Genomic DNA, 144179 nt, shown 5'->3' with positions numbered 1-144179 from the left:
AGCTGTGCCGATCCAAAGCCAGGAGCCAGGGGCTCCTTCTGGTCTCTCACAAGGTGCAGGGGCCCAATGACTTGAGCCATCTTCTGCTGCTTTCCCAGGCCATAGCAGAGAGCTGAATTGGAAGAGGAGCAGCAGGGACTAGAACCAGCGCCCATATGAATTAACCTACTGCGCCACCGCCCCGGCCCCGAAAGCACAATTTTCTAAAAAATAGAATGACATCAGGGGTACTTACATACCTATAACAGGTGTCTGGACCAACGACTCAAAATCATCTACAAACTGTATGTAACTCCTATCAATATACCTATGTCATATTTAAATATAATTTGAACAGATGATTTATTGTTTATAAGAAATCAAAAATGAAAACTTTGAAAAGACAGAAGTGTGATATATTACCCTAAGAGGGACAGAAAAATGCTATAAGACAACAGTAGTTTCAATGGTTCATATCTCATAGAAAATTGAAGAGCAAAATGAGGGAGAATATCAAAAAACTAATACAGTGTAAGTGTGATTATTTGAATAAAAATTCTTCGGAAGTTAGTTATACATGGGAGAAACATTGTTACATTCCTAAATCACACCATACCTTAAATTCCAGATATATTAAACATCTCTAAGCCTTTGAAGGAAATGTTGAATATTTTTCAGGACAGCTTTGATTGATTTAGCTATTTACTTATTACATTTTTCTATAGGTATAAAATTAAGGAAAGTATTTTCAATATAGGCAAAATACTGAAGGAAAACATTTATAGCATATATAATACAAAACATGTATAAATGAGATAGTAAAATGATTTCCATAATTATCAAGAGTATCTATAACAATTAAAAACAACCCAGTAGAAAACAGAAAATGTCAATAGATGATTAATAGTTGTAATTGATTAGTATGGAAAACTCAATATCAATAGCCAGTAATAAAAGATGAAATCCTATTTTCTGTAAAGATCTATCTATCTATCTATCTATCTATCTATCTATCTATCTATCTATCTAAGAGAGAGAGAGAGAGAGAGATTTCCATCCACTGGTTCTGTTTCCAAAAGCAGCAACTGCCAGGTCTGGACCAGGCCAAAGTCAGGAGCCAAGAACTCCATCTAGGTCTCCCATCTATGTGACAGGGATGCAAAGTACTTGGACCATCTTCCACTACTCTCAGGCATATTAGTAGGGTGCTGGATCAGAAGTGGAGCAGCCAGGACTCAAACTAGCAGTCCTGTGGTGGGAGGGATGTCAGCATTGCAAGTTGATGGCTTAACCTACTGTGCAACAGCACAGGCCCCAAGAAAAAATTTTAATGGCTGATAATATAATATGCTTATTCTGGCTAATCAGGTAATTGGTAATAAATTAAATCACATTTAGATAGTCATAATTTTTAATTAATAAATATTATATATATTACAATATGATGTTTGAAATATGAATATATTATGGAATGACTGAAACATGCTAAGTAACATGTATTACATCAAATACCACTTTGTAGTGAGAACATTTAACATTGACTCTCAGCAGTTTTTAACAATACTATACATTGTTATCAACTGTATTGTTACCATGTTCTACAATAGATCTCTTGAGTGTATTCTAAGCTAACTAAAATTTTGTGTCCTCTGACCATCTCCTCATCTCCCTCCCTCTATCCTACCTCAGTGCCTCCTAACCGCTATTCTACTCTCCGCTTTCCTAAGTTCAACTCTTTGTAGATCCCACATGTAAGTGAGATCATATAGTGTTTGTCTTTCTGTGCCTGGCTTATTTTACTTTTAATAATGGTCTCCAAGTTCATCTTTGTTGTCACAAATAGTAGGATGTCCTTCATTTTAAAGGTTGAATATTATTCAATTATACATCTATATCAGATTTTTTCACCCATCCATCCCTTGGTGGACATGTAGGTCGATTTTATATCTTTACTACTGTGAATAATGGTATATCAAACATGGGAATCCAGGTATCTCTATTACATACTGATTTCATTTCCTTTGTCTATACAAGGAAGGCTTCAAAACGTTCATGGAAATTTTGCATATCTTTTAATTTCACTTTTCCACAAACTATATTAAGTCCCCTCACGTTCTCAGTGATGGGATTGTTGGATCCTATGGTGATTTTGCTTTGTAACTTTTTGAGGAAGATCCACACTGTTTTGTACAGTGGGTGTACCAATTACAATCCCAGCAGCAGTGCTTCCTCACCAACACTTGTTATCACTGTCTTTTTGATAACAGCCATGCTAACAGGTGTCAAATGACAGCTCATTGCTGTTTTAGTTTGCACTTCTCTGATTTTACTGATGTTGAACATTTTCTCATATGCCTTTTAGTCATTCATGTGTCTTCTTTTGCCCATTTTTATTTGAGTTGTTTCCTCCTATTTTTTGAGTTCCCTATGTTTTGAGGTTTGATCCCTTATCAGATATGTGACATAAAATTTTCTCTCATTCTGCTTGTTTCTATTATTCTGATAATAATTTTATTTGCTGAGAAGATTTTGAGTTTGATATCATCTTATTTGTCTACTTTTTGGTCTTCTTGCCAATGCTTTTGAAGTCATAACAAAAAATCATTGCCTACACCAACATCACAAAGCTTTTCCCCTATATTTTCTTCTGGTAGTTAACAGGTTGGGATCTTTCGATTTTAGACATTAATTTAGGTGTTTGACTTGAAATTTTTGGGTACAGCATGAGCTCTTTCTCCTGTTGTGTGTTCTTGGCACTTTTGTTGAAAATCAGTTAGTTATATATGCATGTATTTATTTCTGGGATTGCTGTTCTGTTTTACTGGTCTCTGCATGTTTTTATGCAAGTAGCATGCTGTTATAATTGCTACGGTTTTACAAATATATTTTGAAGTCAGGTAGTTTGATGCCTGCATAAAACTCTTCTTTTTGCTCATTTTTTTTTTTTTGGTCTATTTGGGGTCTTCTGCGGTTCCATATGATTTAAGAGTTTTTAATCTTTCTTTAAAAACATTTCAGTAATTTTCTTATATAATACGTTCAGTGATGATTTTCTATTGGTCAATATTACATGCTTGTAGAATGACATTTTAAATAAATTAGTTCTTTTTTGGGGTAGAAAGAATATCAGTGAGACACAGTAATATGTGAACAAATAGCAGTCAGTGGGTATAATCAATTTAGATTTTTTAATATAGTAACCATAAAATCTATGGCAACTCAATATACTTAAAAATAAAAGGGAGCATTATTAATAATTATGCTATAAACACAGGCATGAACCAAACTATCACAGCCAAATTGGTGTGGATGTTTACTATTTAGAGTATGTTACAATTAGAAAAGTCTTAGGTCTGTTACTAAATTCCCAGGTTCATTTCTTTTTGTATTATGTTTATTCTTGGTTCACTAATTCATGAACATCTTGCCTGGACTATAATAGAAATTCCTGATACTTTAATAAATGAATAATGTATGTGTGTATTAATTAAATTACTTAATTTTCTGGGGCTCAATTTATGCATTAATAAAACTGGGTCACTAAACTTCTTAGTCACAAATAATGCATGAAGAGCATCTAGGGCTTGAAAATGTAGTATTTGATGGACTCACAGTAAATAATAAAATAGAGCACTACATTAGAAGAAAAGTTTTTTTTATCAAATCAGAAATGACAAAAGTGTAATATAATTTAAGCATAATATTTCAATTTCTGTTACAACAGAAATAGTGGTCATGTAAAATTATTTCAGTCTTATTATATGTAATCCAAAGCACTATGTGCTATTTTAAGAATAACAAGAACCTATTCTGCAGAGTTAGCATGGTTTTAGAAAACCAGACAAATAGACAACCATGTTAGACACAAGTTCCAAACTAGACACTGTAGGGCTGCACAGACACATTATAATGTGCTCCCGGTATCTTTCACTACCCTTTCCTCAGTTTCAGTTACTGGAGATCATCCATAATCTGAAAATATTAAATGGAAAATTCCAGAAACAAACACTTTATAAATTAAGTAGTAATTTCATTCTGAGCAGCACAATGATGTCTTAATGCCATCCTATTCCATTCTGCCTAGAACAGGAATCAACTTTTTATCTAGCGTATTCATGTTGTGTATGTTTCTCACCTATTGGTCTCTCAGTAGTCCTCATGGTTATTTGATATGCTGTCATAATATTGCAATGCCTGCATTCAAATGAACTTTATATAGTAGCCCAATGCCTACATCATTCACCTCATTCATCTTATCATATAGGCACTATATCTTCTCATATCATCACGAGAAGAACGTGCATAAGTGCAATAGCATATTTTAAGAGCTAGCACAATGACATGATTTTGATCATACTATGTTGTTATAATTGTTTTATTTTACTTCTTCTTATTATTCATCTCCTGAAGTGCCTATTTTATTAATTAAACTTTATCATAGATGTATATGTGTATATATATATATATATTTGGGGTTTTCTGTGGTTCCATATATATACATATATATATGTGTATATGTATATTTGGGGTCTTCTGTGGTTCCATATGACTTTAAGATTTTTTTATCTTTCTTTAAAAATATTTCAATAATTTTCTTATATATTGCATTCAGTGATGATGTACTATTGTCAATATATATTATATATAATATGTATATTAGGAAACACATACTATATGTAAAGTTTGGTATATCCTTGGTTCTGGGCATCAGTGGAGGCTTGGAAGGTATTCTCCACATATAAGGGGTGATTACTGTAGTAGTACTGATCTTCAGTCAACCTATTTCATCTCTCATCTTTGACTTTTATTTCAACTCTTGCCATCTTTAATAATTCTAATAATTGGTTTACTCTCATCCAGTATTCTAGCATTTGATCTGATTTTCCCTTGCTTAATTTCCCCAGCCAGCTAAAGGCAGGGAATTATTCATTTGAAAATAGATATCCTTTGAAATAGAACTGAGAAGCCCTCTGCCAATGATTTGCCATGAATGGCAATAGCAAATGGTTGAGTCTAGCTTCACACTAATCATATCTTTTTCATATACTTATTGTGGGTGAGCTTATTTTTTATGCAGAGAAACTATCCATTTTCAGAGTTCCTGAAATGTAGTCCAGGAAGTCAGACTATCAAAGTGACTGCATCTCTAAGTTCATGTCCACTGATCTCCAAAGAGCATTCAAAGTTGCCTGTCACTCCCCCTCTTCGTGGAGGAACGACACAGGACCCTGCGCTGTTCTTTTGTCTGCTCGGCCCTTCCCGGGTTTGCTGCTGTTCTTCACGGGTTGGCTACCGATCCTTCCACCTCCGTGGAAGGGCGGTTCCCCCTGTCACTTTCCCCACTTCCGCGGGGGAGCGGCACACCACCGGCCGGCTCTCTCGGGGGCTGCTCAGATGTTATCTGGATGTTCCTGGTGCATGTTGTCTCTCTCCTCCTTTATAGTCCTCTTCCACCAATCCCAACTCTGCTACCCACACGCTGAGTACGCTGCTCTCCTGTAATCAGGAGCAGGATCAGCTCCTGCAGGTTACTGGTCGAACTGGAGGCAGTTGTGTAGAAGCTGTTTTTACTCCTCTCCCAGCGCCATATTGTGGGAGAGCAGATGCACAGAATAAGTCTTATTTCCAGTAACTTAGTCTAGTCCGAGTTGCTCCCCACAATTGCCCAGTATTCTCATTGTAGATTTCTATTGCTTTCTCCCTTACCAACATTTAATACTTTCTTCTCTCTTTACAACATCTTCTGCTTTATTTTTCTTGAATAAGCTAACATTTATATTAACCTGAGAAAATAAATGTCATTAGTATTCTTAACTCTATAATATAATACTAACTATAATACTAATGATATAACTATATAACTACTGCTACTAATAACTATAATAGTAATCATCAAACTGTTCTCTGAATTACCTATCTTTCCTTTTCTAGGATTTTGCTTTTTCATTTACCTATCCTCTTATCGTCATTATTTCCTTTACCATCCCATTCCCTTTAGCAGACAAGTATATTCCATCACTCCCCATCTTTTTTTTTAAAAGCTTTCATTTAATAATATAAATTTCATTGGTACAACTTTTGAATTATAGCAGTTCTTCCCTCCATACCCATCCTCCTAACCCTACTCCCATCCCACCTCCTACTCCCTCTCCCATCCCATTCTTCATTAGATTCATTTTTAATTATCTTTACATATAGAAGATCAGCTCTATAGTAAGTAAAGATTTCAACAGTTTGCACCCACACAGACACACAAAGTATAAAGTACAGTTTGAAGACAAGTTGTATCATTAATTATCATAGTACAACTCATTAAGGACAGAGGTCCTACATGGGGAGCAAGTGCACAGTGAATCCTATTGTTGATTTAACAATTGGCATCCTTATTTATGACACCAGTGATCACCCCAGGCTTTATGTCATGAGGTGCCAAGGCTATGGAAGCCTTTTGAATCCACAAACTCTGTCATTATTTAGACAGGGCCATAAGCAAAGTAGAAGCTCTCTCCTCCCTTTAGAAAAAAAGTACCTCCTTCTTTGATGGCCCCTTCTTTCCACTGGGTTCTCACTCACAGTGATCTTTCATGTAGGCCATTTTTTGCCACAATATCTTGGCTTTCCATGCCTGAAATCCTCTCATGGGCTTTTTAGCCAGATCCAAATGGCTTAAGGGCTGATTCTGAGGCCAGAGCGTCACTCCCTATCTTAAAGAAAATTAATTCCTGGATCCCATTCACCAATTTCTCTGCTCCTTTTATAGAAAAAAATCTATAGAATGAGCTGACTCCTCAGCCAGTTACCATTCCTTAAACCCTTTCTCACTCAGCAGCAGGAGTCCTTCTCAGCTCTCACACTTCTCAGCAGGATTAAGTACTACTGAAGACAACATTCTTATTCAAACTGTTTGTCTCTTGTTTTCTATAACAACAAACCCTCCTTTTTCCTTTTATCTCTGGTTTCCCCATTTCACTTTCCTTGATGGAATTCTCTGCCACTTTTCCATTTCTAAGTGTTGGAGTGTTCCAAAGATCTCTGAATCCTCTTCTCTCTTCCCTTAGCACATTCCTGCCTGTATTTGCAACCTCTACTTATGACAGTATCTTGAATTGCACCTTTCAGTCCTTTTGAAATTTATTTATGTATTTATTTACTTATTTGTAAAGATTTATTTATTTCTTTGAAAGGCAGAGTGACAAAGATGGAGAAAACAAAAGGAAGAGAGAGGTCTTTTATCTGCTGATTTACTCCCCAAATGTCCACAACAGCTGAGGCTTGGCCAGGCCAAAGCCAGGAGCCTGGATTTCAACCTAGGTCTCCCATGTGGATGGCAGGCACCCAGGTACTTCAGCCATCACCACTGCTTCCCAGCATGAGTATTAACAGGAAGATTGAATTTAAAATGGAGCCAGAACTCAGATCCAGGCACTCCTATATGAAATGACTTAACCACTGCACCTAACATCTGCTCCTAGAGCCTTCTCTTCTGTTTTTCAAATATGCTGGGGTTGTTCCTGGGTTATAGTTTTCCACATCTTAATACACCATTATAAATACTCCGAAGCTAGATTATATGGCTGGATCTGAACTGTCAGTATGACTCCAGGTACTGGCTCGAATTGTCCATAATTGTCCTATCTCTTAAATCTGTTTGCTTTCCTGACTTTCTGCCTTTTTTTTCCCTTTCAGAGAGATTGACTTAGAATTAATATAGTAAGTGTAAATGTTTAACAACCAGTATTTAAATAAATAATAGAAGAAAAGGAAGAATAGCCATGGTGTAAACATTCCCATGAAGACTAATTTAGTTATCAACATGACATGGAATGAAGATTGGGAAGCGTTGGACACAGTCAGCTTTCACAGGCTGGTGCAAGCTCACTCCAGCAAAACACACAAGTATCTGTTGAGAATTGTGTTCATCTCTCACATTGCCTTGTACTTTGAGACCAATTTTCAGTGAGAAATAAAACTTAAAGCAATCCTTTATGCATCAGTTGTGACAAAACATACAAATGAGGGAATCTGACGATGTACTGATTTTGCAAAACTCATATATGAGTTATGCTTCTATAAATATGCTTCTAATTTCAAAGCTCTATTCACCTGTTTGAAATTTTTGCTTATAAATGGAACATTTTGACAACAAAAAATAAATATCAGTATATAAGGAAGCATATTTACGATTGGCAATTTCTAATTTTTTTTTCCTTTCTTGAAAAATATGTTAAATCTAGCAGTTAAGACATGAGTTAAGATCACGATGGCCCTCATTGAAGTACCTGAGTTCAGGTACAGGCTGTGGTTCCTGACTTCAGCTTCCTGCTAATGGAACTTCTGCAAGGTAGTAGTGATGGCTTGAGTAATTGGGTTCCTACCACCTGCATGGAACAACTGGATTGAGTTCACGGCACCTCTTGTTAGCTTTAATCCAGTCTTAATTATTACAGGCATTCAAGGAGTGAAACCCTGGATGGGAGTGCAATCCTTCTCCTATCTCACTTTCTCTCTCTCACTCCCTCTTTCTCTCAAATAAATAAATGAAAAATTTTAAAAAATCAAATGCCTAGAGCAGAACTTTTTCTTCAGAACTATTCTAAATATGAGTGGTACCTCCATGAAATACCTAAGATAAGCTACCTGTGAAAGAAGGACGTTTATTTCAACATCGTAGTCCAGGATCAAGTGGGCCCCAGGGTGTAGCCAAGTAATAAGACTGGAGGATACCAATGAGGAACATATGCAGAGGAATAAACACATGATGAGCCTGAGAACACAACACAAAACTGAGCCTGGATTCAGGTTTTAGAAGTAGCGCTCTCACAAGAATTGCCTTCGGAGAGCACAGATCAATGACCTAAGGACCTCCCCGTTGGGTCCACTGCCTAGATAGCATCATTGGTTGGATCAAGACTCCACCCTCTGAGTACACTTAGTCCTTGACTTTGGGACTTTACTGTTTGCTTGAGTTTTTGAGTCATAACCTATGGAAACCACAGCATGAAGTATAAACTTTTTACAAAAAGATTTATTTGTATTTATTTGAAAGGCAGAGTTCCAGAGAGAGGGAGAGCAGAACAGGGAGAGGAAGAGAGGGAAAAGGGAGAGAGAGAGGGAGGGAGAGGGGTAGAGAAAAAGGGAGGGCGGGGGGAGAGAGACTTTCCATCCACTGGTTCAATCCCCCAATGGTCACAAGGCTGGGCCAGGCCAAAGCCAGGAGTCAGGAGCTTCATCTGGGTCTACCACATGGGTGCAAGGGCCGAAGCACTTGGGCCATCTTCTACTGCTCTCCCAGGCGCATTAGCAGGGAGCTGGATCAGAAGTGGAGGGCCAGGTACCCATATGGGATGCCAGCATCACAGGCAATGGTCTAACTTGTTGCACCACAACAGCAGCCATGGAGTTAAAAACATTTTTTCTGGGATGTGCATGTTTGTCGGTATCGACATGGTTTCTCCTCCTATTGCGAACCTAAAGGCTATTCAAGTGGAAATAAATCAAGAATATATCTAAGTATAAAAGTTTTGTAAATAGAATCTTGGAGATGTGTAGCCTGAAGGTGACTTTGGACTTCTGTAATTCAATCCTCTCATTTTGCAACTGAGAAAACAGAAATCTGGAGAGACAAAATGGTTGCTTCAAAACGCACTGATTGTGGCAGAACAACAACTAAAAAAATCCGCATCCCTCACGGTCTATTCGTGAAGCAAGGACACAAAACTGTGCCTCTTCCTCATGCAGCACCTTGAACACACTCAAAGCATCTTGTGTTTGATTTAAAAAAAAAACCAACCTACTTTCTGAGGATAAGTCATTAGCTCTCTTTGCCAAGCAATTTAACCATGTTTCTTATTTTCCACATGACAGTAAAATGAGTGTGTTTTTCAGATGGGAAGGAAATGATTTTCTAATTTAACACTTGTCTTTGTGCACAAGCTCTAGGAAAACGATGTTGACCATGAATCTGCTGTAAGTAATACTAATTTCAATTCAGAACAAATACGCTTACATTAAATAAGGGAAAATTGTAGCTAACCACTGGGAAAAACTTAACAATCAAGATAATAAAACATTGAAATGAGTTGATGCAGAGGCTGCGTGATTCATTCGTACCAGACCTATTCAATTAGTGCCATCTGTGTGTGCAGCACTAATCTGTTAGATGCTTTCCTGTATTGACATCCTTTTGTAGGTACCTCCGCTAAAATCTGAACCTGTTACCTAAGCAACACAATGTAGTAGCAGTGACACTTTGCTCATTCCGACAGTTGTGGGAGTAAGCTTTAAGCAGGGGGGCAGCATTTACTTATGTCCTTCAGGGACATGAGTGTACAAAGTCAACTACTCAGACCCAGGGTGCTCTGAGAAGTCCAGTACTAGACACAAGGGTAAGCATCATGGAGAACTGAGATGTTAATCCACAGCTCTGTGCTCCCAGCCAGCGGGCAGTAACAGCTGGATCAGCATGCATTTAAAGGTGTTGGAGTCCAACCTGGCAGAAGTCCAGTCAGGCCAGTTTATGTCAATTGATGAAGGACACATCAGCTATCCCCAAGGAGCCCTCCCCAATCTGCAGAATTGTGAGCAAACAAATAAAATGATTATTGTTTTCAGTCATAAATGTTGAGGTGTTTAGTTACATAGTAATAGAAGGCCAGAGAAGTTTAAGACCTGGTGCTGACCTGCAGAACTCTCTCACCTGAAGATCATAAACAGAATAGACCCACAACCTCTACAGGTGTGTAGTCATTCACCAGCTGGAGGGAGCCGGACTGAGCTACATGAGCGCTTAGCTTTTGTCTCCAGGAGCTTATAGTTTGTGCAAACATGAAGAACACTTACCATTTAGATGGAAAATAAAACTATTACTCTGCTTTTGTGATATATTAAACTCCATACCCATTTCACTAAAATATGGAAGGAAATTTGGTTCATGACCTTCAATTTATATTTCCTTTTGAAATGGAAAATAATGATAATACTTCACTGTTTTCCTCAGAGGAGCCCTAATCACCCACCTTTTAAGTGGAGTTTACAGCATGATTGGTATGCAATTCAAGCTATTTCATTAGAAAAGTATTACCAGAGCTAGCATGGTTGATTTTTTTCCGCCTGGTTTTACTATACCATATTAGAGATTTACTCCGGTTTAAAATCCCATAATAATAATGAATTCATTGTTTATGATATTTGCCACTGCCATGATGTAAGATAATGGGCTTCCTCTCCAGAAAGGTCATAACTTGGGTAACACGGCCTTATAGCACATTTCAGTGTAGCAATCCCCTCTGTTTCCCATCAGCACTGTGGATAAGTGTGCTTCAGGAAAGCACATGCATTTGATTTAGTTTTTAGTAATCTGTGGCCCTGTGAACTTCAATCAATTCTGGTGAACATCAACAAAAAGTCCCCTGTGATGTATGATGTTGTTAACTTCTGTATGTGAGTGTTATGAGATACAACCAAGCAGCAATATTTTGGGCAAAATTATCCTTTTAATTTTGCTATTTAGCTCTGAGTGTTTATTGGAGTATATATTCACAGTATTTTACCTAGCTCCACCGAAAATGTGTTTGACACATGAGGGCTGGGTTCACTTCCTTGTTTTACATAATTACTTGCAGAGTTCTAAGACTTCCCAAACTTGTTAATTCAGAATATAAAGTTGGTGCTGTCACTCTCCTTGAAATATGGAAAATCTGTCATGCAGTTTTCTTACCAGCAGTTTTAATTTTCTCAACTTTATATTTCTGTTCACTTTAAAAATCTATAAGATGATTGTTTTGTTATTAAACTCCATTTAGTAAATACTCCACTTTTACTTTTTGTTCTCCTGCAAGGAATTCAAATCATACATTCTATGCAAATTTAAGCAAATTTCCCATCCATATCTCTTCTCAAAATTTGTATCAAAGCTTATCAAATAGAATGGTAAATTTACAAAGAAGCACTGATGTTAAAATGGATCTCTGGAATCAGTTTTAAAATGAAATCAGTACTAGAAATGGCCTGTCCCTCTGGGAGGAATGTCTGGAAAAGTAGAGCTTAATCTGGTAGTATAATGAACTGAAAGATTTCCACATTTCCTGTGGATGTGATTGTGCTGTTTCTATGAAATCCACACATCTCTAGCCAGTCTTTTTGTGGTTGTTGTTGAAGGTTTTTATTTAATGAATACAAATTATCATATGTACAGCTTTTAGGGATATAGTGTTTCCTCCCCACCTTCCCATCCTCCCATCCCACCTCTCACTCCCTCTCCTATTTGATTTTCAATTAAGATTCGTTTTTAATTGAATTTGCATACGGAAGATCAACTCTTTACTAAGGAGAGATTTCAACTATTTGCACCCACACAGACTCACAAAGTATAAAGTACAGTTTGAAGACACGTTTTACCATTAATTCTCATAGTACAACTAATTAAGTACAGAGGTCCACCATGGGGAGTAAATGCACAGTGACTCCTGTTGTTGATTTAACAACTGACACTCTTATTTATGATGTCAGTGATCACCTGAGGCTCTTGATATGTGCTGCCAAGGCTGTGGGAGTCTTTTGAGTTCACAAACTTCATCCATTTTCAGACAGGGCCGTATGCAAAATGTAAGTTCTCTCCTCCCTTCAGAGAAAAGTGCATCCTACTTTGATGGCCCCTTCTTTCCACTGGGGTCTCACTCACAGAGATCCTTCGTGCAGAACCATTTTTGCCACTATGCCTGAAACACTTTCATGGTGTTTCAGTCAGGCCTTAGGAGCTGATTCTGAGATCAGAGTTGTAGCCAATCTTAAATGGAAAGAAAGATAAGGGGGGGGGGGATCTTTAATAAGTGATTTGGTTTTCAGAGTTTACTTATTAACTATGTAACAGACATTTCCAGGTTTTTTTTTTAATTATTTATTAGAAATGCAGAGTTACACAGAGAGGGGAGAGAGAGAGATCATCCATCCACTGTTTCACTTCCCAAATGGCTGCCACCACCAAGGCTAGGCCAGGGCAAAACCAGGAGCCTGGAATTCTATCTGGTTCTCCCATGTGCTTGGCACGAGCCCAAGCACGTGGGCCATCTCCCACTGATTTTCCAAGGTGCATTAGCAGGGAGCCAGATGAGAAGTGGAGCAGCCAGGAATGGAACCAGTGCTTATATGAGATACTGGCACCTCATAACTGATTACGATCCATAGGTTATTTTTACATCAGCAATGGTAAATTGGATGAGCAAAAATTCCAGGCAGAAGTTTCAGAGAGAGAAACTATACATCAAGACCTGATGAATATGTTTAAAACTTGCCATTCTTGGGCTGGTGTTGTGACACAGTGGGTTAAGTTGCTGCTTGTGATGTTGGCATGTCATATAGGCACCGGTTCCAGTTCTGGCTGCTCCATTTCCAATCCATCTGCCTGCTAATGTGCTTGGAAAGCAGTGGAAGATGACCCAAGTGTTTTGACTCCTGCCACCCACATGGAAGACCTGGGTGGAATTTCTGGCTCCTGGCTTCAGTCAGCCATTGCTGTTGCAGCCATACTGGGGAGTGAACCAGGGTATGGAAGTTCTCTGCCTCTTTTTCTCCCTGTCTGTATAGTACTGACTTTGAAATAAATAAATAAATCTTTAAAAAACAAGAAGAAGCACTTCCATTTACGCAGTTTAAGAGAGTAGATGCTTAAATATGTCCTATCAAAAAACAACTGAAAATGCTTGTAACTTTTCAAAGACAATGTTGAGCTACCGAGGCATTGAAGAGCCTCATCCAAACAGTGCTTGTTGAGACTCTTGTCTTGAATTTTACTTTTTGTCAACAATATGTAGGGAAAAGAGAAAAAAAAAAAAAAAAAAAAAACAGAAAACACTCTTCCACAGTGGAGAGTCTCAGAGCAAACATCTCAATCTTCTGAGCTGGGAAGCTAAAGAGTGAACCTCATGTAAAATAGAATGGGATCAATCCTGTTTCTTTAAGAACCTACTTGCCGAATGCATATTTAAAATGAAAAAGAAGACCCCCTGTAACGGAGAGTCATTCTTCCAACTCAAAGTCTTTATTCAGGTGTTATAAAACAAAGAAGTTAAGATTTGTAGCTGAAAGTACTTCCTGTCAACTCATAGTGACTCCAGGAACCTAAGAAACAAATTCAGATCCAGTTGAAGATGCCTTCACGCCAGTTGTCTCAGATTCTTCAGGGAAAAAAATTCTAAGGAAGGTGAACTCACACCAAAGCTGATGAACCAACCGAGAAATATGGTATTCACTTCTCGTGCCAACAGGAGAATAAGAAAACAACAGAGTCAAGCTATAACATTGATCAGATACTTAAATATCAAACAAGTTTATCTTTAAAAGAAAAGGAAAAGACACAAAATACTCATTTATCTCACATAAGATGATTTCCCAAATAGTATAAATGCAGAAGAAATGACAGAGTAGTTGTTAAGACCAGTTACAGAATTTGGGGCAGGTATTTGGCACAGTGGTTAAGACACTGCTTGGGATATCTGCTGTGCTCTCAATTGAGCTTCCTGCTAATCTGCACTCTGGAAGGCAGATGGCTCAAGTGACTGAGTCTTTGACACCCACGTGGGACACCAGAATTGAGTCCCAGATCATGGCTTCAGCCTGCCCCAGCTGGGCTTCTTTGGAGTTTTGGGGAGTGCACTAGCTGATATCGGGTCTCTGTCTCTGTCTCTGCCTTTCAAATAAGTACAATATATTAAAATTTGTGAAATAACTAATGACAAAATTTAGCAGTCTTGCTTAAAATAAAGCCACTTTAAAAGGCAATTGCATGTTTTTACAAAATATAACTTAAAAGTAATAATTACAAAATTATCAAAATGAAAAATAACAAAAAAATAAATGTAATGAAAGTTTTTAAGATTTTCATGGAAAGGATTAAATATTGTTGAAATACACCAAAAATATAGAGACAAGGAAGATGTATGAGTATACCATGTTCATGGTTTGCAAGACACAATATTTTAAGGAAGTCAGTAGTTCCATATTGTTCTATAGATTTAACATCATGAAATTTTTAAAAAATTGTTTTGGATTTAGAAATGTTAAATCATAAAAGCATAAAGCTTAGGTAAAGCAACAAAAGAGGAATTAAACCTGAGGAAAAACAGTAGAGAGGACAACATCAAGTGTCACGAAGCAAATATGGCTCATGTGAAGGAAACTGTTTTGAGGATAGTGGGGATCAATAGACTTTCAATAAATAGTGAGAGGGCTATTGCTTTCCTATGAGTTTGGGTTCTTAGTCAAATCACATGCAAACAAATCAATCCTAGGTGAACTAATAGTTAAGTGTGAATGTCAAACTAAAAAACTTTAGAATATGATAGAGAACAGTATTATTATGAACCTGTGGTTACAAAAGATTATTTATGTAACACACAATAAGCAAAGAACAAAGTAATATCAATAAACACATTAAGAGCTTACATTCATTGAAAGACAGAATGTGAAAAATTATCACAAGAAATGGCTAATGATGAAAATTATTATCGAGAAATATAAAGGGCTCCTACAAATCAACAAGAAAACCAAGTAGCTTTTGGGATATATTATTTTTGGGTTCAATCAACCTCTGATCCACTCTCTATTCAGTGTTCTTATATCTTTTTTTGTAGTTTTAAACAATTTTATTTTATTATTTTTATTAGATTATTTGTATTTATGACAAATAATAATGGTACATATTTATGTAATATTTGCAATATTTTAATGAACAAATTAAGATAATTAGCATCTATCACTTCATAAATTCAAGATTTCTTGGTAGTGTGAACATTCAAAAGCCTTTGTTCTAGCTATTTAGAAAAATACAGTATGTTATTATTAACTATTTTTACCCTACTATGCAATAGAACACCAAGAGGATGCTTTTTACAATAAGGAGGGAAAAGTGCTTTTAAATTCAATTAAAGTACTAGGAGCTCTCCCAGATTCCCAGGGAAGCCACATTTACTGTAGGCTTCTTTCTCTTGCTCTTCTCTTCTTCCTTTCCTCCTTCTCCCTTCCCCCCTTCATTGTCCTCTACTCTTCTTTTCTTCACTTCACTCTCTCCCATTCCAGGTTCCCCCATGGTATAAAATTCACTCATTTTAAGTACACAGTCTAATGAATTTTGGCAGTTGTGTGCTTTTTTGTGTACATGACCATGGTATATTATAAAATACTAAAATGGCTCAAAAATGTCCTAATCTAAATACCAGCCTCAAGCACACAAACTAGCTCTCTGTCATAAAAGTACTGCTTTTTATGCAGTTACTATACATAGAATCAAACAGGATAGAGTCTTTATATGACCTCTTTCACTTCCTATGATGTTTTTGAAATGTGGACATGTTGTGTGTATCCACAGTTCATTTATTTTTATTGCTGAATGTATTCTTTTGTTAGGACCATACAATGACTTACTCATCCATTCACCTCTTGATGGACATTTGGATTCTCATGAAAATTTTGGACTATTACAAATAAAGCTTCTTCGGGGCTGGCACTGAGGCGTGGAGGGTTGATGCCCTGGCCTGAAAAACCAGCATCCCATATGGGCGCCAGTTCAAGACCCGGATGCTCCTCTTCTGATCCAGCTCTCTGCTATGGCCTGGGAAAGTAGTGGAGGATGGCCCAACTCCCTGGGCCCCTGCACCCCCGTGGGAGACTGGGAAGAAACTCCTGGCTCCTGGCTTCGGATCGGCGCAGCTCCGGCCGTTGCGGCCAAATGGGGAGTGAACCAGCAGATGGAAGACCTCTCTCTCTCTCTGTCTCTCCTCTCTCTGTGTAACTTTGACTTTCAAATAAATAAATAAATCTTTAAAAAACAAATAAAGCTTCTTCATGTGCAAATTATCTTATAGAGTCGCTTATATTCCTCTTGGGTAAATACCTAGGAGTGGAATATCTAGATTATATGGGAGGTATATGTTTATACTTTTAAGAATCTGTCAAATTCTCTTCCAAAGTGACCATATGATTTTCTCTTCCTACCTGTAGTGCAGAAGTGTTCTGGTTATTCAACATCTTTTCCAACACTTGACATTGTTAGCCTTCTTAACTTTAGATATTCTATTGCCGCCTGAAGGAAGAAAAGATGCAAAGTGACAGCTGCAAAGCAATCGGGCTATAATAGAACACATCTTTCCAGTTAGGTTGAAAGAACATATTGAAGATATTGATTGCAAATCATGATGAATTTACTTAACAGGGTATTTTGTATCTGAGAATTGCTAAGACAGTAGATTTTAAGTGTTCTTACCACACACACAAAAAAGGTACCTGGGTTAATACATATGTTAAGTAGCTTGACTTAACATTTACAGAAGGAATACATATATCAAAACATCATATTGTGTAACATAAATCTACATAACTTTTGCTTGTAAGTCATAAATATACATAATTTGTAAAAGCAAAAAGGACTTCTTATTTTATGTTAATTTTATTTTGTAAACTCTAAATAACTTTTTATTACAGTATATTTGTTCTATTTACTATTACCTTTGTTGATCTTGTACTGTGCCTAATTTGTAAATTAAATCTTATCATAAGTGTGTATAAATAAGGAAAACATATATAGACAGTTCAATATTTTCCATGATATCAAGAATCTACTAGGAGTCTGGGAACATGTGCCCCACAGAAAGAGGGGACTGCTATCTATTAGCAATTTACAGATCAAGTTAAAAAGCAAAAATGCAGTAGTGATTAACATCTAACTTGATGGTAGATGAGAATGGAAAATATGTTGCATTGTGATGTGAGTGTGTTAGATAACCTGCCTCTCATTACACAGATTTCATATTTCTTTTCATGTATCCTAGTCATGTAAATTTGCTTCAAATACCCTTGTGAGGTTAGGTTCATTTACTTACTAGCAAAGCTGCCATCAAATTCAAAACAGAAACAAAAGTTTGCTTCTCTTCTGCCCCCTCTCATTCATAATTCAATCCTACTGTAGCTAAAATTACTTGATAAATCAGTGTCTTTCTATTATTTAAAACAGGCCAGTTCTCAGAAAACAGCTTTGGGAAAATTTAAGACTTAAAAAAAAAAAAAGATGTATTTATTTGAAAGGAAAAGCGACAGAGGGAATGAGAGTCAGAAAAAGGGGAATCTTCTATCCACTGGTTCACTCTCCAAATGGCCACAATTGCCAGGGCTGGACCAGGCCAATACAAGGAATTGGGAACTCCATCAGGATCTCCTGCATGGATGGCAGGGGCTCAAGCACTTGGTCCATCTTCTGCCGCCTTCCCAGGTGCATTAACAGGGAGCTGGATCAGAAGCAGAACATTTGAGACTTGAAATGAAGCTCTGATACAGGATGCTGACATTGTAGGCAGCAGCTTAACTTGCTGTGCCAAAGCATCTGCCTCTACATTGACTTCTTGGTCATGTCAATATATTTAATTAATTTTACAAGCTGTTTTATTCAAAAGGGACTACCTCTAGATGAGCAGCAGGGGCCTGAATAACTCACATTCTCAGAGGTCTGTAACCTAAGGACCACTGAACTGGATCAGCTGTGAATCTTTATGTTTACCTTAAATGATTTGCTTAAACATACCAAGTAGTATGAAGGAATTTCTCTTCCAACTCTTATGGTAAACCTGCCCCATTTATACAACACCTGGGAAGATCATTTTTGTTTAGCTTCTAGGAAATGGTTTTAGCAAAATAAGATTTGGCCACAGGCAGGCATTGCAGAGTAGCAGGTTAAGCCATCACTTGGGATGCCCACATTCCAATATCCTAGTGCCTGTAACTACAGTCCCTGAAATCCTACGTTTGATTTAATTTTCTGCTAATGCATCTTAGGAGACAACAGATGACTCGAGTGCTTGGGCCCTTACCACCCATGTGGAAGACCCAGGTGGAATTGAGGGAGCCTGACTTTGGCTTGTCCCAGCCCTTCTTGTTGTGGGCATTTAAGATAGAAACCAACAGATGGAAGATTTTACTGTGTTTCACGCGCTCACTCTCTCTCTGTTTGTCTTTCAAACAGATGAAAATACATAAATAAACATTTTTTAAAGACTTAGCCAACCTTGGATTCAGAAGGCCTAATTAAAGTGTTATTTTTATGATAACAAGAAACTCAATACATACAAAATTATCCTGTAACATGAAAGTGAAATAAATAGCTATTGAATTTTTAATACCAACTGTGAAAGAAATGTATCATACATTGTTTGAAATGGAAAAAGTATATTAGAAAGTAGTATGTAAGATGTCCTGTAATTACAATTTGGAAAACATACTTAAATGTATGCTGGTATGAGCCACTTGAAATTCTGTACTATACTTTCTCCAACTATGAGGATAAGTGTTTTCCTCCATTACTAGAAATTAATGAAATAATCTATGCAAAAGCTCTTGGGCCAAGGCTTGTTACACAGTAAACACACAATAAGCATTAGTTATTATATCCATATCCATTGCATAATGACTGTGTTTGCTTTTCTATTCTTTGCATGTATCCTACATTTCCCTTCATGCACATATTTTATTATTATCATAAAGAATTATGTTTATGGTGATCCATTTTGTTATAGAAGCTATACCCTAACAAAACTAAGGAAATTAACTCCAAGTAAATAAAACATAATACTAGCTTTTTGGTAAACTTTCTTATACATAACAAAAATACATAATGATTTTATAGAGAAATATATATAGATACACACAAAGAGATACTCCATCCACTGGTTCACTCCTCAAATGCTCATGACAGCCAAGGCTAAGCCAGGCCAAGGCCAATAGCCAAAATATACAAATAGTCCAGATCCCCCATATAGGTGCAGAGATATGGATATCTCAGGATATGTTTTAGCTGGAGACTGGAATTGGGAGTGGAGCTGGAACTTGAACCCAGGCACTCTGATATAGGATGCAGGTATCTCTAGCAGGGTCATAAACATTCACTAGCTGCTCACCCCTACATATTTTATTTAGGACTCTAATAAGACTATATATATATATATATATATATATATATATATATATTTGCATCTTGTCTTCTGAATAGTTAATAGGGACAAGCTTTACTGAAAAAAAGGTTTCCATAGGAAAACCATCATCTTTCAGGTCAACTGAGCCATTAAAAAAGTCCACAATTATCAACTTTCCACCACTCTGGAGAAAATATGTCTTCTTTGGTCTACTGTCATATGCTAACAAACTTCTCAAAATTTTTTTCAGATTAAAGTCTGTTGAATGTTTTGCATTAACCCTATTCATACATTCACTCCAAATACAACTTACAGTGAATAGTTTTCCCCCACACTGTATGATTTCACAGTCTGGAGCTTATAGTTTCTAATTAAACCCAAAGTCACTTTAAAAAGTGAAGCTTCCAGCCTAAACACCCCATTCCTGTGGCTAATGTATAGCTTCAAATACAGACCCTCTCTGGTTCCATATCTTTATTAGCACCCATTAAGTTTGTTTCTTTTTTTTTTTTTTAAAGATTTATTTGTTCATTTATTTGAAAGACAGAGTTACAGAGGGAGGGAGAAAGAGAAAGAGAGAGAGAGAGATCTGCCATTGTCTGGTTCACTCCCTAAAAGGCTACAAAGGCTGGATCTGGGCCCATCTGAAGTCAGGAGATAGGAATGTCATCCGAGTCTCCCACATGCATATAGGAGCCCAAGCACTTGGCCATCTTCTACTGCTTTCCTAGGCCATTAGCAGGGAGCTGGATCAGAAGTGAAGCAGCCGGGACTCTAACAGGTACCTATTAGGGATGCCGGCACTACAGGTAGCTGCTTTACCTGCTAAGCCATAGCACCAACCCATTTAATACTCTTAAACTTCTGGTTGCAAATGTCTTTGTAAACTTGGCAAGGCAGAAATATTTTAAGTAATTCATGAAAACATAATTTGCTATAAAAAAAGGTGACCCTAGAACTATTTTTATCATGAATATTTGTTAAACTTTGTCACATTTGTCTCTCTCAGATCCTCGCATGTCGTGTAATACTGAATTTCTCTAATGGAGATTACAATTTCACCTTTTTGATCAGTCTGTCTTCCAGGGTGCATAAGTGCATGGAAGTAGGGATTTATTTAACATAGTTCATGATTCCCTAATACTTTGTAGAGCTGGCCAGTTATATTAATAGTAATAATAAAATATTTTTAAAAATTATTACCTACTAAATATCTACAGTCATATATCTCCTGATACATGTGTGTGTATAAATGATATATATAAATATAAATAAATATAGAAGATATATATTAAAAAACATTTGTGCTGAATTTTGCACCTAGCAAGTAGTTAACTTTGTATTGAAATCTAGTATGTTCAGACTACAAAGTCTAACCTCTTTATCCTTAAGATGCACTTGCTATATCTTTTAGGTTATAGTGTCAAAAATACTCTAAACTAAAGAATTTCTTGGAACTCATTCAGTTTCAGGGACTTTGTCTTCCACCCAAGATGGTGTAGAAAGGACTAAATTTAGCCTCACACTTGAAATAACCTATACTCCAAACTAGATAAATGCGTTAAACAGTTTAGGGACATGAACATCGAGAGGCAACACAGGTTTGTGATTTGACAATATGCTCTTTTGTTTACTTATTTATTTTATTCATTTCAAAGGTAAAGAGAGTGAATATATGAAAGAGAGAGAGAAAGAGAGAGAGAGAATCTGCAATCTTTTTTACTCTCCTAAAGGTCCACAACAACTGAAGCTGAACGAGCTTGAAGTCAGAAGCCCAGAACTCACTCTAGGGCTCTAATGTTGTGGCAGGGACCCAAGTACTTAAGCTATCACCACTGCCACCCAAAGTCACACTGGCAGGAACTCTGGAATGAAAAGTAGAGCTGGGATTAAAATCCAGGCATGAGGTGCAGGTATCCAAAGCAACGTCTTCACCACTTATGCCAAATGCCCCATCTTGAATGTAAAAGCAAAATGATCCCAGATGGAAAACATAATCAATACAATGGAACAAACCACACATTAAATAGCAAATAAATAAGCATAATAAACCTTCAAAAACTCTCTTAAAAGTTAATTGTTTTAAGCAAACAAAGTAAAAATACAGTGTGGCATTTATAAAATTTCTAGAAATAAGATATATGGCTGCTACGTTCAGTGCTGCGGCAATCTGAAACCAGGAGCCAGTTGCCTCCTCCTGGTCTCCCATGCAGGTGCAGGGCCCAAGCACTTGGGCCATCTTCCACTGCCTTCCCGGGCCACAGCAGAGAGCTGGACTGGAAGAGGAGCAACCGGGACAGAATCCGGCGCCCCAACCAGGACTAGAACCCGGGGTGCCAGCACCGCAGGCGAAGGATTAGCCAAGTGAGCTGCGGTGCTGGCTGAAAATTTTGGTTTGATGACACATTACTTATTAAGTAACTTGGGCAGTTGAAAAATATGACAGTGGCAATGAACCTCTCATCATCAAAATTCACAGCAAGAATGCAAAAATTCTAAAACTGCAAGTGATAATCATCAGCTCAATTCTGGAAAGAAAGGCTTTCTATTTACTCATTCATTCATTCATTCATTCAAAATGCAGAGAGACAGAAAGCAAGAGAGGGAGAGACAGAGAGAGGAAATGAGAACAAGATCTTTAATCTGCTTGTTCATTCTCCAAATGATAACACCAGCTAGAGCTGGGCCAGGTGAAGCCCGGAGCCAAGATCTCCATCCTGGTCTCCTTTGTGGGTGGCAGGAGCCCATCTACTGCTTTCCTAGGTGCATTAGCAGGAAGCTGGATTGGAAACAAAGCAGCCAAGACTTGAACTATGGGATATGGGATGAGGGCCATGCGAGTCGTGACTTAACCCACTTCACCACAAATGCTGGCCTAGGAAGTTCTTCTTTATGTACATAGGGCAATTTCAGAGAGTCCAAGACCAAAAAAACAAAAATGCCATGCTAATACTAAAAATCTCATTATCAGTACATTTTATTGCGCTATATCAATTTCTATAATGACCATTTAGTTTTTTAATAGTGGTTAGGTTGCAACTTATCCATTATACTAGTGGTCACATTGCCAAGAATAGAAAGAAGTGAAGGGATGATCAGAGACTGGGTAGCATTAAGAGCCAGTGTCAGTACAGACCTTGTTGGACATCACAACAGTTCTCTCTACATTAAAAGTGATGGTTTGGGGTAAGAGGAGCAGAAATAGGGCAAAGGAACCAACAAGAACAGGTTTAGGGACACTATGGACACAAATGACCTAGTTTATTAATATAAGCACCATTGTAGGGTGATAACAGCAAAGAATTTAGTATCAAGGGATTTGAGCTTAAACCCAACTCAAATACTTATGAGACTGAGGGACTTTGCACTCATGTAAATTAATGCATGGATATTAGGTAATATCATTACTTTTACTTAGAGGGCCTGCCTTTGAGTTAATGCAAGATATTTTTATGGATTAAAATAGTGGGCTAATGTTGACATAATTTTGTGTTGACATAAAATTAATTTATGAATGAAACCCAGTTTCATTGAAATCCTATGAAGTTTCTTCATACCAATGAAAGTTGGTAGGTAGTAGTTCAAGGTTTGAATTTAAGCCAATAAATATTGCATAATGCTTTCAGGATGTATTGATCACTTCATTAGGTGAAATAAAATTTATTCAATGAGACAGGGACTTGACATCATTAACAGGATGTGACAATTCTATTTCTGAATTTTATTCCAATTGGAAAATAATCAGTGCAGATAAAGATGTTTATAGCCTCCTTAAATCAGTTTATAAAATCTTCTTGATGTTGTGCAGTTCATTAATCTTGGCTAATTTGCTATTTTGACAACTTTTACTTTCTGAAAATGAAAATAAAAAAGAGGACAAAAGGAAAGCTCAGCTGATGATCTTTATTCTTCCAAAATTTTCCCCATTTAGGCATTCTAAAATTAAAATTCTTCAGACCAAGTCACACAATGATGTTACTAAATACAAAAATGAGATTAGACTAAATGTCATAATGGTATTTCAGGGAGGACCAAAATCAGGTCATGCTTGGTTTATTACATATATTAATACAAGATTATTTTACCCACATTGGAAACTCATTTCCTTTAACATATGTTCCTGATTCAGCTCACACACCACAGTGACCACACCAATGCAGCCCTCGTGAATGCTTTAAAGAATTCTAAATATCAAAGCTGCATCTACCAAAATCAGTAACAATGAGTCATTTTTATCACCAAAATTGTTTTACTTATTAATTAAGTACTTTGTGTCCACATTAAATACTAGGAACTGGGTATTGGAATGAAGAAGAATTAACACTGACCTTGCTCTTAAAATTTTTTGTTTGTTCATTTGTTTCTAGATGATTGCTGTTAGGAAACACATCTTTACATTAGAGTTTGATAATTGTAGTAGGAGAGTAGCATGTGGCACACTACTGGGATGGCAGATGCTGCCCCATTAGAAAATTTATGCTCAAACATCATCTTACAAAATGCTTTAAAATATTTGTGCCTCAAAGATGAAAAAAAAGTTGAGACACAGAGAAAGAAATTTTCTAAAGTATACACAGCTAATAAAGAGCAGTGTCCAGGTGCTATCCTATGGCACAAAACCACCTGCAGATGCATTTTTCTGGTGACTTCTTAGTTGTCTGAGAAAGCAAACCAAGCAATCCAGAGTTTCTGTGTCCCATTGGAGTGAAAACCATGGAGGAGGGCTGAAAGGCTTCTTGTTTGTACATGCTTTGTAGTCTTATAATTAACACCTGGCTCCTGGTCATCATTTGAAGAATGTAGCAAATGTGTTGAGTAGACACAATAGTATGGTGACTATGAGAGGCTGGGCTTTTTTGTTTATTTGTTTTTGTGTAGGTTACTGCTATTTTGTTTTGATATTTCTGTTCATCAGGGAAAAGGAATTTGTGGTCTACAGAAAGAGAATAAGCACCAAAATAAGACTAAGACAGACTTAGGTCCTAGCTTACTCCCACTCTACTAAGATTGACCAAAATTATTGTGAATTTTGGGACCGGCCTTGCGGTACACAGCAGGATAAGCTGTCACTTGGGATATCTGCATCCCTTATCAGAGTGCCTCGTTTCAGTCTCAGACACTGTGCTTCTGATCCAGCTTTCTAGTTAATGTACCCCGGGAGGTGGCAGGCGATGGTTCAAGTGCTTGTGCCCTTACCACCCACATGGCTGTTGCTGGCATCTGGGGAGTGAACCAACAAATGGAAGAGGTCTCCCTCTCTGTCTTAGCCTCACTCTTTGTCATTCTTTCAAATAAAATTAATAAATCTTTAAAAGAGCATTCTACTACTTTTCTTAACCAATTGTGATGCCAGTGCGTTTCTCTCCTTGATTAACCAGTTAGGCACATTTCAAAAAACAATGTGTGAGCTGATAAGTTTATATACTGATTTATAATATTTTTAAATGTCATAAGCACTAATGTTATGAAGGGAAATAAAAAGTACTGACATGAAACTCTTGTTGAAGTACAGAAAAGAAATAACTCTTCAAAGTGCAATTTATAATACTTATTTATTAAATCAATAAAACAAATAGAAAATAAGAAGTGGTGTACACTCATTAATTCTACAGAATGAACTACATGTTGTGGCTTATATTAAAATCTAATTTCAGGATGAAATATTTTATTCTTGTCCTCAACATAATAAGTTTACTTAAACTATAAATTACTCTTTAATGATTTTCAATATTTTAATAACATTATCAGATGATTCATGCCTAGTTGAGAGTTTTGATACTTTTTTAAATACTATACCAAGTACATTGAAACCTTAGTTAAAATAAGCTAAGCGTGTAGCACCATATTCTTGAGGAATATTTGCCTTTTTATCTTCTGGATTAGGCATGTAGGAAGGCACAGTCCTTCTGTGATGGCAAGACATCCTTATTTGTTTCACACTATTTTGTTGGAGGATGGAGTCTCAAGTAGCTTAATGTTTCAAAGCCAGGGCTTCGTACACAAACCATGTGTGTCCCAGGATCACACATGCAGTATTATCAGTGGTTAAATAGCAATGTGTCTGCCTTTCCAAGTTAAAATCTATGAGGACTAATCTTAGACGTAGGTTTTCAATTGTATGATAGTAACTCTTAACAGAACTCACACAGACCCACAGGCTGATGATACTTTCATTTTGCTGCAACTAAGAACACTATGGTAGAACTGGGAAAAGAGTTCAAGTTTTGAGCTCTTTACTTCAAAATTACCTTCTTGAAATAATTATTTTTATTTTACTTTTATTTATCAATTTATTTTATTATTAATTTAGTATACATATATTTTATTTTACACAGAATATGAAATATTACATTAAAATATATCATACAAATAATACAGTGCACAAATGAATTCAAAACACTTTCATACATTTTTCTTCTTTTTATCATGCCTGCCTATCAATTAAATAGCAAATTTATGAAGGACAAAGTCCCTGATACTCTGAGCAATACAAATGAAATAGAAGTGTTCTTATTTTTAACTTCTAAATTATTATTTTTGAGTTTTTATGTTGAATAAGATTCAAGGATGATTTTAAAATGTAATTATTAAATGCTTAATATACATATTACAATTGCAAGCTACTGATCAGAGTTTGGATATTCACAGAAAATTTCCTCAAATATGGAGGTAAGGTGTATGAGAATTCCCTAGACCAGCAATCTTTTTATCACTGCATATTGTTAGAAATGCAAACTGTCAGGATCAACACTGTGGCATAGCAGGTAAAGCCGCCTCCTACGACTCTGGAATCCCATCCAGTCTGCTGCTTTTCCAACACAGCTCCCTGCTAATGTGCCTGGGTAAGCAGAGGGCAGCCCAAGGTCGGGTGCCTGCACTCCTGTGGGAGACCAGGATGATGCTCCTGGTTCCTGACTTTGGACCTGCCTAGCTTCAGCTGTTGTGGCCACTTGGAGAGTGAACCAGTGGATGGAGGACCTCTCCCTCTCCCTCTGTGTCTCCCTTTGTCTCTCTGTAATTTTGCCCTTCAAGCAAATAAATAAATCTTAAAAAGAAAAGAAGAGAATAGGAAAGGAAAGGAAAGGAATGGAAAGGAAAGGAAAGGGAGAGAGAAAGAAAGAAAAAAAGAGAAAGAAATGTGGTTTCAGATCTGGCATTGTGGTGCACGAGATTAAGCCACTGCTTGCAAAGCCCGGAGTCTCAGCTGCTCGGCTTCTAATCTAGCTCCCTGCTAATCAACCTGGAAAGGCATTGGAAGATGACCCAAATACTTGAGCCCCTGACACCCAAGAGGGAAACCCAGATAGAGTAGCTGGCTCATGGCTTTGGCCCAGCCCAGCCCAGCCCAGTCCTGGCTGTTGCAGCCATTTGGGAAGTGAAATGGCAGATAGAAGATTCTCTCTCTCTCTCTCTCTCTCTCTCTCTCTCTGCCTAATAAATAAATAATAAATCATAAAACGAGAGAGAGAGAGAGGTAGCAAGCAATTAGAACTTGGCCTCACCCAGTAGCTACTCAGCAACTCTAGGACTGGGGTCTGGCAATGGCCATTCTCACAAGCCCTCCAATGGATTCTGAGAACCATGGATTGTTAGGTGAGGTCTGAGTAACAGTTTTAAGAAGATCATGCACTAGGGAGACTCTGGCAGAGACATAGAAGGCAGAAATGCACCCTTTCAGAGCATAAGAAGTAGATTTCCTTTATTCTCTCCTGGGACAAAAGAGAATTTGTATTTTGAACTATCAGGACAAACACTCTGCAGTAAATATTAATCAAAAATAAGCTAGTTTGGGAAATAACAAAAATAAATTTTGAAAATTAAAAGAAAATTTCCACTTTATAAAGTTTTGCTTTAAAAGAATTATTCAGACACAAAATATTTTGTGTTTAATTATATTGGTGGGTGAATCTCAACCAGAAGTCAGTGAATTAGTCTCTCTTCTTTATACTTTGAAACACACATTACATTTAAAAGAAGGAGGTAGTTCACAATAAAGTTTTCAGAAATACACAAAATTACACACTTTATTTTAAAGATTTATTTACTTATTTGAAAGGCAGAGGTACAGAAAGATGGAGGCAGAGAGAGAGAGAGGTCGAGAGGTCTTCCATCCACTGCTTGACTCCCTAGATGGCCACATCTAGGGAGCTGTGCCGATCAAATGCCAGGAGCCAGGAACTTCTTCTGAGTTTTCCACATGGAGACCAAGGACTTCTTCTACTGCCTTCCTAGGCCATAGCAGAGAGCTGGATCAGAAATGGAGCAGCCAGGAGTTGAACCGGCACCCATTATGGGATGTCAGCACTGCAGATGGCAGCTTTTACCAGCTATGCCACAGTGCCATCCCCGAAATAATACACTTATAAAGATGCCCAAAGAATAACAGAGGTTTATGATATTTTCCTGAATATTTGGCATTAACTTTTGCAGAATTGAACAAAAGCTATGTTTTAGCTACTGTCATTTCTGAAAATCTAAAAAGATCCCAGTCATCTTTGGCAAGTATTCTATTTGTCAAATTATTTTAATTCAGATAAAATAAAGGATGAGGCCAGCATTATGGCACAGAGGTTAAGCCACCACATGCAGTATTGGCATTCTGTATGGGGACTGCTCCACTTCCCATCCAGCTCCATGCTAATGCACCTGGGAAAGTAAGAGAAGCTAGCATGAGTGCTTGGGACCCTGCCACTCATATGGGAGACCCAGATGGAGCTCCAGGCTCCTGACTTCTGCCTGGCGTAGCCCTGGCTATTGCAGCCATTTGGAGAGTGAACCAGTGGATGGGAGATTCTCTCTCTCTCTCTCTCTCTCTGCATTTCAAATAAATGAATAAATCTTTTTTTTTTTTATTTGATAAGTAGAGTTATAGACAATGAGAGAGAGACACACACAGAGAGAAAGGTCTTCCTTCTGTTGGTTCACTCCCCAAATGGCTGCTATGGCCAGCACTGCGCCGATCCGAAGCCAGGAGCCAGGTGCTTCTTCCTGGTCTCCCATGCTGATACAGGGCCCAAGCACTTGGGCCATCCTCCACTGCCCTCCCAGGCCACAGCAAAGAGCTGGACTGGAAGAGGAGCAACCAGGACTAGAACCCTGTGCCCATATGGGATGTCGGCACTGCAGGCAGAGGATTAACCAAGTGAGCCTTGGCGCAGGCCCCCAATAAATAAATCTTTTTAAAAAAAGACTAATATACCTTAGGGAGGTTTTTAAATAAATATTTCAAAATAATCAGGAAATTTACTGCACTGTAACACCATGTTAGCTAAATGGAAAAGATTTTTTTATTATGTAAAACATAATATGCATTATGGATTTCAATACTTTCTAATAGTTTTTCTATTTATGGTCACACAAGTAGCCACATCATAGTACCTTTAACAGTTGGAGTGCATAAAAGGCAATTAGCTCTTGCCAGAGTGAGATGAACCATATGTTTGAGTTAATTAGTTCTCTTTGTTCCTGAAATGTTTTTCCTAACTCCTTTGTCATAGTTTTGTCACATTCTATTCCTTCTCCCACTCTTCCACAGCACTTTGCACAGCTGAAGAAACATATTTTAATGAAACTCAGCTTAAATATCACATTTAAAACCTTCTCCCTGAAAAAAAATAAATAAATGCATTTAATTGTTTTAAAAAAGTTGCTATCCTGTTGGTTTTGGTTAAATGTAAACACTAAAGAATATTAACAATGATGTAATTCTATTGGACAGTAATACATTTTCCAAATTAACTTAGTTTACACACAAATTAGAAGTTTTAAAATGCTAACAATGAAAATATTCATGAATCAAATTTTTTTCTTTCTCATAAATACTATTAAGAAGTAATGGAACTCTAATTATTTCATTAAATCCAGTGTGTATTCTAGAATCATGGAGACAGATTCGTAAGTCTAGTCATGGGAGAAATTCTAAGGAGGGGCCCCAAGTTCCGGAATCATCCCATTTTCTCCTCTGCCTCACTTTGAGACTTAGACTCCTCTGCCTCACCTGTGAAAGGAAGGATAGTGCTCCTTGTTGCTCCGCTATGGTGAGGAAGTGAGACTGTGCCTTTAACACAACTTGTGTAATGCCTGCTACAGAGTGTTTTCTGTAAGTATGAGCTATTGCTTTAATTATGTAATCAACCAAATGTTAATTTGTTCATTTTACAAACTGTATCTGGTGACTGGGGAGCATTTGGTCGTCACAACTGTTGGGAGAGGGCTGTTCTTACCTAATATGTAGAGGCCAAGAATGGTGCTAAACTTTTTCCAATATGTGGAAAGTCACACAAGCACATCTTTATTTGTTGCTGTGAGAAACAGCCTCACCTGTCCACTCAGAGGATGGACTCAGACTCAGGAAGCGCAGTGACAGTGAGACTTTGTTAACAGCCTTGCAAGACCGAGTGTCTGCTGGGCCAGCACACCCAGGGTGCTGTACAGTAAGCTGTTTATTTCCTAGCACTAAAGTCCCCTCCCCCAGCTCCTCACTGGCTTTATAATCCTCCTGGCATTTGCTTCAGCTGTTTTGGCCACTCCTAACATCCTGTTTGCTAAGAACTTTCCAGGTGCATGTAGCCTAACAGTCTAGCTAGACACTTACAACTTTCTATACATATGCAAGCTGTGATGCTTGCTAGTTTTCTACTCACAGCTAAACACCTTACTTTGATAATGAACTAAATGTTTACTTCTCACATGAGCAATATCAGTAGGGCTGAAATTCAGTAACTCTATGATGTAACATGACTTGATCTCGGGCTCTACACTGTGCCACTGTGAAAGCTCTTAAGTAATGAAACATGATTCAGTAACTGGTAATTAAATTCCAATAGATATTGTTATGTTGAACAATGTTTATTATGTAATGTGTCAATTATTTCTAATACTTTAAGTAAACCATTGAAATCACTCTACTTAATGATTAAAATGGCTTAACATTAATCATTTAAAATTTAAATTTTGATTCTACCATTAAGGATGGATTTGAGTTCTCATTTGTGTGTTTCTGAAAGTGATCTCTTACTTTTCAGTCTACAAAGTTAGAATGTCATTGTAAAAATGATTTTATTGAGTATGTACATGGTTATGATGTCAACTTGATAATGCAGTAGAGGGGTCACTAGATGACACTCCTCTTCCTCCCACAGGGCACATTGTCACAAGGGCGGTGGGCTTTTTAGAATCTGGCCTCTTATACCTTCTACCATGATCCCTGTGGTCCAAATCACTTTCTCTTTTTTGCTTCCTGATCAATCACCCAGCATTTCTCTTCCCCCCAACAGTTTCCTGGAGGGAGATCCTTCAATATTTTGCTTTTTTATGCTTTAATTTCAAAGAAATTAAGTCCCCCCTCTGCAAAAGTTCTTGAGTTATGTCTTATCTCTCCCAAAGCCGAAAAGCGAAGTGGACGATGCCCATCCTGTCTCATTCTCTGACCTTATCCCTGAATGCTTTCCCAACTCCTCTTTTGGCTCAAGCCATGCTGCATCCTAGTAGTGCTGTTCTGGAATATTCTGCCCATATCTGGGATCAAGGATTTGGCACTTTGTCTTTCCTCTATCTGTCACACTCTTTTTAAATATACATATAAAATGTATTTTATTTATTTGATAAGTAGAGTTAGACAGGGACAGAGAGAATCTTCCATCACTGGGTCAGAGGTGGAATACCTAGGATTTGAACCAGCACTCCTATGGGGTGCTGGTATTGCTGGCAGCTTAACTTGTTACACCACAAGCCCAGCCCTGTCCATCACACTCTTCCCCCTGACATCTGCCTGACCCAGCCCTCCGTTCTCTGCATGATACCACCTTCTCAATAGGCCTTCCCACACCATCTATGAAAATTGCAATTCCAGATATCTGTCCTGCTTCTCCCAACATTAACCCCAATCCTGATTGATAGCTTTCTTCTTTTTTTTTTTTTAAGATAGATTTATTTATTTATTTAAAAGGCAGTACAATAGAGAGAGATGTGGGGGAGAAAGAGAGAGAGAGAGAGAGAAAGAAACCCGGGGAGGGGGGACGATCCCATCTGCTAGTTCACTCCCCAAATGACCACAATAGCCAAGTTCAAGTCAGGCCGAAGCCAGGAGCCAGGAACTCCATCCCAGTCTCCCACATGGGGGGCAGGGACCCTAACACTTGGGTCATTTTCTGCTGCTTTCTCAGGCACATTAGCAGGGAGCTGGATTGGAAGTAGAGCAGCCAGGATTCAAACCAGCCCTCTGATATGAGATAACAGCTCTGCAAGTAGTGGTTTATCCTGCTGTGCCACAGTACCAGCTCCCTGACTTGATTTTCCCATCACAGGTTTTTCTTTTTCTTTTAGAAATTTTTAAAATGTTTTCCAATAGCAGTAGTTACCATCTGACATTTTATATGCTTTACCCATTAATTTGTTTGTATGTTTTCTCACACCAAAGGTAAAAAGTGGGGATTTAAAAAATTTTTGTCTTTTCAGTGTTTTCTCAAGTGCCTGGAACAATATTTGTCACATAATAGGAGCAAATCAGTGAATAAAATAAATATAGAAAAATGTAATGGCTGGTATCTATAGAACAGTAGTTTTGTCATTTTAAAAAGGCATTATTTTACATTATTGAACTCCTTTTTCTCCTCTAGAGCAGCCCCGTCAAGAGAAATTTAATGGGAGCCACATATGTAGTTTTCAGTATTCTAGTAGCCACAAAGGTAAAAAGAAAAAGGCAAAATAATTATTATAATATATTTAATCATGTATTTTGTTTAATCCCAAGTGTCTATAATATTATATTATATTGTGTGCTTTTAAACTTACAAATATTTCAGTTTAGACTACACCCATTGCAACTTCTCAAGACAGAGGTGTCTTGTAGCCACTGCATCAGACAGTGTTTAAGTTCATATTTGTTGTTGATACGTTGAATTTAACTCTGCTTTTCTATATGTTGCAAATGTTAATATATGTATGAATATGTTATTTAAGCTTCATTTTCGAGAATACATGTTAATACATATTATTTAATTTTAAATATTTAATATATTTAAACTCTTATGCCTTTAAATGTAGTTTTGAACACGAACTCTCAATTCAGTGTTGTTTCTGTTGTCTACCGTTTGTTATCTGGAAAATGTGATGATCATACCGGGGATGTCTTAAATTGGGAGCAGTGTGGGTAAAAGAAGACAGTGCTGTTACAGGGCTGCTCGCTCTCTCTGGGGTCAACCTGGAGGCAGATTGGTAGAGCAGCGTGCTCCACATTCTAGCAGCCCCTAGCAGGCTGGGCTCTGTGCCCTCATTCCCCTTCTTCCTCTCAGTTGCTTGCTCCCTGACAGCAGAGGCTGCTAAGACAACATTCGTTTCGGGTCTGAAATACAATCACTTATTTAATATTTTGCATGTACAATTATTATAAAACTTTGGGAATAACTATCTACCCACCCAAGTTTTGCATTTTTCCCCTTTTAAGATCATTTTCTCAACAAACTTACACTTTAAAAATTATAGCACTTTCTCATGGTCCCTATATCAAATGCTGTGTTTGATAATTATGTTTTACTGTGATTATTTCAGTTGAAGCATTTTTTATTTGCTTTAAATAATGCTAGAATATTGTTTGCTGCAATAGGCTCATTTTGTGTTTTAATGATATTTGAAATAAGCATGTTCACAAAGAAATATCTTACTTGAATTAGATTGATATTGATTGAAAGAGACAGCCTCTTGTTTATTACTGAAGGAATTGGCTCTCTAGGAGATGATGAAAGTCAAATGCATCGAACTAAAAAAACCTTCAACCAAAAGTCTCTTCTAAGGCAAAAAGTGTTAAAATTGTTTTTTAAGAAAGTTTTCCAAGTACATTTTCTTTATAAGGAAAGTGGATCTGTAATATTTATACTTTTCTTATTTTATTTTTTGATTCAACACTCCCTGTTTTTTTTTCCCTTAAAATATTCCAAGTTTAAAAAAAAATCAAGAAAGTTAAAAATAATTATGTCTACTATCACTGTATAAATTAGATTTCTTAAATTATCATTTTTTAAAATGTGGATTTTTTTCATTTATTTGAAAGTCACAGAGACAGAGAACTATCTTTCACCTGATAGTTCACTCCCCGAGTGTCTGCGACAGCCAGGGTTAAGCCAGGAGAATAGAACTCAATCTGAGTCTTCTACATGCATGGCCAAGATCCAAGCACCTGAGCTATCACCTACTGCCTCCTAGGGTGTGCATTAGTGAAGACAGAAGGCAAAGTGGAGCCCAGAGACTTAAAGGCAGACATTCTGATATGGGATTCAGGCAAAACAAAGGACATCTGAAATACTGCACCAAAACAATGCCCACCCCTAGTAGGCAGTATTTTTAAGGTTGAAGTAGAGAGTGTCTGGAATGGAGTAACAATACATACAGTTAAACTGTCATGGAGGGTTATACTATCTAGATTTGTTTCTAGGATTAGCATAGAAATATGATTTTACTGAGTAAGGCAGTGAAAGATACACATTAAGTAATATCTTACTAAGGAATATCTTTTTTCTTAAATGCTTTGTTATGAAAAATAATGATGTCTGTACACAAGTAGAGAAAACAGCCTAAGGGACTCTACACATCCATCCCTCTGCTTCCATGATGATCAATTCATGGCTGACTTGTCTCATTTATGCTCTCCTCCATCGCCTCTACAATGTCATTATTGTGAAAGAAAGCAAAGACACTGTATAATTTCATATTTTTAGTGAGTAAAATTCTTAAAACTTAACAACATTGCCACGATCACACTTTAATAAGTAATGATTTCTTAAAATCAAATAGCCAGTTTTCAAATTTCAGGGATTGTTTGATAATTTTCCTATTCCTATCATTTGCTTGACTGAAGATGTAAGTCAGCTTAACCTTTTAAATTAGGTGGTAGCTGAATCCTCCTTCCACCTCCTCTATTTTCCTGGCAATGTTTTGTTGAGGAAACCCAATCATTTGTCTTACAGATTTATTTTCAGTCTAAATTTGCTGACTCCATTTATGTTATTTTTTATTTATTTAATTTTTTTTTTGCTCTCTCCTATAGTTGCTCTGAATTGATAGCCCTGGATCATAAGGTTTGACTAGATTTTTTAAATGACTCCTTGCAATGTTCTCCATTATAATTTTAATTTTATTTGCATTTCTCTTACGATATGCAAGGTCAAACATATTTTTATATGATCAATGTTGTTTTCATCTCTTTCTGAACCCTCATGGCTGTACAGAGTTGTTGGTTTATTTCTGCACTTTAAATACGTTAGTGTATAGGAGGTATATTCATTTTCTATTGATATATATCGTCAGCTTTCTCACTTTAGTTTTTAGGGGTGAGTCTGAAATTTCTTGTATGTTGTTTCAAGACAAAAGATGTTCTTATTCATGCAAATAAGTCTATTAATATTTTTCACTTATACATTTTTCTCATGCATGTTATAATGTGCAATCCATTTATAACTTGAGCATGTTATAACAAATCAACCTTACCTTTTTTATATGACTATACCACTTCTTTCAACAGCATTTATTAAGGAACCCATTTGTTCTTCCAGATTTATTACAGATACTATTTCTTTCTTTTTTTGAAAGGCAGAGTTAAACAGTGAGAGAGAGACAGAGAGAAAGGTCTTCCTTTTTCCATTGGTTCACCCCCCAAATGGCTGCAACGGCCAGCGCTGTGCTGATCCAAAGCCAGGAGCCAGGTGCTTCCTCCTGGTCTCCCATGTGGGTCCAGGGGCCCAAACACTTGGGTCGTCCTCCACTGCCTTCCCGGGCCACAGCAGAGAGCTGGACTGGAAGAGGAGCAACCGGGACTAGTACCCGGCGCCCCAACTGGGACTAGAACCAGAGATGCCAGCACCGCAGGCGGAGGATTAGCGAAGTGAGCCACAGCGCCGGCCCCAGATTCCCTTTGTCTGTGTGGGTTTCCATTGATTCTCCTGGCTCCCGTTTTTCCTGGTTTTCCTCTTCACATTTATCTCTCTTGACTGACCATAGAGACTCCAGGCACAACACTAGTCACTAGGGCAACAGATTGTTTAGACCAGACCACACCATCCCACAGATTCTGACCTCCATAATACTCCCTTTATGCCATTTCACTTGTATTGGTTCTCGGACAGCTACCAAAAGGGTTTATCAGCATGTAAAAGTATTAATTAATTTGTCAAAGCTCAATCAGGTATGGGATGGGATATTCTCATAAGTGAAACACGGAAGAGAAGGAAACTGATTACTGAACACAAAACAAAATCAATGAAGCAAATGAATGAATCTCACGTTTAAGTGAGCAAAATGATAGTTTGGCTCAAGTTCTAGCTTAAAACGTAATTTCAATAATTATTTTCTAAACTTTTTAAAAATAAGCCTAGTTGGTTGTAATATCTTCAGAACCCTTTTTCAATTACTTAAGATTTGAAGACTTTAGAGTAGTACAAGATTAACCTTACTGAAATGATTCTGATGTAACAAGAATGACCTGCATATAAAATCAAACCTTTTTTTTGAAAAAAAAAGATTTTATTTGTATGAAAGGCAGAGTGACAGACAGGCACAGAGAGAGAGAGGAGAGAGATCTTCCATCCACTGCTTCATTTCACAAATGGCCACAGTGGTCAGGGCTGGGACAGGAGCATCTTTTGGGTCTTCCACATGAGTGATGGGTGCAGGAGTCCAAGCCCTTGGGACATTTGCTGCTGCTTTCCTAGGTGCATTAGCAGGGAGTTGGATTGGAAGTGGAACTGTAGGGACTTGAACCGGGGCACTGTAGGAAGCTGTTTGCACTACAAGGTGTTGCTTGTTTAAATGCTGCCTCTATATAATTCTGTGGCCCTGGTTAAAGGTTATCCAATTCCCTTTCTTAAGAAGCTGATGAAGTCCTAACCCCAACTATTACACTTATCAGGCTCTCACCTCAGGGACTACCTTGTACCTATCTTACTTGCCCTGGTACCTGATATCAGACAGGGGGCAGCCCCTGAGCCCTGGAGGCTGGTAAGTCATTGAAATGAGGTAATCTAAAGGGACAGAGAAACCCAGCAAGCTTCACCCCACTTGCTGTGCATAAGCAGCTGCCTACATCTGCAGCTGGCTATTACCCTGTTCTCAGGTGCAAGCCACCATATTTCCCTGCCTGGCAGCTTCTTCCAAGCTTTCAGCACCAGAGTTCTGCCTTTCATCTTTCTGAGTGTCAGAGTGGGCGTAATGCTAATCAATAGAATATATTTTTAAAAATAGGAAAACCTCTTCGGGGAAATCTTGGTGAATTGCACTTAGCATGTTATTATCATGACTATAGTTTATGCTGACCAGTGTAGGTTTCTAAATATGCCTAAGTTCACACCATTCATAGATGGTCAGATTTAATTCCAATTTTTTTTTCTGATTCCAAAGCCTGTACACATTCACTGAACCGAAGATTTTTATAAATTATATATTTTATTTAGCATTTACTGTATTGGCAACACATAAAGCTAAGTGAATAACTGCAATATATATATATATATATTCAGGAAAACATATTTAAAATTCTTATGTGTTAAATAAACTGAATTAAACTTCTCATCATTCACACACACACAGCAAATAGAAACATAACCTATGATAAACTTCTCATGACTGTTCTCAGTACTTAAGTCAAAATACGGTGCATTAATATGAATTGCTATTGTAACATTGATGTCCAATATTTTAAAAGTGTAAGGACTCACTCTAAGAAATATCTTCCTCACTTACACATTATTATATTGTTATGGGCCTGTGTACCTTTGGTTTTAATCTGGGCTCTCGCCTCACACAGAGAGAGGAATTCTAAGCAGAGATGTAGTAATGTGCATTAGGGAGAACTGGATGTATTTCCAAGTGGGGGAGCAATCATACATTCACTCGTGAGCATGGTCGCCCCACATGGAGATGTGCCCAGTATGAACGGGCTAGAGGGATTCCTGTGAAAGAGAGATAAAAGAGAGCCCCGTGGGAAAAAGATCTCTCTCCCCACCCTACCCCCCCACCCATTCTCAGCCTTTTTTATTGGATAAACAGATGGGGAAGGGTCTTGGCAGGTGCAAAGCCTTTTAGGACTTCCATGTGGAATTTGAATTATATGTGGCCATCATGTTGGCTTCTCCTTCCTGCTCCCACGTAAGACACAGGTGCATTCTGAGAAGGGGTCATACAAGCTGACAGTTAAAAAGATAAATATTAGGGCCAGTGTTGTGGTGTAGTAGGTAAAGTCACAGCCTGCAATGTCGGCAACCCATATGGGCACCGGTTTGTGTCCCAGGTGCACTTCCAATCCAGCTTTCTGCTAATGGCCTGGGAAAAGCAGAGGAGGATGGTCCAAATGCTTGGGCCCCTGCACCCAGGTGGGAGATCTGGAAGGAGCTCCTGGCTCCTAGCTTCAGCTGGGCCCAGCCTTGGCTGTGGAGGCCATCTGGGGAGTGAACCAGTGGATGGAAGGCCTCTCTCTCTCTCTAACTCTGATTTTCAAATAAATAAATAAATACAGCTTTTTAAAATGAGATAAATATTATATTTCAGGATTGCAAGAATTCCAGCTCACCTAAACCTGATTGCTTAGTTATACCCAATCAATATCACTTAAATGGTTTATGTTTTTGATTATCTTCCCATTTTAGCAACCATATCAGGTTTCAAATTAGAACCAATTTCCAAACTTTTCATGATTATATTTCTGGTAATTTCCTGATGGTTCCTAGACCATGTCTCACATCTCAGAAAACATTTTTTTTTCTATCTGTATATTCCCTAGCAAAGAACTATGGAACGGGGATGGGCCAGAGCAAACATAGACAAATCTTTTTTCATAATGAGGCAGAGATGAACCCAGCAAATACCCACATATAAAATAAAAATTTCATGAAAACTAGGAAAACTGTCCAGAAGAGACTATGGCATGGTAGGAGGGTGTGATGCTGATTTGTGGATCAGTACCACTTTTCCAGAGGAAGTATCTTTTTGTTAGCTGAAGGTTGGAGTAGAGGGAAGACTGTGGAAAGCTGTTTCTGTGTTGGGAGACCGTATGGCACAGTGGCATGTGATGTGTCAGGTGAAGAGAGAAGAACCTCCCTGTGTGGAAACAGCTGTCTTGATATGAGTTAAGGTAGCTAGCTCATCTGGAGATCACAAACCACAAGGCCCTGCCCCATATAATTCTATCCTATTTGTGTGTCAGACCACCTCACACACCAGCCAATTTCCCAGGACCCTTATTTCCATTAGGGACTTGGGGAAAAGTCACCAGGTACATAGGTATATTAAGTTCCATGTGGGATTTTATGGAGGTGTCACAAACTTCCCAGGTGACTGCATTACCCTGTAACAGGAGGTGCTCACTCTCCCTTCTTCCCCTCCCCTACCCCTTTCTCCCTCTCGCCTACTTGCTCTCCATGCCCACGTGGGTGTGTGCTTGCTTCCCTACCTTTCAAACAAACTTTATCACTTTGTGCGTCATCTACATGCCCATCCTTAAAATGCTTTTTATGTAAAAAGCAAGGACCTGGATGAAAATTAAGCCCTACTTCTCCCCCATGACTCTGAGGACTGAAGGACAAGTGAGGCTCCTATAGACTGGAGAGCCCGCTGAGAAAGGAGACCGTCACTGTCGTCCCATCCCGAGAAGGCAGGCATTTGGACCAACCAAGGCTGTTCTGGTGAATCTGGAAAGTGCTGAACATGTTCGAGGAAACTGAAAGACGATATTGACAGGACAAGAGAAAGAGGAGCAGGAGAGAGGAGTGGATATGGATGTGCAGCTTCACAAAATGATGGATGGCAGCGGCGGTGGAGGCTTCAGTATGTTTTTCCTTAATGGCCAAGTGAAATATGTTGGTTATGCTCAGAAAGAATCTGTGCTACCTAAGAGCTTTATTTGAAAGTCATGAGTAAACATTGGATTTTATCATCTATCTTCTAAGCGTCTATTGAAATTGTCAGTTAAAAAAACATATTGTTTTACTGATGCAATTAAGAGATGACCTCATGCGTGTTATCTTTACTGTGTTAGGAATTATAGTTGGTGCCAAAACCTAATGGGTAAAAGTGTCTAGAAAACTGCAACAGATAATGGCTGAAACAGTGGTTTATGTTTCTCAGTTGACAAGTCTTGTTGCTGGTTTTGGTTTGGGTATTCAGAAGTAATGCCAGGGGCACCAGCAGTTTATTGTTCTAGCTGTACCATTCTGGGCATATTTCATTTAATTCTCAAGATTTTTGAGTTGCATTTATAATATGGTAGCTACATCACAAGCCCTCACTTTATTTTACCCAGGAAACTGGGATGGAGATTGGAGAAAAGTGAATCAAAACATATGCTACTTCCCTTTAGCAGGCACTAAGTCACGTGATCATTCCAGCTGGAAAGAACAAATAGAACTAACTTAGCAAGGAGGTATTGTTGTTGGATGCATCTGTATCTAATACACTTAAAATTTGGGGATTGAAACCATCCACAATGATTTTTTCCACTAATTCCATAGCATTTGATCAATGTAGAGTTTTTTTTATTTTGTTTTGTTTCTATTTTTGTTTTAGCTCTTTAGTAAAATCTTTAATTTACTTTTCAATCTCTTTTGTTTTGACATTAAAACTTACTTGATTCTATCTGTTCATACTTTTCTTTTTCATTTGTTCCTATCTATGATTGGTGCAACTTTTAAAATGTCTAATGCATTGGCCGGCGCCGCAGCTCACTAGGCTAATCCTCCACCTGCAGCGCCGGCACCCCAGGTTCTAGTCCCGGTTGGGGCCCTGGATTCTGTCCTGGTTGCTCCTCTTCCAGTCCAGCTCTCTGCTGTGGCCCGGGAGTACACTGGAGGATGGCCCAGGTGTTTGGGCCCTGCACCCCATGGGAGACCAGGAGAAGCACCTGGCTCCTGGCTTTGGATCAGTGCAGCGCGCTGGCTGTAGCGGCCACTGGGTGTGTGTGTGTGTGTGTGTGTGTGTGTGTGTGTGTGAACCAATGGAAAAAGGAAGACCTTTCTCTCTGTCTCTAACTCTGCCTGTCAAAAAAAAATTTCTAATGCATTAACATTAATTGTTCTTGATTTGACAGATCAGAATTTTGTCTCTGGTTTAGTCTGCCAGGGCACCCTTTAAAAAGTACCATAAACTGAATGGCTTAAGTAGCAGAAATCTACTGTTTTACAGTTATGGAGGCTGGAGGTTAGGATGCAGGTGTTGGCAGGGCTTGCTCCTCTGAGGGCTGTGTGAGAGGCTCTATTCCATGCCTCTTTCCCCAATTCTAGTAGGAAAGCTAGCAGTGACTTTCCTGGGCTGCTGGAAGCATCACCACAGTCTTTTCAGTCTTCATCTTCACATAGAACTCTCACTGCATGTTTGTCTCCAAATTCCTCCTTTTTATAAAGATACTACTCCTACTTGATTGGGGTTCACCCTAATGATTTCACTTTACTTTGATAACCTGTGCAAACATCCTGTCTCCAAGCAAGGTTGCATTCAGAGGAAATGTGGATAAGACGTTGACATGAATTTGAGGAAGACAAAATTCAACTTATAACAATGTCACCCCTGGACATGTGCCATAAATTTCATTGGCATTGCTATAGTATCTATACTATATTGGCATTGCTATAGTATAGTAGATGAATTGATTTAAATTTATCTCTCTCCTATAAAAGGAAGACTGAATTAAAAAAAAAAGTCGTAGGCAATATGGTAGCAAGATTTGCACAAAATTAAGTAACCTATCATCATAGATAGACCATTCTTTAAATCTCTCCAAGGCAATTATGCCCCCAATAATGAGCACCTCTCTGAAGTTTCTGGAACTCAGGGCAAATAGATTATCTCACTTTATTATTAGAAGTGCAAGGACTAAGTCCTCTGTATTATGTCACTCAGGCCTCACCACTGTAAAAATCAAGAGTTGTCCATTTTCTCCCAAACTCAGTCTTACCCTGGTTTCCCCCAAAGCATCCTAAAATAAAAACTTCTGTACAGAGAGTTGATTAGGTCAGCAATCAACAGGTGCAAGAGTGAAGAATGTGGGCATGAGAGAATGTAGGACAGATACTACAAAGTGACTATCTTAGTCCATCTGAGCTGCTCTAACAAGAGTCAGCATAGACTGGGTACCTTAAACTACAATTTATTTCTCATGGTTCTGAGGTCCAGGAGTCCAAGATTAAGGTGCCGGCCAGTTTAGTGTCTGGTGAAAGCTAGCTTCTTATCTTCTTGGTAGGTGCTTATATGAAGGAAGGATTGCGCTCCGAATCTTTTCTAGGAGGACACTAATCCCATTCATAAAAGGGCCTCATCCTCATGACCTAATCCCCTCCCACAGGAACAACTGCCTAACATCATCACATCCAGGTTTGGGTCTCAATATATGAGTTTGGGGAGGACATAAACTTCCAGGCAATTGTAGTTAGCTAATTGGTCATGGCTAGGATGACTAGTGCTGGATTTCACAGGGTCCTCTCAAGAGGATTATGAAAGGTGTCACAGATCTGTCCATCTACATGCTCCAATCCCTTGTTAGTTAAAGGAGACCTTGTGGGTCAGCTTGTATGTACATGAATGCCAAGGGAGTCTCTTGTACATTCTCTGTACCAAGGAGTCAAGGCAACTTTTGTGCAGGATGAAATGCTTTCTCAGGCCTAATATGAGGTATTCTTGGGTGGCACTTGGTGAAGTTAGTCAAAGTTGGCAGGGATATTGAATTTATGTCACAGGAGTAAGTAAGAGGTGATTCTAAGAACATGTGCAATGGCACACAAGCAGTGTCTGACAAACTTTCCTTCCAGTCTCACTCTGGGTCAGCCACATCTACAACGTCCTGTCTCTACTCAAAACATTTTCTACAACTCCCCAAAACGGGCATTCCCTGGGGTACCATTTACCTTGCACATATTTTTGGAGTCTGGCTATTTGTCTGCAGTCATTTTCCTCTTTGTCTCTTTGGGCTGATACTAAACCTCTCCTTTTCTTTTGTCTTGGAAAAAGCAATTATAAGTTGGGATTTGCTGTCAGACTTTAACAATCACCCTTTCAATTATGACTCCGTTTTCCTGCCACCTGGTCACTTTTTGTTTTTCAGAATAGATTTTAACTTCCATTTCACAGACATCCTCTCTCAATTTCTGTCATAGCTTTCAATGACAACAGACCTATTGGGGCATTCAGGACTCTAAGTCTCATTTCCTTTATCTTTTAATCATCAATGAGCTATTCTTTGACTCCATGTCCACCATACATCTTGAGCATCAAAATCAGGTTCTAGACGTGCCTATTCATAGCTCTGTCATGCAAAGCTGTACTTAACCACAACCTTTAATTTTCTGAGTTTACTTTTTCAGCTTCCAATCATTTGACATCGTTATTTTTCACTGAACCATTTCTCAGGGTTAAGTTATGCAATCATCTGTGCCTAATTTTTTTTTTTACCTCCTCTTCATTTTGTTTCATGGTTTATTTTTATCATCAATGACTTTGTGTTTACTCTGATTCCTTTTGCCCCCTCTCCTTTTTATTTCCATTGCTCACCAATTCCAGAAACCTCCCTTCACATTTTCTATAACCATGTGATCAAGCATTCCTGAAGTAAATTGCACAGTAGGGACATAGAATTCTTACAATGATGAGCAACAAAGAGCATGAGTGCTCAGATTATCTGTCCTATTCTTATCTCAGGTTGACAGAGGTGTGAGGATGACATATTGTCTTCTTTGATAAGAAAACACTTACAAATAATCTAGCGCATCTAATCTTCTCTCAGTACTTGTCAAATTTATAGTAATCTTTGTTTCTTGACTTATTTTATATCGATCTTTCCAACTATAAACAGGAAACCTCTGAGAGCAAACATCTGTTTGTGGATTTCATTCCATACTCCTATCTGTATTCATGTAGCATAGTGCCTTTAATATTATAGTCAGGTGTTCAGCCTAGTTGTTTAGTTGTTAAGATGTTTAGTTGTTAAGTTGTTTAGTTGTTAAGATGTCTACATCTCTTATTGGAGTACCTGGTTCCATAACAGGCTCTGGCTCCTGACTTCAACTTCTTCTGGGAGGCATGTGTCATGGTTCCAAGTATTCAGATTCCTGCTATCCTCATGGGAGATCTGGACTGAGTTCCTGGCTTCTGGCTTTAGCCTGGCCATTGCAGGTATTTGGAGAATGAACCAGGGGATAGAAACTCTCTCTTTCCTTCACCTCATTATCCCTCCCTTTTTCCATCTCTCCTTCTTTGTCAAATAAACAAACAAAAATTTTAAATTTTACTTAATGCAGTCAGTTAATAAACAGTTGTTTAATTAATAAGTGAGTGCAAGAATGGAAAAAATGGTAGATGCATAAATGTATGGATTGAGTGATAATTGAAGGAGCATGAAATTAAATGCCCACACACAATAAACCAAAAGTCCAGTATATATTATAAAGATAAAAATGACTGTCACCTATTTCTCATTGTATAACTTATCTAATATTTTGCATTGAATCACAAGCACAAGTCATCTACCTTAGAAAAAATTCTCTCGCAAATGCTGTTTTTCTTTAATAACCTCTTACATTTTGGAAAATTGAATTTTACAGTGGGGCATAATTATTTGAAAATAGAAAAGGCATTAATTCAAGTCATCCAGTGCTTTGCTCCAAAACTACAAATGTCAGTGAAGAATAGCTATGCTTTGGTATATTTTATTTAAGTGAGATATTTGAACCTGTATCTGGAAGTTTCAGATATTTATCTTACTGAAGAAAATATGGTTGTAGAAATGTTCTGATCAAATTCACTTTTCCATAAATTTGCTTACAGTGCTACCTTCTGCTTTTGAAGGTGCACAAATACTTTTGTAATTTTGTAAGAGAAATAGAAATGATAGTTTTAGGAATTTATTGGTAGGGAAAGATAATCAGTAATTACTCATTGGGAGTATAATGAGTACAGAAAGAAATATTTTAAACTATTATCAAGTAATCATGAAATGAATGTTTCTACATATAAAAAGATAAAACATATCCCAATGTTTATGTATTTGTATAAATGTGATGGAATATATATATTTTATATGCATATTTTAATGATTTATGTATAGACATTTTCAGTATTTAATGATGAATACTTTTTTCAAAAAGTTAAATTATTTATTTTATTTATTTGAAAGGCAGAGAGACATGGGGAAGGAGAAAGAGAGACAGATCTCTCATCTGCAGCTGGGCCCTGCTGAACCCAGGACGTAGGAACTCAGTCAGATTCTTCATGTACACGGCAGGAACGCGACTACTAGAGCCAACACTGTGCCTCAGGGTCTGCATTAGCAGGCAGCTGGAATTGGGAACAGAGCCAGGATTTGAGCCCAGAGACTCATATGGAATGCAGGTGTCTCAAGTGCAATGCCAATGCCTACCCCATGAATACCTTTAGACAAAGATATTCATGTGTTTTTATCTAATGAGATTTTTATTAGACAATAGGCCTTCACAATTGCTAGATCATGCATATTTTCTGAATGAGTTTAAAAGACTGATTTCAAGAGGAAAAGAAGTGGAATTACTAGGTTTGTGATTAATACTATGTCATAAATATAATCTTCATATTTAGATTGATTAAGCACTCACAAAAAAACTCATTAATGTGAATATTGAGATAATGTTTTCAACGAGGAAATCCAATCACATAATGTTCATTGCCTCAATGATGTTTATGTGTTTTGTGGTAGCAAATTACTTCAATGACTGCTGCTAGGCAAAGGCCTTCTGGAGAGTCAATGTGCTGTATTGGCTGGCGATTCTTTGTCAGCTTAACATAGATGTGCGCCTTCTAGTGTTTACACCTCAAAGACCAGCATGTAAAACTGAACCAACAAATGAACTGAGGGGAAAATGAATCTTTTACCTCACTGCAAATAAAACCTTCATGGTTTCTGTTTTCATTTATTGAAAAATGTGGATTTTCATTTTCTTTTAAAAACTATTGATTACTTGCATTTATACATGTACCAATGAAACAATCCTGACTTCTAGTTCTATTTTATTCATCTGATTTTATTTTTCCATCATGCAACTATTTTCCATGAAGAATTACGTATCTCAAGCCAAAACATGTGGTATACATCATGTACAATCATTCATATTACAGAAATTAACATACAAATATTGAACAGCAACCTGTACCATGTATGCCATTGGTTTTGATTTTCTATATTCCATTTTAGCTTTCAAAATTTTTACAGCTATTGTAGTCAAGGAACAAGAGCTGTTAAAAGTCTTAGAGATTGTTGGCCAATTTCAGAAAAGTGTGATTAGGTATGAAACTTGTAATTAGATGATCATTTATTTATTAAAAATAAGAGCAGTGTATGTTTAATGATGAGAAGAAAATAGATTAGGACTCAGATAGAATGTGGAATTAGAGGGACAAATTATTTCCTCTGACATGGCAGATTGACTGCAGAATTGGTAAGACAGGTGGATTCTTTTTTATTTTTGAGATTTTTATTTATTTGAAAGGATGAGTTACAGCGAGAGAGAGAGAGAGAGAGAGAGAGAGAGATCTTCCATCTGCTGGTTCACTCCCCAAATGGCTGCAACGACCAGGGCTGGGCCAGGCCAAAGCCAGGAGTTTCTTCCAGTCTCCCACGTGGGTAAAGTGGCTCAAGCACTTGGGCCATCCTCTACTTGTTTCCCAGGCACATTAGCAGGGGGCTGGATCAGAAGTGGAACAGGTATCAGCGCTATGGCACAGCAGTTAAAGCTCCAGCCTGCAGTACCAGCATCCCATATGGGTAGTGATTCAAATCCTAGCTGCTCCACTTCTGATCCAGCTCTCTACTAATGCACCTAGGAGAGCAGCAGAGAATGCTCCAAGTCCTTGGGCCCCTGTAGCCACGTGGGAGACCCAGAAGAAGCTCCTGGCTCCTGCTTCAGATCAGCTTAGCTCTGGCCATTGTGGCCATTTGGGGAGTGAACCAATAGATGGAAGACCTCTCTCTCTGTCTCTACCTCTCTCTGTGTAACTATGTCTTTCAAATAAATAAAAATAAATCTTAAAAAAAGAAGTGGAGCAGCAGGGACTCAAAGCAGTGCCCATATGGGATGCCAGTGCTACAGGCTAAATTTAACCTGCTACACTTCAGGTCCTGGACTTCAATAATCATTTGACTACTAGAGACACTATCATTGATTTTTACAGCTTTTAATGCATTTTTAAATCATTTCAGATTTAAGTATTAAGATCCTATAGCTTTACAGAATAGTTTCCTAGAGTTTAAAAATTTTTTTTTCTTTTTGCCAGGCAGAGTTAGGTAGTGAGAGAGAGAGAGAGAGAGAGAGAGAGTTATAGACAGTGAGAGAGACAGAGAGAAAGGTCTTCCTTCCATTGGTTCACTCCCCTAATGGCCGCTATGGCCAGCGCTGTGCCGATCTGAAGCCAGGAGCCAGGTACTTCCTCCTGGTCTCCCAGGCGGGTGCAGGGACCCAAGCACTTGGGCCATCCTCCACTGCCTTTCTGGGCCACAGCAGAGAGCTGGACTGGAAGAGGAGCAACCGAAACTGGTACTGGACTAGAACCCATGGTGCCGGCGCCAAAGGTGGAGGATTAGCCAAGTGAGCCACAGTGCCGGCCAGAGTTTAAATTTTTAACCATTATTAAATATATTATAACTCTTTTTGAAAATAATTCAGTCTACATAAGTTTTCAAGAAAGTCAGTTAACTATTTTCATTGATTCAAATCCTTATAGTATAATAAAAGCATATTCTCATAAAGAATCAAAGAAATTACTCAATTGGCAAGACACATTAGTAATTATATAGCCTAACTTGAAGTTCTTACGTAGACTAGCAGTCGGCAATGAGGACATGAGGTATATATTATAGAGTCTATTTCATTCTTCACCATGCTTAATATAAAGTTAAATCAAGGCAGAATATAAGTGACCTCTGTGGGGAGCAACTGAGACTAGACTAAGTTACTAGAATTAAGACTTATTCTATGCATCTGCTCTCCCACAATATGGCGCTGAGAGAGACCAAACAGCCTCTACGCAGCTGCCTCATCAGTTTGATAAGCTGCAGGAGCTGATCCTGCTCCTGATTGGAGGAGAGCAGCGTGCTCGGCGTGTGGGTAGCAGAGTTGGGATTGGTGGAAGAGGACTATAAAGGAGGAGAGAGACAACATGCTCCAGGAACATCTGAAGGAACACCTGAGGAACATCTGAGCAGCCCCTGAGAGCCGGCCGGTGGTGTGCCGCTCCTCCTCGGAAGCGGGGAAAGCGGCGGCGGGGGGGGGGGTGCCGCCCCTCCACGGATGTGGAGGGGCCGGCAGCTAACCCGGGACGGCGTCGTTCCTCCACGAGTGAGGGACTGGCAGCTAACCCGGGAAGAGCCGGGCAGAAAGAACAGCGCAGGGTCCTGTGTCGTTCCTCCACGAATGGGGGAGCGACAACCTCAGTCTAAGAGACTCAAGCCCAGTAACTCTCAGTGAATCTTGGTGTGGGAGCAAACTGTTGAAATCGTTACTCAATGTATGCTAAACTGATCTTCTGTATATAAAGAGAATCGAAAATGAATCTTGATGTGAATGGAAGGGGAGAGGGAGTGGGAAAGGGGAGGGTTGTGGGTGGGAGGGATGTTACGGGGGGGGGAAGCCATTGTAATCCATAAGCTGTACTTTGGAAATTTATATTCATTAAATGAAAGTTAAAAAAAAAGAAAAGAAAAGTAATCCAAGGAAGTCAAATCCTAGTCAGAATTTATGTATTACACAGTGGATGTACATTAGCTTGGCTGTAAAACACAGGCGTATATGGTAAGGAGGGTGGGATGAATTTCTCACTGGTTGGAGATTGGAATATGATTGGCTAAAAACACCTTCAGAGAGAAGGAAGGTATCTGAAAAGAGGTGTTGAATAGAAGGCTACTGATGAATTCTAAGGAGGGCATTTCTGGGAATGGATAAGAAATGCATAAAGAACAAAGGATTGGTGCCAACACTGTGGTGCAGTAGGTTAAAGCACCTGTCTGCAGTACCAACATCCCATATGGACACTAGTTTGAGTCCCGACGCGTCACCTCTGATCCAGCTCTCTTCTATGGCCTGGGAAAGCAGTAGAAGAAGGCTCAAGTCTTTCCTTCATAATGGTGCATGGCTTCCACATTCCTCTCCCATTCAGATTTGAAACCAAGTATAAGATGCCAGATGCTTGCTTGCCTTGGCTCACCACTGGAGGCATGTATAGATTTCGTGATCAATGAAGTCTGATTTCTCCACCTCCCCCCCCATTAATTGTGTTGATGCCATTACTTATCAATATGATGAAAAGAGAAATTTAATGAAAGATATAGGAGCAGGCATTTGGCACAGCAGGTAAGATGCTGTTGGGACACACACATCCCACACTGGAGTGCCTGAATTCAAGTCCCAGCTCTGCTCTTCATCCCAGCTTCCTGCCAATCCAGGGAGGCAAAACTTTGGACAACAAAGGATCCCTCTCCCATTGCTTAATAGCAAGCTTTCTGGGGCTGTCTAACATGCGAACAGCCCACAATATTTCTTTGCATAACTGTTGCATAGTCACTTGAAATCCCATAATAGTTCTTTTTTGCTGAAAATAAAATTTGCTGTGCTGTCTTTCCAGAGCCCCTGATGACATTCTAGCAGCCATCTTTGAATATACATTGATTGGCCAAGGCCCGGGCTCACAGGACTTGCCCAGCCCTTTCATCTGCACCTATCATGTTCTCTTGTTTTGTTTTACCCAGTTCTGTCTAACTTCACGAATTCCCAAACATTTCTCTGTACGGGAGATTGATTTGGGCTTTGACGTGATTTGTCCCTTTTTTCTTCAGGCCTGTGGTAAAAAAAAAATAAATGTTCTCTGTCTCAAAAGGTGAATCCAGGGTTTTTATAGCTAACAGGGTACGTGCCAGCAGGACACCATGACTGAAAACACAGGCTCAGGTGATGGCTACCCATGAAGTCCAGATTGAAGTCCAGTTCCTGGCTTAAGCCTGGACAAATCCTGGCTGCTGCAGGCATTTAGGGGAGTAAACCAACAGATAGGAGACTTCCTTCTGTCACTAGCATTCATATATAAGTAAATAAATAAAAAATTGTTAAGTTTATTGTCGCTCCCCCTCTTCGTGGAGGAACGACACAGGACCCTGCACTGTTCTTTTGTCTGCTTGGCCCTCCCCGGGTTTGCTGCTGGTTCTTCCCGGGTTGGCTACCGTCCCTTCCACCTCCGTGGAAGGGCGGTTCCCCCTGCCGCTTTTCCCCACTTCCGCGGGGGAGCAGCACACCGCCAGCCGGCTCTCTCGGGGGCTGCTCAGATGTTATTCGGATAGATGTTCCTCTTAGATGTTCCTGGTGCATGTTGTCTCTCTCCTCCTTTATAGTCCTCTTCCACCAATCCCAACTCTGCTACCCACACGCCGAGTACGCTGCTCTCCTCCAATCAGGAGCAGCTCCTGTAGCTTGTCAAGTTGGTGAGAGGCAGCTGGGTAGAAGCTGTTGCCTCCTCTCCCAGCGCCATATTGTGGGAGAGCAGATGCATAGAATAAGTCTTAATTCCAGTAACTTAGTCTAGTCTGAATTGCTCCCAGTTGCTCCCCACAGTTTATACTTCTTATAATCCTCCAAGACAGATTCTGGATGAGTTAAAGATCAAATTATATCAAACTAACTTGAAGACAAATACAAGTCCTCTAAAAATATTTAGAGAAAAGGAAATATCATGGGATAGATATATGATGTTAGAGTAGTGGGGAGTTACAAAACTGACTTTTTATGCATCGTGGTGCAGTGACACATGTCTCAAAATGCTTCTCTGGGTTTTGATATCAAGGTTCTATATCAGCCTCACAAACTGATTTGGGTGTCTCCCCTTTCTTTCAATTATCTAGAATAAATTGGATTAGATTGGGATTTCTTTATCCTTGAATCTATAAGGATAGCCAGGAAGCCATTTGTAATTCAGACTCCTTTTCCATTTGCCCCTTATATTTTTTGTAGAGAGTTGGAGAAATATGAAGATTTTATAATGTTACTGCAGGAATGATTGGTATAAGCTGAATTCTCTTTTCACCTGTTTTAGTGGAGGTAAGTATACACAATTTGTTGGTATAAATTAATTGTGATATGGTTTTTTACTTTTTAAAAGTGTACTCATGTGTTTTCTATGTAGTGACGCCTTGCTTTTTTAATTATTGTCATTTTTTCCCTCTTTTAAAAAACATTAACCTCACCATATATTAGTCTATTACTATTTTCCCCAAAATAAATTTGTTCTGTTAATTACCTATTTCATTTTTTTGCTTTAAATCTTTTTTTTTCACTTTGAAAGATAGAGTGACACAGAGAGAGAGAGAGGAAGAAATCTTTCATCTGCTGATTCACTCACTACATGGTCACAACCTAGACTAGGTTGAAGCCGGGAGCCAGGGATTCCATCCCATCTCCAATGTGGGTGGCAGGCATCCAAGTTCTTGTGCCATCCTCCATTGCTTTCCCAGGCACATTAGCAGGGAGCTGGCTCTGAAACAGCACCTGGGGCTCGAATCAGCGCTCCAGTAGAGGATGCCGCATTGCAGGGAGTAGCTTAACCCACTGTGCCATGATGCCAGTCCATCTGCTTCATAATAGCTTCTACTTTTATTTATTTTCTTTAGGCTCATTTTGTGAAGTTTATACTAACTTACTGAGTTGAAATATTAGTACCTTACTTTTTAACCCTTTCTAGTTTTAAAATCGGGGCTTTCATTGCTCATTATTTATATAAATGTTGTTTCCATTATGTTAACTTTTTTAAAGATTTATTTATTTATTTGAAAGGCAGAGTTAGAGAGAGGAGTAGGGGAGAGAGAGAGAGAGAGAGAGAGAGAGAGAGAGATCTTCCATCTGCTGGTTCACTACCACATGGCTAAAACCACTGGAGCTGTACCAATCTAAAGCCAGAAGCCAAGAGTCTCTCCAAGTCTCTCACATGGTGCAGGGACCCAAGGACTTGGTCCATTTTCTAATGCTTTCCAGGCATATTTGCAGGGAGCAAGATCAGAAGTGGAACAGCCGGGACTTGAACCAGAGCCTATATAGGATGCCAGCACTGTAGGCCATGGCTTTAACCCACTGAGCCACAGCATAGACCCCCTTTATGATTAATTTTAATCCTTGATTTCTTTAGAATGATTTCATAAGTCATTTATTCTTTCATTTATTTGATATTCATTTACTATTTCCTTGCACATTCAAATCCCTTCTCCCACTCCATTGCCTCCAGTATTTTAATTTTAATTTTTTGAAGAACATAAATTATTATTTAAAAATAAAAATATAGAAATTCATGTGATGGCTACTTAGTGAATAATTAATCTGAGTCTGATAATTAAACTAATTTAAATTATAAAAGCATACAGATTTCTTATTCCTGAGGCAGTTTTTTCTCATATTGAATAATACAGTAAAAGAGTTTTATTCTCTGTTCTTTTACTCAAGTTTTCTTTATATCACAGGTCATTTGATAAAAGTAATCTGAAATAGATAACATCACCCATCCATTAATATTTTAATTAGTACCATTTCTTTACAATGATTATAAAATGCACTATATTTCTGAGATAAAAAGCAAAGCTAGCAAAAGCAAGAAACCAAGCTATTTCAAAGTTATTTTGCTCTTCGTAATTCCAGTGAAAGATAAGGGTTGTGTTCACTTCTGATAAGTTTTAAAGGAAAGCAATTTACCTTCGCTCTTCATATAAGAGAGCTATTCAGTTAGAGTGACATGCTTCATATTTCAGAATATTGTATTTTAGTGATGTTGATATTTATTTGAGGCAGGGGCTGAATGCAAATATTCTGCATTAGCAATCTTTTCAACAACAGGCATCAGTATGCTGCAGAAAAACACTACATGCTGATGCTCTGAGAATATGAATTAATAATTTTGCATGTTAATGTGTAGTTAAAACCTTTAATTTTATAAGTGCATATGGTGTTTTTACTTCTGAGGTCTGTGGAATATTTACTCATAATGTTCACTATAGTCATATAATTCTGGTGCAATTTTTCAATACAAAAATATGTCAGAATAATAATCTACTTTCAATTTTTGCATTTAATGGAATTGGAAGAATTTTTGCACCTCCAAGTTCAAGTTACCAAAATAAAAAAAATCACAGGAGGCCATGATTTTGTGCTAAGCTCCTACACTGGGCCCCAACAGACCAGACAAAATCAAAATGGAGTCACCATGCTAAAGTTCTGTGTCACCAACCCGAAACTAAGCTCTTTATCTGGCCATCCCAGAAACCAGAGTGACAGATGGCAGCCAAATTTCCTAAACAAGCCAGTTTCAATTGGCATGATAATAAAGTCCCCTCTGCCTTAATCCTTACACAAAAACCTAAAGTCACTACAGTGTTAATCAACCAGCTATCTTTATGTAGTTCTGTCTCCATGTCTCACCTTTCAAGGAAAGTAACTTTACTATTACCAATTGAATCTTTCCTCTTTGTTCCTGCTTTCTTCAGCTCTGCTTTCCCTGTAAAACCAGCCTCCTCTTCTCCACTCATCAGAAAAATCATCTGTTTTATGGAATGAAGTGATGCCCAGCTCCAGAATTGAAATAAACCTAATAAACATCTCTAATCGCAATGAGTGTAATTCTGTCTTTTGACAAAGTTAAGGTTTAAATTTTTTTTTTGAGATGTATTTATTTATTTGAAGGGCCAAGTTACAGAGGAGGGACAAAGAGAGATATTCCACCCATTGGTTCACTCCTCAAATGGTTGTAAGCCAGGAGGCAGGAACTCTATCCAGGTCTCCTACATAGGTGGCCAGAGACCCAACTACTTGAACCAGTTTCTGCTGCTTTTGCAGCTGTGTTAGCAAGGAGCTGGATCAGAAGTGGTACAGTCAAGCCTCAACTGGAACTCCAATATGGGAGGCTGGTACCATAGGCTTTACTTCTGCACCACAACCAGGCTCAAGGTTTAAAGTTAAAAGAAGGGGCACAGTGGGTTAATACACTGCTTACAACACCAACCTCTAATATCAGAGCCTTGGTTCAGGGTCTGGCTGCTCCACTTCTGATCCATCACCATGTTAATGTGCCTGAGACAGCAGCTAAGGATGGCCCAAGTGCTTGGGACCCCACTATCATGTGGAAGTTCCCAGCTCCTGCTTTCAGCCTGGCCCAGAATTGATCATTGCAGCCATTTGAGCAGTGCACCAATAGAAGGAAGATCTCTCTCTCTTGCCTTCTCTCTCCATAACTGCCTTTCAAGTAAATGAATAAATCTTTAAAAAAGGTAAAAGGACCTAGATCTATTATTGCAAATATTAATAAAAAGTAGAACTGTAGTGGCAAACAATGAGTATTGCAATATACAATATACTACTTCCCTCTTTAAATATTTCACATTGTAGACTCTAAAATATCATAAATTATATTAAAATGTATGAATATTTCTGAGTGTAATACTTTCAACAATCATGCATGTTATATATTTTTATGCTTCCACTACATAATCTGCCTCAGTACAGCTGTTTCATTTTTTTTTAACTAAAACTTCCTTCAGGTTATGCTATATGTTTGTATGGAGCATGTGTGTAATGGGTAGCTATTTTTAAAATAGCAGTGGCTACTTTAAATAATGTTAAATAATATATATTTATCTCAAATATGCAACATTTTCTTAAATTATTAATTTACATGTAGTTAATGTGTAGGGATAGCATTTCAACTTCATATTCCAATTTTAGAAATTATTTATTTATAAGAAGTCTAAGGTACAAAACTTATTGAGAGTCATCATGTTAACATGGTTATGAAGATCTGAGCACTTAAAGAAATGCAAACTTTCCCAATCCACTGTAAAAGAGATGCCTAGAATTTGTTAACTCTATTGTGTCCACTATGGCCATTCTACCTATCCAAATGGGACCTATGGAATTCTGTTATTACTTGGTACCTTTAATACTGTAACTGCATGTGAATGTCTGTCTACGACGTAGCTACCCAAATACCTATGATGCCGGGGCTTACTTGGTAAATTTATTAATCTTCAGTGTGCCAAAAAAGCAATCATTAGTACATCATTTGGATCTAAGGGATTCTTCTTATTTACATTTTAAAATTGTTTTACAAAACATTTATGTTTTAAAGGATGATTTGTACCAGTTAGGAAGGATTTTTCCATTTAAATAAAATTTTTAAATTATTTCATCAGCATTATTTGCTTTATTCATTTCTACTTTCCATGTGCCCAACACAGGGTTTTCACATCATAAAGACTCAATAACTATTTAATTTATAAATACATATATAAATATATATATTTTATATATAAATATGGCATTACTGTTAGAGGGAAGAATCTTGAAGCCCTGGTTTATTTGTTAGCCTTTATCAGATTTCATATCTCCCTCTTTTCTTTTTAAAATATTTTAGCAACTTTAGATATCAATGGAAGCACAATGTATTTTCAATGTTTGCTGTATACAGTCATGAAGTATACATACACTCTCAGATGTCACCTTGCTAGTATTAGAAACCTGTGTGCTCATGGTTCATGATTTGTTGTAGGTGATGCCAGCTGAAAGAAACATTTGAGATGTCTGGAAACTTGCACAGTAGCTGGTGTCTGTCTGGTTTACCTTTCTTTAATAGAATACCTGAGACTGGGTCATTTACAATGAGCAGAAACTTATCTTCTTGTAGTTCTGGAAGCATGGAAGTCCAAGATCAAGGCACTGGCCCTGGAGAGGGCTGTCTTGTTGCATTAACGCACGGTAGAAGGCCAAAGAGCAAAGAAGCCAAAACAGGGTCAAATTCACCCTTCTGTCAAAGCATTGCTCAGGACTACAGGGGGCGTGCCCTCAGAGTCTAATCTCAAAGGTACCACCTCTTAATACAGTAACAATGGAAATTAAATGTCAACATGAATTTTTTGGAGACAAATACTTAAACTGTAGAAGCATATATAGGCTGGCGCCGCAGCTCACTAGGCTAATCCTCCGCCTTGCGGCGCCGGCACACCGGGTTCTAGTACTGGTCGGGGCGCCGGATTCTGTCCCGGTTGCCCCTCTTCCAGGCCAGCTCTCTGCTGTGGCCTGGGAGTGCAGTGGAGGATGGCCCAAGTACTTGGGCCCTGCACCCCATGGGAGACCAGGATAAGTACCTGGCTCCTGCCATCGGATCAGCGCAGTGAGCTGGCCGCAGTGGCCATTGGAGGGTGAACCAACGGCAAAGCAAGACCTTTCTCTCTGTCTCTCTCTCTCACTGTCCACTCTGCCTGTCAAAAAATAATAAAAATAAATAAATAAATAAATAAATAAAATAAAGAAGCATATATAATCATTCAAGACAAGACCTCATGTTTTTGGTTTAAATGTAAATTTTGAAGGTTTTTTTTTTTTACCTTTATGCTAAGAGCATGAAATATCTCTGACAAACATCATTGTGAAAATTTCAGTATGTGGCCAGAAAATATATTTAATTTCTACCTTTCTGTTTAGTAAAATAATCCATAAATGTTAATAGCCAACACATGCATCTGCTGTTTGGCATTTATAAAGTTCATCAGAAGCATTTGTATTTTCTGTGTCAACTGGGACCATGCCACATTAGCCCCGATTTATAGGAATCAGTTTTCAAACATAACACCTGCTGCAATAAAAATACACAAGGTCATGTTTCTCTAAATATCTCAGCTATTAATTTGTTTTCTAAATTTTCTTACCAGTATTTTTATGATTTTTATCATCAACGTTTAATCAGCTGGCTCTAAACACACAACTTTACCGTGCTTAAAGGGCCACATGTATTTTTTAAAGGATTTCCAATTTTGGTTATACATCCTTAGTATGTCTATCCACTGTAAGTTACATAGTATAAAAATTTTGAATGTTGGTGCTGGGCGACTGGCTAATGTCAACCATTTTATAGGTTATGTCATAATGAATATTTACTGGGTTATTTGGGTGGGGACACTGACTTTCCCCAGTAGTAGTATTTTGTATTCAGATATTCATATTAGATACTGTGCTAAGTACTTATCTCATGGAGATAATATTGTTTTTCAGTGTGAAAATTTTAAATGACTTGGTGAAACAGAGATTGACTTTAATAAACTTTCTGTGGTGATAGAGAGAGGTAAAATCTTTCCTTAGGAAACAGTGTCACAGTGCAGCTCAGAGTTACATGCGCTGAGAACCCCGTCCTGGAGAAGTAGCTACTCTTGTAATGTGCTTGCTCTATAACAATTTCTGTCCCTTATTTGGGTTGCATTGATGGTCAGAAACTGTGTAGGGTCTGAGGATTTTAATCTTACTTGCAAGCAACCTGCACAGTTTAACTATTACCCATTCATGGATGATGGTAGGAGACATGAGATTCTGGGTCATAAAAGAAGGAATTTATTCTTCATGACATAGCCAGAAAATAAGCTTAAAGGGAGGGCACTGTGGCATAGTAGTCTAAGCCTCCACCTGCAGTGTCAACATCCTATATGGGCTCCGGTTCATGGCCCGGCTGCTGCTCTTCTGATCCAGCTGTCTGCTAATGGCTTGGGAAGGCAGTAGAAGATGGCCCAAGTGCCTGGGCTCCTGCACCCACTTGGGAGACCCAGAAGAATACCCTGGCTCTTGGCTTTGGATCAGCCTAGCTCCAGCCGATTTGGGGAATGAAACAGGATAGAAGACCTTTCTGTCTCTCCTCTGCCTGTAAGTCTACCTCTGAAATAAGTAAATTATTCTTAAAAAATTTAATTTTCTCATTGGTTCTCCTTATCCACCAAATTCTAAGCATAATGTGAATAGTCCAGATGGATGCCACACATGCACTAAGAACCCTGGACTTAAATAACGCAAGTCTTATATAATATGCAATAAAACTGCCCAAGGGGAACATTCTCTGTATTATCTTCAATAGCAAACAGTCCTGCCCTATGCCTCACAAGCAGCAGCATCTTTTCCTGACAAAGATGTTTGCTACCCAGTTTCTTTGATGACATATTCTGTGCCCCCCCCCTTTTAAGATTTATTTATTTATTTGAAAGGCATAGTTACAGAGAGGCAGAGGCAGAGAGACAGAGAAAGAAGTCTTCCATCCGCTGGTTCATTCCCCAAATGGCCGCAAGGGTTGGAGCTAGGCTGACCCAAAACCAGGAGCCAGGAGCGTCTTCCAGGTCTCCCACTCGGGTGCAGTAGCCCAAGGACTTGGGCCATCTTCCACTGCTTTCCCAGGCCATAGCAGAGAGCTGGATCAGAAGTGGAGCAGCTGGCACTCAAACAGGTGCCCACATGGGATGCCGGCACTGCAGGCAGTGGCTTTACCTGCTGAACCACAGCACCAGCACCGGCCCCTGAGCCCTTCTTTACATAATGGGCAGAAAGGGGAGAGAGACCCACAGACTCCCTTAAAGAGTTTTCTCTCCTAGGATCCTTCCCTTGTTGGTAATTTTCAGGCCACTACCACTGAATGATTTCCACACATGAAAGAACACTGCGTTACAGAGACATAAATGCATGACCTCAGCTGTCAGAACTTTCTTTTTTCGATTATTAAAAGGATCTCTTTATGAAAAGAAGAGGTATATTTGTTGCATGTGACTACTGGTATACATTCGGATTTGAAGAAAAATAATAAATATGTAGAAAGAGATGAAATCTCAACCTCACTTGGGCCGCTTCTCTGCTATTTCAGATGTCTCTCACTTGCTACCTCTTCGGCCCCACTCTGTGAATCTCAGTCTAGCAACAGCGCTGCCACTATGGAGCTCAAAACAAGATCTGGAAGCACTGAGAGAAATCTCAAAATAATTCCACCACAGGACAGTGGTTTCCTGAACACGAACGATATCAAGGCACTACCCACTCAAGCTGAGGGTCTGTTTCTTGGTGAGTAGAAAGCAGAGCCTCTGCCAGAAGTGGTTGTCATGGAAAGTGATTTCCTTGAGCAAATGAGACCACAGGAACAATTTGCAAAGCCATGGTTGCCCAGCAGAGGGCACTGAGTACCTTAGGAGAAGTGACTAGGAAAGGGGCAGTACTCTTCTTCACACCTAGGGGTTGGAGCAGGCTCACTCAGAGGCAGTACAGAAACATGGCTAGACATGCAATGCAATATGGCTTAAGGTCCTCCTGGAGAAAAATTTGGGAAATATTCACTGTCTGTTAAGTCTCTGACATTTGCACATGCTCAGTTTTCCTGGCTGTTGTCATGACTGGTTCCAGCTAGATGTTGGGGCCAATAGAAGGCAGCTGGGTAGAAACCCCCTGGTCCCTCTATCTGGGCCTGAAAGAACCTCTTGATGAAACATTACTCTTCGGCCGGCTACCCAGGGGAGGGGCACTCCAAGTCCTGTTGTGTGGGTCCTTGCGATCCCTGTGGGAGACATGAATGGAATTTGGGGCTTCTGGTTTCAGCCTGGCCCAGCCTGGCCATTGTGGCCACCTTGGGAGTGAACCAGTAGATGGAAGATCTTTCTCTCTCTTTGTATCCTTTGCTCTCTCTGTAACTTTGCCTTTCAAATAAATAAAAGTAAAATCATACACATACACAATCATCAAGGATTGGTTTAAAAATAGCAGTTTTTTCTCTCTTTTCTTCTGCATGCCTGGGGGTGGGGAGTGGAAACTCCAAAAAAAAAATTACAATGAAAAAATGTTATTCCAAAACCATAAGCAGACTGCACTGAACCCACATGGTCATGGTCCCAGCATTTCCATTCACTCTTGTTTCTCCAGAGAGAGAAGGGGGAAAAGGTGAGAACTAGAAAGAAATCTGAGAGTGTGAATTCTAAAAAAAAAAAAAAAAAAAAAAATCATAAAAATATTTTATAAAGTTTGTTCTAATATTTATGTTATTCACCCACCGGCCTATCTTAGAAATGTCCCCATGGGCTTATTCATTTGATAGCAGCATAAACATAAAAGCTGTATAAGAAACTGTAAATCTGCTCACACAGGTAGAAATTGGAGTTATTTCAACTTTATCAACTCCAAAACATTTACAACAGCTAACACAAAAGAAATAAATGTTTATAATAAAGCTAAAAGATAGGGCACCTACTTTGTGAAAAGCTAAGTCTCTAGCAGTAGACTGTTATTAGTATCTCTTCCTTATTAAATTGTGGTTTTAATTTATAATCTCCTGTCTACCAATGAAGTTGACTATTATTTTCAAATGTTAATTGTACATTGCTGTTTGGTTTTTTTGGATGAATTATTTATTCATCCTTTTCTTAATAGATCCTGCAACTATTCTGATTCAGTGAATAGCAGTGATTTTTATTTTTCAAAATGTATTTTTTTAGGGGCTGGCACTATGGCTTAGCCGGTTAAGCCACCCCATGCAGGGCTAGCATCTCATATGGGTGCTGGTTCGATTTCAGGTTGCTCCACTTCCTATCCAGCTCCCAGTTAATATGCCTGGGAAAGCAGCAAAAATTAGCCCAACTGTTTGGGCCCCTATACCCACCTGGGAGACCTGGAAGAAGCTCCAGCCTCCTGGTTTCAACCTGGCCCAGCCCTGGCCATTGCAGCCATTTGGGGAGTGAAATAGCAGATGGAAGATCTCTCTCTCTCTCTGTAACTCTGCCTTTCAAGTAAAATAAATAAATCTTTAAAAAATAAATAAATAAAATTTTTAAATGTAGAGATTTTGTGAAATTTTTCTCCTTTTTGCATAGTTAAGAACATCAATATTTTCATACAAGCTATCTGATTTACAGAAAACTTCTATCTCAGATTATAAGAAGAGCAGCTTATTTTTATAGTTTATAAACTATGTTTATAACTATAATCATTATGAATATTAAAGAATTTTTAAAGATTTATTTTAATATTCAAACATCTGGAATTTAGATTCTGTGCATGACATGAGGCTGACATTAATTTTTCTCCAAAAAGATAGTCAATTACTTAAATAACATTGATCTACTTATATAGTTTTTAGCCACCTTTAAACTCCTCTTATGTTCTGAAAATGTATGTGTGTACTTAACATACTTCTTCTGCCTGACTGATCACTAATTTTCATAAAAATTCACATTGCTCAATTGACTAATTTTATAATTTATTGTAATATGAGGTATAATATATTCTTTTTATTATTTCCTTTTGTAAAACATTTTTGGCTATTCTTTTAAGTTAATTGCCACATCAAACTTGAGTAAACAATTTGAGAGCTATTTTTAAACCATATGTGTATATATACACACACAAATACACATACATCTAATTATAGTTTTGAATAGAATTACATGGGTTTTACAGTTTAATGCAAGGACAATTAGCCCTTTTTTCTATCATTTATTTTCATTTTTAACATGATTTTTTTCTCCCCTGTTACTATTTTTGATCTGAAATAAGCTCCAGAACTCTTGTTGTGACTATTTACAAGTATTTTCTACTTCTTGTTATTTTCTTTGGGATATTTTCAAGTGCATTTCTATTGATGTTTCACCATAAGATATAATGATTTTCATAATTTCCCTATTCTCTATATTACTATATTTTTAGCAGTTAGAACAATATTTCTTTAAATTCCAATACTTCTCTAGATATAAGGTCAATTTCTGCAGCTTGAGAGTATTTTCCCTTCTTAGTTAATTTTAAAAATGTAATTCTGTTATTTTCACATTAACTTGAACTTCTAGAAATAAGTGGTTGGATATAAAGGAGGAAGATGGGGGGGAATTATCTCATGCCTACGTCTTTTTTATGTAAATATATATTTACTTATTTGAAAGGCAAAGTGATAGAGACAGAGGGAGAGATCTTCCATCTTCTGGTTCATTCCCCAAATGGCCACGATGTCTAGGCCGAAGCCAGGAGCTTCATCCAGGTCTCCCACATGAGTGGCAGGGGACTAATCACTTGGGCCATTTTGTGCAGGTGCACTAGCAGGGAGCTGGATCAAAAGTGGAGCAGCTGAAACTGGAACCAGCACCCATATGAGATGCTGGCACTGCAGGCAGTGGCTTGCTACACCACAAAACTGGCCCAAAGCCTAAGTCTCTTAGATATAGTAAGGTTAAACCATCTTGTTGTAATTGGCTTATTGAATGGGCTAGATTTAGCATAATGCAGTCAGAAAGCAAGTTATTACTATTTATTTTCCATTCAGTTTGTGAAATCAAAGACTTACAAGCCATGGTTTCTTTGTTTCACTTTTTGTTTGTATTCTTTAGTCACCATTTTATTTTTTATCACTAAAAATAATCAGATGATCTATCATTTGCAGTATCTATTTGTATATACCTGCCTTAATAAAGCAAATATCCCCTAGTGTTATGCCCAAGCCACTCTATTCAATAAATTTAGAAAAGATAAATATCTTGACAACCTCAAATGAAACCACCACCTATTATATACATAGTAATCTTTTTATCTTACTGAAGCATACCAAATCAATACTGATTTCATGCTAAATCCCAGTCTGAAAATAAAATGAGGAAAGGAGCCTTAAAAAATCCAAAGAACAAATATATTTGCTTATCCATAACAGTGCCATTAAAATTAGGCCAGGGTTGCTCACTGTGGGATGGCCAATTCACCAGGGATAAGAATTGATGTAAAGAAACAGCTTTATTCAAGAGATTGTCAATCTTGGGCAAAAACACACATCTTCAGTCTCAAAGCCACTTTTGCCAATTCTCAAACTAGCAGGCGAGCTTTTGAAGGGAGCAGAAAGGAGAGGTGAAGGGGAGTCAGGAAAGAGAGGAACAAAGGATGGGGACAGCTGCAAGGCCGGCCTCTGCTGGCTGGAGCCACAGTGCTCACTTTCAGCTGAAGTTATTTATTGGGTCCTCCGGTCACGCTGACCGGGATGGGCCCGACTACTCTGCAATTTCAGCCAGCCTTTTCTGGGCTAATTTCTGGAATTCTCAAGCAGGCATTATTTTTGTCTGTTGAATTGAACAGACACTCTAATTAGTCACAAAATCAGCAACCAGCTTTTGTTAATCAGAATGTGCAAAGGAAAGGAAGATGTAATCAGTATGGCTGCAATAGTATCTTCCGTTGTTAGCAGGTGATTTAAGAAAAAATCTTAACTGCAGGATCCCAAACCTCAAAGAATAGATTAAGGGAATATGATATAGAGAATTGCATGCCACTAAAATTATTTCACCATTCCGATGGATGAGTGTGTCTTTGTCTATATTCTTCTGCTGCAATAACACAGACTGGGTAATTTATAAAGAAAGAAAGTTTATTTTGGTTCATGGTTCTGGAGGATGGGGTGGCCACATTTGGCAAAGGCCTGGTGCTCCATCATGACATGGTGGAAAAGCAAAAGTATAAGCAGCCTCAGCAAAAGAAAAACACTAGGAGTGACCCCACTCAGGGCAACCTGCTTCTCAGTAACTCATCCAGCCCCAAACAGGTGGCGTTAACTCCTTCCTGAGGGTGGAGCCCTCCTTGCCAAAGCTGCCATAAAGCTCCCCCTATCTACCAGTACTGTAACATCAGCAATCAAATTTGATATGAGTTTCCAAGGGAACAAGCCACACTCTAAACACAGCCAGCTGTTTCAGCTATTGCAACATTTATGCACAGTTTCTTATATTTCAATAAAATAACACTGCAAAATTCATAATAATCTGTAATAAATCCAATAGTATCTGATATTAATTTTACCGAGAAGTATTGTTACAGTTCAGCCTCACTGTTTTATATCTTTTATGCCTTTCATTATTTTCGTTGTATTATTTCTTTTACATACATCTCTGACAAGGAAACTGTTTAATGCTGTGTTTGTCCAGTACCATAGAAGCTATCCTAATTTGGCTATATAAATTGAAATTAATGTGAAATAAAATTTAAACATCAGTGCTTTAGTCTAACCATATTTCAAGAGCATAAAAGCCACATGTGCCACATGGAACAGTACTGACATAGGATCTGCATCATTACAGAATGTTCTGTTGGACAGCTGTAGCTCAGAGAATGGAAAATCTTGTATATGTTCAATTATTACTTGCAAAACCTTTATGTGCTCTTACATTTTTGTAACAGCTTAAAAGTTTTATAGAGATTAAATTTTTGTTTGATCTTCTAAGGGAATCATACCTTTCTTCAATTTTAGTCCGCTTTAAAACTTGAACAGAAGCAGGCATTGGGTGTAGCAGTTAACATGCCACTTTCCTTATTGGAGGCACCTGGGTTTGTTCATCGTTCTGCTCCTAATTCCAGTTTCCTGCTAATGCACACCCTGGGAGACAGCAGGTGATGGTTCAAGTAGTTGGGTACCTGACACTCACATGGAACACCTGAACTGAGTTCCCAGTTCCTGAATTCACCTTCAGGCCCAGGGCCATTGTGAACATTTGGAGATTGAGTAAGTCACTGAGAGCTCTCTGTCTGACTGTGTGTTTCTCTCTTTTAAATACATACATTAGGGGCTGGCACTGTGGTGCAGTAGGTTAATCCTCCGCCTTCCACGCTAGCATTCCATATGGGCACCAGTTCTAGTCCCAGCTGCTCCTGTTCCGATCCAGCTCTTTGCCATAGCCTAGGAAAGCAGTGGAAGATGGGCCAAGTGCTTAGGCACTTGTACCCACTTGGGGGACCCGGAAGAAGCTCCTGGCTCCTGGCTTTAGATCAGCCCAGCTTCAGCCCTTGTGGCCATTTTGGGGAATGAACCAGCAGGTGGAAGATTTTCTCTCTGTCTCTTCCTATCACTGTACTACCTGTCAAATAAACAAGTAAAATCTTTAAAAAATAAATATAATAAATAAAAATTTCTAAAATATTTACAAAAATATATTTTAAAAATAAAATGGTATAAGAAATCTCTGAGAAGTTGCTAAAATCTGCAAAATTAGGAAAGTATCAGAGAAAGGGGGGATTTCAGAAACATAATAACAAATGATCTACTCAAGCTATTTCTTAATAGGGATGGATGGGTGTTTGGCTCAGCAGTTAAGATATTGGTTAAGATGCCTGTGTTCCACATAACAGTGTCTGGGTTCTGTTCCTGGCTCTGGCTCCAAATTCCAGCTTCCTCCAATGCAGACCCCGAGAGGAAACTGTGATTTGCAAGTAATCGAATTCCTGCTATCCACATGGGAGACCTGGATCGCATTCCCAGTTTCTGGCTGTGGCCCCAGCCCAGTCCTAGCCACTGAGGGAATTGAAGGAGTGAAATAGAAAATGGGAGCTCTGTCTGTCCGTCTCTGTCCATGTCTTTCTCAAATAAACAAAAACAAGTAAAAATATTTTACAAATGTCTCACATGATATGGTTTCTTTCCTCTCTTCCTCACTTTTACATTACTTTATTCATTATGTTCACAACTATTTATTGACTCTTATTTTTTTTTTGACTCTTATTTATGATCAGACATTATTCTAGATATTGAGGAAACTGTGCATCAAGTCATGGTCTGAATGCTTGTGTCTGCCAGAGTTCTGTGTTGGAACCCTAACCCTAAGGTGATGGTATCAGAAGGTGGTGCCTGAGCAGTGATGAGGTCATGGGGCAGAACCCTCACAGATGGGTTTAGTGCTCTTATAAACAAGTCTTGAGAGAGCTGCCTACCCTCTCCCACCATGTGAGGGCACATCAAAAGGAGACTAAGAAGATGGCCATCACCATACACCAAAATTGTTAGCACCTTGAGTGTGGATTTCCCAGCCTGCAGAACTTTGAGAAATAAATTTCTGTGATGGCATTTTTGGTTTAGCATCCTGAACAATAAACAAAGAAAAAACAACATGAACAACGTGTGTAGTCTGCCGTTTGGTAATAAGTGCTGAAGAGAACTAAAACAACAACAACAAAAGCAACTGAGGGAAAAAAAATCAAGGAAGGAGGATTGATGTTTAGAACTGAGGACGAATTCCTCTGTTTTAAAATTCATTTATGTTCATTTTATTTGAGGAAAGAGAGAGAGAGAGAGAGAGAGAGAGAGAGAGAGAGAGATCCTGCATCTGCTGATTCATTCCCTGAATGCCTGCAGCAGCTACGGCTGGGTAAGGCTGAAGCCAGGAGCACAGACTCTGTTCGGATCTTCCATGTGAGTGGGTCAGGATGCAACTACTTGAGCCATCATCTGTTACCACCCTAAGGTGCATTTTATCAGTTAGATGGGTCAGAAGCAGAGCTGGGACTCAAACTAGACACCTCAGCCTGGGATATGAGCATCCTAAGTAGCTTGCTAACCACTGCACTGAACATTCATCCTGGAATTCCTATTTTAAATGGAATGGTCCAAAAAGTCTCTTCCAGAACGGTGACACTTGAGCAGGGACACGAATAAGAACCCATGTGTCTGCACTGTAGTAGGCTAGAGTGTTTTTATTCTAGGCATTTTGCTAGGCTTAAGGAACATAGAAAAGTTATACACGTTGATCCCACCCTCAGCAAGGTGTGGGGTGGATAGCAAGAAGAATAACCTATTACATTCAATCTGCTGAGTGTTGTGCTGAAATATTTGTGTGATGTAGCAGTTCCTTAATCATCAAGCTGACAGTTTCTCCCAAAGGAACGTTAAGCCTCATGAGTAATACTGAAAATAGCTATCTTTTATCCAATATTGATTTTTAATGGATAAATAATATTAGGTAAAGAGTCATAAAATGAGTTCTGTTAGCCAAATTGGTCTTATTCTGAACAATATAAAAATCTTCAGTCACTTTTCATGTTCTCAAGTTAAATCATTTTCCCTTTTAGAGGGATGAAGTAATTATTGATAAAACTATGAAAATAGAACTAAAATACAAAATAAACAAATAAAATTGTCATTCTCTTATCAAGTACATCCTAATAAGTAGATGAGATAAAACATGTAAACTTAGAAATAATTCTTATCCTACTGACAAAATTCATTATTATTATTTATTTATTTGGTAGTATTCTTTGTTCAAAATCAACTTGTTTTATTCTTTTGAAAGGCAGAGAGAGAGGAGAGAGAGAGAGAGAGAGAGAGAGAGAAACAGAGAAACAGAGAAACAGAGACACAGAGAGACAGAGCGATCTCAATCTGCTGGTTCATTCCTCAAATGTCCATAGAAGCCAGGGCTTGGCCAGGCCAAAGCCAGGAGCCTGGAATTCAATCCTGGTTTCCCATGTGGCAGGTGGCAAGGATCCAATCTCTTGAGCTGTCACGTGCTGTCTTCCTGGGTGCACTTTAGCAGGAAGCTAGAATCAGGAGTGGAGTTGGATTTAAACCCAGTGACCTTATTATGGGATGTGGGCATCCCAAGCTATGCTTTAACTGCTACATCCAAAATTCATTATTTTTACAACTGTTTGGGGCAAACACATTATTTCATTTTTCCTAATGTTTTCTGATCATTTTCAATAACTTCAAAAGTAAAGTATAATATTAATAAATTTATATTTTTGAGTTTTAGGGTTCTAAATGAACATTAATTACCTTGAAATTAAAACATGTAGTTTTTCATGTGCTTTGTAATGGATGCCTTGGAAAGATTTACACAGAGAGAAATAAATGTATCTATTAGTTATCTTCAATTAACCATGAAACAGATAAAAGGCAGATAAGTGACTTATTACTAACAAACTCTGAGTAATCTGTAATATTTTATGTTCATACAGTATAAACTAAGAACATGATTTTGTTTGTATGAATTAACTACAAAACAATTGAACTTAATATGGCTTTTAGTTAAAAACAAAAGTGGAAGCTTTGAAGATAGCAACCATGTGAAATAAAATCATCTAATAATATTTTAGGAGACCATGAGAGAATATCCCTTTCTACTATTTATAAAGACTACTCCTTGTTCTGTATGGGACTTATAAACAAACAAAGATATTTATTTAAGCTTATGTTTTAATTCAGCAAAGCTTTCAATGTGAATTAGTTCAGCCAAGCTTTCAATCATTTGCAACATCATAAATTTTACTGTTTCTAAAATCCATTAGTTTAAAATTGATCCAATTAATGCCAACAGTTGCGTGATTAAATAATTTCTAATGAAATTTTAATTATCAGTATGAATTTTCATTTTTTAAAGATTAGTATTTATTTGAAAGGCAGAATTACAGACAGAGAGGGATAGAATGACAGCAAGAGAGAGTGAAGGAGAGAGATTCCCCCGTCTGTTGGTTTATTCCCCAGATGACCACAATGGCCAGGGCTATGCCAGGCTGGAAACCAGGAACCAGGAGCTTCTTTCAGGTCTCCCACATGGGTGCAGGGGCCCAAGCACTTGAGCTATCTTCCTCTGCTTTTCCCATTCCATTAGCAGAAAGCTGGATCAGAAGAGGAGTAGTCAGTTCTCCAAGCAGCACACTTAGAGAACACCAGCATCAGAGGCAGCAGCTTTATGCACTATGCCACAATGCTGGTCCCACTATGGCTGTTTTCTAGAGAGATGTAAAAAGATCTTTGACGGTTTAAAATAAGAATTTATTAAAACAATACACCACAGGGGCCAGTGCTGTGGTGTAGTGGGTAAAGCCACTGCCTGCAGTGCCCGCTTCCCATATGGGTGCCAATTTGAGTCCTAGCTATTCCACTTCTGATCTAGGTCTCTGCTGTGGCCTGGGAAACCAGTAGAAGATGGCTCAAGTCCTTGGGCCCCTGTACACATGTGGGAGACCCAGAAGAAACTCCTGGCTCCTGGCTCCTGGCTCCTGGCATCAGATCGGTGCAGCTCCAGCCGTTGTGGCCAGTTGGGGAGTGAACCAGCAGATAGAAGACCTTTCTCTGCCTCTCCTTCTCTGTGTGTAACTCTACCTTTCAAATAAATAAATAAATCGTTAAAAAAAAACCACAATACACCAACTTTTTAAAAAATTGAGAATCTGTTATGGCAAGGAAAATTTTACTGATCTGTTGAACATTTTTAACCTTTCATTCTCCTGATTCCCTGCTGGAGTGAGGAAAACACCTTGCAATCCCAACTAATTCTCAAGTGTCATTTTGAGCTGGCCTTCCTCAGGACCTCTGCACATAGTCTAGTCTGTCCTCTTTTGCTGAAATGATCATGTTTTGCTCCCTCTCTTGATCTGAGTCTCTTCTCAAATGCTGCCGTCTAAGAAAAGACCTGCCTAGCTACATCTAGTCCCTTACCCTGCTGTTTTTCTCTTATTTTTGTAATATTTCTCTCCCTGTAACTTTTTCAGCAATTGTATGTAGTATGCATGTGAGTAGGGTGTCCATTTTGCTATGGTGTATATCCAGGGGCTGGCAGAGGGCCAAGCTGTGTAGGAGCTAATTGTCAAATATCTGGGCATTTATACGTGATTGAGTAGGTCTGTATTTAACTAGCTCTAACTGGTTCACATGGTCAGATATTTTCCTAGAGGTACAATTTAGTTTTAGAACAAAAATCACAACCCAAAGCAGCAGAACAATAAACTAACTCTGTAGTTTCAGGAACTAGAATACTGAATTTAGTTGTATTTTTCTCATGGTAAGAAATTGATTTAGGATTGTCTACAATTCTAGATATTCTTTGTATTACACAGTTATGAAAATTATCAAATAATTTTTTGGTTTCCCTTTCTTAATCCATGTTTCTAGATTTTTCTAGGCCTTTCAAGATGCACTTCAATGTGACAGTTTCTTTTTTTAAAAAATATTTATTTTATTTATTTGAAAGAGAGTTACAGAGAGAGGTAGAGACAGAGAGAGAGGTCTTCCATCTGCTGGTTCACTCCCCTATCACTGCAACAGCTGGAGCTGCACAGATCCGAAGCCAGGAGCCAGGAGGTTCTTCTGGGTCTCCCACACGGGTGCAGGGGCCCAAGGACTTGGGCCATCTTCTACTGCTTTCCCAGGCCATAGTAGAAAGCTGGATTGGAAGAGGAGCAGCCAGGACTCGAACCAGCACCCATATGGGATGCCGGAGCTTCAGGCCAGGGCTTTAACCTGCTGCGCCACAGCGCCGCCCCCGAAAGACAGTTTCTAAATTTGATTGCAAGTTGGGATTATCGTACTCAGCCTTTATGAAGGCCAAATTTTAGCGTGTTGATGATATTGAGTTTAAATTTTATTCATTTATTTGAAAGACATGTGACACAGAGGGAGATACAGAAAGAGAAACAGAGTTTAGTCATCCACTGATTCACTCCCCAATTGGCTGCAAGAGCCAGGACTGACCTAGACTGAAGCCTGAAATCAGTAACTCCACCCAGGACTCCCATGTAGGTGGCAGAAGCCTGGGTACTTAGATCATCTTCTGCTGCCTTCCCAGGAGCAGTAGCAAGGAGCTGGATGGAAAGCAGAATAGCTGGGACTTGGATCTACGTTCCAAAATGGGGTGATGGCTGGCATTACAGTTGGTATCTTAAAGTCCTGTGCCGCAATGCTGGCCCCAGCACTGAGTTTAAAGAGCTACTTTCTAGTCAGGTTTTCCTCAAATACTTACCTACCAAATTTTTGACATAGGAAAATGTTTTCTTTAAATTCATGAGCACTTTATATTTAGAATGCTAATGTTATCACACCAGAGTGAAAATAAGGTATTATTTGTGTAATTAAAATAACCTGGGCTGAAATCCCAGCCTTCCTCTTCTGTAGCTCCGGAATTTCAGTATCCACATTTATATGGTAAAGGATTACTGAGCACATACCAGACTCTTACGAGACAAAAATCTGTGTCCATTTATCACAACTGTTCTTGCCACTAAGAGAACACTCACGCCTTTAATGCTCTTTCTTCCCTTATCTCTTCCCACTCTCTAAAATTGCCACAGAAATAGAATTTTATTATTGTGGTAAGGTAATCTTCTTATTTGAAAATCTTCTGAATTTCCCATTAATTAACAACTAGTGATAACTTTTATCATGTGTTGCCTTTCGGTTCTCTTAGCTTTAGAATAAACCTATTATAAAAGCTGATGACTTATCAAAAACATTTCTTGGAACACACATTAGGCCTTGTGGTTACGATGCTGGTCAAGATGACTTCATCCCACATTGGAGTACCTGGGTCTGATCCCCAGCTCTGGTTCCTGACTCCAGCTTCCAGTCAATGCAGACCCTGGGAGGCAGGCATAAAGCTTCCAGTAATAGTTTTCTACCACCCACATAGGAGAACTGAATGAATTCCAGGCTCCTGGTTTCAGCCATGGACCTGGCCTCACCCCAGCTGTTGCAGGCATTTGGGGAATGAACCAGTGAGTGGGAGCTCCTCCTTTGTTTTTCTCTCTGTCTCTCAGTTTCTCAATTAAATAAGTAAAAACTGAAAAAGATGCCTGCATTTTTAACATGAAAAAATACAGACTAGGAAGTATCAGTATAAAACTCCACAGATGACACAATCCTTATACGAACCCAAACTGAAAGATAAGAAAGAAGAAAAGAGAAGATGGAGACTGCAAGTAAATGAAGGGAAGGGTATTGTGAACTACGTCGTCTCCATCTTAACAATGATCAGTGGAAATAGATTATATAGACGGGTAGCCAGACGGTTGATTACACATGTGCTAAAGGAAGAGAACAGCCAATAAAGTCAAGAAAGTTTCTTAGAGCAGGTAATATTCCATAGAGGAACTGAAATTGGACTGACCTAGAAGAAAAATCAGATTCAATAGGTGGAAAGGAAGCAGAAGGTCATTTCCAAATAGAAATAAAGTCAGGGCGTGAGCATTGCAGAGTGAGCTGAATTGGTATTTTCTTCTATTTGAGACCATTTTCTACAATCTGAAGTGATTCCCCAAACTATTACAAGTTGCTTGAGCTACAACTTCAGCAGATTGTAAGAGACAGATAGTTGACACCAGTGTCAGGCAAATTCCTGAGGGATAGACCATGCAGAGAACATGCGAATGATTTGATTTGACTTCTACAAAGTGTCCTCCTAATTGTCTTTAAAAATACATTCTAAATTAAAGGTAACTACTAGTAGAAATAGCTCATTTTTGGAACATACACCAACTCTCCTAATATTATTTTATCAGCTCACTATTAGCACTAGATAAGTATGCATACATGTGGAAGTTATCTTTTGCTGACAAAATTTCTAAGACTAAGTTTCCTTGTCTTTCAAATGAAAATTCTGGTCCCTGAAGTTTAAAAACAGCCCTCTATTACTAGTCTATAAATTGCCTATTTTGAAAAAGAAACTCAGTTAAATATGTGAGGCTTAGCATTTTATATTTGATGACTAGTACTTTTTTTCACTAATTGAATTAGGTTGAACATAACAGAGAAAATGTTGATATTTATAACACTACATAGTAAGAATACAGGTATTTTTTAAAAAAATTATTCATTTTCCCACGAGTGAGATCCCAGCAGAAAGAACAGGCCATCAAAGATGGAGGTGACTCCTCTGAAGGGAGGAGAGAACTTCCATTTTGACTGTGACCTTGTCTAAGTAAGATCGAAGTTGGCAAACTCAAAAGGCTTCCATAGCCTTGGTAACTCATGACTAGAGTCTAGGGTGATTACTGACGCCATAAACAAGAGTGTCAAATTGTTAAGTCAACAGCAGAGGTCACTGTACACTTACTCCCCATGTAGGATCTCTGTCCTTAATGTGTTGTACAATGTGAATTTATGCTATAACTAGTACTCAAACAGTATTTTACACTTTGTGTTTCTGTGTGGGTGCAAATTGTTGAAATCTTTACTTAATATGTACTAAATTTGCTTCTGTATATAAAGAGAATTGAAAATGAATCTTGATGTGAATGGAATGGGAGAGGGAGTGGGAGATGGGAGGGGTGCGGGTGGGAGGGAAGTTATGGCGGGGGGAAGCCATTGTAATCCATAAACTGTACTTTGGAAATTTATATTTACTAAATAAAAGTTAAGAAAAAGATTTGGGGAATTAAACACTTATGTATCTCAATTAGATACAATACAAATGGGAAGACAGTTTGAAAAAGGGTCAAGTCAACATTCAGTCCATAAATGATTAGTACAGCTGGGATTCCTACCCCTAGCTGCTTTCAGGGCACAAGCAGGCTTATTAGTGTGCATGTGTTTTCTTTTTCCTGAAAATGTGAATAAAATTAATTTGCCCATAATTCATTTCAATAAATTGTAAGGCAATTTTTTGTAAGTTATTTTATTTATTTGAAAGGCAGAAATACAAAGAGGGAGAGAGAGAGAGAGAGAGAGAGAGGAATCGTCCATCCGTTGCTTCACTCCTCAAATGGCTGCAATGGCCAGTGCTGGGCCAGGCTGAAGCCAGGAGCCAGGAGCTTCTTCCCAGTCTCCCACATGGGTGCAAGGGCCCAAGCACTTGGGCCGTCTTCTGATGCTTTCCAAGGCATATTAGCAGGGAGCTGATCAGAAATGGAGCAACCGGGATGAATTGGCACCCATATGGGATGCCAGCACTGCAGGCTCAGGCCTAACCTTCTAAGCCACAGTGCTGGCCACCAGGCAATTTTCATAATAAAATTTATTTGAGAATTTCAAATATACAGGAGGAAATTCATATAATTTCAAATCAATATTGTGCTATCTTCTGATTTTGTCAACCAAGTATCTGTAAGACAATGAGTTTATCAAATATTGGACAATGGCCCATTTTAAGATCCAAGAATTTGGTTCTTTCTTTTTTTTAAGATTTATTTATTTGAAAGGAAGAGTTACAGAGAGGCAGAGGCAGAAAGATAGAAAGAGAAAGATCTTTCATCCACTGCTCATTCCCCAAATGTCTGCTAGGGCCAGAGCTGAGCCAGTCCAAATCCAGGAGCCAGAAGCTTCTACCGGGTCTCACATGAGGGTGCAGAGTCCTGAGCACTTGGCCCATATTCTAGTACTTTCCCAGGCCATAGTAGAGAGCTGGATCATAATAGGACTAGCCAGGACTAGAACCAGCACCCATATGGGATGCCAGCACCGCAGGCAGAGGATTAACCTACTGTGCCACATTGCCGCCCCAGGATATTGTTTTTTCATTGCTGTAAATCAAGGGTTCAACAACAGTGAGATAACACCCCACACCTATTAGACTGGTTATTGTAAAATGATAAAAGATAACAAGTTTTGGTGACGTGGATAAAAGGGAATTCTTGTACAGTTTTGGTGGGAAGGTAAATTAGTATAGCTATTTTAGAAAAAAATAGAAGTTTCCTCAAAAAAATAAATAGAACTACCATATAAGACTGCAGTCCCTCTGCTGAATATATATGCAAAGGAATGAAATCAGTATGAGTATACTGAAGACATAATTGCACATCCAGGTGCATGCTGGATAAATCACCTTGAGCCTCAGTTTTTAGGAAAGTGAGCATTTTTTTAATTTTGAGTTTTCTGAATGTAATACTTTATCCATTTTAGTATTTTTTTTGTTCTAGTACCATTGGTTGAACTCTGTAATTAACACACAATTATTCTTAGATGTTTAAATTTTAACTGAAAAGTGATCCCTGTTAGGAATTTGGAAAACATTATGCTGAGTGAAATAAGCCAATCCCAAAGGGACAAATACCACTTGTTCTCCCTGATAGGTGACAACTAACTGAGCACCAAAAAGGAAACCTGTTAAAGTGAAATGAACACTATGAGAAACGGTGACTTGATCAGCCCTCACCCTGACTGTTGATGAAGAACTTAATATGTTATCCCTCTTAGTATTTTTTTTGTTTGTTCTACTTAATACTTTTGGTTGAATACTATAATCAATACACAATTCTTCTTAAGTGCTGAAACTTAACTGAAAAGTGATCACTGTTAAATATAAGAGTGGGAATAAGAGAGGGAAGAGATGTGCAATTCGGGACATGCTCAAGCTGACTTACCTCAAACGGTAGAGTTAGAAACATACCAGGGGATTCCAATTCAATCCCATCAAGGTGGCATGTACCAATGCCATCTCACTAGTCCCAGTGATCAATTTCTGTTCACAATTGATCATAATGATAGGACTAAGAACCAAAGGGATCACATAAACAAGAATAGTGTCTGCAAATACTAGCTGATAGAATCAAAAAGGGAGAGAACGATCCAACATGGGAAGTGAGATACACAGCAGACCCATAGAATGGCAGATGTCCTAAACAGCACTCTGGCCTCAGAATCAGCCCTTAAGGCACGCGGATCCGGCTGAAAAGCCCATGAGAGTATTTCAGGCATGGAAAGCCAAGACACCCTGGGAAAAAAAAAAATAAACCTAAATGAAAGATCTCCGCGAGTGAGATCCCAGTGGAAAGAACGGGTCATCAAAGAAGGAGGTACCTTTCTCTGAAGGGAGGAGAGAACTTCCACTTTGACCATGGCCTTGTCTAAATATGATCAGAGTCAGTGAACTCAGGGGGCTTCCATAGCCTTGGCATCTCATGACAAGAGCCTAGGGTGATTACTGACACCATAAACAAGAGTGTCAATTTGTTAAGTCAACAACAGGAGTCACTGTGCACTTACTCCTCATGTAGGATCTTTGTCCTTAGTGTGCTGTACATTGTGATTTAATGCTATAACTAGTACTCAAACAGTATTTTTCACTTTATGTTTCTGTGTGGGAGCAAACTGTTGAAATCTTTACTTAATGTATGCTAAACTGATCTTCTGTATATAAAGAGAAACGGAAATGAATCTTGATGTGAATGGAAGTGGAGAGGGAGGGTTGCGGGTGGGAGGGACGTTATGGGGGGGAAGCCATTGTAATCCATAAGCTGTACTTGGGAAATTTATATTCATTAAATAAAAGTTTAAAAAAAAGAAATCATAAATAAATGTTGATTTATCAGATACATTTGGGATTGAGTCAGTCATTTGACTCAGATTAAGATGTCTCTTGGGATGCCTGCCTCTCATTTCAGGATGCCTGGCTTTGAGTTCTGGCTCCACTCTCTATTCCAGCTTCCTGCTGATTCATACTCTGGGAGGCAACAAGTGATCATTCAAGAGGTTGGGTTCCTGCCACCAATGGAGAAGGCTCAGGTTGAGTTTCTGGCTCCTGTTCATTGAAAAGGCATAAAAGCAGCGACATCACATAATTTTAACATATGCATTTTTAAAAGGAAGACAAGGCAGCCAGTGTTGTGACACAGTATGGGGTAAGCTGCCATTTGCAGTACTGGAATTTTTTATGGATACCAGTTCCAGTCCCAGGTGCTCCACTTCCGATGCAGCTCTTTGCTACTGTACCTGGGAAAGCAGCAGTGGGAGACTAGGAGGGAGTTCCAGGCTCCTGGCTTCAGCCTGGCACATTTCAGCTGTTGCAGCCATCTGGGGAATGAACCAGCAGATGAATGATATCGCTGTGTGTGTCTCTCCCTTTATTTCTGTAACTATGCCTGTCAAATAAATATTTTTTAAAAAGGAAGACTACTCATTAATGTACGCTGACATTTCTAAATGTTATGTATTATATATTTTTATTTATTTGAGAGGCAGAGGGTGAGGGACATTTCTTGTCTACTGGTTCCCTCTCCAGATGCCTCCAACAGTCAGGGCTGGACTGGGCTAGGCTGAAGCTGAAAGCCAGGAGGTCAGTCCAGCTCTCCCATGTTGGTGATAGAGATCCAATTAATTGAGCCATCACCTGCTGCTCTCAGAGTCTGCATTAGCAGGATGCCGTAACGAGTTAACCAAATAAACTGGGACTTGAACACAAGCACTTTGATAACAGGCTGTGGGCATCCAAATATCCACCCCTATATACTGACCTTTCTAAATCAAAAGAAAGATTACTAGGATTTGCCTTTTGTATTTGTATTTCTTTCTCATAGTTTCAAAATGCTGATTATGTATTTTTAATGTTAGCTATGTCTTCTATCTTAATATGTATTCACTCAGTATCAATATTTTTACTATCAGAGAATTTAATTCAATTTCAAATTTCTTTGATGCTAGATTTATCTTTCAAACATATCCCAGTAGTAATGCCAGTTAAGAGACAGTGTTTTAAATCATCATGAATAATTCTGATTATGCCACAAAACTGATGCATGATTTTGGGACATTTGTTTTCTTTTCTTTTTTAAACAATTTATGTAAAAACAATGAAAAGTTTCCAAATTTGGCCGGCGCCACAGTTCAATAGGCTAATCCTCTGCCTGCGGCACCAGCACCCTGGGTTCTAGTCCCAGTCAGGGTGCCGGATTCTGTTTCAGTTGCCCCTCTTCCAGGCCAGCTCTCTACTGTGGCCAGGGAGTACAGTGGAGGATGGCCCAAGTGCTTGGGCCCTGCACCCGCATGGGAGACCAGGAGAAGCACCTGGCTCCTGGCTTCAGATCAGCGCGGTGCGCTGGCCGCAGTGGCCATTGAAGGGTGAACCAATGGTAAAGGAAGACCTTTCTCTCTGTCTCTCTCTCTCACTGTCCACTCTGCCTGTCAAAAAAAAAAAAAAAAAAAGATAGCTTCAGGGCTGGTGCTGTAGGTTAATCTCCCACCTGCAGCACTGACATCCCCATATGGGTGCTGGTTCTAGTCCCAGCTGCTCCTCTTCTGATCCAGCTCTTTGCTATGGCCTAAAAAAGCAATAGAAGATTGCCCAAGCACTTGGGCCCCTGCACCCACTTGGCAGTTCTGGAAGAAGCTCCTGGCTGCTGGCATTGGATTGGCCCAGCTCCAGCCATTGTGGCCATTTGAGGAGTGAACCAGCATATGGAAGACCTTTCTCTGAGTCTCTCCTTTTCACTGTTTGTAAGTCTACCTCTCAAATAAATAAATAAAATCTTTAAAAATTTATATAACAAGATATATAGTTTCTTCTTTACCACTTAGTTCTTCCTACTTTTTTTTTAATTTATTCTATTTATCTGAAAGATAGGGTTTAGACAGAGAGAGGGAGAGATAGAGAAAAAGGTCTTTCATCCGCTTATTCAATCCCCAAATGACCACAACAGCCAGAGCTGGGTCGATCCGAAGCCAGGAACCAGGGGCTTTTTCCAGGTCTCCCACGTGGGCATAAGGAACCAAGTGCTTGGGACATCTTCCACTGCTATCCCAGGCCATAAGCAGAGAGCTGGATCAGAAGAGGAGCAGCTGGCACCCATATAGGGTGGGGGTGCGGCAGGTGGAGGCTTAGTCTACTGTGGCACAGCACCAGCCCAGTGCTTTCTATTTTTGTCACTCTCCCAAAAGACAGCAATTATACAACCAAATTAACATTTCTGTATTCAAACTTCTTTGACAATATTTACTGAAATATAAAACACATAAAGGTAACTCTTAATCAAAGTTCTATTATGGATAGGTTATTTTAATTGCTGTAGTTTCATTCTGACAATGAGCAACTTTTTTCTGTGTCTGTTAACATATTTATCAGTTTGCATAAACTGATGACTTACAGAGGTCTGTAAGTTGGCTGATTGCAGGGAAATCATCACAGTTTTCCATAGATCAGTCCTCAAATTTAGCTAATTTCATCACATTTCTAATTTCAATGACTGAGCTCATCAAGTGTGTGCCTGTGTGTTGTATCCTGACTCTATCGCTGTTGTACTCATGTCTAGGATCGAGCAACTTCCAGGTGCAGGGCTCCTCTGTGGGCGTGGAGAAGAGCTGGAGATGCTGGCCATGGGCAGCACCGATAGCTGCTTCCTGGGAAGGAGCACGCGCTCTGAAAATAGTGTCTCCCTAGAAGTTCTCATTCTGAACGTTTCTGCTGCACACAACACCTCCCCCTCCCAGGCCTCCTGCCCACTGCCTTCTCTGTTTCTATGGCTGCCAACATCTGCAATGAACTCTGGAAGTATCTTCTCTATGGTGCAGACTCACTGAGTGGTTGAACCTTCATTTTGTAAAAGACTTCTGGTTCATGTCTATAGGATGCCAGAGGAAATTATGTGTCTGCAACATAGTGACGATAGTTTTCACTCATATGTTGAAATATAATACCCGAGAAAAGATAGCAAATTTCAGCTCAAGAATTACTGTATTTTTATTTAGCACATTAATAAATTCATTTGCCTCCAGTACATTTTGCTTTCCTATATGAACATGCAGAAGAATTAGTTGTTTAGAGGACACACTGGAGTTTTGGAAAGGACACGATAAAAGCACAACTGGTGAATTTTCTGTAAAATTTTCTGGAGACTTTTATTTGCCACTATGAACAAGGAGCCCTCAAGTTGGAGGATAATGTATGGAATATTTTTCAAGCTTGTTTATGTAAGAGCCACTTTACTACATGACATAAACTGTGATATATTGTATAAGAAGTGCAAGCGTCTTTAATTTTCACAACTTATTTTGCTCTTTTTTACCCAGAGAAGAGAATTTCTAGATCATAAAATACTAAGATATATGAGTTTGTCACTACTCGCCTTTCTATTAATGCACTCAATTTTTTAATTGATGCAAAACATACATACAGAGTCTTGCAGATGTCATAAATGTAAAGCTCAGTGAATTTTACCAAACTGAGTCTGGCTGTGTACCAACATCTGGCACAATACACCCCACTGGCAAAGGAAAGGAGTTAGAAATATCCAAAGATATCCCGGGACCTCCTTTTTCTTTAAAAGAATAACAAGTAGTGAGTGAAGTCAGGAGAATATTCTGTAGAAATGCCATCCCGCCATACTAGATGAACTTATCCTAGGTTGCAGAAATTAGAGTAGAGTTTTGTTTAACTGCACTGACAGCCAAACTGCAGATCCACCTTCTTCCTCACAGCTTTAGGTCAAAGTAACTGTCCAGCAAAAATACAGAGTGAACAACTTAAGGGAAACTAATTAATTCATCTCTGAGCAAATGTTTCATGTAGTACAGTTTCCTTCTTTTCCCTGATATTCAGCATACTGGTTATAGAACTGGGGACAGAATGAAAACTACAAATGAGGGGCCAGGGCTGTGGCACAGCGGGTTAACGCCCTGGCCTGAAGCGCTGGCATCCCATTTGGGTGCTGGCTCGAGACCTGGCTGCTCCACTTCTCATCCAGCTCTCTGCTAAGGCCTGGGAAAGCAGTAGAAGATGGCCCAAGTCCTTGAGTCCCTGCACTCATGTGGGAGACCTGGAAGAAGCTCCTGGCTCCTGGCTTCGGATTGGCGCAGCTCTGGCTGTTGCGGCCATAGGAGAGTGAAGCAGCGGATGGAAGACCTCTCTCTCTCTCTCTCTCTCTCTCTCTCTCTCTCTGCTTCTCTCTCTCTGTGTAACTCTGACTTCCAAATAAATAAATAAAATCTTTTTTAAAAAAAGAAAACTGCAAATGGATTTGCTCATGGAGGTGTTAATTAATGGGAGAAAGCAGAATTATCACTGACAGTTACAATATATCCCTTATGGTGGTGGAAATGTCATAGTCAGGGGCAACATCTACATAACTCGACATATTGCTCCTTTGTTACTTACACTATTTATAATTATACTTTTAGTGTCCAAATTTTATTTAAAAGAGAGAGAAAGAGAGACACACACAGAGAAAGAGAAATCTTCCAGCTGCTACTTCCCTCCCCACATGCTCACAAGAGTCAAGGCTAAGCTGAAGCAAGGAACCTGCAATTCCGACTGGGTCTCCCAAATGGGTGCCAGGGATCCATGTACTAGAGCCATCTGCACTTTCCCAGCACACACATAAGCAGGAAGCTGGATTAGAAGCAGAGATGGGGCTGGAAACCAAGCCCTCTGATATAGGATGAAGACATCCTAAGTGGCCTCTTTGTATGTATGTATGTATTTATTTATTTATATATTTTTATTTGACAGGTAGAGTTAGACAGTGAGAGAGAGAGAGAGACAGAGAGAAAGGTCTTCCTTCCATTGGTTCATTCCCCAAATGGCTGCTATGGCTGGTGCTGCGCTGATCCGAAGTCAGGAGCCAGGAGCTTCCTCCTGGTCTCCCATGCGGGTGCAGGGCCCAAGCACTTGGGCCATCCTCCACTGCTTTCCCGGGCCACAGTAGAGAGTTGGACTGGAAGAGGAATAACCAGGACTAGAACTTGGAGCCGCAGGCAGAGGGTTAGCCAAGTGAGCCACGGCACCTTAAGTGGCCTCTTAGCCCTTGCACCAAATGGCTGCCCTGGTGGTCATCTTTACTTTTTGTTTGTGTGGGTATTTAAAATTGATTTGGGAATCAATTGATTTGGGAAAAGGCAATGAAGTCCTAGTGGTTTCCATGATCTTAACACACAGTTTAAAACAACAACAACAAAATGATACCTATTGTGTTCCTAGGACCAGGCATGTTTCAAACCACAGTATCCCTCATTTTACCTCAGGACCATGAAGCAGCCGTTATTTGTCCTGTTTTATTAATGAGTAAGACCAACAGAGAGACTAAGTACTCTGCCCCAGGTTACACCTGTACCATGCTGAGAAAACAAAATTTAACTCTAGGTACATCTGGCTTGAAAATGAAGCTGTCTGTATTTCAGTCTGCCTGTAACTTGTTTGAGGTTCTGTGCTCCTGAGAACAACCTCTGGGAGATAGGTATTGTTTTCATTTCACAGAGCTGTGGTCACTGAGCGATGGAGTGCAAACACAGATCAGAATTCTCTTTCAATCAACCTAACCGTATACAGGAGACAGATATGTATATACAATCTTCTTTTTAAATGCAGCTTTATAAAACCTCTTTCTAGTAAGAAGTTCAAAGGCTTACTATCTCACAGAAAAGGAAACATGCTGCTGACTTTAAATAGAAAAGGAAAACTCACAGTTTGAAATAGAAGGAGGGCATGGACATGTTTCTGATTTTTATGGTACAGTCTAAGAAATGGTTTCTTATACAAGGATACAGGAAATTTGAGCTAGGTTTCCCTCATTCATCATTTTTTTTAAACATTGATGACCTATCCTGAAGTAAAGGGTGATATTCTTTTTTTCAGATATTAATACACACTCAGGTGAAGACCGATTATAAATACATGAAAATCTTTAAATATAATATTTCACCAGTTAGTGTTATGTATCCAGATAGATGCGTTTACAGAAATTTGAAACACCTTTTAGTGAAATGAGAGAGTGAAATTATAAAGTGTATCATTTTATTATGATACATTAAATTTCTTGACCATAGTAATCACTTCACTATGATTACATGTATCAAAATAGCATGTTGAACTAAATGAAAGATCTCTGTGAGTGAGATCCCAGTGGAAAGAATGGGTCATCAGTGAAGGAGGTACCTTTCTCTGAAGGGAGGAGAGAACTTCCACTTTGACTACGACCTTGCCTAAATATGATCAGAGTCAGTGAACTCAAAAGACTTCCACAGCCTTGGCAACTCATGACAAGAGCCTAGGGTGATTACTGATGCCATAAACAAGAGTGTCAATTTGTTAAGTCAACAACAGGAGTCACTGTGCACTTACTCCTCATGTAGGATCTTTGTCCTTAATGTGTCGTTCAATGTGAATTAATGCTATGACTAGTACTCAAACGGTATTTTTCACTTTGTGTTTCTGAGTGGGAGCAAACTGTTGAAATCTTTACTTAATATATGCTAAACTGATCTTATGTATATAAAGAGAATTGAAAATGAATCTTGATGTGAATGGAAGGGGAGAGGGAGAGGGAAAGGGGAGGGTTGCAGGTGGGAGGGAAGCTATGGGGGGGGGAGCCATTGTAATCCATAAGCTGTACTTTGGAAATTTATATTCATTAAATAAAAGTTAAAAAAATAGCATGTTGTACATGTTCTAAAAAAATTGTTTATTTTTTAAGGTCAGTGTTACAGAGAGAGGGAGAGATACAGAGAGATCTTCCATCTTCTGGTTCACTCCTCAGATGGTTACAACAGTTAGGGCTGGGCCAGAACAAAGGCAGGAGCCAGGAGCTTCATTTAGATCCCATTTGGGTGCAGGGGCCCAAGGATGTGAGCCATCTCAGATGCATTAGAAAGGAGCTGGATCAGAAGTGGAGCTACTGGGACTCAAACCAGTGCTCATTTGTGCTGCCAGAATTGCAGGCCATGGCTTAACCTATTAATCCACAATATCAGCCCCAGGGTTGTACATGTTAGGTACATACAATAAAAATTAAATATACTGCTTTGGTTTAATTGTTTCACACTGTTTTCTTCAACTTCTCTGGGATATTGGTCTTGCATTTACTTAACTGGTTTTATACTTAGTATAAAGTTAATATAGTATGACAAAAGGGAATTAAAATGTAAAAATGTTACCTATTTTGGACATTAGAAATTAATGGCTAATTGATATATATATATAGTTAAAATAATCACCTTTCTGTAAGATGATCATTATGGTATGTGTTGGTAGATATTTCTTTTTCTAAAAAGAAAAAATAAAATATAATTCTTGAAATAATTTTTTAGATTCATTACAGTTCTATTGACAGAACTATATTGCTAACCTATGGCAGTAGAAGTTTTGTAATTTATTCACTTTTTTAAGGTATATTTACACACAAAACTCTGTGTTCATCTAACATGCACAATTTAATTATTAGAGACAAAGACACTGAGAAATCACTGTCCAAGTCAAAATATGCAACACTTCCATCCCATCCCAAAGCTTCCTGAAGCATCATTAGAGTAGTACATTCCTCCTGCTCCCTGCGCTAGGCAGTCATTGATATAACTTTTGATCACTATGGATCAGTTTACATTTTCTAGATTTTGTATAAGTGAAAGTAATTGCGCAATTTAAACTTTTCTTTACAAATTTATTTTTTATTTATTTTGAAAGGCAGAGTTACAGAAGGAGAGAGAGAGAGAGAGAGAGAGGATCTTTCCTCTGCTGATTCACTCCCCAAATAGTTACAAAGGTTAGGACTGGGCCAGGCTGAAGCCAGGACCTAAGAACTCCACCAGCTCTCCCTTATGGGTGGCAGGGGCCCAAGCACTTGAACCATCCCCTGCTGTCTCCCAGGTGTATTAGCAGGGAGCTGGATGGAAAGTGCAACAGCCATGGCTGGAAGTAGTATTCCAGTATGGGATGCCAATACTACAGCCAGTTGCTTAATTTACTGCAGCATAAGCTGGCCCCATAAAAACTCTTTAAAGACTCCTCTTAGCCCACTGATTGAAAGATTCTTGCATTTTATTATATCAGTGCTTCATTAATTATTATTGTTGGGTATGTTCAATGCCCACCTTTTATTCATTCATGCTTCTGTAGGTAGACATTGGGTTAATTGAAATTTAGGGCTATTTTGATTAAAGTTCCTATGAACATTTGTATGTAAGTTTTCTTTGTGGCTGTATATTGCCAACTATGTCAGGTAAGTGTCTTGGCATATGTGTATTGAATTTTTAAACAGATTGCTAGACAGGTTCCAAAATGCTTGTGTAATTTTCCATGTCCACCAGCAGAGCTCAAAGTATTTCAGGGGCTCCACAACTTCACAAACACTCGGAATCTTCAGCCCTTCCGTTAGCTCTCCCAGTGTGTACACAGTGGGACTTTTTTATCGTTATTTTAATACTAATTTCTCAGATAGCAAATGATGATTTCATATTCTCATGTGCTTATCTGCCAAGTCTATTTCTTCATGGTGAAATCTGTGTTAAAATATTTTGTCTCATTTTTAATTGGATATAATTTGGATGTTGTATAGTCATCTTCGATTATTGAGTTGTAGAAATTCTTATATATTCTTCATATAATTCCCTTATCAGATAAATGTTGTGTGTGAATACTGTGTCATACTTTGTGGTTTACTTTTTCATTTCTTAAATTGGTATTTTGAAGAACCACAAAACATAATTTTGATATCCAATTAACAGGTTGCTATTTTGTGTTTCTTTTTTCATATTTTATATAATGTCTTTTCCTACTCCAAGTTCACACTGATACTCTACTATGTTTATTTCTAGTAGTTTAATAGCTATTGTTTTTGCACTTGAAGTTAATTTTGCATGAAGTAAAGACCACTGTTCCTTTTTGTCCCATGTGGCTGATGAATTTTTCCAGCACCATTTTGAAAGAGACTTTCCTATCATACAGAAATTTTGTCAGACATTAAGTGGTCATATAAGTTGGTAAATTCCCAGACTCCCCATTCTGTTTCATTGTGCCATATGCCCATTCTTTTGAAACTTCTACACTGTCTTGTTGCTGTCACTGTGTAGTTGGTCTTTAAATCAGGTAGTGTAAGTCCTCCAATTGATTATTTTTTAAAAAAACTTCAATGGTTACTCTAGATCATTCGAACTTCCAGTTCTCCCCCTCTGACTTTCAAATAAGAATAAGTAAATTTTTTCGTATTTAAATTACATCTTCTAATCTGTGAACATGGTCTGTGTTTCCTTTTACTTAAGTCTTAACTTATTCCAACACAGTTACATCATATTCTGTGTAGAGGTCTTGTACATATTTTAGTTAGTTAAATATTTTATGTGTTTTCATTAATGAAAATGGATTTTTTAAAACATCATGTTTGAGCCGGCGCCGCGGCTCACTAGGCTAATCCTCCACCTTGCAGCACTGGCACACCAGGTTCTAGTCCCAGTCGGGGCGCCGGATTCTGTCCTGGTTGCCCCTCTTCCAGGCCAGCTCTCTGCTGTGGCCAGGGAGTGCAGTGGAGGATGGCCCAAGTGCTTGGTCCCTGCACCCCATGGGAGACCAGGAGAAGCACCTGGCTCCTGCCATCGGATCAGCGCGGTGCGCCGGCTGCAGCATGCCAGCTGCAGTGGCCATTGGAGGGTGAACCAATGGTAAAGGAAGACCTTTCTCTCTGTCTCTCTCTCTCACTGTCCACTCTGCCTGTCAAAAACAAAACAAAACAAAACAAAACAAAACAAAACAAAAAACATCATGTTTGAATGACAGTGTTGGTTTTTAAAATTCAGTATATTTATAGATGTTAATCTAGTGTATACTGGTCTTGCTAAATAAAGTTAATTTTAATCCTATTGTATATTTAAGATTTTCTACATAAATGGTCATGCCATAAGCAAAAAAAATCTTTATTTTTTCCAATTTCTGTGCTTTTTTCTCATGTTTTATTTTAATTGCTAGGTCACTTGTTACAATGTTAAATAGAAATTGTTAGGAGTAGGCATGTATTTCTCTCTCTGAACTAAATGGAAAAGTATTAACTATTTTACCATTGAATATGACATTAACCATAGGGTATTTAAAATAAATATTCTCTTTAAGACTGAGAAAGTCCCTTTTAATTACTACTTTACTACATACTTTTGTCATGGGTAGATATTGAATTAACTCAAAAGCTCCTCCTGCATTTATTGATTTGGTTTACTCCTTTATAATTGATGCACAAAAATTTCACACATACATAAATTCAAAAATTGGCAAAGACCCGAATAGATATTCTAAAGAAGACATGCAAATATTAGAGGTGTTCAAAATCACTGATTATCAGGGAAACTGCAAATAAAAATCACAAAATCACACCTATTAGAAAAGAGAAATGTAGCAAGACTGTGGAGTAAAAGAAACTCTTCTATACTACTTGTGGGAATATAAATCTGTACAGCCATTATGGAAATAATATCTAAACTCCTCACAAAGTTGACAAATAGAATTATCATAAGATCCATCCATGCCACTGCTGGATATAAATCAGTCTGTCAAGGAACTACAGAAACTCTTATATTCATGGCAGCATTATTCATAATAGCCAAGATTTGGCAACAACCACAGTACTTACCATCAGATGAATGAATAAAGAAACCATGGTGTGTAACTATATGTTGAATAACAAAATTGTGGTGTGTATCTCTATGTGCACATACTGCATATGGAATACTATCCATCCATAAAAAAGAAGGAGATTCTTACTTTTGTGGCATGATGAATGAAACTATAGGGCATTGTGCTAAGTGAAATTAGTCAGATGCAGAAAGACAAAGACCACATAATCTCACAAGTATGTCGGGGTCTAAAATGTCAAACTCAGAGAAGCAGAGAGAACAGAGTTGTCCAGGGCTGGATAGTGGGCCAAACTGGAAGATGTTGACCAAAGGGGTCACCTTTCAGTTTTAACATGACTAAGTTCTGATTGTGGTTAATAACCCGTACTATAAACTTGAAATTGACTAAGAGGGTAGTCTTTATGTGTTCTCATCACAAAGAAACACACACACACATGTACACACATATGGTAATTATGTAAAATGACAAATGTGTAATTAACTCGATTGTAGTAATCACTTTAATAATATATGTGTGTATCAAATTATCACACTGTATACCTTGAATATGTGCAATTTTATCTGTTAGTTATATCTCAGTAAAGCTGGAAACCAAAATTTCTTGTATGGAAACCTAACATCTGGAACATCTTGATAATGACCTCTGTATTTTTAAAGAATGAGTCACATTTTCTTTGCTCATTTTATTTTAAGCGAGTTTTTGGTTGTATCCTGGACATCATTATAGTTATGTTGTTAAGGAAATACATTGTATTTTCCTACAAAGGGTATTCAAAACAAAAGAAAAGGCAAAACAATTACCATGCTTATACCCAAGCCACAATCTTTTTCTCACCTGTTTGAGGCAGCAGTGCAAATCTGTTTCCTTCACTTAGTCTTAGCTGTAATCTGCTTTGAGTGTCCTGCATAGTTGCTGGACTGAGTGGTTAGCCAGGAACTCAGAGAATATGCACACAGAACTCAGGGATTCCTTTTGTACCTTCTCCTTTCCAGGATTCTCCCCTCACTCTCTGAGAGTGTGACTGCCCCAGGCTCTGTGCTCTGATTTTTCAAGCCAGAATAATCATGCTTCTACCAGACTTTTAACTCCTGTGGGTAACACTGAGGAACACCCCATCTGTAACCAATTTCCAACTTCTAATTCCTCTCTCCACAAAATCATTAGAAGGAGTCTTGGTTTTGTTTTGCTTTCACCTTCAGATTTTAAAATTTTGATTCAGATGTTATGGGTATTTTTTGAGCCAATTCATTTGTTATGAGTTTATTTGTTTGCTTGTGTTTGTTTTTGCCATAGGCAAAGAGGAATGCCTTGGGGTAGAACAATTTCATCCTCTCTGAGAGACAGTGATCTCTTATGGATAGATTCCAAAACATATACTACGTGTACAAAGACTACACCCTTGTCAAACACAAGATTAGAAAGAATACAAAGAATTATGTCAATGAATCACAAGAGCAGGAGTAACCGAAAGCCTAACAAAGCCTAAGGCAGCATTGCTTGTTTGTTTTCCAAATGAATATATAGCTTATGAGCTGGATTTTGTTTTGGCTGTTGCCTATCATCCTTCCAGATGGTACGATATAAATTGTCTGTCTTAGACACAGGCAGAGAGATGCAGGCAGAACATTCGGTTTTCAAGAATCTAGCTTCTCATCACTAACAACACGTGCTCCCAGCATTTCCTTAGCAGTTAAAGTTGTGGTTCATAAGTTCCTTTTGCTCAACAACCTATTTTTATGTCACATGCATATCTAGTTCTATTTTTTTATTTTTATTTATTTTATTTTATTTATTTATTTATTTTGACAGGCAAAGTGGACAGTGAGAGAGAGAGAGAGAGAGAAAGGTCTTCCTTCTTTGCAGTTGGTTCACCTTCCAATGGCCGCCGCGGCTGGCGTGCTGCGGCCGGCGCACAGCGCTGATCCGATGGCAGGAGACAGGTGCTTCTCCTGGTCTCCCATGGGGTGCAGGGCCTAAGCACTTGGGCCATCCTCCACTGCACTCCCTGGCCACAGCAGAGAGCTGGCCTGGAAGAGGGGCAACCGGGACAGAATCCGGCACCCCGACCAGGACTAGAACTCGGTGTGCCGGCGCCGCAAGGCGGAGGATTAGCCTAGTGAGCCACAGCGCCGGCCACATATCTAGTTCTAATTAACTCAGAAATTAACCAGTAGGATGCATTATTTTAAATTACAAATTATGTTCCATGGTTGTCAATAAATTATTTTATTCTTGGAAATAAATGCCCTTACAGGTATGTATTCAGAACTTTGCTTCATTAGTTGAATCAAATTTCTCATTTATTTTGAGACTCAAGTGTGAGTAACTTATGGGCAAACACCTTAATGCCCTATCTTAATTAATTTACTTTTTATTTGATCACTTTTAATGGTAAGGAGGGAATCAATATATGTAAATAATTGATACTTTTTAAAATTGAAAGCCTACTGTTGTATAATACTGATTGTTTGGTTCAGGAATTAGTTTTGCATTAAGATTTGTAAGAATGCCATAAGTATGTTATTTGAAGTTAACAGAGAATGGTATTCAGCCCAAAATGCCATATGTAAGCCGCATACAATATCATAAATGTAGTTTCCATTTGAAACATAGTAACCATGGAAAATTACCTTATATTTCTGTTCCTTTCTTTACTTCATTTGCTAAAATGGGTATGTCTATTAATCTCAAGATTAACTTTTTTGAAATACAGTGATTAACTGAAATTCTAACATCATATAATTGTGAGATCTTTAGATCATAAACTCACATTTCTAGTTGGTCTCTTATTTAATTAGAGAAAAGCCATTCAAACATTTCTGATAATAAAATATACTCCAAAAACTGGATTTCAAAATTATAGAGGTTATCTGTAATATTTTACCTAGTTGTTGGAAAAATCAAATAGTATTGAAGTTTTTTTTGTAAAATAAATATACTAATTGCTTAATCTTTGTTGATAAAACATGGGTGTCATGATTATGATATAGCAAAACACAAAATTACATTTTAATCCACATGTATAATACATGGTATTAGAAGAAATACCATTGCATACTAAATTCATAGTCCATTTCATTTCTGACAGCAATTTGAAAGGATGTCTTATGGGTGATTTATAACAAAGATTTTGTGTTGAAATCCTTTGAGCTAATTATTTCTTTGAACAGTACCAATATTCTATTTCATCTCTATGTTAAATTACAAGATACAGTTTAATACTTTAGAAAAATATTTAAAATAATACCTGAAAATAATTTTTCTAGAACATTATATCTAGAATAAATTGTTTAAAATACTTCTTTTTTATTTTACTTATTTTAAAGACAGAATTACAGAGAAAGTTCGAGACACAGAGAGAAAAGCCTTCCATCTGCTGGTTCACTCCCCAAATGGCCACAGTAGCTAGAACTGAGCTGATCGGAAGCCAGGAGTGAGGCTTCTTCCAGGTCTCCCATGTGGTTGCAGGAGCCCAAGCAGTTGGGCCATCTCCCTCTGCTTTTTCAGGCATATTAGCAGGGAGCTGAGTCGGAAGAAGAGCAGTCAGGACTTGAACCAGTGCCTATATGGGATGCAGGCTGGGTTTTAACCTGCTACACCACAGCGCCAGCCCTTTAAAATATTTCTAATATCTAGAAATGGTTTATTCTTCTACAAAAGATTTTGATTTTAATCAACTCTCATCAGAGCATCAGTAGTCAGATAAACAGAGGGTCATTAGATCTTGTGAGATAAACAAAACACTTGTTTTTATTAAATGCCTAACATTTCAAGCTTACCAAGCTCATACATTGTAGCAATGCTTCCACAAATATGTCTATCTCTTTATTAATCAAAATTACTTCCTCCTACATTTTCATTTCTTTATTTTTAAACTTTCAGTTTTAAAAAAAAAAAAACCTTCAGTTTGGGAGCTTACGTTCTCATACATATCCTTTGCATTTTAGTGTATGCTGCATGTGTTTGATGTACACGTCATAAATCTGCTTCATCTCCTTAGTTAAAAAACAGCAGTGTGTTTTTTACCTTGTTTGGACAGCATCCACCTGAATGGTACTTTTCCAGGTCTATTGCCTTTGGATTCGCAGTGCTCAGTGCTCAGTAGGCATATCGGAAGTAGGGGGAAGACACCCGAGAGAAGCACTTGGCTCAAAGCCAAGGCCCATCTTTGGCAGGCAGCTCTGCAGGAGCAAGGCAGGCACATCTCCCTGAAATGGGGCTTGGAAATTGCCAGAACTGGCTAAATTGTGAACTATTTTAGAAGGATTGAAAGAAAACAATAAACCATCATTAGGGTGTTTGATGGGCATTTCTTGAACAACATCTAGAGCTGCGATTACTATGTGTTAAACAAAAAAGTTCACAGTATTGGGAGGAATCCTGTAATTTGGTAACAAAGGCGAAGGCATTGCTTTACACCCCAGCTGGTATCCCGGGGTGGCGGGGGGTGGTAATGTATTGCACAGAAGAGAGATTTTATTAAACATATTCCTCTACCAGCAATCCAGCATATTTTGCAATATTTAAGCTCACATATTGTTATGTTATTATAATATCTCGAGGCTGTTTGTGAAAAAGTATGAATAAAAACATGTTTTCTCTTACATGTTTCTGAATAATAAACTCAGTTGGAACACATTTCCCCACAAGCCTACTATGTTGTAACAAGGAAATATGTAGAGGCTCATTAAAATTGAGGATGCTGGGGGCCAGTGCCATGGTATAGCGGATAAAGCTGCTGCCTGTAGTGCTGGCATCCCATATAGGCACCATTTCGAGTCCTGGCTGCTCCACTTCTGATATAGCTCTCTGCTATAGTCTGGGAAAGCAGTGAAAGATGGCCCAAGTCCTTGGGCCCACACACCAAAAGACCCGGAAAAAGCTCCTGGCTCCTGACTTCAGATTGGCTCAGCTTCAGTCATTGCAGCCATCTGAGGAGTGAACCAGTAGACAGAAGACTCTTAGTCTCTCTCTCTCTCTCTTTCTCTCTCGCTCTGCCTCTGCCTCTCAAATAAATAAATCTTAAAAATAAAATAAAATTGAGGATGCTTAATTTGGTTTTCTTATATATCCTTTTTTAAAATTTCTGATACGTTAATGATGATCATGTTTTCTATTAAATAATGCATATGTATTTACAGAATGTTAAAATATATAATGAATATTACCATATAACAAGTTAGGTGTTACCATCAAATAGGCCATCTTAGTAGCCAGATGCAACTGTGAAGAGTTCAATTGAAAATCCATCTGAGGGGACAGTATGGCTACATTTCTTTATGTTTGCCACTTTTAAAATAGCATTTGAAATCTAAGCAGAAAAAAGAAAGATAGGTTTTAAACAAGTACTCTGCGAAGTTATGGAACTGCTGAATTAAAAACAAGTTCATCTTAGGAATTTGTGCATGTGTGTGTGTGTATACCAACTTCTCACATTTCATATTTTTGCACATATGGAAAAAGTACATCACAAGTACAAGCAGAGGAGTGAGAACTCAAAATATATTTGAAAAACAATGGGGACAATCACAGTCTTCTGGTTTTCTATATACCATACTTCATAATGAGGAAATTTGGGGCTTTCATTCTTTTCTTTTTAGATATTAGCACAGGGATTCTGTATACTAATATCAAATAAATGAAGAAAACTATTGAATAAAGGACACTGAGCTGACAAAATGAATGAAAATTGGAGTTTTCTTTCATTTCTAACTTCAAGGAAATATTTAAGTGACATTGAAAACTAAATATGTTAAAAGAGTTTGCAGTTTGCATTGATTCTTTATATTTATTGGGTAGAATAATGAAGAACTGCAAAAACTACAAAAATTGATGATTTTTAAAATATTTATTTTATTTATTTGAAAGGCATTGTGACAGATATGGAGGGAGAGACGTAAAAAGAGAGAGATCTTCTACTCAGTGGTTCACTCTCTGAATGGGCACAACGGCCAGGGCTGGGCCAGGCTGAACCCAGGAACATGGAACTCCATTTGAACCTCCACTATAGGTGTCCAAGAGGCCAACTAGGGCCATTTTCTGTGGTAGGCCCAGATGCATTAATAGGGAGCTGGATTGTAAGTGGAGCAGCTGGGGCTCAAATAGGCACTCATATGGTTTGCTGACATCATAGGTGGCAGCTTAACCAACTGTGCCATAATGATGACCCTGCTCACTATACTCAGTGTTATGATTTTGATTTTTGTAATTTGAAAAGCAGAGAGACAGAGAAGAAGAGACATCTTACCATCTACTGATTCATTCTCCAAATGTTTCCAACAGTTGTGGTGGAGCAAGCCAGAACCAGGCCAAAGTCAGGAGTTGGAGACCCAATTCAGGTCTCCCATAGGGGTGGCAAGGACTCAAGCAATTGAGTCATCACCTATGACCTCAGTGTGCACATTAGTAGAAAGCTGGAATTGGAAGTGGAGGCAGTGCTCAAACTCAAATGCTTAGATATGAATTACAGGTATCCCAAGTGGTAACTTAATTTATTTATTCATTCATTCATTCATTCAAAGAGAGAAAGAGAAACAGAACCCTTCCATTTGCTGCTTATTCCTCAAATGTTCACAGCAACAAGATCTGGGACAGGCTGAAGCCAGGAGCCAGAAACTCAGTCCAGGTCTTCTACATGGGTGGAAGAGAATGAAGTACTGGATCCATCACCTAATGCCTCCCAGGGTGTACATCATCAGAAAACTAGGGTAGCAAGTGGAGCCAGGACTTGAACCCAGGCACTCTGATGGGATACAGGCATGTACGTGACCCCAAGTCATTTTTTTAAAAAAGATCTATTTATTTATTTGAAAGGCAGAGTTTGAGAGAGAGAGAGAGATATACAGAAAGAGAGACAGAGATCTTCCACCTGCAGGTTCACTCCCCAGATGGCTGCAAAAGCCAGGGCTGGGCCAGGCTGAAGTCAGGGGCCTGGAACTCCACCCAAATCTCCTATGTGATAGCAGCGGCCCAAGCACTTGGGTTATCTTCTGGTGCTTTCCCTGGCACATTATCAGGGAGCTGGATCAGAACTGGAGCAATGGGTACCCTAACAGGCACACATGTGGGATGCTGGCATTGCAGGCAGCAATTTAACCCATTATGCCAAAAGTTACATCTTATGTTAAGTAAAATACCTGCCACTGGTATTTAGTTGTTAAGTATATTATATGACAGAGACATTTAAAAGTAATTTTTAAATAATTAAAATTTATTGACACATAATGTTTGTGCATATTTATGATGTGTAATGCAATGGTTTGATTCAGATATATAGTGTATAATTGTCACATCAAGCAATGGTTCTTTCAGGATAATTAATATGTCTGTAACCTCAAACTTTCATCGTTTCTTTATGGCGAGTATATTCAGAATCCTCACTTCATCTGAGATATGCAATGCATTATAGTTAACTGTATTCACCCTGATGTCCTTCCTGTTCAACCATAATGTACACATTGACCCACTTCTCTCCCCCCTTCCTTTTAGTCCTCTGCACTCTTGAGAAACCACTATTCTACTCTAAACTTCTCTAAGGTCAACATTTTTAGATTTCACTTAGAGTGAGATAATGCAGTACTTGTCTTTCTGTGCCTGATTTATTTCAATTAACATCATGTCTCCTAGGTCTGTCCTCATTACCACAAATGGCAGGATTTCATACTATTTATGGTTGAATAGTATTCCATAGTTTTCTTTATCTATTAGTCTTGTTAATAGCTATTGGTTGATTCGCTATCCTGGTTATTGTGAATAGTGCTGCAAAAAAAAAAAAAATGGAACTGCAGGTATCTTTCTGATATGTTTCTTTCATTTCCTTTGGGAATATACCCAGTAGTGTGACTGGGGATTATATATTCTATGCTTAATTTTTTGAGAAATTGCCATACTGTTTTCCATAATGACTGTAGTATTTACACTCCTACCTGATATTATTTTTCATATGAATTCTAAATACTTTAATAAAAGTTATGATATTTTATAGATTCTTGTAGTATGCAAAATATTATAAGAAAAATTATATTCATGGCATTTCTGCCACCATCTAACTCCTTCTCCAATATAAACAGACAAACCCAATTTAATCATTCCTTTTTTTTAGACTACTCCCATACATATTCTCTAATTTCTTCATTTAAGGGATTTAAATATCACTCAGTAACTTTCCACTATGGAGTTTGGGGAATAGTATCTTTTAGATAGTCTTCCACTTTCCAATATCCTCTTCTCTCCACATTATATAGCTTGATAATCATTAACATTATTGCTGAGCTGTGTATCTTTTTATAGTGTACATACACATCTTGTTATTATTTTGCTAATTATCATAACCAGCTAAATTCTCTTCTATAACATAACCTTATTCCTAATCTTTCTGGTTTTTCCCCCTCTTTATTGTACCTATCAACCTTTTGTCCAAAATAGCTTAGTTTGACATAGTCAAGACTAAACAAATTTACATTTCACTATGTGATGAGAAGATCATAAATGAGTCTTCTGTGCTCTGTGGATGGAATTAAAAGTGGAAAATTAATGAACCTTATTACTACTATTATGCTGTTATAGACTCATTAACTCCAAGTCTCAGCTGCATTTCAAAATAATATTTCTCTTTGTTGTGTTTCAATAGCATGACCTCTGAATTACTCCAAATATAATCTGGCCAGCACTAACACAGTTAGGGAAGCAGAGAACGATAGTGGCTGAGTAAGATGCTCCAGTGGTTGTCTCTTCAGAGAACCAATTTGAATCATTATTGAAGCACCAAGTCTCACCTTCACAAGAACAATGAAGGCCAGGTAAGAGGCCACAGTGCCTGGTTTTAGTATAACAATAAGAAAAGATGTGTTGATGTAAGCAGAAAAGAGTTGCCTGCATCACCTCTCTGGAGCTCCAAGTAGCACAGCATAGAGAGTGATGCCTGGCCTCCACCTTGGAGAGGAAAAGGGAATTAAGTCCAGACCTTACACTTGAAACCCAGTACCAGGCTCACCATGATGCAAACCAGTGCCAAACAGGGCCCCAGGTCTGTACCTGTAGACTGAGTCTTTGGATCTTCCCTAGCCAGGTAAGTAAGGGACTGACCCTACCACCTGTCTCAACCTCTGGTAGACCGCAGAGAAAGAATCTAGTCACTGGAGAACAGGACAGTAAGAGAACTTAGGACCTTACCATGGAACTCAGAGCCAGGCCCACGACTGTAAGATCCCACATGTGAAAAAGTACAAAGCCCTCTACCCTTGCCCGGTGCTCACAGACAGAGTTGTATGTGTATCACTGCTTATCTTGTTGGGAAGGCCCCGAAATATCAGAAGGTAGAAAATTAATTGGCAAGAATCACTGTATAGTCATATTCAGAATGCTCTGATACTATAAGCCAGCGCCTGTGGGTGGAGCCTGCAGACTTGGCTAGGATTTTGAGATCTGAACTCTGGTTGACAAACTCGTTTTTAGTGTGCCTCATCAGCAGCCTCCTGTGCACCCCTTAGATGGCACAGGACCTGGTGAGTGTGAAACCTAGGTGTGACCTAGCTGAGTTCTAGTCTGGGTGGCCAAGAAGCTGCTTTTATCACCCTTTTTGCACAGGATTGGGTATTGGGACTTGGGGCTGGGCTGGATAAAACCAACAATGGCAGTTCCTAACAGTCCCCATTCCCAGGCCAGTGCCTGCAGTCTGAGGCTGTTGACTTTCTCTGGTGCCAAATGGGATCCTGAAGCTTCAGTTGACCGGACTTACATCGAAGCAAGCATAACCTGTGGCTGTTTGCAGTGGACCCTGGCTGTGAGTCTGCATCTGCAGCAGGCAGATCACAACTATACTCATTCTGCACTGGTTTTGGTGGGCTGCAGGCTCTGCGCATTATCTTCTTTATGGCATCTAGTCCTAGCCCCAGGAATGGGCATCTAGTCCTGGTCCCAGAAATAAGCTTGCAGGGATAGGATTTTAATACATTTCCCTAGTTCATTCTGAACAATACATCTGGGCTTATTTGGGATAAATCTGGGCTTGGGGCATCCTCTTAAACTAAAACAGTGACAACACATCAGTAGCATTTTGAAACAAACTTCTACTTAGGGGCACTATCTTGTGCTAAAATAACATAAGTATCTATAGGCTCAGAGAAAAAAAAAAAACACTTAGAATTTCTGGTAGGAAGGCCACAGATAAAGATTATGAAGACTGTAATCCTTCAATGCACAAAGGTGACTGTGTGCCAGGAAGTTCCAAGAACCTTAGAGAAACCATGACCTTACCTAATGAACAAAATAAGGGGTTACAAAACAACCAACTAAGTTACAACATTTTCAAATGCTTGGATAAAGAATCAAAATTACCACTTAAGGAAGCTCAACAAATGTCTACAGAATGCATTAAAATGATTTATTACTTGACAGAGATTTATTTGGCCCAGATAGAAGTAATTTAAAAAAAAATCTAACAAATTCTTCAACTGAAGAAGACACCAAGCAAAATTAAAATTGGGATAAGTGATACAAATAGAAAAATAAATCAACACAGAACAAAGAAGCAATGATTCTTTCTAGGAGATAGGTTATTTGAAAATACACAGTTGGGAGAAGAATAAAGAATCCAGAGAAATATAGAAAGCTTGCAGGAACTTTAGGATTGCTTGAAAAAGGGCCAATATCTGAGTCATTGTGGATCAAGTAGGACTTGAGAATGCCAAAATGTTTGAAAGTAGTTCAAGGAGATAATGACAGACAATTTCTCAATTGTAGGAAAAGATATAATTCTCCAGGTATACGAAAGTCATAGATAACCAGTGGGGTTCAACTCAACCAAGTCTACCCTGAGACTTAGTAGGACCGAGCTCTCCAAGGTTAAAGATAGAGGATTCTCAAGCTGCAAGAGGAAGGAAACAACATGAAAAGGGATCCCAACTTGCTTGACTTCAGACTTCTGAGCAGAAACCTTGTAAATTCCAAGATGGTGTTAGATGAGACTTTTATGGAAGGGTGGTGAGAGTACTATACCAAATGAGCTATTCTTGAGATCTGAAAGAGAAATATACTCCAGACAGAAAAAAAGCTGAGAGAACGTATCATCACCAGGCAAGCCTTATAAGAAATGCTAAAAGGAGTTATTCAAGCTGAAAGAAGCAACTAACAAGAAGAAAATATCACACGGTAGAAAATTCATTAGTAAGAATAGTTATACAGCCAAGTTCAGAATGTTCTGATATTATAAACATGCTGCCCAAATTATTCTTATTTTCAGTATGAAGATTAAAAAACAAAAATTAAAGTACAAATAACTTCAAAAATGTGATGAGACAGTCAGTTTAGAAAGATGTGAAATGAGACCTCAAAATTCAAAATATGGATAGAAAAGGAGTGCAAATGTAGAGTTCTTTTTTAGTACTTCCCATTCTTTTCTTTTTTGGTTTCTTCTCCTATCATTAAAATCAATATCAAGTTGCTTTCACTTCAAAATAGCTTATAACAACCAGAAAATTTTATTTGTAGGCCTTATGGTTTGTTTTATGGTTACAAAGCGAAAATCTAGAAAATATAAAAAACTATAAACAAAGTGTCAAAACATACTAGTAGAGTAAATCACTTAATCGCAAAGGAATATTTTGAGAGTGAGAAAGGAAAAACTAAAACCAAAACCAAAACTAAAACAAGAAAACAAGTAGTAATGACAGTAATATGAATAGTTACCTTAAGTGCAAATGATTACATTCTCTAATTAAAAGTTATGTTATACAGTGGATGAATGGATTAAAAAAGAAGACTCAACTTCATGTAGCTTGCAAGAAACTCATTTCACCTAAAAGATACACATAGACTGAAAGTGAAATGATGCAAGATTTTGCAGGCAACTAAACACAAAAGAAATCACAAGTACTCACACATCAATCAGATAAAACAGATTTTTAAAGTATAGTAAAAAGAGACTACAGATCTCATTATGTAAAGGTAAAGGGTTCAATCCAGCAAAAGAAAATAGTAATTGTAAATTTATGTGCACCCAATATCAAAGCACCCATATATTAAAGCAAATATTTATAGGACTAAAGGGGAAGTCTAACTCCAACATGAAAATAGGAGATTTAACATCTCACTTTCAGAAATAAATAGTTCAAACAGACAGAATATCATGAAGAAACAGCAGAGTTAAACTGCACCCTAGGTTAGCTGGGCCTAACAGACATCTACAGAACAGCCATCCAACAGCTGCAGAATACCCTTCTTCTCAACAGCACATGCAACACTCTCCAGGACAGAACACACAGTGGCTCACAAAACAAATCTCAGTAAGTTTTGAAAAGTATAAATTATGTTAACTATCTTTTCTGAGCATAGTGTGATAAAATTAGATATCAGTAACAAGAAAAACTTTGGACACTAAATGAATAAGCAGAAATTAAGCAACTTACTCCTGAGCAACCAATGGATTATGTAAAAATAAAGAAAGAAATTTGAAAATTTCTTGCAACTAATGCAAATGAGAAAACAACAAGCTGAATACAACAAAAACAGTACTAAAAGGGAAGTTGTAGCAATCAATGTTCACATCAACAAAGCCAAAACATTTCAAATGACCAACTACATCTCAAGAAACTATAATAAGAACAAATCAAATGACACGGAGGCTAAAAGACACAATATAAAAATAAGTGAAACATGGACCTCATTTTTTCAAGCAAAATTGTCAAACCCAAAGTTAAACCATCAAAGAAAATAAGAAAAGACTCAAACAATATCAGGGACACAAACTGAGACATTGCAACTGACACCACAGATTGTTAGATTTTCCAGACCAATTATATAAGTAGGATCCATACCAGGGATTCTAGAATAGATCTACACACAAATCAATAATTGTAATACATCAAATCAACAGAATGAATGACAAAAAGTATACAATTATGTCAGTAGATGCAGAAAAGACGTTTGATAAAATCTAGTATCCCTTTATAACAAAGACTCTGGGAAAAGTAGGTGTAGAAGGAACTTATCTCAACATAAAAGTATATTTAACAAGTCAACAGTTAGCATCATGCCAAATGGGGAAAACCTGAAGGATTTCTAAGATCTGGAACAGGATTAAGATGCCCATTTTCCCCACGCCGGGTTCTAGTCCTGGTTGCTCCTCTTCCAGTCCAGCTCTCTGCTGTGGCCTGTGAAGGCAGTGCAGGATAGCCCAAGTGGTTGGGCCCTGCACCCCAATGGGAGACCAGGAGGAAGCATCTGGCTCCTGGCTTCGGATCAGTGTAGTTCCGGCCATAGCGGCCATTTCGGGGGTGAACCAAAGGAAGGAAGACCTTTCTCTCTGTCTCTCCCTCTCACTGTCTAACTCTATCTGTCAAACCAGCAAACAAAAAAGATGCCCATTTTTCTCCACTTTTATTTAATATAGTATTTTAAATCCTAGCCAGACCAATTAGGCACATAAAACAAAGAATATACAGGTTAAGATGGAAGAAGTCAAATTGTTGCTGTTTGCAGATGACATGATTTTATACCTAGAAAACTCCAGAGTTCACTCACCAAGAACCTAATAAATAATTAGGACTAATAAAATAATTGAGCAAAGTTACAAGATACAAACTCAATGTGTGAGAAATCAGTAATGTTGTTAAAAGCCAATTATCTGAAAACCAATTAAGGAAAGTAACTCCTCTTAAAATAGCTCAAAAAAAGAAAAACCCACATAAGTATAAATATAACCAAAGTGTAAATTTTAAAACACTGATGAAAGAGATTGAAGAGGGTTGAAAGAAATGGAAAGGCATCCTGTGCTCATGGATTGGAAGTACCAATATCATTATGTACACATTACCCAAAGCAATTTATAGATTCAACACAATTCCTATTAAAACACCAATGGCATTTTTCACAGAGCTGGAAAAAACACTACCAAAGTTAGTGTGAAACCAGAAAAGACCTCAAATAGTCAAAGCAATCTTGAGTCAACACAACAAAGCAGGAGGCGTTTCACTATCTGATTTTGAAATATTCTACAGAGTGCGGCACAGTGGTATGATGCTACTTGGGACACTTTCATCCAATGTCTGAGTGACTGGGTTTGAGCCTGTATTCTGCTTCTGATTCCAGCCTCCTGTTGATGTGTCCCATGGGAAGAAGAGGTAATGACTCAAGAATTTGGGTTCCTGCCATCCTCATGGGAGGCCTGGATTGAGTTGCCAGTTCTTAATTTTAACCTGGTCTGGCCCCAGCTATTGTGGACATTGGGGAAATAATATCAGTGAATAGAAAATATCTGTCTAACTCTCTCCTTCTCTCTTTGTGCCTTTCAAATAAAATGAAAATAAATAAAAATTTTTAAATGAGGGACTAGCATTTGGTACAGTGGGTTAAGTGCTGCATGTGACATCGGAATCCCATATGAACACTGATTTGAGTGCTGGCTGCTCCACTTCTGATCCAGCTCCCCTGCTAATGCACCTGGGAAAACAGTAGAAGATGGTCCAAGTGTTCAGGCTTCTGCTACCCACATGGGAGACCCAGATGGAGTTCCAGGTTCCTGGCTTCGGCCTGGCCCAGCCCTTGCTATTGTGGTCATTTGGGGAGTAAATTCTGTGGAACATATAATGGTGGAATGGAATATAATGGTGATTCTATTGCACAGTAGGTCAATGATAGAAAAATGATAATATACTGTATATTTATCTTTAAAAGATACTGTTATTATTTTTATTCAATCTATCAGTTGTTTTAATCTGTGTCTACATCTTAGTTTACTTCAAAATTATTTTTATTTCAGAATTCTTGTACCATGTTTCATTTTTCCTAAAGATTCTCATGTCTCTCCCTCCCATCATTTTGTTAGTGATTGAATAATGTGCTTTCAATTTAGCAGTTGTATGATGAGTTGTTTGTAATTCCCTGAATTCAGAGAATATCTGTAGAGTGTTTTGCACTCAATTACACAATTGTTTAAATTGCATCAAAATATCACACTGTATTTCATAAATATGTACAATTATTATATATGAATTTTTAAATGTCCGCCCCCCAAAAAATAATTAGATGCTCTCATGAAGAGATTAATGTAGGTTTATGATGGTGAGTTGCTCATTACAGTCTGTTGTTATATTTGGAAAGTTGTGCACACCCCCTCTCGCTCTTTAAAAGCTTCTTCCTACATCCCTTTCTCTTTTCCACCTTGTATGAAGAAGCACCCGGCCCTCACCACAGGCTTCACAGATACTGATGTCACCTCTTGTATGCTCAGAACCAGGAGCCAATATAAACCTGCTTTCTTTCTCCATTAAAAAATGAAGAAGACATATCTAGAGATAGCATCCCACTCCATGGCATTTCCCTCACAACTTTGGAACCATTGTTCCAGGTTTTGAACATTCAAAGTTACCAATGAAAAATTAATTTTAATGCAAATGTTACCCTTTTTAATTACATGTTTCTGTCTTAAGAAGTTTGAGCTGATTTTATGGATTGTTCATTTGCTTTTCCCTTACTGCATTGAACTCAACCAACATTTTTTTTTGCACTTTCTATGCATAGAAATCATAATAGTGTAAGTTACTATTTAGAACCCATGTTTCCTTGATTCTTTGTTGTTCACCATGTCTAATATCTCACATTGGCTTTTTATGTTTTTTTTTCCTCTTATTTTCTTAAAGATTTATTTATTTCTTTGAAAGGCATAGTTACAGAGAGACAGAGAGAGAGAGAGAGGTCTTCCATCTGCTGGTTCACTTCCTAGTGCCAATATGGGAAGCTGATTTCACAGTTGGCAACCTTACCTACTAGGCCACAATGCTGGCTTTCTGATGATTTCCTTTAAAGTTATTTCTTTTTATATAAAATACATATCTTTCCTTCTCTAAAGAACTTCATGACTTTCTTCCTGTTTCATTGTCTACATTTCTACTTTGGTTTTTAGGTGGTGTCATTTCCCCTCCCTGCTTTGTATTTCTTTCCCCAGACACCTTTGCTTCTCATCTCTATCTCCTTCTTACCTGTCTGCCTTATTTTGCCTATTTCTATTCTCTTACCCTTATTTTTTTCCCAAATCATCACAACTTAAGCCACAAAAGTGAGATCACTATTAACTTACAGCTCTTTTAAATACTAATGAATATTTATATCTTGAATGAAAATATGTGTTGGTTGACCAGTATGTCTACTACAAATTTTATACACTCCTAATACTTTGTGTCATTGGCAATACCTTTCATTCATCTCACAGCCATGCTCTGCTTTAACCATGAGTTTCACGTGCACCAAAAATTCCACTGCCAGTAAATATTTTAATGAGTTTTGTCTGTCTTTTTATTCATTCATTTAATCCTATCCTCTAAGTGAGTTTATAGTTTAGCAAGTATACAAAGTCTATATATGAGGATACTTCAAAAATTTGTGAAAAATGAAATCAAAAGAAGCCTTTATTTTGATGCCAAAATTTAAGAAGCAATGCGTATAAATAGTCTTCAAAAATTTCATGAAAAATCAATATTATGAAAAAACTATGTATAGATTTCAAAGTGTTTTACATGAAACTAAACTTACCTTTTAACTGCATTATTTTTTGTCAATTCTTTGAAGTACCCTTGCACAACCCACTTAACTGACAATCCTAGAAGCTCCCTGCTTTTTTCTTTCTTTTCTTCTTCTTTTTCTTTTTTTTTTAGATTTATTTATTTATTTGAGAGGCAGAGTTATAGACAGAGAGAGGGAGAGACAAAGAGAGAGGGAAGACAAAGGTCTTCCATCCACTGGTTCACTCTCCAAATGGTTGCAGTGGCCAGAGCTGGGCTGATCTGAAGCCAGGAGTCAGGAGCTCAATTACTTGCACTATCTTCCACTGTTTTCCTAGATCATAAGCAGGGAGCAGGATCAGAAGAGGAGAAGGCAGGACACTGACCAGCGCCCATATGGGATGCCGGGGCAGCAGGCTGAGGCCTAGCCCACTATGCCACAGCTCCAGCCTCAGTTTCTTGCTTTCTTGAAAACAGATGAGTTCCACAATCAGATACCAAGGTTGTTTTCATCTCACTGTACCCAATGCTCTTTGGAAGGGAGAGGCAGATTCACAATCAGTTATGGTGGTAGCCTTGATGTCCATTTGAACTGATCTGCTGGCAATGAGCATGGAACAGGGCTTGATCCCAGTTCCTGAACACACTGCAAGCTTCCTTGGAACTATGCCTTTTCTCACTCTGCTCCTAATGTCTGCAGTACCTCTTTGCTGAAACTCTACCCAATTTCAAGGTCTGTCTTTATTTTCTTCTCCTCCTTGAAACTTTTTCTACTTCCCTCTGTCAGAGGCTAACCTGGAAATTGGATGTTTCCTCCCCTGAAAATTCCCATGAAAAACAACTGGAATGGATTAGTAGTACAACCTGTTTGAAGTGAAGTGGCTAGGGGAGAAATGGTTCCTATTGGAAAGACTTGCAGTGAGTCTTCAAGAAGTTATAAGTCTATTAGTTATTTTCTTTATAATGTTTCTTTTTAGTGGCTTCTTATTTTCCTTGACATAAATTTAACTCCAGTTCTTAACATTCTATTCTAGTTCATGCCAGCAAATCATTCTACGTTTCTGGTTCAATATGTTAATTTTCACACTTTGGGGAGATTTTAAGATGATTTAAAGGTAATATTCGATGCACTGACTCAATTGAATTTTTCTCATATAAACTTGAATGTGCTTTGCGTCTCTTATTAAAATAAATTATTCATGTGGCTTCTAATTTATAAAGCTACTCAGCTTACACGTGGAAAAATACTGTCAATGCTTTGTTGGAGAAATAAGAGCCTCTTAATTTTATTGTTAAAAATCAGCTACTATCATTTTAATCATTGATCCTAAGTGGCAAAATATGTTTAGAATAAGAACATGAGCTAAAGAGTTCTTGAGCTAATACACTTACATTAATATCTATCCATATAAAATTTTTTTGACAGGCAGAGTGAATAGTGAGAAAGAGAGACAGAGAGAAAGGTCTTCCTTTTTGCCGTTGGTTCACCCTCCAATGGACGCCGCGACCGGTGCGCTGCAGCCAGCGTGCTGCGGCCGGCGCACCGCGCTGATCCGATGGCAGGAGCCAGGTGCTTCTCCTGGTCTCCCATGTGGGTGCAGGGCCCAAGCACTTGGGCCATCCTCCACTGCACTCCCGGGCCATAGCAGAGAGCCGGACTGGAAGAGGGGCAACCGGGACAGAATCTGGCACCCCGACCGGGACTAGAACCTGGTGTGCTGGCGCCGCTAGGTGGAGGATTAGCCTATTTAGCTGCAGCGCCGGCCTATCCATATAAATTTATTAACAAGATGTTGTAAAAGAATAGCAGGCTCAAGAAAGATGCTCTTGGGGCTGGCCCTGTGATATAGTGGGCTAAGCCTCCACCTGCGCTGCTGGCATCCCATTTGGGTGCGAGTTTGTGTCCCACCTGCTCCACTACCGATCCAGCTCTCTGCTGTGGCCTGGGAAAACAATGGAAGATGACCCAAGTGCTTGGGCCCTTGAACCCATGTGGGAGACCCAGAAGAATCTCCAGGCTCTGGCTTCGGATTGGCTCAGCCCCGACAGTTGCAGCCATTTAAGGAGTGGACCAGTAGATGGAAGACCTCTCTCTCTGTCTCTTCCTCTCTCTGTAACTCTGTCTCTCAAATAAATAAATAAAATCTTGAAAGAGAGAAAGAGAGAGAGAGAGAGAGGGACAGAAGCTCTCAAATCACACTGTGACAACCAAAAGATCTCTCTCTCTCAAGCAGCCAGAAGGAATACAGGGGGCAAACCCTAATTTTGGTAGAATTCCAAGGTAGAATGGATTCTCAACAGTGCCCATCCCTATTTTAAAGTCATGGAGCAAGAACAGAAGGCGTGGGACTCTGATCATCATACTTAGGGCATGGTAGTGGACATGCCTGAAATCCCCTCTTTCCGTCCACACTCCAGGCCAGGTGAGTAGTCCATGTCTCTTTGCTCGAGTCACGCATTCCTCCAGTCTATACCTAACATTCCTGAGGATTATATAGAAAAAGTAACAGTTACATATATATCATGCGTCTTGGCAGCAGGAACATAGGTGCTATAACATCACAGCCAGCATGCCAGAATTCCAATGAGAGGCCTGTGTTTTGTGAGCCAGAGGGCTTGCGGTGGATACATGAGGTAGACAGAAATAAAGGTGACTTGCCACTGTGATCTGTTTTAAAGTTTTCCCTTCTATCCTTGCATCACCACTAAAGTGGAAAGATCACATCCTTAGGAAATGAGACATAGACATCCGTATCTACCTTATTGTTTTGAGGCCTCAGTGTAGTCAGGTCCAGGAGAGACCAGAATTAATATTTCTATTTTGTTTTGTTTTCAAAATCTTGTTTTACCAAAAAGGTAGAAAGTCTACATGTTATAATACGATAATAGTATATTAGAGGACAGCTGAAGGAAGGAGATGAGGCTGCCTTTTACATTCACAGCAATTTTGCTGAAACCAACTTTAAATGAAGTACAATGAAATATAGGGGGAAAGTTACAATGGTCCAAATAAATCTTTTGAAACAAATGATCATCCAAATCAAAGACTCAGATTTCTTCTCAATAGAGGTTGATTGCATTCTAGTACTGAAATTATTGGCACAGCTAGAATAGCTGTAAGAACAGTGTGTGAGTTCTGGTTATAACAAATCAAAACAGCTCTTTGATTTTGCAGGAGTCATTCATGGTGTTTGGCACCCAATTTCCCTAACTATAAGTTATTATGGTAAAACGTTTTATATAGTTGTAATTCAAAATGAAGAAAAGAGTAGCCATAACATTGTTTTAAAAGTATATTTAGAAATCACTTGTAGGCTTTTCATGGTATGTACCATAAGTTCAAGGCCACCCAAAACCCCTGTAAGGTGTAGTTCTGCCCCATTATTACTTCCTCTAAGCCTCACCAGGCCTATGTATTAGTCAGTGGTCACTATTCAACAGATGTGAATGCATATTATACTATTTCTTCCTTTAGCTCTCCTCTATTTTATTTTATTTTATTTTTCTCCCTCTGTTTGTAATAACTTTATCCTATACTCTTGTGAATTTTAGAAATCTCTTTTTAAAAGTTTGGCATCAAATGTGAACTCCTTCATGAAGCCTTCCCTATTGAAGCAAGGGGAAATAATGTTCCCTTATTCAGTGCTTAGTAACCACTATTAATCTTTTTTAAAATAGAACTTCTCAGATCATCCTGTAGTATTTATATCTTATTTTCTCAGGAAAAAGAAATTTCCTTTAGAGACAATATCATGTCCTGGGCATGTGATATCCACCCTGATATCATCTCCATCGTTCTCTAACACCTAATAACCAAAGGAAACGGTCATAGGATTTCACTGCTGTGATCTCCAGCAATAAAAGGAAAGTTCACAAAGGTTGACATGATTTTATCTAGCACATTCATGGCTTAAATTCCAGGACTGAAGAGTCTAACTCAAACTTTTATTTGGATTTGAATCCATTGGACCAACTGTTAACTGCTTGCATGTGATGCACCATTGGAAGGCTCATCACTAGCCGTATGAGTATTTCCAGTCCAGAGCTATGTTCATCTTTTGGCTATCTTGACAAAGTTACAACTTCTGGTATATTAGTGTGACCTGCATTCAACCTGAAATATCAGGAGAAAGACCAGCAATTTATGCTAAAAATTTGTAGGTAAGGAAAATCTAGTTTCATTAAAGACAAAAATGAATTTTAGGACATTAATACTCCAAGGAAAAAAGCTTTTTAAGCTATAGAAGTCATATATAATTACATGTTTTTTATAATTGTTCTTATCCCTTAAAATTTATAATGAAAACTTAAAACAGGAACACATTAAAAGTATCAAAGACATTTAATATATATAATGACTTTGAAAATAATTGGAAAATTATATATTACTTTGTAATACTTGTTAGATAGCTGTTTAAGAGCTATTATAATGTAAAATCCTTTTGTAGGAAAGGAATATATTTTATTATTTCTTCTTAATGTTAAAAATAAAAATGATTTGATCTTGTTACTTATTATTGGTCTGATTAGGTATTCTTTTTCTTCATGACTCAACCTTGGAAACACATATGTATCTAGAAATGTGTTTATTTCTCTTAGGCTACTTATCCAATCAAAGAAAATCCTAGGACTAAATGGCTGCACTGTGGAATTCTAATAATAATTTAAAATAGAATTAACACCAGTCCTTCTTAAACTATTTCAAAAAACAGAAGAGTACAGAATCCTTCCAAATTTATTCTATGAAGTTGCTAACAAAATCAGACAAAGACAAAATCAGACACAACAATAAAAAAAAGGAAAAGCCACAAGCTAATTGTTTCAATGAACATAGATACAAAATTCCTTAACAAAAATACTTACAAACCAAATCCAACAGCACATTAAAAAGATTATTCACTATGATGAACTGAGATCCTTAGAGGAATGCAATGATGCTTCAATATATATAAATCAATAAGCATGATGACCCACATTAACAGAATCAAAGACAACAATCATATGTGATTCTACTGAATGGTAAAAAGCATAAGTCTTTTTTTTTTTTTTTATTTGACAGGTAGAGTTATAGACAGTGAGAGAGAGACAGAGAGAAAGATCTTCCTTCCATTGGTTCACTCCCTAAATGGCCACTAGCGCCAGCGCTGCGCTGATCTGAAGCCAGGAGCCAGGTGCTTCTTCCTGGTCTCCCATGAGGGTGCAGGGGCCCAAATGCCTGGGCCAACCTCCACTGCCCTCCCGGGCCACAACAGAGAGCTGGACTGGAAGAGGAACAATCAGGAATAGAACCCGGCGCCCATATGGGATGCCGGCACCACAGGCAGAGGATTAACCAAGTGAACCACGGTGCCGGTCCCAAAGACTAAGTCTTTTTATTTGAACTCTGGAACATGACAAGGATCTCCATTTTCACCACTTTTATTCAATATTGTACTGGAAATCCAGCTAGAGCCATTAACCAATAAAAGGAAATAAAAGGGATGCAAACCAGAAAGGAGAAAGTCAAATCATCAGTATTTGAGGATGGCATAATCTTACACCCAGGAAACCCAAAGACTCCACCAAAAAGTTGTTAGGATTAACAACAAATTCAGGAAAGTTGCAGGATACAAAGTCAATGTCCAAAAATTGGTAGTATTTTATATACCAATAGTGAATTATTTGAAAAACAAATTGAGAGAACACTTCTCTTTCCAGGCTCTGCAAAAATAAAAAGATAAACTAAAGTACATAGGCATAAACAACATAAGTGAAATATTTCTACAATGAAAACTATGAATCATTGATGAAATAAATCAGAAGACAAAAGAAATTGGAAGACACCTCACGTTGATGGATTGGAAGAATCAATATCATTAAGATGTCTGTTAAAGATTCAGTGCAATACCTATCAAGATACCAGTGACATTTTTCACTGCGGTAGAAAAATCAGTACTAAAATTTGAATGGAACCACAAAAGAATCCAAATAGCTGAAGCAATCTTGAATAAAAGAAATAAAACAGGAGAGATTATAAGACTGACTTCAAAATATATTGCAGAATGAAAAATAACTAAAATAGCATGATAATGGCATAAAAACCCATACATGGACCAAAAATGAGAATAGGAGTCTGGAAGTAACTCCTTTGCATCTATGACCAATTGTTTATTGACAAAAATGTTAAGAGTATGCATTACAAAAAGGAGAGTGTTTTCAGTAAATGGCACTGGGAAATTTTTATTTGCCAGCAGAGAAATGAAGCTGGACTCCTTTATCTCCTACCATGTATAAAAATCAACTCAAGATAAACTAAAGACCTGAATAGAAGACCCAAAACCTTGAAATCAAAGGGGAAAACACTTCAGGACATTGGCATGGGCAAGGATTTTATAGATCAGACCCCCAACCACAGAAAATAAAGGGAAAAATAGACAAATAATATTTTATCAAATTTGTGGAGTTTCTGCACAGCAATGGAAACAATGAGCAGAATGAAAAGACACAGAAAGAGAGCAAATATTTTCAAGCTATATATTTGACAAGAGGTTAATAACCAGAAATATAAGAAACTCAAGCAATTCATTATGAAAAACTTCAACTATTAGGTATTATTCATGAAACAAAGGAAAATTTTTTTGAAATAGAGGGACATAGAAAGAAATAGAGGGAAATAATGTCCCCTTATTTAGTACTTAGTAACCACTATTAATCTTATTTTAAAATAGAACTCTTTAGATATCCTGTAGTGTTTATATCATACCTTCTCAGGAAAAAGAAATTTCCTTTAGAGACACTATCATGTCCTGGGCTGCTTATGTAGATATATTCTCTGCAGATTTATTAAGGATATTGCTATCTTTTTGAATGTTTGCAATATATCCAAACATTTATTTTATTACACAGCATTATTTTAAACATATGTAATAGAAGTTAATGATACATATAATCATATAATTAAAATTTTATTCATTTAAATATTTTGGCATTTTCACCACATTTAATTTTTTCTTACATGAAAATTAGAAGTAAGTAAGTATATAGGCATCATCTGTTAGAGTTTTCTATAGTCTCATAAAAATATATGTTATAAATTAAAAATAAATGTTACATTTACTTTAAAGAACATTTTAGAAGTTGTTTTGTTTTGTATTTTAGAAATCATTGGTCACAAGCTGGTGTTGTGGCACGGAGGATTAAGCTACTGCCTGTCACACCGGCCTTCAATCTCAGAGTGCTGGTTTGAGTCCCAGTTGGCTGCTCTTCTTCTGACCCAGCTCCTTATTACTGCACCTGGGAAAGCAGTGGATGACAGGCCCTGCTGTGCCCCTGCTATCCACACGGGAGACCTTGATGGAGTTCTGGGCTCCTGGCTTTGGCCTGGATTATCCCCTGATATTGTGGCCATTTGGGGAGTAAACTGGTGGATGCAAGATCTCTCTTTCTGTCTCTTCCTCTCTCTCTCAGTCTGCCTTTCAAATAAATAAGTAAACAAATTTTAAAAAATCATAAATGTACAAAAATCTCTTCTAGATGTTATGATTCCAACTAATAAAAACTTCACTTATAATTTCAAAAATGGGATAGAAATTTACAGAAACAAAACAATAAAAATAAGTTTTTATAGACATTATTAATATAATGACTTTTTCTGTTATTCATACAATAGGAACCACAAAAATATGTTTCTGAATATTAGATCTTGAACTGGTCTTTCAGAAGGGATTAGATTCATATAACCAAGTAAGCAGGGGACATGTGCAGCAAGGAAACCACATTAGCAAACACAGGGACTAGATATAACGTGGTTCAGGGAACAGGGAGAAAACCAAACTGTAGGGTCTCCACAGATGATTAATGGGAACTCAGTTCAAAGAGGGCAAGTGTAATGCTTTTAAAATTTAATCAGTGCTCTCACCCAATGATAGTGAAGGTTATGACTTTTTAGAAATCTTTAAGAAAGTAGAGAAGTAGCATGGTCATACCCAACAGAGCTTCTTGGTCATTAATGTGAGCACTGACCCCTTGGAGATCCTGTTAAAATGCAAATTCTGGTTCAGAAGTTTTCAAGTTGTGCCTGAGATTTTACCTCCCTAATAAGTTCCCAGATGACGCCAAGACTGCCAATTCTGGGTAAACCTCGAATAACAACACTGAATAGACAGACTCAGCTGTAGAACCTGGAAATGAAGAAACTAATTTAAAGTCTAATGCTGAAATTCTAATACAAACAACAAAAAAAGTTAGTGACAGTGAGGATGGAGGTAAAGCATAGTTGTCAGAAATGTTAACAAGGATGAAGTGGTAAGTTAGATAATTTGTCAGAATTGGGGAGAATCACTGAAAAAACATGCATCCATTTGCTTTTCTGTTTGTGGGATTGAAAGCATTTTAATTTGAACATAGATTCTGGGGAGCAGCATGGTTTGGAAGAAACAGCTGGTATCTTTTTAGACATTATACTAAATATTATGCCCAGACATCCAGTGGGGTGAAATGTGCCCAGGTCATATAGATTGAGGATACGAAAATGAAGAAACCTGAGGATTTCTGTTTTGAGATAATAATTTAAGCTAGGGGGCTTCTGAAATAATCCAAGAAAAATAAGTCACAAAGAATGAAAGAGAAATTAAAGATAATTCCTCTGTTTAAGAGATAACAAAAGGAAAAAGAACAATTATCAATGCAATTGGCAGGTATAGTTAGAAATAGGGAGGAAGAATTAACAAACAGCACAAAGTAAAGGGGTAGAAGTCATTGAGATGTCAATTAGAATCAGGGAAGCTAGGAGGCTTTTGAACTTGGGAGCCAGAATATTGTCAATTACCTGAAATCTGCAAGGCAGATACCTTGTTTTCGTGAGAATGAAACCGTGGGCCACCATGAAACTTCAGTTTAAAGGAACTCTTCTGAACTACTTTTCACAAAAAATATTTTCATTTACCTGTAGTATCTTCACTACTACACTTAGCTACTGAATATAATAATATTCCTGGGCTGGCATTGTAGCATAGCAGGTTAAGCTGCTGCCTGCAACACCAGCATGCCATATGGGTGCTGGTTTGAGTCCAGGCTGTTCCACTTTTGATCCAGCTCCCTACTAACACTCCTGGAAAAGTTGTGGAAGATGGCCCAAGTCATTTGGCCCCTGCATCCACATGGGATATCCAGATGAAGCTCCTAGATCCTGGTTCCAGTCTGGCCCAGATCCAGCCGTTATGGCCATTTGGGGTGTGAACCGACAGATAAAAGATCTTTCTCTCTCTCTCTCTCTCTCTCTCTCTGTGTGTGTGTGTGTGTGTCCTCCCCTCTCTGTAACACTGCCTTTCAAATACATAAAATAAATAAATAAAAATAATAATATTCCTCCACTTGGCCTTTGCTGCATCACCAATACAGAGATATTCTGTCCATTTCCCTATCTGGAGAATAATCTTAATTTCCAACATTTTTAAGGATTTATTTATTATTTGAAAGTCTGAGTTACAGAGAGAGAGAGGGACACACAGAGAGAGAGAGAGAGAGAAAGAGATCCTCCATCTGCTGGTTCACTCTGGGGATGGCCCCAATGGTTGGAGCTGGGTCAGGCTGAGATCAGAAGCCAGGAGCTTCATCTGGGTCTCCCACATGGGTGGCAGGGGCCCAAGCACTTGGGATATCCTCTGCTGCTTTTCCCAGGCAATTAGCAGGGAGCTGGATCAGAAGTGGAATTTTTTTTAACTGCTGCATCGCAGATGTCTTGCCTTCACTCCTCCTCTCTCCTGCTTGGCTGCCTCCATTCTCCTTTGCTTTATTTTCTGTTAACACCAGAAGGTACCTTACTTCAGTCTACCCTGGCTCTCTGTGCCATCCTTTCTCAAAACCTGGTAGTTGCCCTACTCCCATCTCACTGGAGCAGCCGCTTAATACTCCCTGGTTCAGATTTCATTGAGAATGTCTTTGTTCTAGATATACATGCCAAGTTATTCATTGGACTAGAATTGGCTACTCTTAGGTGATTTGATCACATATGATTAAGGCTCAAAAAATATGGCCACAATGGCGGTAATATCTAGACACAGAAACAGCTTTCTGTGTCCTCAGGTGAGAGCCCAGGAGAACTTCCCTTAGTTTAGGTGGCAGTGGAAAGAGGAAGGGTTGGTGCCTTTCTAGGAAAATATTTTCCCCAATTGTACAAGTAAGGGAACTAAGGATCAGAAAAGTTCATGAACTTGGTAAATGTTTTGAGTCCTTAAAGAATTGCCTTTTTTACACCATTACATCATGTCTTGATTTTCACCATCAGCGTTACCTTTGGATGAGTTCTTTTTCCCCTTTGTTTTATTAAAACTGAAATGTATGTTTTGGATGAAAATTTATGTCATATTTTTTCTCCTTAGAATTTATTCACTTCTTTCAAATCATGTATTTTCATAATTCTTTCTATTATGTATTCTGATTGTGTGCTGTTGCAAGCCTATTAAATATTTGGTTGAATTTCTCAGAAGAGGTTGGACTCTTAAATTTTCCTGGCAAAGTCAAGGATGTTTACACTTTTGCATACCATAAAATTTAAAATTTTGAGACTCTATTAATTAAAGAATTATATCCTATTATAAGAAACACAGTGATGTATGTCTGCATGAGCCCTATTTACAGAGAGTACCAAAAAGAAATTGATTGATAAACACAGGGAATAAATCTGCTGATCAACCTGCTTAACAATGAACAGACACACCCAGGAGAATAAAGAGGAGAAGGTCTACTAAAACCAGTAAGTGAAGAACTTGACCAAAACACAAATCAGTAAGATTTAACTTCTGGGGCATGCGCTGTAGCATAGAAGGCTAAACCTCCCCTTTCCGGTGCAGGCATGCCATCTGGGTCCCTGCTGCTCCACTTCTGACCCAGCCCTCTGCTGATGGCCTGGGAAAGCAGTGGAGGATGGCCCAGGTTTTGCTTGGGCCCCTGCACCCACATAAGAGACCTTGAAGAAGCTCCTGGCTCCTGGCTTCAGCTAGGCCCAGCTCTGGCCGTTGCAGCCATTTGGGGAGTGAACCAGTGGATGGAAGAGCCCCACCCACGTAACTCTGCCTTTCAAACAAATAAATAAATATTTCATTAAATAAAAAGAGTTGACTCCTGGGACATAGTCAACTCCAAAGATCATAATCTTGAATTTATCTCTTTTAATATTTGAAGGGAATGAAACAGCTAGTAAAAATAATGTTTGAGAAACCCTACTGTTTTATAATATCATAAACACTTTTAAAGAGTATTTTTTCCTGCTTTTACTTATTTTTGTCTGTTTAGAAAAAATGTTTTTATTCACACAGTAAAATATCAGTTTAGAGCACTTGGGAGAAATAAGTAAAAGAAAAATTCGTCTTAAAGCTATTTGAGGATGTCCTATTACCAGTTTGAGATTGGAAGGAGAGGAGAAAAAGAGCATGGAAAAGTTGACACTCCAGTTACTTTCTAACATTTCCTTGACAGTATCCCTTATTTCTGTGAACTAATTAAACAACGTAGATCTGAATTGTCTACTAGGCTGCCACTTTCCTTGAATTCTAAAATTCAAATGTTCATAAAAAGTACATGTATTTTATAAGCTCTACAATTTGTACAACATAACCTTTTGGAAGTAAACATTGCAGAATATAAAATGAAAACCAACAAAATTTCACTTTAAGGAAGAAAGTATATTTAGGATAAAGGAAGTAATGCTTTCTTTTACAGTGATTTAACATTGTGTTAAGAAATGCTTCCATCAACCAAGACAAAAACAAGTAATGTCAGCTAAGCACTCTTTTATCATCTTCAAAGAGCAATTTCATAAGCCCATTTTTATTTCCTATTTTAAAAGTTAGCTATGTATGGGTTTGAAAGGCAGAGTGACAGAGTGAGAGGGAGAGACAGAGAGATCTTCCTTCCACTATTCATTCCCCAAATTGTTGCAACAGTCAGGGCTGTGCCAGGCCAAAACCAGGAGCCAGGAAGTCCATGCAGATCTCCTAAATGGATGACATGGGCCCAAGAACTTGGGCCATCTTCCACTGCTTTCCCAGGAGCATTAGTGTGGAGCTAGATCAGAAGCAGAGCTGCGGGGACTCAAACCGCTGTTCGAATACGGCATGGCAGCACCTCAAGTGGCAGTTTATCCCACAGCACTACAATGCTGGTGCCCAATTTTGATTTCTAAAAACTCAATACCAGAAAAAAAATAGAAGAGGAAATTTGTTTTTACAAAATAACTCCATCTTTAGAAACATAGTGTGGTTCAATTGCCTATCTATGATTTATCCTACCTATCAGAGGAATCATCACTGTTGAAATGAAGAGATGCTATTGACAATCGATATTGTCTCTTATGAGTTTTAATTTCTGATAAAGACTTTAAATCTCATTGGTGCTCCTTTGTTTAAAATCTCACTTGACAATTGCCCTCATTTACGTCTATCTATGATTTTAAATGTTTTAGATTTGCTCATTGAGGTCAAAGAGAACATAAGTACTATCTGCTCTTCTTTCTTCTCTCCTCTCTGCAGTGTCATCTCAGACATATTTTATCATTTTCAAAGTCTGTAATAAACTTTCGCAATCCATAAACTTCAATAATCAATGTACCAAGTATTTTAAAATAAACATTAAATTGAAAGTATCAGTAACTAAAAATAATTTTCCCCAATTTGAATTCAATTATTTAAATTATATTTCAATCATTGACAGAAAAGTTGACATACTAGCTGACAATAAACTGGGTAAAAACAAAACCATGGAAAATTAATGCAGTGCTATCAACAGCTCCTGGCAAATGACATCTCATTTCACGCTCACAAGTTAATCAATAGGTTATTCATCATTCACTGATGCTTTAGACAGAATATCTATCATTTTACTCACAGAAACACTTCAAGATGTTTTTATATTTTACAAGTGCCCTACAAGACAAAACAATTATCTCTGAGTCCTTTCACAAGCCTAGTAAAGTGAGTGTCCCTATTCAGGTATGTAATATAATTGTTGAGTGCCAAGAGATAAAAAGGGACAAGTTTGTCCAGAACAACTTGAAATTTCTGTGGAAGAGAGAAGAGGAACAGTGGAAATTAAGGTAGCAGTGATGAGAGAAAATGATAATCAAATATAAATACATGCTAGCTCCATAAGAAATAGGAAAGCAAAGGGAATAGAATTTGGATCATGTTTAAAAAAGAAGCGGAAAGAAAAAAATAGGTGACAGACGATGTTTATTAAAGAAGGAAGTCACAGGACAGTTTGAAAGCTTTATTTTTATTTATTTTTTTTATTTTTTGACAGGCAGAGTGGACAGTGAGAGAGAGAGACAGAGAGAAAGGTCTTCCTTTTTGCCGTTGGTTCACCCTCCAATGGCTGCCCCGGCCGGCACACTGCAGCCGGTGCACCACGCTGATCCGATGGCAGGAGCCAGGTACTTATCCTGGTCTCCCATGGGGTGCAGGGCACTCATTCATTCATTTCTCTATTCATTGAATATATATTGATGTCTATCATGGGTCAGTAATTCTTCTAGGCACTAGAATTAAAGAAATAATGAAAATCTTTGTTCTTATCGAGCCATCAAGCTTAAATTTTAATTCAGGGAGGAACAATAAATACATAGGTGATATGTTGTTTCTAAGAAGAAACAAATAAGAAGAGAGAGAGATGGGGCTGGCATGTGGTGCCGCAGGTTAACCCGCCATCTGCAGTGCTTGCATCTGAAATGGAGCCGGTTCCTGGCTGCTCCACCTTTGACCCAGCTCCTTGATGATGTGCCTGGGAGAGCAGTAGAGGATGTCACAAGTGTTTGGGCCTCAGTACCCATGAGGGAGATCCAGATGAAACTTCTGGCTCCTGGCTTCAGCCTGGCTAAGGCATTTGGGGAGTGAACCAGCAGATGGCAGCATATGGAGGATCTCCCTCTCTCTTTCTCATCTCTCTGGAACTCTGTATTTCAAATAAATAAGAGAGGTGTCACTCTTTATATGTTTATTTATTTACTTGCATCTACTTGAAAGGCAGAGTGGAGGAGAGGGAATGAGGGGGAAAAAGGGGGAGAGTGAGATCTTCATCTGCTGGTTCACTTCCCAAAAGACTGCAACAGCCAAGGGTGGGCCAAGCTGAAGTCTGAAACCATGAATTTCACCTGAATTAGCCATGTATGCGGCAGGGGACCAAGCACTTGGGTCATCATCTGCTACCTCCCATGTGCAAGAGCAGGGAGCTGGATCAGAAGCAGGACAGCATAGGTTAGGATCCAATATGGAGTGTTGGTGTTCCAAGTGGATGCTTAATCCCCTTCACCACCATGGCCATCTGAAGGTGTTACCCTTTAGAGAGCGTGATTACAAAGGCCCTCTTACATCACATAATTGACCACTCTTAAAGTTTATTTCTCTATTTGCATATTTTTGAAAGGTATAGCAAAACAGAGAAAGAGAGAGCACACCAGGTTGATGGATCTTCCATACACTAATTCTCTCCCCAAATGCCCTAAAGAACCAGGACTGTGCTAGGCTCAATTCCATTCAGTTCTCCCAAGTAAGTGGCATTTACCCAAGTAGTTCAGCCCTCATCTGCTTCTTCTTAGGGTGCCCATTTAGCAGGAAGCTGGATGGAAAGCAGATGCAGGATTTGAACCCATACACTCTGATATGGGATGTGGGCATACCAGATAGTGTCACAATGCCTGTCCCTTTAAGCACTCAAGTGTCCCTCAGGGTAAGAACTTTTTCAGGTAAAGAGGATAGTGGAGGGTGTCCCATCATTGTGGCACGTGGATTAAGCTGACTCTCGTGACACCAACATCCACATGGGAGTGCCAATTCGAGTCCCAGCTGCTCCACTTTCAATCCAGCTTCCAGCTAATATGGTCCAAGTGCTTGAGCCCCTGCCACCCATATGGGAGACCTGGATGGAGTTTATGGTTCCTGGCTTCAGCTTGTCCTGGACCTGGCTATTTTGGTCATCTGTGGAGTGAACCAGCAGATGGAAGATCTCTCTCTGTCTCACTCTTCCCCTCCTTTCTTCTCTCATATACTCTACCTTTCAATAAATAAATGAATGATTGAATAAAAAATTCTTAGAAAATTAAAAGGACAGTGGGGCAAGAAGGTGTATGCTTCTACCATTCCACAGTCCCCAGTCCCATAGTCCCCTGTGCTGCAGGAGAGAGAAGGGACTGGAAGGTGGAAGGGTATGAGCCAAGAGAAGAAATGGGACTTGGCTCAGAGCGGCCCTTTTGTCCCTGTGGTTCTGAGTGGGGTGAGAAGCCCTGGAGAGGCAATGAGGCAGGAGGAGCTTGATCTGAGCTGTGAATGAGAATGACTTCAGTGGCTGCGTGGATTAGAGAATATTCACGACTCAGAGATAGGTGTGAAACTTTTCTAATACTACAAGGAGAAGATTATGGTATGTTACTTTGTAAAAAAAAAGATATGATTAACATTTAAAAGCCATTAGAAATGCATTTTAGCAGCTCATAGGGAAAAAAAGACTCATTATTTTAAAAAAAGGTTTTTTTTTACTACAAAAATAAATCCAAAGTAGGAAATTCATTTTACATGAAGAAATTGGGTTCTGATTGGTTGGAAAAGATTAAAAATAATTAATTTTTTACTTCAAGAATTATAATGAAAGAGTAGTGTCGTGGCACAGCTGGTTAAGCTGCCCCCTGTGATGCTCGCTTCCCATATTAGCACTGGTTGGAGTCCTGGCTGGTCTGCTTCCAGTCCAGCTCTCTGCCAATGCACCACGGAAGGCAGTGAGTGACGGCCCAGCTATTTAGTTCCTGGCCACCTATGTGGATACCAGGATGGACCTGGCTCCTGGCTTCAGCCTGGCCAGCCCTGGTTGTTGTGGCCGTTTGGAAAGTGTACCAGAGGATGGAAGATCTCTCTCTGTGTATCTCTCTCTCTCTCTCTCTCTCTCTCTCTCTCTCTCTATCTCTTTGCCTTTCAAATAAAATAAACAAATCTTCTTTAAAAAAGAATCATAATGTAAACATTTGAAAAGGATTCGGTGTTTATTTTGGAAGCTATGTCATCATAACTGCTCCCCGAGAGGAGAAAATATAAATGTCAAGAGGATAAAATGCTCCTTCAGAATGGGAGAGGAAGTTATTAGGAGATACAGGGACATTTAATTACTTCCTTTCCCTCAAACTGCCAATCTCCTCTTTGCTTCTCTTTCTTTTGAAGCGGCTCACGCTAGCTCCTTACACAGCTGTCCTTGATTTCCAGTGACTCCTGCCAGCATGCGTCATTTCCTTGATTCCTGACCCTCTCTGCTCCACACACACCTACAAACCGCCTATTTACTGCATCTTCCTGCTGCAAACCAGCTCATTTATCATCCTCTTGATCTCCTCTCCTCTCCTCTCCAAGACCTCTTCTCCCACATAGCTGTTTTCTTCTTCCCCTGAGTCATTAAACATGCTCATTCCTCTCCCTTGGACTAACCAGGACCACTGTGCCCGGATACCATACCCCATTCTCATGCATATTTGAGTTGTTCGCATTTGTATCTCCTCTCAAACAGTCCCATTCATTTCACTTTACTGGAATCTGGGTTTGCAGGGCTCTACCGAGTCATTCAAAACCTCCCCATATTTAACTGTGCCAGTCCACTTCAGAAAATGCTGCTGATCTGATGCCATAGACACTACTCAAAATTCCAAGAACCATAACTATGCAACACCAAACTCTTAGCATTTTTCTCCTATTCATAAAAACCTCTTTTGTTGAATCCTCTTGTTTTAATCACTACTCGTAAGCAACTGTACCTCATAATGCTTGCTATTCTCACTAAAATCTTCCATTATTGGTCTTAGCTATCACCTCTGTTCTATCCAATGCCTATCTCTTGGTGAGTAGCAAACCTGCATATGTATCACAAATTGATTTGACATTCATCCCCTTGTATACAACTTCCTTTGCAACATTTCTACCCTAGGCTGAGGTTGTCTTCCTCCATTTCCCGTAACTGTGAAAATTGCTACTAATTCAAGTGTCGTATTTTCTTCAAATTACATATATGTTGAGATGGTTATTGCATGCAAAATTGTGAGGCACTTGAAGATACAGAATGTATTTTTCCCAGTTTTATATGTGCAACATCTAAAAGAACATATGTAATGCAGTCAGAGCTATTCAAACCTGTGAATTCATGATTAAATAATAATTTTCTTTTCTTTCTTTCTTTTTTTTGACAGGCAGAGTTAGACAGTGGGAGAGAGACAGAGAGAAAGGTCTTCCATTTTCCGCTGGTTCACCCCCCAGATGGCTGCAACGGCCAGCCCCCTGAACCGATCTGAAGCCAGGACCAAGGTGCTTCCTCCTGGTCTCCCATGCAGGTGCAGGGCCCAAGCACTTGGGCCATCCTCCAATGCCTTCCTGGGCCACAGCAGAGAGCTGGGCTGGAAGAGGAGCAACCCGGACAGAATCCGGCTCCCCAACCGGGACTAGAATCCGGGATGCCAGTGCCACAGGTGGAGGATTAGCCAAGTGAGCAGCGGCGCTGGCCTTCTCAAGTTTAGCAGTAGGGATTTAAACCAGCACCCATATGGGATGCCATTGTTGCAGGTACTGGCTTAGCCTGCTGCACCATAATGCCAGCACCGAAATGATAATTTTCTACAAGACATTTTCAAACTAGTTTTCACATAGAGCATCAATTTTTTTTTACTGTAATAGCACAACATTTCAATAAATGCAGGTTGTGCATGCAGTGGAAGGGAATTTTGAATCCCTACCCCCGACCCCCCAGAGGACTCCTCTTGTCACAGTCCTAAAACTCTGATAAACAGTATGACGAACCTCATTATATAGACATTTATATTCCTTTTTCCATTATTTTAGTGCTCTTTAGAAAAAGCTATATTACTGTTACAATAATATTTACTTTTCCACGAGAGATATAAAACTGCATTTGAATGATTAAATTGAGAACTTCAGGGTAATATTAATTAACATAGTGCACTAAGTTGTACCATTATAAGGATTTTTATGTTTGGTATGCCATTTAATATTTACTTATTTTATTAAAAAGTGTGATATTTGTCTGAATATTTTAATTATCTTCTACTAAATGAGGAAATTGCAAAATCAAAGCCATTAAAATTATTATTTACTATTTTCTAACCACAAAAATATACTGAAATGTATGTTTTTCTACATATTTCCCTTTTTCCATGACAGAGAATATGTAATACATTTAATTTATATTTACTCTCTACTGTCCAGTGTAATATATTGTTATGTATTTTTGTATTTGTTTTATGTCTCCTATTAATAATACATAGATGGAAGTAGCTCTTTTACTCTATGGAAATTTGCTTTTCATTTTAGAGTTTTACAATTATTTTCTAGTTTCAAGAAGATTTTGTACTACAGAATGATAAAAAGAAATGAAATCACAAATAAAGAAAGAAAAGTCATCAAAAAAACCCATACAGAGGTAATTTCTATTACTACTCTGAGGCACATATTTCTATTTCGTTAGCACAAATACAATAAACTTCAGATATTTAAAAGTTTTTGAAAATTTATTTGGGAAAGGAGAGAAAAACAGGGAGAAAGAGAGAGACTTATGTGTTCTTGTTGAATTGATCCCTTAATCATTACATAGTGCCCTTCTTTTTCTCTTTTAACAATTTTTGAGTTAAAGTCTATTTTTTCTGTTAGCATGGAATATCTTTTTCCATCCTTTCAGTTTCAGTCTCCATACATCTTTGTTGGTGAGATGTGTTTCTTGTAGGCAGCAAATAGTTGGGTTTTGTTTTTCAATCTATTCAGCAAGTCTGTGTCTTTTAACTACAGAGTTGAGGACATCTATATTCAAAGTGACTATTGATAAGTAACGACTTTGCCCTGACTTTTTTACATAAATATTCCCAGATTTTACTTTGGATTTCCTTTGCACTTTTACTTGACAATTTTCTTCCTTTGTCTTCTTTCATAGTGATGATCATGTTTCTGTGTTTCTGAGTACAGCACATCCTTAAGCATCTTTTGCAAGGCTGGATGGCTAGTGATAAATTCATTCAATTTCAGTTTGTTAAACAAGGTCTTTATTTCACCTTCAATCATAAATGAGAGCTTTGTGGGGTACAGTATTCTGGGTTGACAGTGTTTTTCTACCAATACTTGGAATATATCTTGTCATTCCCTCCTAGCCTATTGGGTTTCTGTTAAGGCCTCAGTGAACCTAGTTGGAGAGCCTCTGAAAGTCATCTGGTGTTTCTTTATGTTTTACTGTGAAGTTTGACTGCAGTGTGTCATGGTGAAGATCTTTTCTGGTAATGTCTGTTAGGAGTTTCTATATGCTTCCTGTACTTGCATGTTCTTTTCTTTCTCCAAATTAGGGAAGTTTTTCTGTTATTATTTCACTAAAATGCCTTCTTTTTTTTTTTTAATTTTTGACAGGCAGAGTGGACAGTGAGAGAGAGAGACAGAGAAAGAAAGGTCTTCCTTTGCCGTTGGTTCACCCTCCAATGGCCGCCGCTGCAGCCGGCACACCGCGCTGATCCGATGGCAGGAGCCAGGATCCAGGTGCTTTTCCTGGTCTCCCATGGGGTGCAGGGCCCAAGCACCTGGGCCATCCTCCACTGCACTCCCTGGCCATAGCAGAGAGCTGGCCTGGAAGAGGGGCAACCAGGACAGAATCCGGCGCCCCAACCGGGACTAGAACCCGGTGTGCCGGCGCCGCAAGGTGGAGGATTAGCCTATTGAGCCACGGTGCCGGCCTAAAATGCCTTCTAATCCTTTCTCTCTTTTCATGCCTTCAAGAACTCCTAAAACCTATATGTTGGATTATTTGGTAGAATCCTGTAGATTCCCAACAGTGTTTTTTTTTTTTTGTTTTGTTTTGTTTTCTAATTTCCTCTTCTTATTTTTTGTCTGACTGTATAATTTCCTGTGATTTGTCTTCTATGTTGGATGTTGTTTCTTCTGCTTCACCAATTCTGTTACTAAGGCTTTCCAATGCATTTTTTACTTGTTCAATGAAGTCTTCATTTCCAGTATTTCATTTTGCTTTCTCTTTAAGATCTCAGTGTTGTGGGAGAAATTTCCTTCATGTCACGTACAGATTTCATTGGTTCGTGCATTTGCTTCTGATTACTTCTATGTAATCTTATGATCAATTTTTTGAATTCCATTTCTTGCATTTCTTCAAACTATTCATCTTCACAATCTAGTATTGAAAGTATTGAATATTGTATTCTTTTAGGGGGTGTCATGCATGTTGTGTTCCTTATTTTTGTTCCTGAATTGGTGCATTTTATTTGGCATTTGTGGACATATTTGTTGGTTTCTTCTTGTGGGTTTTTTGTTGGCTTGTTTGTTTTTTTGCTGTGGTGGCTTCTATCTTTGGATTACATCTGTGTGGATTAGTGGAGTGTCTGCTTTCAGGGAATGCCTAGAGGCATGTGGTGGGTATGGCCAGGGAGCTCTGTTTATACTACAGGGTGAATGGAGTGTTAAGGTGACACCCAGGTTGTTGCTGTTGTTGTTAATCAGAGGGGAGGTTTTTCTTCTGTTGCTGTAGACTCAGCTCATTTTCTCTCCCCAAAAGAGACCAGTGCCTGGCTAGCCCCAGTGGGTATAATATTCGCCTGCTCTTGCACAAGGACCACACAAAGGATCTGTGCAGTCCTCAGTGTAAGCAGATTCCCCAGCAATGTCCCTCACCAGGGAACCAGGGAGCCCTCAGCGTGTGGAGCCTCCCACAGTGACTACCCAAAGTCCCAGCCACACCCTGAGTCTTCCCACGCAGCCTCAGTGTTTTCAAAGCCCTGCAATCTCAGTGTTTTCAGTCGTGGCACACTAAGCCTCCCACAGTCATGAGCACCCAGCCCCCTGTCTGTTCTCCCTGCCAGGGTCCGAAGTCTCTGCTCAGTTGGTTGCTGGTTAAGGACATGAGCTGGCGCAGCTGTTACGTACGTCCAACATGGCACCCGCTCTGTAGTGGCTTGGTATAGGATGCCACTGCAGGGTGACTGGGGCGAAAGAAACATATCTCCCCGTTTTTTTTTTTCCTCCCCTAGTTTGGCAGGTACACTGTCCCCGACAGAGCTCCAAGCCAGATTTCCTCTAGGCTTTTCCTGCAGCTTTATCACCAGTGGCTTGGGCTGCTGCAGTCTGGTCTCACCTCTCTCCAAAGCTGGTACAGAGGCTCTTGGCTGCTAGCGTCCTGATTTGTGCATGCCCACACCCTACGTGTAGGTCCACTGTGTTCCTCTAATTTGCGCAGAGTTTCCTCTGCTGTTTTCTAACTCTTCCCTGAGACTGCACTCTCTCCACTTTTTAAAAACTATCTTCTCCTAGACTAGAACGGTAAGCTCTATCCCTACTCTGCCATCTTAATCCCTTTCCCAGATGAATATTTGAAGATATTAGTACTCTTCAACACCTCTCTTGGAAAATAGGATTGGAGAGATTAAGGAAAGTTGAAGTCCAACCCCACCAGTGGACATGAATATATAGTTTTGTACATACGCAGTTGGTGGAATAAATTTCCAGATGTGTGAATATATTCTTGAAAATCCTCCCTAGTGCCCCATTTTTAGATAGCATATACCAAACTGTGTTATGTTAGTCTTTGCTGGTGTGAACCCCTTGTGGGTCTCTGTTTTAATTTTGGGTTTCCTGACACAGTTCTTGGCACATAATAGGCATTCAAATGTATATTGAAATAAATTCATATTTGTCTGGGCCCATGGATGTGACATGAACCAAATACTAAAATGACTATTCCTAATAATATAAAATATATTTATAAAATATAAATTAGCAATGTTGTTATACTATGTTTATTTTTGTTATATAAGTATACATACATACAATGTTTATTTTTGCTATATAAGTATATCTAAAACTCCATGAAAAATTATAGCTGTTTTCTATAAAGTAGTTCCAGGTCCCAAGAGTGAAATGAAAGTTAAAATACACTTTAGTTTAATGATATATTTTTCTGACTTTATTGTCTTACTATCTTACATGAAATTTAAATAAAAGTTTGTATATTCCTAAGAGAGATAATTTCTCTTTTTATAGCCCAACTTGGTACTTTATTTTAAAACTGGAATAAAACCATTATAATTTTTATTAGTCATCCAGTGTTTTAGTTACTACAAATGTTTTCAGATAGGAGATCACACTTTCTAAACTGTAAGACTCTTCCTTCTTGGAAAAATGCCACTCCTCTCTGAATCACCCTGATTTAAGTCTCATCTCATTTTTGGCCTGTGTGAGACAAGTCCTTTCTGTCAATGGAAATATTTTCATTGGCTAGTTCTTATTATTGAAATAACACAATTTCACTTCAAAGTTGATTTTTGTGATTGCATCAAATAAAAAGGGGGTGCAACCTTTGTATTTTCTCCTCCATTCTTGTCCTTCAAAGTCCAACTCAAATTCTAGATTTTGGACTACAAAGGACCCCAAAACACACTGATGTCTTTCTTTTGTGTATACCTCTGGCAAGTAATCTATGCCTGGACTGGAAGTTTAGCAGATATTGTCACATGTTATTTGTTTCATGGATAAACCTCTCAGGGGTGAAGATTTAGTTGTCATCTTGTGAAGAAATGAATTAATGTAACAGGCCAGAGGCAGCTATCTTTAGAGTGGCCTACTCACAAGGTTGGCTCTTGGCTTGAATCTGGGAATTTGGCACTTGATCCTTGCTGGTGAGTGACTAACTATGCATAGACTGTTGTACAAATGGTATGATTCATGATGAATACCTGTGTGTCTTTTGGAAGTCTGGAATTTTGTACATGCCAGGCAGATCATCTTCCAAGAGAGAGAGGGAGGGGAAGAAGGAAAAGGGAAGGAGGAGAATGAAGAGGAGGAGGAGAAAAACATTAAGTGCTAAATTTTTATACATTTCCTTTATCAGAAATGTTGTACATACTCCTCTGTATTTTTATTGCTGGTTAAAGGCACATGCTCAACATATCTCTTCCCAAGAGAGAGTGAGAGCAAAAGGAAAGTATGTGCATAGATTTTTTTTAAGACATTGCCTTTGCTCTTGTCCTTTCTGAGCTTGTCCTATATCTTTTCAGTGCAAAAAAAAAAAAAAAATCTTAACCATAAGTTAACTCTCTGCAAGTCATCTGTACCTTTAGCAAATCTCCAAATGCAGAAATAGTGTTGGGAGATCTTCAGCACATCTCCTTACAACCTACTAAGTCTATTATTCTTCATGGATGCTGACACCTGATTGGAGCAAAAGAGGATTTTACTAACAGCAGAGATGACAGCATGAGCCTCAGACCTGTGACAATTTCTCTTGACCTACAAGTCCCACATGGGCAATGCAGAGGGCCTCAAGTGGATTTTGTACACATAGTGGACTAGGGTTGCAGCTGAGGAACACTGAGGTTGGGGAATCTACCCTTTTATAATCTTCATGCCTTTTGTCACAAAGGAAGACATTACCTCATCTTTCAAGGTTGCTTGCTCTGAACAATCCCAAGAAACGGCTCAGGTAAGAGTAGGCAGAACTTTGAATTCCTGGATTTTCTAGCAAGCATCTATGAGATATTCAGGGCTCACAGAAAATAACTTTACCAGGAATACATCTGCATACTCCACGCAACTATACACACATCCAAGACGGTAAACATCTTTTCAGATTTCAATTGCAGTGTTGAACCCTAATTAAAGACTCTGACTCCTTGCATAGTTTCTTGGATGGTTATAATAAATTATCTTGAATGAAGTGACTTAAAACCACAAATCTATCTATCTATCTATCTATCTATCTATCACCTATCTATCTATCATCTATCTCATACACTTCTGTAGGCAAAAGTGCAACCAGTGTCAGGGTCATTGACCTGAAAAGAAGTATTTGCAAGTCTGAGCTCCCTCCAGAGTTTGTAAAGGAGAATGCATGCCTTGCCTCTTCCCAGCTTCTGGTGGTTGCCTACATCCCTTGGCTTTGATGGTGTCATTCCAATCCCTGCCTCCATGCTTTCTCCTCTTGTCTATATGTAAAATCTTCTTCAGCCTTTCTCTTACAAGTATGCATTTAGGCATTTCATGTCAGGCCCATAATGCAGAATAATCTCATCTTAAAATTCTTAACTAAATTAATCCCCCATTATTTTGCAATGTAAGATGACATTCATTCATAGATTCCAAATGTCAAGCCATGAGTACTTTTTAAAGGGGATAACACAGGAAGTTTTAAAAGCTATAAAAATAATCATAATTACATCACAATTGGATACTAAAATATAAAGACATGATAACTCAATGATACAGCTACAAATAGGAGGAAAATTCTTTTGCTACTTCATTAATAAGTCTCCAGAGGCACATTTCAGTCCACATGTATGTCTATGTGTGTGTGTGTGTGCACACAAAGAGATATGGATATATATACATATATGGATATGGATATGTATGTATATACATATTGATATATATCCACATATGTATAATGTGACAAAGGACTTATATATCATATATGTATATATATTATATATATATGCACAGAGCTATGGATCATAGATAATGGATCATAGAGATTGATTGAAGAGATAAAATAGCATATGGATTAAAAACAGAAGTATTTTTTACATTCCTAATAGATATTTGAAAATAAGAGTCACAGGAACAACACTTTTTCACTTTTGTGGACTTACACAGAATTCAAAATGCTGATAAAAGGGGTCAACATCAGGGTGGGTGTTTGGCACAGTGGCTAAGATGTCACTTGAAACTCCTGTGTCCCCTGTAGGAGTGCTTGGTTCAAGTCCTGGCTACTCTGCTTCCTGTCTAGTTTTCTGCTAATGTCTATCATGTAAGGCAGGAAGTGAGGGCTCAAGTGCTTGGATTCCTGCCCATGTGTGATATCTGGATTGAGATCAGGCTTCTGGCTTCTGCCTGGCCCAGCCCTAACTGTTGCAGGCATTTAAAGGAAGCCAATGGATCTCTCTTTCTCTCTCTCTCTCTCAAATGAATAAATTTTAAAAACAGAATCAACATTGTCCATTTTTCCTCAATAAGAAACAGTTTTCTAACTTGAGAGAACGCTGAAATGACAGATAGTAACAGACCAGAAGGAAAAACAATTTATTAACTTTCGGTGGTTTATAACCTGTGAATTAGCGAATTTAGCAAATGCTGGTCTCTTCAATACCTGTTTAGTATCTAGTTAGCCTTGATTTCTACTGTATAGAAACAGAAGGACAAATGAGCACAAATAACATCTTTAAACCCTAAGGAAATGTCTGCTGTCTTCCCTTTCTAGGAACACATGTATGTACATAGAAGTGTTTTTAAAACTAACAGAGAGTTCCAAACACAAATTAGAATTAGCAGTTTCATTTACCCTTATAACTGTGATTTTTAAATTCCCTATGTGGTTTTTCACACATTCAAACAAGTCTTCTTAAGCTGTTTCTGGCTCACTTACACTTCCTAATTGGCAAGAAAAAAACTTTTCTGCTTGTTACTTCCTTTGCTTGGGAAGTCAGAATTTAACCTATTTGGTACAGACATAAAATTAGCCTAACGTATGACTAGATCTTTGCAATTTCAGTGATAGACACTGGAGTCAGCAGAGGTACTTTCTCCTTTAAGCAGAACTTTTGATTGGGTCATCTCGACATAAAACAGGCTCAAGAACAGGGGTTGGGGCAACAGTTGTGGCATAACGGGTTAAAGTGCCACTTAGGACCTTTGCCGCGGCTCACTAGGCTAATCCTCCGCCTTGCAGCACCGGCACACGGGGTTCTAGTCCCCGTCGGGGCGCTGGATTCTGTCCCGGTTGCCCCTCTTCCAGGCCAGCTCTCTGCTGTGGCCAGGGAGTGCAGTGGAGGATGGCCCAAGTGCTTGGGCCCTGCACCCGCTTGGGAGACCAGGAGAAGCACCTGGCTCCTGCCTTCGGATCAGTGTGTTGCGCCGGCCGCAGCGCACCGGCTGTGGCAGCCATTGGAGGGTGAACCAATGGCAAAGGAAGACCTTTCTCTCTGTCTCTCTCTCTCACTGTCCACTCTGCCTGTCAAAAAAAAAAAAAAAAAGTGCCACTTAGATCACCCACATCCCAAACTGGAGTGTCAGTTCAACTCCCAGCTTCTCCATTTTTCATTCAGCTGCCTGCTAATGCAAGTACATGGGCCCCTTCCATCACATGGGAGACGTGAATGGAGTTGTAGGATCCAGGCTTTGACTTGACCCAGCCACAGCTGTTGCAAGCATTTAGGAAGTGAACCAGAAGATGGGCCATTGCACTATCATCTGTTTCCATTTCTCTCTCTCCCTCCCTTCCTCCCGCTCCCTCTCCCTTTCCCTCTCTCATCTATCTTCACCCATCTGAGTACCTTTGCTCTCTCTCTTTCTGCCTTTCAAGTAAGACAATTAAACAACAACGGTAACAACAACAAATGAACCGGTGTCAGTAGACTATGATTCAGGGGCCAAATCTGTTTTTGTAAAGTTGATTTTTATTGTGGACACTGAGGTGCTCATATATTTACATGTAGTCAGTGCCTGCTTTTGCTCTGCACTGGCAGATTTGTGAAGATGCAGCCAAGACTATATGGCTCATAGAGATTAAGATAGTTAGTCTCCCTCTTGTTTAAGCCTAATTTGGTTATCTCTGCTATAGAAGAATGAAAAGGTGCACATTATCTGCTTATTAAATATGCAGCAAAGAAGTGTGGAGTGAGCTGAAAAATAGAGCTAGACTTTAAAAGACAGGAAGAGGACAGAATGAGGTGAAAAAATAAAAAAAAAAGATTACATTGAAAAGAAATATGAAGTCACAGATCCAGGGTCACAAATATGATAGCACAAATAAAATGAGATTTTCTTGGCCCTCAATTTCATATAAGTAATCAGGAATATGACCTGGGTTAGTGTGATTGTGGCTAACAAAGCAGACAGGAAAAATTTGAGAATTAATAGATATTTTAGATTTCTAAAACTATTAATAACCAGAAATTATTAAGTGTGCATATGCGTCATACAACTTTTGATGACTACATGTACATGTTTGTATATGTATTTGATCTGAATTAATCTCATGGCAACCACTCAAGGCTGGCGAGCATTTTTTCTGCCATTTGGGTGTTTATAACATCATTTGCAGGTTAATACAAATTTATCAAGTTGATAATTAGTCTGCAGGGCCGGCACTGTGGCACTAGGTTAATCCTCCACCTGTGGCGCCGGCATCCCATATGGGTGTCGGTTCTAGTCTCGGTTGCATCTCTTCCAATCCAGATCTCTGCTGTGGCCCGGGAAGGCAGTGGAGCATGGCTTAAGTGCTTGGGCCCCTGTACCTGCATGGGAGACCAGGAAGACCACCTGACTCCTGGCTTTGGATCTGCGTAGTTCCGGTTGTTGTGGCCATTTGGAGAGTAAACCAAAGGAAGGAAGACTTTTCTCTCTGTCTCTCTCTCACTGTCTGTAACTCTACCTGTCAATTAAATTAAAAAAAAAAATTAGTCTGCAGTAGATGTATTGAATTTCAAGTCCTGCCTGTGGTTTCCTTGGCAGGGTCAGGCTAAATGATTTTTAGAACCTTACAGGGCCCACTCCTAATAGTATATCACATTTTGTACATGAGAAAGAAGAAGGACATGGAGTTTCTTGTCCCCAAGTTCACACAGTTCAAATGCTCAGGATGCAGAATTCATACCCAGATGTCTGTTGCCAGAGCACACACTTTAAGCCTCAACCCAGAGAGCAAATTACTAGGGTTATGATCACTATTTTCAAATGTCTGAAAAGCTTAAATATATAAAAATAGTACATTTATTTGGAGTTGTTTTGGAAGTCAGCATTAGAACAGTAAAATCGAATATAGAGTTGACATTTGTCAAAATATGAAGAAAACTTTTTTTTAATTAATTAATTTATTTGACAGGCAGGGTTACACAGAGAGAAATGAAGAGACACACATATAAAGAGAAATCTTCCATCCGCTGGTTCATTTCCCAAATGGCTTCAATGGCTGGGGCTGAGTCAGGAGAAACCCAGGAGCCCAGAACCACCCTGGTCTTCCACGTGGGTGGCAGGGCCACCAGTACTTGGCCATCACTCACTACCTTCCCGGATGCATTAACAGAAAGCTGAATCTGAAGTGCAGTAGGTTGGGGCTTGAACCAGAACACTGGTATGGTTGCTTGGCTCCCTGAAGAAACATTTTTAGAAGTACCATAAGCAGAGTACTTTGCATCAGTTTTCTGAACTCATAACAATTAAATTTTGCCAGGAAAACTTGCTACGATTATTTCCTTAAAAATGTCCTGGTAGAAATGTTTGTGCGAGGTGGAAGAATCCTATATATGTTCAAACTAAGTGGTGACAGAGAAGAAATCAGAGAATGTGGCTTTGCCCCAGGCATCTTATTTTGATATCACTATTGCCATGGGGATGGTGACTTGCCTGAAGCCAAGAGGACCCAGGATTAGCTCTAGAGCACTTTGTCAAGCACACTTCACCTTCACAGCAGGGTTTAGTAGTTAATGAATTCATTTTTTGATCCCTCTGAAAGTTTTTCCAGTTAGGTTTAACATGACAGTTATGGAGAGTTGAAACATTTTATTCTATCAAGTTCAAAGTGGCAAGAGGCATTGGCTATGCAAGTTCCCCATGACACTCAACGTTTTTTTGGGGGGATTAAAGGATAATTCTTATTCTGTGACCAATTTTTGAGCCTTATTCCGCATAGATCCAGGCGGCTTCCCCAGGAGTTACTCTGCGAGACTTTCCGTGCTTCAGCACAGAAATAAATATTTTAAAATGAATTTCTCACCTTTGATGATTCAACACATTATAGGTAGAGTGCCAGCAAAGAACTGAAATTGATGTAAGCAAGGAGGTAGCTAGCAAGGAGTCACTGAGGTCATGAGCCCCTCCCTGCAGCCCCACCTGCCCTCCCCAAGTCCCTCTCGCCCTTTCTATGGAGCACAGTGCAGCTCCTGGGAAACCGCAACTCCAAACTGGCACCTGCGGGAAATAATCAGCATGGCTGCCAGCGTGTGCCGGTGATGACCTTTAGCTAATTATGTCATTTTCATAATAATACCATGGCTGAAGTCTTACTCCCATCATGCTCTTAACACCATGGCACTTCTGTGATTTCTTAAAAAAACAAAGAGGAAATGGGCAGGATTCAAGCTCCACCCCCCAAATTCCACCCCCATGCATATTTTATTAACCTTGCCCCAGACACAGCCCTCTATACCTCCAGATCATGTAAAAGGATGGATTCTAATCTCCTTGAGCACATGGCTCACTAGTTTTTTTTTTTTTTTTTTTTTTTTTTTGGACAGGCAGAGTTAGACAGTGAGAGAGAGAGACTGAGAGAAAAGCCTTCCTTTCCGTTGGTTCACCCCTCAAATGGCTGGTGCGCTGTGCCTATCGGAAGCCAAGAGCCAGGTGCTTCTTCCTGGTCTCCCATGTGGGTGCAGGGCCCAAGGACCTGGGCCATCCTCCACTGCACTCCCGGGCCACAGCAGAGAGCTGGAATGAAAGAGGAGCAACAGGGACAGAATCTAGCGCCCCAACCGGGACTAGAACCCAGTGTGCAGGCGCCGCAGGCAGAGGATTAGCCAAGTGAGCCGCAGCGCCAGCCAAATGGTTCACTCTTGAGTATGCCTGGATTCCCTCTTGAGTGTATACTTTACATGCAAATAAAGCTTGTTTTTCTGCTGACCTTTACGTATGTTTCATCCTTGAATTCCTGTGGTCAAGACAGACCTGGACCCAATTATGCAACAACATCAGTGGCAAACCAGCCTGGAGGGAACTGTTGAAAGGCCATCCAGAAATCAGATGCTGAGTCTCTCCCTAATTTTCACCACCTTTGTGCTTAAAGGTCTTGTTTCCAACCTGTTTTTCTCCCTGTGTGCACTTTGTTCAGACCTGATAGAGACTAATTCCTCTTAACACAACCGTGGCTGCTCCCTCCAGCAACTAATGGAGGTGAGAAAGCCAGGAGCGGACGCTATGCAAATTGGAGACTTTTTAGATCTTTGTGAAGGTTTATAAGCTTGGGTGGGACTAAATCCCAAGCCATGCAGAGCCCAGAGGATATTCTTGCTCCTATCATCATCTGGCCATAGACTTTTTACATTGCCTGACCTCTCTTTTGCTTGCATCTTCAAGACCCTCAGCCTTTTTGCTCCTTCAGAACGAGCATCCATGGCACATTTTGTCATCCTGGCCAATGAGGTGCTTAGTCCCCAAGCAGAAAACTCCTGTCTGTATGTGGGAAATAAATTCTGGCATCCTCTGACACATGAGAACTTTTGCAGTTTCTGTGGCAAAGCCTTTAGTATACAACCACCCTCACCTCCCGGCTCAACACCTACAAAACCCTGACATCCCAGGCTGGGGGAGCCCATTCACATTGGATTCTGTTTTCTCAGCTGTTTGTTACAGTGTTGCTATGTCCCATATCTATGGCAACATCAGAAAGAGGGGTCTGGAGGTAGTTCTGGGACATAATTGATGGGTACTCTAAGGAATACACCATGTGAGAGTTTCTCTTTATTGTTCAAAAAGGGGACCTCTCCCTTTACTTCAGTTGATAGCTTTCAGGATTATTTTAATGTTTAGACCAAACTGCTACAGGCTGTGCCTGGAGTGCCAAGCATGCCACTACCTTGTTAAAATGGTAAAAGTGGCCACAAAGCAGGTCTGCTTCAGTAGATCTGATCTACAAGATGTATCTCTGGAAAACCCAGACGTTGAACCGTTCACTGATGGCAACAGTTCCATGGAGGTGGGAGTTAGAAAGGCAGAATGGGGGCTGGCGTTGTGTTGCAGCCATGTTAAGCTGCCATCTGTAATGCTGGCATCCCATATAAGCACTAGTTTGAGCCCCAGCAAGTCTGCTTTGGATTCAGTTCCCTTTTATTGTGCTTGCAAAAGCAGTGGAAGATGCTCCAAGTACTTGGGCCCCTGCCACCCACGTGGGAAACCCAGATGGAGTTCCAGGCTCCTGGCTCCGGCCTGGAGCAGCCTAGGTCATTGTGGTCATCTGGTGAGAGAACCAGCAGATGGAAGATCTTTCTCTCTGCTTGTCCTCTCTCTCTATCACTCTGCCTTTCAAATAAATAAATCTTATTTTAAAAGGCAGGGTATGTCATAGTAGATCTTACTCAAGTTGTGGAGGCCCATGCATTACAACCCAAAACCTTGGATCAAAAGACAAACCTTTTGCCTTGACCTCAGTCTAGAAACTATAAAATTTCCAGAGAGCTGTCATCAGTCCTTTCCTGCAGGTCCACTTGCTCTGCCCAACACTCTGCCTTCCATGCAGCTGAGAACAACATCTTTCATAAAACTGCCACTCAGAACTGGTGCTGGACAAAAATAATGAGCAATGACTGTGTCTCTATGATGACTTTTAGCTAATTACAATGCCACTATAGTAATATTATCATGTGCGTCTGACACCATGACACTTCTGAGACTTCAAAAAATTGGAAATGAAATGTGTGGAACTCAAACCACACACAAACTCCACTCACTGTGAATATTCAATTAATCCCCTCCTGGGACACCACCCCCTAGGCCCCCAGATCCTATAAATGAATGGCCCTCAACCTGATTGATCGAGTGCAGCTCACTCTTGGGCTTGCCCGCATTCTCTCTTGAACGTGTACTTTTACTTTGAATGCAAATTTATTTTTCTGCTGGCCTTTACCTATGTCTCATTCTTGAATTCTTTTTTGCACAGGAGACAAGAACCTGCACCCAGCCATCTCATGACAAATTGAGGAAATTTAAAAGGAGAAGATAATTATAAATTTAACTAAACAGAAGTATAAAATTTTATTTTAAAGTTATTCACTTTGCCTCTGATTCAAATAGGTAGTCACAGAGACAGGTGTTTAAATAATTTTAATAACAATGTGTATGAGATAAATGTTTATATAGATAATACAAGGTATAGGCAATTATTAATAATTTTGATGTACTAATTATGTATGTTCAAGAGTACACTTCGCCTTAACCATCTATTTAGATAAAAATGGTATGTACTTATTTAAGAGTGTTTCCCCCATTAATTTTAATAGTTACAGAAAGATCTTTAAATGGTCTTTTGGAAAATTAGTCTCCATCTCCAGCATCTCAGTGCCAAATCCTTATCACCGAGAAAAGCTCATTGATTTACCAGGAAATTTCCTTCAATAGAGATCTTCACTGCTTGCACGAGTTTAAGAAACATCTGATAATATGTAAGGAAGGTAAGGCTAAAATGCAAAACACTTGTCCAGCTGCAAACAAGTAAACACTGGAAGCAAACACTATGAGAAAAAGGACATCATTCACATCATCCTCCATCATACTCTTGGTGCCTGTGAGTAGGTAATGCACACAATAGGAACTCTGTGACTGCTGAAGTGGGTAGATAAATGAACAAAGGTTATAGAAAATAACCTTTGACTTCCCTCACCGAATTTCTTGCTGGGGAATTTAAGGATAATTTGGAAATGATAACTATATAGATATATGTGTATATATACACACATACATATTATTTTACAGGAGATAAAATTAAAATTTAGGAAAATGGCCTATTGCAGGTAATTCTCTAAAAGGAATCTATAACGGGCTCACTTGGTTAACCCTCTACCTGTGGCGCCGGCATCCCATATGGGTGCTGGTTCTAGTCCTGGTTGCTCCTCTTCCAGTCCAGCTCTCTGCTGTAGCCCAGGAGTGCAGTGGAGGATGGCCCAAGTGCTTGGGCCCTGCACCTGCATGGGAGACCAGGAGGAAGCACCTGGCTCCTGGCCTCGGATCAGCATGAGTGAGCCTATGGAAGGAAGACCTTTCTCTCTGTCTCTCCCTCTCACTGTCTAACTCTGCCTGTCAAAAAAAAAAAAAAAAAAAAAAAAAAAGGAAACTATAACACTATAACAAACTCCATCCAAATCAAAATACAGCCTTCAATGCTCTCCTGGGAGGCCCTGAAGCTGGGGTGAGAGTGGGCCAAGGGGTAAGGAAGGGAAAAGGGAGGCCTACTACAGTCCTAGGTGTGTGGGAGGGAGACCTCCTCATGGCCAGGTGGCAACCCGGGCAGCCTAGGAAGGTGAGTGATGCCACTCAGCGAAACAGAGATGGAGGATGAGGAGGGGTTGCAGGGGGAAGAACCTGGGAGCAAGCCATAGGTGGCGAGGGCAGAGGTGACCTGGAGGCTCCACCTGCCTCTCTTCCCAGACAAGAGAACACTCCTCACTTCTCCTAGCCTCTCCTGCAGGGAAGACCGCCAAGGCCCTCAACTGCCCGGGTGCACACTGAGCTCAAGCAGGAGAGAGAGATCTGGCACCTGAGAGGACCTGGGTAAAACCTTCACCTGCCCTCCTTGATATCTCCGGCAATGCCTCAGGCCCCACGACATTTGACACTAGGAACACACCTGTAAAACAAGTTTGTGTCAGATTTTCAGAAATTATTTTAGAGACTTTTCTATGTTAGATGCCCCAAATTCACCTGTAGCAAAATAAATTCAAAACAAAGAAGAAAAATTGCTTTTTTTTTCCTCCTTGAATTAGTGAAGTTTTGCCTTTTTCTCCATGCCTTTTGAAGCTGGTGCTATCAACTCATAGTTAATTATAGAAAAGATGGGTTTAGGATGCACATACCTGATACTGTTAAGTTTTGGAGCTCTGAGTCTTCAAAAAACAAAGCCTGATTCAAAAGCAAAATCCTTGAAGTAACAGCATTTGCAATGGCAGATTCCATAGAATCAGCACAGCTTGCAGTTCAGGTCACTTAGTAACTCACTCAACACATGTCTTTCTTTTGAAAGGGGTTAAACTTTGTAAGAAGTTGTGAAAATAGTAGAGAGAGTTCCTTTGTACCTGTCACCCAGCTTCCCACAATAATAATATTCATAACCATAACACATTGCAATAAACAGGAAATTGACCATCGTAAACTGCTATTATCTCAAATACAAGTACACACTTTATTTAGATTTCAGTAGGTTTTACTTGCACTTTTTAAAATGTAGTTCTCTACATTTTACCACATTGTTTAGATTAAGCATTCTAATTTGGATACAGGAGTCTTCAACTTCAGTCTCCTATAATGGAGGGGGGGGGTTGTTGAAATTTCTGTTCAGTTTTGTTTCCAGATACTATTTATAGCTACTCCCTCCCTCTCCCTCTCTCTCCCTTCTTTCTCTCACTCTCTCTCTCTCTTTCACTTCTCTAATTTTTTGACTCTCATCTTCCATATGCTAGAGTGAGGAACTGGGGCCGGTGCTGTGGCCTAGCGGGTAAAGCTACCACCTGCAGTGCCAGCCTCCCATATGGGCACTGGTTCAAGTCCTGGCTGCTCCACTTCTGATCCAGATCTCTGTTATGGCCTGGGAAAACAGTGGAGGATGGCCCAAGTCCCTGGGCCCTTGCACCTGTGTGGGAGACCCGGAAGAAGCTCTTGGCTCCTGGCTTTGGATCGGCGCAGCTCTGCTGTTGTGACCAAATGGTGAGTGAACCAGCAGATGGAAGATCTCTCTCTCTCTCTCTCTGCCTCTGCCTCTCTGTAACTGAATTTCAAGTAAACAAATAAAATCTTTTAAAAAAAAAAATAAAAGTGAGGAATTAATCAAACATCTGAGGTGGATTTGTCTGTAGGGTTTTTTTTTTTTTTTCTTCTTTACTCAAATCCTGTCGTTTCCTTATGTTGAGGACTTCTGCTTCCCAAGCTCCTTCCGGCATTGCTGCTATACACTCTGACCCTCGACTCTGGCACAGAGAGACTGCTGCTCAGCTCCTGGGTTCCACTCTGCGGAGCACTGAACTGGAAAAAGACAGAGGAATGTGTAACACCTTGCATACTCCCATTTCCTCAAGGGGTACAGGTCCTAAAACCCTGCCTTACTGACTTCAAACAGTTGTTTTCCATACTTTCCTAGCTTTTATAATTTTTGAGCAGAATGATTTGTCTAAAACAAACTATTCTGCTGTCGTCAGAATCAAAAATTTGAAAATCATTATTTGAACTCACATTTCTTACTCCTATTTTAAAGTTTCTCCTAGTAAACAGAGCTAATAGTAGCAAAACTATCATTTAACTTCAGATCTTTCAATGACAAGTTCAATGATCTTTCATGATCTGAAAGGGTTCTATATATTTATACATTCCATATGTAGAATCTGAGTATAAATACACTAAAAACTGTTAACACTGGAAGGTTTGTTAACCTTCATATATGCCCCGTGTTTGTGTGTTGTTTCATATGTGTGTATGCATTTTTTGTCGATGCAAGATCAACTTAGCATATGTAAAATCTATCTTGACCCTCCCATCAGAAGGTGCTAGTTTTTTTTTTGTGAATAGACATTTATTAGACTTGACTGATGTTCTCAGTAAAGAGAGGATCTTGGGCAGACGAGATATGAAAAAGTTAACATATCAAAATGGCTAGGATGAGTCATTGCCTCTCAAGAACATTTATTCTTTCCCTTTTGGATTATATCAACTCATGTAATAAGTAGTTATCACAAGGACACTATAAACATGATAATGAAAATTTTGGTGATTGTGTAATTTCATACTTCCAGAAGAACTAAAGCATGTCCCATTCTTAATCAGTCATTTAAATTGTATGTCTTAAAATGACACTTGGTGGTTTTAAAAAGAAAATATATTTTGGGAGAATTTTATCCTAAAAATAAATCTACCTCAATTAGAAAGACTGAGTCATCATTCTCCTGCTCCTGAGCTTAATGGATGTCAGTAGCATGGGTTGTTGATCACAATGGATAAGATACGAACCTCCTTTCTTCTCCCTTATGTTCTTCACCCCATGACAAAAAAATCCGCCCTGCAGGTGGGTTTTGCAAGCTTTAACCTTCCTCCCTTCTTAGGATAGGGAGGAGACAAAAAGCGCATTTGGTGGAAGCTTTGAAAAGAATGGCTAGATTTATATCTTTGCTTTGCAACTTACTAGTTGTGGAACCTTTAATATATTGAAGAATGTGGATGATAATGCTGTAGAGGGATGTTTGAAGCAATAATATTCATAGAATATATTAAATAATGTTTATGATATATAGATTATCATATGCCTACCAAAAATAAGCATGTTCCCATATACCTATTGTGTATCCATGTGTGTATGCGAGTGCACATATATGTATATGTGAGGGTGTGTGTGTATTTATACATATATATATTTACCAAGATATTCCAAATTCAAAGATAAATCTTATTACCAAAAAGAAACCATTCACTTTAGGGAACAAAAGAGTTTCATCATTGAAAAGTTCACTGATTCACCAATAAGGGAAGATTAAGGAAAATTGTTCATTAATTTCATAGCAGATTGTCAGTGTAAGAGGGGTAGAGAAACTCTGCTGGTGGCCAAACTGAGAACATATGCAATTTCAAGTGGCTCTTTTCTAAAAAAAGAAAATTATTTTTTTTTTTTTAAGTCAGAGTTATGGAGAGATACGGACAGATAGAGAGAGATCTTCCATCTGTTGGTTCACTCTCCAGATGGCCACAACAGCCAGTGTTGGGCTAGTCTGAACCTAGGAGCCAGGAACTTTATCTGGGTCTCTCACATGGGTGCCAGGGGCCCAAACACTTAGGCCATCATCAGCTGATTTTTCCAGGGAAAGCAGGATTAGACCTGGATTTGAAGTGTAACTGCTGGGACATGAACTGGTGCCTGTTATGTCACAATGCTGGCTCCAAGTGGCTCTTTCTTTTGATAACCACCACTTTTATAGACTAGCCCAGGGGACTAACTCACTGGTAGAAAGTTACACTCTAGGAAGAGGCCAATGCTGCAACACAATGGGTTAGGCCATGGCCTGCAGCACCTGCATTCCCATATGGACACCAGTTGGAGCTCTGGCTGCTCCAGTTTTGATTCAGCTTTCTGCTAATGCACCTGGGAAAGCAGCAGAAGATGGCTCAAGTCCTTAGGCTGCTGCACCCACATGGGAGACCCAGATGAAGCTTCTGGTTCCTGGGTTTAGCCTGGCCCAGCCCCAGAAGTTGGGACCATCTGGAGAGTGAACCAACAGATGGAACATCTCTCTCTTCTCTTTCTCTGTAGCTCTGCCTTTCAAATAATAAATAAATCATTTTTTTTAAAAAAAAGACCATCAAACCAAAGAGTATATTTGATTAAAAAAAGTGTGGCTTAGGGTTTTTTATATTTTATTTTTCTGGTGCAGATGATTCAGAAAAGATGATTTAGAGACCCCCTAGGGAGAGAACTGGGGAAATTGTTAACCTGTGGGCAGTGCCAAGAAACCACAAGGGGTTGACAAAGAATCTCTGTGTATCACACAGAGCCAAGAAAAAAGAAATCCGAAAAGCCAAGAAGAAAATCACAAAAACAACCACAGGAAAGCATAAAGAACTTGAATCTGAACAGTAAGGAAGAAAGTCTGTTTGTGGAAGAGAAAAGTGAGTGAGCAGAGGGGAGACAGGGCAGTGAGCTGAAATAACACACATAACGGCAGGTAGAAACTGACACAGAATTCACATGGAGCAGGAGAAATAAGGCATGTAGAAGATAGAAAAAGCAAAATGTAACATAAATGAAAAATAAAGGGCAATGAGGGATGATAAAGCAACTGGCACAGAGGTTCTCCAAATCTGTGTGAGACTGGTGGCAGCTGGATGCTGCATATTTGCTGTCCTCCAAATCCTTGCTATCACCAAGATGGTGATTTCTTTCTAAAGTTATGAAACAAATACTCCAGCTAAAAAGATTACTACAGCCTTGCTGGTTGTCATTGTGAACTGAATGGAGCCCTTAACAATAAGAGTTGGGTTACTGTGCCTAAATCAAAAAGATGTCCTTTCCTTGGGAAACTATGACAACGCATCTCTGTTTAGATTGTGGATGATAAAATGGACTCTAGTGTCACAGAATCCATATCAACATAGTAGCTTTGCCAAATACTCTATGTATAACCTTCAACAATGACGCCCCTTTATGCTCCCAGCTCTTTGACTACAAAATGGGAGTAATAGGGTTACCTATCTCACAGAGTCATTACAGGGATTCAATGTGCTGAGTCAGGCACAATACCTAGGGTAATGGGTGCCATATACTAAGCACTCTATGTTGCTAAATGAATAGATAAAAATTAACATGTGCCTATTAAAATATTCAATAAATTCTCTTTCAATAAAATTTTTTTAAAAATGGAAGTATTCAATAAATACTTATGGAGTACCTGCTATTTTCCAGATACTTTATGGGCATTTCCAACTCTATTGTTGAAACAGAACAAAGCAAAAGAAAAATGCAAAGTGGTCTTTCTTTTTTTTCTTAGGAAATGACGTTCTCATAGACATATTCTAGTGGAAACATTATAGGAATGATGCTAATGGGGGTGATGATGATGATGATATCCTCCTATCAAGTTCAGTTGCAATCTCCATAGATATATTAATGTGATGGACTGAACCTATGTGATCCCCAAAATTCACACATTGCAAGTTCTACCATCCAGTGTGGCTGCATTTGGAGTAAAGCAGTAATTAAGGGGGGCAGGTATTGTGGTGCAACGGGCCACTTGGGATGCCCACATCTCATATTAGAGTGCCTAGCTCAAGTCCTGGCTACTCTGCACTTCAGATTCAGCTTCCTGCTAATATGTGTGGGAGGCAGCAGGTGATGATCCAAGTACCTGGGTCCTTGACATCCATGTGAGAGACCTGCATGGAATTCTCTCTCTTCTTTTCTCTCTTTCTCTCTATTTCCCCTCCCATCACCTGACCTTCAAAGATTTATTTATTTGAAAGACAGACTTACAGAAAAGCGAGAGAGAGAGAGAGAGAGAGAGAGAGAGAGAGAGAAAGATCTTCCACCCATTGGTTCACTTCCCAAATGTCCACAACTGTTGGGGCTGGTCCAGGCTGAAGCCAGGAGCCTGGAAATCCTTCCAGTACTCCCACATAGGTGGCAGAGTCCCTAGTACTTGGGCCATCTTCCACTGCTTTCTCAGGTGCATTAGCAAGGAGTTGGCTAAAAAGTGGAACAGCTGGAACTCAAACCAGTGCACAAACGAGATGTCGATGTCTCAGGTGGCAACTTAACATGCTGTGCTACAATGCTGGCCCCAATGAATCTTTTTTTTCTTAAAAGAAATAATTAAGGTTAAGTGAATGTAATAGGTCTCTGATCTCATAGGAATACCTTATTTACAAGAAGAGACACCAGAGTCATATTCTCTCTCTCTTGGTTTCTGTCTCTTTCTGTCTCTCTCTCTATATATATCCAGGAAAGGGCTGTGTAAGGATGCGAACATCACATCTACTAAATTGAATAACTGAATTCTATAAAATTAGCCAAGTTTTGTGCTTCAGTTATGTTTCTATCCCTAGGCTTAGAACAATACTTGCCATAAACTAGCTCGACAAATGTTTGTTAAGTTAAATAATGTCAAGCATTGAGGAAAATCAACGTCCTATCACATAATTGTTTCATGAGCTAGTTGCTCCCTTTTACTCATTTGATCATTACTTATAGTAAGCAATAATTCAGTGTCAAAACATGAGCACAGAAACACCACTACTCCAGTTAAGCGATCTCATGGTCCTTTCTGAGACGAACATTACAACAGACATGTATTTGATAGATCATCCCATCTTGTAGTTTTCAATAAACAGTTTGAAATAATAATTTGGCAACTGAAATCTCACGTCTTTGTCCATCTAACATTTATTTGAAAGCTTAAAAACCAGAGCTAATTTATAGAACAAATAGCTTTTACACAGCTAGTGAATACTGCATGGTGTCAACTCTAGGATTTCATACCCTGTGAAGAGCCCAGATGGGGAGGAAGCCCACTCTGAGATGGTAAACAGTAGCGATTGAGTTTGAGAAACTGAGTACTCAGTCAATGAAAGAGCTGAGACATGAAATGACAAATCTGTAAGGTGACCTAAGCAGTCTCATCAGTAAGGATATTAGGAAGCAAAAAAAAAAAAAAAAAAAAAAAAAAAGGACCAGGCAGGGTTTGGTGGTCAACATCCCCAATGAGAACCTGAAATGAGAACCTGAAACCACAATGGACATTTCTGGAGGGAGACAGAGTCTTAGAAGAAACACAGGCTGCCAAAGATACCAATTTAGACACACAGGAGAGGGAGGCATGTGTCCTGCAACCTCCCTTTCCCTGACTCGCCAGTCTCCTGACAATATCTGCCATCATCCTAAGTGGAGACCAGCAGAGATGAACCCTTCAAAACACAGTCGGCAGTGATTTTCCTTTCTGGGATACACAGCAGGACATAGAAAGAGACCATAGATCTTGAGAAAAAAGTCTTCAGCAAAGCAGTCCAGTAATGCTTGTCTAGCAGCAGTGGGGACTATCTAGTGCCTGGGCCATAGACCCGTGACACCACTTGGTCTGGCCTTGCCAAGGCAACCACAGGCAGGACTCGCAATTCAGTGAATCTATACTAGGCTAATGTTTAAGTTCATAATTGTGTAAGGTCTGTGAATGATGTTATAAATACCCAATGGTCCTTGGAAGCCAAAAGTTCCCCATCTCTGCAAGGATATGATATAATCTGTATCTTAAATGTTGAAACTTAGATGGTAAATTGTCTCTTTTTGGGGAACTATCTTGAGACCATGTCAGTAAACAGAATATATACCTGGGGCCCGTGCTCCACTTCCCATCCAGCTCTCTGCTATGTCCTGGGAAAGCATAGAAGAAGGCCCAACTCCTTGGGGCCCTGCACCCGTGTGGGAGACCCAGAAAAATCTCCTGGCTCATAGCTTCAGATTGCCACAGCTCCGGCCATTGTGTCCAACTGGGGAGTGAACCAGCAGATGGAAGACTCTCTCTCTCTCTCTCTCTCTCTCTCTCTCTCTCTCTCCCCCTCTCCCTCTCCCTCTCCCTCTCCCTTTATTTCTTCTCTGTGTAACTCTGACTTTCAAATAAATAAATGTATCTTTTTATAAAAAAATACCTTCAGAATATCTACTTGAAAATTGATCTGAGGCTTATCAAAATCCCTTATGATAGGGTCATGTGAGTATGACCAAAAAAATTAAAATGAAGTATTTTTTTGTTTTGTTTGTTTTGTTTTTTGTTTTTGGTGTTCTGTGGTCTTTGGGGAATTAGCTTGAATTCATTATCTGGGCAATTTATTGACACAGTAGGAAGTGATTCTGTATAGCATAGGTGATGGCATTAGGAGAACGTTGGTTACCACGTGTTAGGGAAAGGATGAAGGAAGCTTACACAACAGAAATGAGAAGGGAAGGGTTAGGAAGGATGGTGGCCCTTTGTACAGAAACCTGGGGGTCAGCAGTTGCAGAAGACCAGGGCAAAGGGCCCCCTGCAAGGCACTACACCAGCCTCAAGGGGCATACAGCTGTTCCTGGGTATTTCTCAGGGTTTCTCATGGGCTTGGTGGTAGC

The 144179-nt window shown here is 38.9% G+C and overlaps 1 long non-coding RNA gene across 1 annotated transcript; it reads left to right on the top strand.

Annotated features, from left to right (window-relative positions):
• The first annotated feature begins 29869 nt into the window (after positions 1 to 29869).
• LOC103348683 (uncharacterized) lies at positions 29870 to 110295 on the top strand. The gene is made up of 5 exons (XR_007920495.2): positions 29870 to 30027; positions 50915 to 51001; positions 58605 to 58798; positions 94949 to 95117; positions 109950 to 110295. It is a non-coding gene; the product is annotated as an uncharacterized lncRNA (long non-coding RNA).
• The last annotated feature ends 33884 nt before the right edge of the window (positions 110296 to 144179 follow it).

Source organism: Oryctolagus cuniculus, chromosome 3 (assembly GCF_964237555.1).
Source record: "Oryctolagus cuniculus chromosome 3, mOryCun1.1, whole genome shotgun sequence".
NCBI lineage: Eukaryota > Metazoa > Chordata > Mammalia > Lagomorpha > Leporidae > Oryctolagus > Oryctolagus cuniculus.
This window is presented reverse-complemented; position numbering and strand designations above follow the sequence as displayed.